Source organism: Carassius auratus, chromosome 48, assembly GCF_003368295.1.
Source record: "Carassius auratus strain Wakin chromosome 48, ASM336829v1, whole genome shotgun sequence".
NCBI lineage: Eukaryota > Metazoa > Chordata > Actinopteri > Cypriniformes > Cyprinidae > Carassius > Carassius auratus.
Window position 1 is genome coordinate 8,151,261 of NC_039290.1, and position 144,179 is coordinate 8,295,439.

General features: G+C 36.2%; 5 protein-coding genes across 10 annotated transcripts; 4 read left to right on the forward strand and 1 right to left on the reverse strand.

The window, feature by feature from the left end:
• The first annotated feature begins 4,107 nt into the window (after window positions 1-4,107).
• Window positions 4,108-17,579, forward strand: LOC113065734 (cap-specific mRNA (nucleoside-2'-O-)-methyltransferase 1-like). Of its 3 annotated transcripts, none has more exons than XM_026237225.1 (24): window positions 4,108-4,192; window positions 5,770-5,902; window positions 6,014-6,162; window positions 6,260-6,418; window positions 6,506-6,598; window positions 7,129-7,200; window positions 7,314-7,408; window positions 7,491-7,563; window positions 7,651-7,849; window positions 8,248-8,366; window positions 8,456-8,552; window positions 9,859-9,991; window positions 12,436-12,615; window positions 12,726-12,782; window positions 12,907-12,964; window positions 13,136-13,204; window positions 14,045-14,176; window positions 14,301-14,426; window positions 14,714-14,805; window positions 15,918-15,986; window positions 16,209-16,256; window positions 16,346-16,458; window positions 16,558-16,666; window positions 16,880-17,579. In XM_026237225.1, exons 2-24 carry the CDS (start codon window positions 5,794-5,796, stop codon window positions 17,013-17,015), a joined length of 2,487 nt encoding a protein of 828 aa, XP_026093010.1. In that variant the 5' UTR covers window positions 4,108-4,192; window positions 5,770-5,793; the 3' UTR covers window positions 17,016-17,579. The 3 variants fall into 3 exon arrangements, with proteins under 3 accessions (XP_026093010.1, XP_026093011.1, XP_026093009.1); XM_026237224.1 differs by having other exon boundaries at window positions 4,151-4,326; XM_026237226.1 differs by lacking the exons at window positions 15,918-15,986; window positions 16,209-16,256; window positions 16,346-16,458; window positions 16,558-16,666; window positions 16,880-17,579 and adding an exon at window positions 16,010-16,170 and having other exon boundaries at window positions 4,150-4,326.
• An 854-nt stretch (window positions 17,580-18,433) lies between these two features.
• LOC113065735 (copine-9-like) lies at window positions 18,434-57,321 on the forward strand. The gene is made up of 21 exons (XM_026237227.1): window positions 18,434-21,216; window positions 26,399-26,439; window positions 30,847-30,893; window positions 34,323-34,426; window positions 34,549-34,588; window positions 34,714-34,716; window positions 35,187-35,263; window positions 44,605-44,668; window positions 46,067-46,170; window positions 47,465-47,569; window positions 48,937-48,978; window positions 49,170-49,245; window positions 49,769-49,822; window positions 49,925-49,986; window positions 51,714-51,760; window positions 51,933-52,114; window positions 53,238-53,365; window positions 55,081-55,183; window positions 55,284-55,341; window positions 55,426-55,499; window positions 56,562-57,321. The coding sequence occupies exons 1-21, from the start codon at window positions 21,140-21,142 to the stop codon at window positions 56,748-56,750; spliced, it is 1,677 nt and encodes a 558-aa protein (XP_026093012.1). The 5' UTR covers window positions 18,434-21,139; the 3' UTR covers window positions 56,751-57,321.
• Window positions 57,322-71,611: 14,290 nt separating this feature from the next.
• LOC113065736 (Krueppel-like factor 15) lies at window positions 71,612-79,634 on the forward strand. The gene is made up of 3 exons (XM_026237228.1): window positions 71,612-71,805; window positions 73,863-75,102; window positions 78,746-79,634. The coding sequence occupies exons 2-3, from the start codon at window positions 73,937-73,939 to the stop codon at window positions 78,912-78,914; spliced, it is 1,335 nt and encodes a 444-aa protein (XP_026093013.1). The 5' UTR covers window positions 71,612-71,805; window positions 73,863-73,936; the 3' UTR covers window positions 78,915-79,634.
• A 37,765-nt stretch (window positions 79,635-117,399) lies between these two features.
• On the forward strand, window positions 117,400-133,336 carry LOC113065737 (solute carrier family 41 member 3-like). Of its 3 annotated transcripts, none has more exons than XM_026237229.1 (11): window positions 117,400-117,463; window positions 119,932-120,256; window positions 126,610-126,717; window positions 126,884-126,955; window positions 127,191-127,335; window positions 127,909-128,055; window positions 128,731-128,875; window positions 129,225-129,304; window positions 130,498-130,632; window positions 131,023-131,171; window positions 132,193-133,336. In XM_026237229.1, the coding sequence occupies exons 1-11, from the start codon at window positions 117,429-117,431 to the stop codon at window positions 132,352-132,354; spliced, it is 1,503 nt and encodes a 500-aa protein (XP_026093014.1). In that variant the 5' UTR covers window positions 117,400-117,428; the 3' UTR covers window positions 132,355-133,336. The 3 variants fall into 3 exon arrangements, with proteins under 3 accessions (XP_026093014.1, XP_026093016.1, XP_026093015.1); XM_026237231.1 differs by lacking the exons at window positions 117,400-117,463; window positions 119,932-120,256 and adding exons at window positions 121,839-122,791; window positions 122,949-123,274; XM_026237230.1 differs by lacking the exons at window positions 117,400-117,463; window positions 119,932-120,256 and adding an exon at window positions 121,839-123,274.
• Window positions 133,337-134,902: 1,566 nt separating this feature from the next.
• Window positions 134,903-139,123, reverse strand: LOC113065738 (carbohydrate sulfotransferase 11-like). 2 transcript variants are annotated; one of them, XR_003279072.1, is made up of 3 exons: window positions 138,888-139,123; window positions 135,884-137,716; window positions 134,903-135,839 (listed from the first exon to the last, which is right to left on the reverse strand). XR_003279072.1 is itself a non-coding variant. In XM_026237232.1 (2 exons), the coding sequence occupies exons 1-2, from the start codon at window positions 139,053-139,055 to the stop codon at window positions 136,871-136,873; spliced, it is 1,014 nt and encodes a 337-aa protein (XP_026093017.1). In that variant the 5' UTR covers window positions 139,056-139,123; the 3' UTR covers window positions 134,903-136,870. The 2 variants fall into 2 exon arrangements, 1 of the variants encoding a protein (XP_026093017.1); XM_026237232.1 differs by having other exon boundaries at window positions 134,903-137,716.
• Between the last annotated feature and the right edge of the window lie 5,056 nt (window positions 139,124-144,179).

The window sequence follows — 144,179 nt, forward strand, 5'->3', positions numbered from 1 at the left end:
GGCCGGTTTGATTTCGGTTGAGCGCCACCTCTGGCTTAATCTCACCGATATTAAGGAGAAGGATAAATCTTTCCTTATGGATGCCCCTGTCTCCAGGGATGGATTGTTCGGTGAGGCTGTCACGTCAGTAGTGGAGAAGTTCAGGGCAGCGAAACAGCAATCAGCCGCTTTCCGCCAGCTGATTCCCCGCAGACCCAGGGAGGTCGAACGCCGGCAAGAGCCCGCGCGTTCTCGCTCAACCTCCTCTCACCGCCAGCGAGCAGCCTCTCGAGAGGAACCTACACCCATGGCGCCTCCTCGTAAGGACTGGGGCCCTAGGGTTTTTCCTCCGGCGCACCAGCGTCAACGTAAGCGTTTGAACCTGACCTCGACGGCTAAAGCCTCTCGTTCTCGGGTGCCGAATAGCAGCTCCTGATCTTTTTGCTGCTTGCCAGGGACTGTGCCCTCCGCTAGAGAGCGCTGTCGGACCGCTTTCGCGCATCCCACACTCTCATTGCAGTCCCCATGCTCAAACATTGATTGTCTCGCCGCTAACAGCGCCTCGAGCAACATTGGATCGAGCTGTAATGACAGACGCTCCCTCAGACACTCTGCGCAATCCTGCTTTCGGAGTTCGAGGGACGACTCAAGGACCCTACACAAACGGCCCGTTTATGACGGCTCACACAGCCGCCGCTTTTTCGCTATCGGCAGAGCCCGATGTTCCATCTGTTGGCCTAATTCCTGCCGTGGACACGTTTCAGGATTATACTCAACGGAACGCAACGACTCCGGCGCATACGCTTCCCCGGTGCACGAACACCACGGGTTTTTCGTGTCCGGTCGTTTTAACGCGTATGACGGCGTTGCTGGGAGCGGAAGCTTTGAAACCGTTAATATTGTTTCGGGCCGCGTGGGAACGCTTGCCCGGCATTCCTCAATGGGTGTTACGCACGGTTTGTCACGGATACACCATTCAGTTTCGGAAAGGCCCGCCTCCTTTCCGCGGAATTCTTCCCACTACGGTGAAGTCTACGGAAATGGCGGTGCTGCGACAAGAAATGTCAGCTCTGCTGAGCAAAGGGGCTATAGAAGAAGTACACCCCTCTCAGATGGAGACAGGTTTTTACAGCCGTTATTTCGTGGTACCGAAAAAAGACGGCGGGTTACGACCCATTCTGGATTTACGCCGTCTGAATCTTGCACTCAGACCGAGCAAATTCAAGATGTTGACGGTGAAAAATATTCTGTCTCAGATCCGACCAAGCGATTGGTTTATTACGATCGATCTGAAGGATGCGTATTTCCATATTCAGATCGTCAAGAGACACAGGAAGTTCCTCAGATTCGCTTTAGAGGGCAAAGCGTATCAGTACCGCGTTCTTCCCTTTGGCTTGGCTTTAGCGCCCCGTACGTTCTCAAAGTGCATGGACGCAGCTCTGGCCCCGTTGCGGCTCCAGGGCGTTCGTGTGTTGAACTATTTGGACGATTGGCTGGTGCTAGCGCAATCGCGGACTCAAGCACACTCTCACCGAGATCTTGTGCTGAATCATTTAAACAGCCTGGGCTTACGAACAAATTTCAAGAAGAGTGTTTTAACTCCCTCTCAACGGATAACTTTTCTTGGAATAGATCTGGACTCTCGCGCGCGTTCAGTCGATTGCGTCATGCGTGCGGCACTTCAAAGCGGGTCGCACGGTGACGGTGAGATTGTGCCTCAGGCTCTTGGGTCTAATGGCAGCAGCATCCCCCGTGATTCGTCTGGGATTGCTTCAAATGCGCCCTTTTCAGTGGTGGACGAAAAGGCGGAATATTTCACCCCGTTGTCTCCCGCATCGCACGATTTCGGTGACACGGCGGTGTGTGATGTCGCTGAAAATTTGGATGTCAACCGAATTTCTCCTGTCAGGAGTTCGATTGGGAATTTATGCTTTCCGAGAGACTGTCACGACGGACGCGTCTTTGACTGGTTGGGGAGCTGTGTGTCGAGGGCGACCAGCCCACGGAGTGTGGACAGCGGCTCAGCGCGGCTGGCATATAAACAGACTGGAATTACTGGCAGTTTTTCTGGCTCTCCAGTATTTCTCGGATCTGCTGATCGGCCGTCATGTGCTACTCAGATCAGACAACACAGCGGTTGTGTCTTATCTGAACCATCAAGGAGGATTGCGCTCTCGCCCCCTGTGCAGGCTGGCGAGGCGTGTTCTTCTGTGGTCTCGGGACAAGTTTCTCTCGATCCGGGCCATTCATGTCCCCGGACGATTGAATTTCGGAGCGGATCTGCTATCCAGACAGGCTCTGGAACAGGGAGAATGGCGATTACACCCCCAGACGGTGGATCTTTTATGGCGGATATTCGGCAAAGCGAAAGTGGATTTATTCGCATCGAGCATGACTACGCATTGCCCGCTATGGTTCTCCCTACGCTCCCCATCGCCCCTGGGCGTGGATGCGTTAGCTCACAGCTGGCCCAAGACCAGTCTGTATGCTTTTCCTCCGATTCGTTTGATCCCAGCGGTATTATGCAGATTACGCCGGGACAGAGTGGAACAGCTGCTGCTGGTGGCTCCGCGATGGCACACGCAGCCGTGGTTTGCGGATCTGATCAGTCTGCTAGCGGGCTCTCCGTGGGAGATTCCCATCAGACAGGATTTATTATCACAAGCACAGGGGCTGATTTGGCACCCGAGGCCAGATCTGTGGAAACTGTGGGCGTGGCCACTGAGCGGAGTGCGTTAGTATGTCCCGGTCTTTCTGCTGAAACTACTGAGACTATATTGAGTTCTAGAGCAGCTTCTACGAGACGCTTATATGCTTTCAAGGGGAGACTGTTTACAGCCTGGTGTGGTAATCATAATGTGGATCCAGTTTACTGCCCAGTGGCTTCAGTGCTGGAGTTCCTCCAGGAGCGTTTTTCGGATGGCGTTACACCAGCCACTTTAAAGGTTTACGTGGCAGCCATTTCAGCTTACCACGAATGCATAGGCGGTGCCTCTGTGGGGCGTCATCCATTAGTTTCTCGTTTCATACAGGGTGCGCGACGGCTGAGGCCTTTCCGCCCTGTGCGAGTTCCTTCATGGGATTTATCCATTGTGTTGTTAGGTTTATCAGGGCATCCGTTTGAGCCCTTGGAGACCGTATCGGATAAAATCCTGACATTGAAGACACTTCTTCTCATGGCTTTATCCTCCCTCAAGAGAGTTGGGGATTTACAGGCTCTTTCTGTTTCACCCTCATGCATGGAATTTGCACCAGGCTCTGTGAAGGTGCTGCTGCGGCCCAGGCCTAACTATGTTCCTAAGGTCGCATCTAACCCTTTTCGCTTTCAGCAAGTGGTTCTGGAAGCTTTTTCGCCTGCCGAGGCCGGGTCAGGAGATCTAAGTCTTTGCCCTGTGAGAGCTTTAAAGACTTATGTGGATCGCACAGCTCCTTGGCGTGGTTCTGACCAGCTGTTTGTCTGCTTTGGACATAAAAGTAAGGGCCATGCAGTTACAAAACAGCGCATGTCCCATTGGCTGGTGGAGGCGATTTCTTTGGCCTATGAGGCGCGCGGACTCGCTTCACCCTTAGGGGTTAAGGCTCATTCCACTCGAGCTGTAGCTTCTTCTCAAGCTTTTCTCAGTGGCTCTTCTATGGATGATATCTGTGCTGCGGCAGGATGGTCCTCACCGAGCACTTTTATCAAATCCTACAGTCTGGATGTGAGGATGGCCCCTGGCTCCCGGGTTCTCTCCGCTTGAGCAGTTGCTTCCTCGGATCTCAGTTATCAGGTACGTCAGGCGTTTTGGTATATCGTTCCCATACGTGGTGACGTCACCGCAGCATCGAAGTGACCTATGATAGGGAACATCTCGGTTACGTATGTAACCTTGGTTCCCTGAATAGGGAACGAGATGCTGCGGTTCTGGCCGTTCCGTACCTTGATAACTCTTCATCTTCAGTCATGAAATCTGAGCGAAATGGCGCGCTGCACCCAGGTATATCATGCGCGCGCATGCGCAGGGTGGTGCTATGCGCCATTTGGCCAATAGGATTGGCGGGATGGTATAGGGCTTCAGACATTCGTCACACCAGAGGTGTTCCCATACGTGGTGACGTCACCGCAGCATCTCGTTCCCTATTCAGGGAACCAAGGTTACATACGTAACCGAGATGTTCTAGCGTTTGTTGTCCAACCCCGGGGGTGACGTAATTATCATGCGCCAGCAACACGGTAAGCTGGAACGCGGGCCTGATTTGATGTTTGAAATATAACATAAAGCAGAAATTGTACAAATTGGATACAAATCAAAAATGAGTTTACATCGCGGAGGTGACTCAGGATTATAGCTGCATATTTCCTTTTGGGTATGTTTGCGAGTGTCGCAGAATTGTTTCTTGTGAAATCGAAACCTATGAAGCTAAATGTTGATTTTACTTTGTGTTTGGGTCACACAGTCATGTTTCTAAGACCTTTAGATCTGTAAGATCTCCCAAAACATTTGGACATTTCCTGAAATTCGATAGCAAGGATAATAAACTTAGCGTAATCATTTTCACTATTGCACATTTTAAACCGAAATAGACCATAGTTATATTGCCAAAGCAGATAAATAATTACTGCTAGCTTAGTTTTTATACATTTGAATAAATAAATGATAAATGTCCTGCTTGGTCCCTGTTCTGTTTCATCACTATTAACTCTAACCTGTAGTTTTGACCTGAATATGAAAATCCAAATGTCGAGAGTTTTTCTAAGGAAATGAATAGATGATGATAAATGCAGCACAATTATTTAATAGCATTATGTTTTAAGGTTTACAGTCCCCGTAAATCTGTTTTTAAACAGTTCTCAGTTTTACAATCTTAAGAATTACATAATGAACAGAATTATAGAATTTTAGTTCAACATTTATTCACTTACATTGTTATTTGACATATGTGACAAATTGTACTCGATGTAAAACTATTTTTAGATCGCAATTAGCCTCACAGCTTTTATTAACCGAGATGCTGCATGGAATATTGGATTTTAAGGCAAAACCATTGTTTTTAGGCCAGTTTTGGACTATTTTGCATTCATAAAATTCCTTCTTTCAAAGTAACGGCTAGAAAATATGCAAAATACAAATTTAATTGCATATTTTATTACACTTTATCTGTTGTTGTTAATTGCAATGCATATTTTTATGCTTGTCTCAAAATAAGTTTTATTCTGATGCACTATGTCTGAAATCTACACTTACACCATACTTTCTATTTCATTCCTCTCTCACTCTCTCACTCTCTCTCTCACTCTCTCTCTCTCTCTCTCTCTCTATATATATATTACACAGAGGGTTTTGTTCATATAACTTTGCCTGTTTCATACCACTTTCTATGCCTGAAAACATAGTGAAGACGTATAATTTTTCTGCCTGTTTGACAGTATTTTTCGGATTTATGGAGTATTGAAAAGAGATCCAAATCCCCCTCTGTAAATGCCTTTTAAATCAAATATGTCAACAAAATTAATGTCTTAATGTCTTAATGTTCTGTGACTAATCAGCTGGGGAAGTATGATGATATGAAATAATATTTTAATATACCTCTGTTCTCTTGTTTTTGTAAATGGTTCTCATAAATGGCAAAATAACATTCTGGTGAACTTGGGTTACCACTTATAGCGCTCAAAATATACACTCTTTTATACGTTAATTGAAATGTTAACCTAAAATCTTGATGATTGTTGAATTTAACCCATTAAGTCCATGTTATTCATCATTGTTTTGGGTTTTAATCCACTGATATCATGTTTTTGAATGAATGCAGGCTCTTGGACCTCTTGGATTTAAGATGAAGAGACGGGCACAAGCATCAGACGAGCCTCTGAAGAAGAGGAAGGCTATCCGTGAGGATTCCTCTGATGAAGATGAGGAGTCTTCTCAAAGAACCACCAGTCAGGGTTAGAGAGGAGTTTCCTTGTGGCACTTCACACTGGGATGTTCGCTTGTCCAGATACTCTGGTTATATACTCTAAGTTTCTGTAAGCTTGTCCCGTTTTTTCATCTCCCAGATTCAAGTCAGAGTGAGTCTCTCAGTGATGTTGAGGATCACAAACCCAGTTTCTCCAGGCCTTCTGATTCCCAGAATGCTGAGGACAACGATGCCTCTTCTGAAGCCCCCAAATTTTCTATGTATAACCGAGTCTCTCAGAAACTCATGGTAAAATAAGCGCCTTCTGTCATTCCTTTCACTCTCTTGTCAGCCTGTTAAATGCATACTGACACATTAAAATGGTGTCCTACTCTCTTTCCTTCAGGCCAAAATGGGTTTCAGAGAAGGCGAAGGTTTGGGAAAGTTCGGTCAAGGGCGGAAAGAGATCGTAGAAGCATCGACCCAACGTGGGAGGCGTGGTTTGGGTCTGACCCTGAAGGGCTTCCAGGGCGACCTCAATGTAGACTGGCAAGATGAGCCGGAGGTACGGCAACATTTCCAATAGTGTTTCTATTAAAACAGAAACCTTAGTAGTCCAGGGCCATTATTTTTCCTTCATTTCTACTCTCAGCCAAGTGCTTTAGAGTCAGTGACGTGGTTTCCAGAAAGCTCTCCAGAGATCCCAGACGCAGATGAGCTGAAGGATTGGATGACTGTGGGCCAGGTATTGCAGCACATGTTACCTGATGAACTAAAATGATTAGTTTAAGATCGAATGCTTATCCTTTTACTTTTTATAGTAAAAAATTATTAGCCACCATCTGACTAAATACATTTTTGCTCAGTTATTTGTTGTCTCTTGTTCACATGGGTGTGCGGTGCAAATAGTGTTTTAAAAATATTAGCTTTACTAATAAACCTGGCTACGATAAAGACCTTACCACAAACTGTAAATGGGTAGTTGGCATGAAAATGCATGCATTGCTGTTTTTCATTTTGAGGTTTTATGCTGGGTTTCCTTCCAATGAAAGGTTTAAAAGAAAAGTATTTATTTGAAAATAAATATCAATTATATCTTTCTATAAATATCTTTACTGTCACTTTTGATCACATTAATGTGTTTTTGCTCAATTAAAGTATTCATTTCTTTTCTTTTTTTGAATCGAAAGAATGGTAGTGTACATTCATATAAAAATGTTATTTATCATGTTCCCATGTTTATATGTATACTTATACCTATGCTTATATTTGTAGAAAAAATTAAGAATTGATGATGAAACTGAATTTTGCTCGGAGAATCTGCTGCATCTCCTCCTTCGCTGCAAAGTGAGTGTGTCAAACATTTCTTATGTTTCTCCTGTGTTGCATAAGACCAAAACACATAGTTCTCTGTGTCTTGTTATAATGTAACACGTCATTTTATTTGTATTTCTTTTCAGACTGTGTTTGATGACTTGGAGGGGGAGGAGATGAGGAGAGCGCGTACTCGATCAAACCCTTACGAAACAATCCGAGGGGCTTTCTTTCTTAACAGGTAGGTAGTGTTTCCACATGCATACTTTGTAATAATAGAAGCATGTCTTTTCTAAATTTCTTTCTCTCTGTTTTCTCCTCAGAGCTGCTATGAAGATGGCGAACATGGATCATGTTTTTGACTATATGTTCACTAACCCCAAGGATTTTCAAGGGGTGAGACCACAATTACACAAGCTGTGGCATTATGGGGTGTAATATGTGCTGTAATAACATTTCTGAATCGGATGTCTGTGTGTGTAGAAGCCGCAGACGCGTGATAAAGATGGTGAGTTGCTGTATTTTGGAGATGTATGTGCAGGACCGGGAGGATTCTCTGAGTATGTGTTGTGGCGGCGGCGCTGGCACGCGAAAGGTTTTGGGATGACTCTTAAAGGATCCAACGATTTCAAACTGGAAGATTTCTATGCTGCTCCCAGCGAGCTCTTTGAGGCCTATTATGGTATGAGTTTCAACCATTTAAACAAGCTAACGTTTTTACTGTATCGATTAATGTAGAAAGTTTAATGTAACACCTATTCTACTGTTCAGAAATTTTGAATATTCATAAAGTCTCTTATGCTTAATCAAATATGCAGTAAAAGAAGTGTGTAATATTATTACAATAAAAAAATAACTGTTTTCTTTTATAATATATTTTAAAACGAAATGTATTCCTGTGATGCAATGATGAATTTTTAGCATCATTACTACAGTCTTAATTTTTAATTACATTAACGCAGCCTTAAAATTAGTTTTTATTCCAATTTCACTTACACTGGTAGTATAAATGTTTAATCTAGTTGTTAATGGAATTAAAATATTGGAAATCTTTTGAATGTCTCATTACCGTCGTTTCAGGTGAGGGTGGGATTGATGGCGATGGTGACATCACGCGGCCGGAAAACATCACTGCGTTTCGCAACTTTGTCTTAGACAGCACTGAAGGGCGGGGCCTGCACTTCATAATGGCAGATGGGGTAAGACATGCTCTTTTGCGATTGGTTTAAATGTGAATATTGTTGTTGTGTGATTGGTCGATAGATTCTGATGGTGTGTTGCTCATCAGGGGTTTTCTGTGGAGGGCCAAGAGAACATTCAGGAGATTTTGAGTAAACAGCTCCTTCTGTGTCAGTTCCTCACTGCCATGTCCGTCGTCAGACCAGGTAATGTGTGTGTGTGTTTTGTTTGTGTGCATATAACGTGCCAATAAACATTATTCACTCACTTGGACTTTTTTTTTTCAGATTTGTGTTGGGGACGATAATTAGCAAAGAGAAAATCAACATTTAATAAAATAATAATAATTGAGTTAGTTTGGGTTTGTCAGACTGATTCAAATCAGTTACTTTTTAAGTGTTTTTTTTAAACCATTTAAAAGCCATTTGCTCGTGATTCAGACTAAATTCCTTTAATGTTGTATGCTTGCTGTGATTCAACAGAAAGTCTGTTTGAGCCATTATTTTGTGTCTGTCTGTCTCATTACATTCAGGTCAAGCTTGCAAACTCACTGCAAACTCACTTTTTGTAAATCGAATCTAATTGCTGATTCACTATTTTCTTCTCTGTAGATATTTGTGAAAATTGTATGTTAATAGGTAGTTCAGATTGGATTGTGTCCAATTGAGATTAGTCTGGATTTTTGGGCTTTTTGTGTATGCTTTGACCATCTTCTTATTGGAAGTTGGGTTTTTGTCTTTTTGGTTAAATCACTAAAAATCCTTGTTTTCCTCAAGGATGTTTTTGGTTTCACTCAGTCTATTTTCCCCCTTCCTCTTCACGAGTTTTCGTTCCCCTGATGTTGAAGAAGTATCATTAAAGCTTTATTGTGCTCAGCTCTAGGGACGGATGATTCACATCAGTAGTGCATCTTCTGTCTTTGTCATGGAACACTGTATCTGTCTTCTGGTTTTTTCTTCTGTCCCAGACACCCAGTTTTGGAGGACAGCCAGTTCTTTCACAGCGGTTCCAAACGATCTCATCTCTTTGATGATGTCTTTCTCAAGGCTTTGAAGATGATTTAATGCCTTTTCTTTCCTTGATATTATTGTAGAGCCTCCTGTCTCAGATCTGTTTGGATTTTATCTTGGGATGCGCCCAGACACAAATCTATTTATTCTAAAAATCCTGTGATTAGGAAGATAATTATGTGATTGAGAGAAGCCTTGGTTACCTGAGAGCAAATTTTAGGTGTATCAAATCAACGATAATGCTTTTTACGGTTCTAGTATTGAAGAGCCATGTTTTAAAACCTTAAGTTTTGTTTTAGTCAAAAAAGTTTTAGTTTTACATGAATTTTTTTCCATTGTTTCTCTAAATGTTCTCTTAACTCTGTGCCTTTTAGGATTATATAAAAGAGCTATGTTAAGATTTGGTTGTTTTCCATTTATATGGTCCATTTAAATAGATGTATGATAATTATTTAAACACTTTTGCTTCAACTTCTCAACTCAAAATCTTTGTGTTTTGCAGGAGGCCATTTTGTGTGTAAGACGTTTGACCTGTTCACACCGTTCAGCGTGGGCTTGATTTATTTGCTGTACCTCTGTTTCGAGAGGGTCTCGCTGTTCAAACCCGTCACCAGCCGGCCTGCCAATTCAGAGAGGTTTGTTTTCATCGTCCATGACTCACTTGAGAGCGTGAGAGAGCTCCTGGCAGTGGACACTGAAACTTATATACCTAGGTTTCTCTGTTCAGCATATTAATATACATTTTTTTTTTTCTTGACTTGAAAATGCAGAAATTGGCTGAAACTTCAATGCTATATTTTATTTTTTATTTACACTACCAGGCGAAAGTTTGGAATAAATACGATTTTTTTAATGAAGGAAATCTCTTATGATTAATTTACACTATCATTCAAAAGTTTTGGATCAGTAAGACTTGTAATGTTTTTGAAATAATTCTATTATGCTTATCAAGGCTGCATTTATTTGATCAAAAACACAGATTTTTTTTTTTTATTACAATGTAAAATAATGGTTTCTATTTATATATATATATTTGTAATAATATAATTTATTTCTGTGATGCAAAGCTGAATTTCCATCAGCTATTACTCCAGTATAAAGTGTCACATGATCATTCTAATATGCTGATTTATTATTAGAATTATCAATGTTGGCAACAGTTGTTCTGCCAAATATTTTTTTTTTGGAAACTGCATTACTTTTTTCAGGATTATTTGATGAAAAAAAAGGTAAAAAAGAACAGCATTTGTGTTTTTTAAATATTAATTCTTTCTAACAATATAAATCTTTGCCATCACTTCTTATGTTCTATTACATCATATTAATATTTCACAATATTGCATTTTTCCCTGTATTTTTGATTAAATAAATGCAGCTTTGATGAGTAAAAGAAACGCATAAAAACAAAACAAAAAACAAAACAAAACACTTAAAATCACTCTGATTCCAAACTTGTCTGTATGTGTGTGTGTATATATTAGGGCTGCACGATTACCGTATTTTCCGGTCTATAAGTCGCATCAGTCCAAAAATACGTCATGATGAGGAAAAAAACATATATAAGTCGCACTGGACTATGTCGCATTTATTTAGAACCAAGAACCAAGAGAAAACATTACCGTCTACAGCCGCAAGAGGGCCCTCTAGCGGCTGGAGACGGTAATGTTTTCTCTTGGTTCATTTCTCTTGGTAAATGTCCATCACCTGCTTTCAAATGGAGCAGCACTTAATATACAGAAGAAGAAGAAGAAGTGAAGTGACATTCAGCCAAGTATGGTGACCCACACTCAGAATTTGTGCTCTGCATTTAACCCATCCGAAGTGCACACACACAGAGCAGTGAACACACACACACACACTGTGAGCACACACCCGGAGCAGTGGGCAGCCATTTATGCTGCGGCGCCCGGGGAGCAGTTGGGGGTTCGATGCCTTGCTCAAGGGCACCTAAGTCGTGGTATTGAAGGTGGAGAGAGAACTGTACATTCCCCGCACCCACAATTCCGTCCGGCCCGAGACTAGAACCCACAACCCTTCGATTGGGAGTCCAACCCTCTAACCATTAGGCCACGACTTCCCCAGAGTCATTGTTTTGCTGGCAAGCTACGCAATATCGCGTTCATAACCGCATACGATTCATCTGAGATTATGACACGGTATTGCGTAGCTTGTCAGCGAACTACGGCTCTGTGTAGTAAGTGCCGCTCCATTTGAAAGCAGGTGATGGATATTTAGTACTTATCACAGAACCAGCTTTACTGACGTGATACACACATCATGACAATCACGTGTGTTGGTATATATATATGTATATGTGACCCTGGAGCATAAAACAATCTTAAGTTGCCAGGCTGTTTGTAGAAACATTATATGGGTCAATCATTATCATAAGAATTAATAAGAATTAATTTGGACAACTTCAAAGGTGATTTTTCTCAGTATTTAGAATTTAAAATAGTTGTATCTCGGCCAAATATTGTCCTATCCTAATAAACCATACATCAATGGAAATCTTATTCATTCAGCTTTCAGATGATATATCAATCTCATTTTAGAAAATTTACACTTAAGACTGGTTTTGTGGTCCAGGGTCACATATATATGCAGGGCTCGACATGCTTGTTTGAGATGAGTGGATTTTCTGAAGGGGCAAATGACAGAGAATTTTCCTTGCCCGACAGGACAAGTAACTGCTAACCTGCTTAAAACAACAATGAAGTGAATCAGTCAAGTCCTGAGACTTTTTTATTTATATATATGTGTGTGTGTGTGTGTGTGTGTGTGTGAATCATTATTATGATTCATTATTTGTTTCTATAGATTTTTTTAATTTTTTTTACTGATCAATTCTGATATATTAGCACATAGGACTTTTTTAATAATAAAACTTTAAAACTAAAAATGTTGCCCTGTTTACTTTAATGCACATTCCTGGTTTTATTGAACACACTATTATTATTATTATTATTATTATGCATGGACAGAAAAAGTAGCTTTGTTGACTGACGTCACATAATGTAACAGTTGATTATTGTGCATGAGCATTAGGGACTGATTTTTTACTGCTGTCTGCATGCAGATATGTGGTGTGTAAGAGTTTGAAGCCAGGCACCGATGCTGTCAGAGAATACATGTTCACCATCAACCTGAAACTGAATCAATTCAGACACTCGGACAGAGACGTTACTGAAGTCGTCCCTCTGGAAATTATTAAAGGAGACACTGACTTCTTCCAATTCATGATCAACTCCAATGAAAGGTGCCGTCATCACTTTATGACCCTTTTTTTTTTTTGTCTCTTTCTCTCTGGATCGATGCATTCATTCATGCTTGGGTTTATTTATTGAACTCTGATCCCTTGTCTTGCAGCCATTGTGCAGTACAGATCAAAGCGCTGGGTAAGATCCACGCGTACGTCAGAGATACGTGAGTCACACATTCTTCCTCTGGTGTGTTTCAGGGCATTCATCTCAAACTCTCTTTTATTTGTTTGTTTGCACATGTCTGAGTCTGTATAAGCGTCCCTGACAAGGCTGTATGTCTTTTGTAGGACACTGTTTGAGCCCAGGCAAGCTGACATCCGCAAAGAATGTCTCAAACTATGGGGGGTGAGTCCAAAAACAATTGCCACAAGCTTCATAGTGGACTGAGGTCTACTTTAGTGCTCTGTGGTGGTGTCTGAAAGATTTCAAAGAACAATGTTTTGCGTAGGTATGTGTAGGGACAAACTGATTCCGATTTGAATGATTGAGACCTTGAACGTCTTCATCTTTGTGCAGATTCCTGATAAAGCCAGAGTCACTCATCCATCATCCGATCCGAAAGCAAAGTTCTGTGAGCTCGTGAAGGTAAGAGTGTGTGTGTGTGTGTGTGTGTGGGCTTTGAGAAGTTAGCTGGGAATGTGGTAATGCTCTTGTGGATGTGATGTTCTAGAATAGAAGAGCTAAGTGGGTGAATCAACTGAAGTCTATAAAGTCAGGGTCATGATTCACCAAAAAAAAAAGAAATTATATATTTTTTCTTTAAAAAAAAAAAAAAGAAAGAAAAATGTTTTTTTGGATGATTTCCAATGACATAATTGGGAAAATGATTTTTTAAATTAGAAGGTTTGTTTACTGTGAAGAAAATGTACTATACTAAATTTGTTTCATTTTTAAATATTTTAGAATCTAAAATTGCTGTAAAATCTAAAATAAGCGAGTTATGTTCCAAATTTGAGGTTGATATCACAAAAAATTAAGTTCTTGTGATTTTTTTTTTTTTTTTTTTTTTTTTTCTGACGCAAATTTATAGGTTTGTCACAACATTACTTCCGTCATTTAAATATGGAATTTTGAGACCTTTCCAAGGATATATGTTCTGTCAAGATTAGAAAAAGTTTTGATTATAACCTACTGTAGTAAATTTTGTAATATGACAAGTACCATTAAGTACCATTTCCATGGTAATACAATGTCCTATTTAAAAACAGCTTTCACGGGTTTAATTTTGATTGTTTAAGCTTTTTAAAGTGATATCTAATTTAGGATTATTACTTAAATATGTGATAAGGAAAAAAAAGGTAATAAAAAAAGAGTGCCATTAGTGGCAGTCCGACAATTAACAAATTCAAATACAAATTAAATAAATTAAATTGTTTATAAATCAAATATAAATGTATTTCTCTGCTTACTGATTTTCCATTTCAGGGCTCCGATATGGACAGTTTTAGTTCCAGACCAACTGCACTGATCTCAGGAAATCTGGATAAACTACAGCACGTACTGGACTACAGGTGCATTGTGGGAGGAGGAGAACAGCTCTTTCTACTGGGACTTGGGGTAGGGAATATATCTATGTGATATTTATGTAATTTAGGCTAAATTTATAATATGTTTTGGTCATATATATATATCCTTATATATTGCTTAAAGTGTGAAAAAATGAAACTGTTTGTGTATGCAGAGATCTCAAATCTACACGTGGGATGGCAAAGCCCCGTTACGATGGAAGAAGCTGGAGAACTTCAAACTGGAGCTGCCCAGAGACACACTATTGAGTGTAGAGATCATCCAGGAGCTGAAGGGAGAGGTGAACAGAGAGAATCAGTACAGTAATTGAGAGTAGACAGAACTGTGTTAAATGACAGCTTTACATTAATATGTAAGAGCTTTTGTGTTATTTCAATGAAAAAATAATGACATGCATGCTTGTAAGAAGTTTTTTATCGACAACAATAATAATAATAATGACCTTTATTTTTCTATAGTGCCTTTAAATGTTACCTCTCAAAGCACTTTACATAACAAATAAAACATCAATATACACTATATAAAAATCTTTGCATCAATTTTGAGTCTTTGCATCTGTGTTTGTAGGGAAAAGCCCAGAGAAGGATCAACGCTGTGCACATTCTCGATGCTCTTGTTCTCAACGGCACTGATGTCAGAGATCAGCACTTCAACCAGAGGTCTTTACCAGAACCTATTCCCAAATGAATACATGTAGAATTCTTTTATTATTTTACTAAGCAGGTTTATAAAGTGCAATCCTTCCACTAAGATACAGTTTGTGCAAACACATAGCTAGAATACATTATTATTTATAAGACTTCTTCAAATTGAAAAGGAAAGTCTTAAATTCATAACGTCAAGGAATTAAAATTTGCATGCACTGCTAATTTATGTTTTGTTATCCAATAAAGATATCTAAACATCATTAAATCAGCATTTACTTGAGATGCAGTTTGAAGATATGATGGCCTGTTTTCTGAGAAACATAACAAAATTAAACGAGCTTATGTTTAAAACGACATTAAGAATCTGTCAGTGGGGTATGAAAATTGTTTTCCCTTTAAATTGAGTTTCTTGAAATTCTTGTTTTAATCAACAAGTCACTTCATTTGGATAATTTTCTCAGAAAACAAGACTTTCTATCTAATGCCATTTTTCTTCTCAAGTTAATGTATTTTGATGTAATAATATTTAGACATATGCACTGGAAAGCAAAGCAAAATTACTGATGAAAAACATTTTTTTCCATTGTAGTCAGAAGGTACAGTAAAAGTTATTTCCATATTCTAATGGTTGAGAGCAGAGGAACTAGGGAAACGTTGAAGTCTTGCTAATGCAAGACATTTACATTAGAAACTATATTGAGGTATTGTGTTCCATTCAATAGATTCTTAAAATATTTTACTTAGTCTTACAAAGATCTAAAAAAGTCTTAAGTTTACCCTGCAGAAATGCTATTTTTTTAAAAAAAACCTTTCAATTAACGTCAGAATTTTTGTATATAGTTATTTTATTCGTATGTTTAATATATTATTAGCGTCCAGTATTTCCCATTGGATATCTTATGCTCCAGAAATCACAAATCAGCTTTAGTTGCTTCTGATTTGGGTTTATTATCTTAAAATTAAAAAATTAAATTAAATTTATGCATTTAGCAGACGCTTTTATCCAAAGCGACTTACAGTGCATTCAGGCTATCAATTTTTACCTATCCTATTTTTACTTATCTTGAATCTAAATGCAATCCAGAAATGTAAAGAAAAAAAATATATATATATATTTTGTGCAGAATCCAGATGGCGGAGAAGTTTGTGAAAGCTGTGTCCAAACCCAGCAGGCCAGACATGAACCCCATCCGGTAATATTCCTTTCTCTTTGCAGTTGTGCTAATTGCCATGTCAGTGACAGCCCTGGGGGCCAGGAAGTCCTGTGAACACCGGAGGGTGCAGTATGTAAAATTAATGAAGATACTGTGTTTTACTAGAGTCTAGACAGGATCCTTCATGTTTATGATAATACTGCAAGTCAGTCTGCTTGCTGTTTCGGCCTCATTCATTCATTCCCTATTTTATTTTTTTAGAGTGAAGGAAGTCTATAGGTTAGAGGAGATGGAGAAGATCTTTGTGAGGTGCGACCATTAGATGATTCTTCTAATTTGTATTTCATTTAATATTACTATTTTACGGTATGTTATTATTATTAATTTTTTTTCCTCAGGTTGGAAATGAAGGTAACCAAGAGCTCGGGAGGGATGCCAAGACTGTCATACACAGGCAGAGATGACCGTCACTTCCTCCCCAGTGGACTTTACATCATCAAAACTGTTAACGGTGAGAGAGAGGGAGGAAATAATAAGCATAATATAAGTGGAGTGCCTTGTCAAAGAGGATTTGGTCAAATATTTTTTTCCGTTTTCGTCATTTTGACAGACCCATGGACAATGGCGTTCAGCAAAAGTTCTAAAAGAAAGTTTTTCTACAATAAGCAGACCAAAGAATCGACTTATGCACTGCCGCCTGGTTCTGTGGCACCTTTCCAGTAAGTATTAAAGTGCCAATATTAAGTAATCCTGCATGACTGGCACTGCACTGGCAACTGATTTTGGATTGAAGCCCTGAGCAGGAAAATGCCATTACACAACTTGAATTTTCAAGAAGATGTAGCATCTGACCTTCAAAGAAATGAGAATCTCTCTAAACCCCCAGCATCCTTTTTAATTTGTTTGTTACTATCTCTTCTTCTGTTTCTCAGTGCATGTCATCAAGACCGGCTGTTTTGGGCTTGGGAAGAAGGAGTCCGGGTTCACGACTCCCAGACGCGGGTCAACCCGGACAAACTGTCTAAAGACGACGTGCTTTCCTTCATCCATCAACACTGTCAACAATAAAAACACACGTACACATTACAATCATGCTGTCATGCCACATTAAGAAACATAGCACAGACTCTACATTGTCCTCGCCTCCAGGGGGCACTGTAGCTTACACGAGAGTCCACTGAGAAACATTCAAATTCTTCACACTTCAAGGCTCTCTAAAATAGCCCCTTTGAGTTAGACGACAGGGCGTCTTGGTGCTCGGTGGTGTGTATCTGCGTGTCCGTTATCTTCAGAGGAGAAAGAAACTTAGCTGGCATTGCTTTTCCCTTGTCCACATGTTTTTCTCCAGAACTTCATAACCTGCTTCCTCACATGAATTATTCCTCCACTAATCGATCAGGTGTGCAGCTTCTGATTCTGATTAGCTGAAGTTTACCATTTAAAACGGCATGACGGTGTGCATTCGCTCTACTGTGTGCATGTGTTGCCTTGTTTTTCTCGTTTTTATTTAGTTTCTTTCAGTGTTTAAAAATCTTAGACTGGCCATTTGTGGTGATTTTGGAAAAGGATTTGAATTTTAAACCTGTTCGTGATGTTGATTAGATTAAACCACTGAGGAAGTTTGTTCCTTGAGTGATTGTGGTCTGCTTCATTATTCGTCTCTATTGAGTTTAGAATCACAATGAAATAGAAGCAGTGACAGATGTTTTCTTATGTGTAATGGCTTACCGAAAAAGAAAAAATGAAGGACGTTGGGACTAGGTTCTATTCATCAGTTGTTGATTGGACTTTGAGATGTGGTTGTGACACTTAAAAGCTTTCTTTTTTTGCAACAAAAGCTAGATTTTATGCACTATTGTAGGAAAAGAAAACTGTGACTGAAGATTTGGAGCTGGGACCTCTGCTGATAACACACTCCATTTGTTTCTGCTTGCATTGAGAATCCACACAATCTGGAAAAACAGACTGCCTGAATGAAGTGTTTGAACAATGGAAGCTTACAAACACCAGAAGAGAACTAGATTCTTGGGGGGATTTTATGAACGGAAAGTTTTTTTTTTTTTTTTTTTTAATTGTATGCGCTCTTCACATTACACATTATTTCAAATCTGTTTTACAGAAAATCTTGAGGTTAAAGGAATAGTTGACACAAAAATAAAAATGTGCATAATATTTCCTCACCTGCAGGCCATCAAAGGTATAGATAACTTTGTTTCTTCATAAGAACAGATTTGGAGAAATTAAGCATTACATATCACCAATGGATCCTCTGCAGCGAATGGGTACCGTCAGAATGAAAGTCCAAACAGCTGATAAAAACATCACAATAATCCATATGGCTCCAATCCATCAATTAATATCTTGTAAAGCTATGTGTTTCTAAGAAACAAATGAATCAAGATGAGAAAAAGTAATCTTGTTTGAATCAGGAGAGAAATATGCACAGATCATGTATCACAACCAAAAACTTAATAAAATACATTTCTCCAAATCTGTTCAGATAAAGATACAAACTCATCCACATCTTGGATGACCTAAAGGTGAGTAAATTTTCAGCAAATTTTCATTTTTGGATGTACTGTTTGTTTGTTTATATTATTGTAATATTTTCATGCTTTTATAGTCTTATATGGCAGATAATAAGATAATATAGTTTACATTTTGTGACAATACATACAAATAGACAGTTGGGATTTGTGTTATAGTGTATATTGCGTTACGTGAGTGTATGTATGCAGGTTAAATTGAGCATACTTCCAACTTTAAATAAAGAGCTGTGCGATAATGTAGTTGCATTTTGTGACTAAATAACCAGGCAGTTGAGAAAGTGGGTATTTGCTGCTGGTGCAAAAATCACAGCATTGCTTTGTGGTTGGTATGGTGTTTGGGCGGTCCCTACACATGTCCCTTTTTGCTACAGGTTTATCGGCCACTGGTCTGATTGTGCTTTTCATGTCAAACTTTAATACTTTAGGCTTAGGAGTTTCTTCACAACCTGAACCCCAGGTTTCAGGATTGAGGATAGCAATGCTGCCTTTGCAGGAGGAGGGAAAGCTTGAACATCCTTATTGCAGGTCCAATTTATTTTGTCATGTCATATCCAGTATGATTTTATATCTGTATTTTGCTCCTCTAGAACAACAATACATGAACTGTCACCATGACTGACACATCACTAATGAGCATATTGCACCTTGCTGTGTATTTTCATTTCTTCTCTGAAGCTGTAGGTTTCTGGCATCTCAAGGACGGCGGGACACAGGCGGTCTTTTGTATGCAGGTGTAATGAGTCTCCCACACCCTGTTTCCCTATCCATCTCTTGCTTTGAGTTTGTGACTGGAAAGCTAAGCAGAGATTCACCTCAAAGGACAATTAAATTTCCCCTGTTAGAGAGCTTCCTCTCATTCGAGAGCTCGCTTGCTTGCTGGCTGGGTAACCAAAAGGGAAGGTATAAAAACTCTGTTTTTCTCCCCCCACCCCAGCCCCATTCACACACTCGCACTTTCTTTTCTGGCCAAGAGGTTCAATGTGTCATCTCCCAAAAGCAATTGAGGAGTGCTGCTGCAATACTGCCCACCACTAGCCGTTAGGGAAAGCGTCCAGAAGATATAACCGTATTCTATCTTACCGCAGGGCACCAGAGTTTTATTAAAATTAAGGTTAAAAGTCTGGTCACTTCGAAGATGGCAGAAAACTCCAATGAAATTGACCAAAGGGGATTCAGGTACAAAAAAAGGACCAAAAATTTTTTATAAATACTGTGGAACTACAAAGTTTTTTATTCAAAAAGTGGCACCATGATGCAATATATAAGTTTGTATTTGATTTGATTTTAAGAGATGTTGCTGCAACATGGTATCGTAGTTATACAATTTATCTTTATTTTATTTTTTTAAATGCATGGTCTACAGTTGGTTATTGTTAGTGTGCCATTTTGGGGTAACAGGTGCAGTTATACTTTTGAATCAAACATTTTGAAAGTTCAAATGTTGGGTAAAAGTACTGTAAAAGGTATCATGGTAATGATAATATATCAATAATATATCAAGCCACTATGATTTACTGAAAGATTAATCATGCCATTCCATTGTTTATTTAATTTTGCTTACTTATTTTGAGCAACATAAGCACACATTCAGGGATGCCCAAAATTGCGGTCTAGACAGATCACTAGATTTTGAGACAAAACCAAAGTAGTTTCTGATTTATTGTAAGAACAATAAATTCATTGCTATAAAAAAAATACCCATTATAAAATGGTCCTTTGATTTAGCGAATGATTACCATTTTGGTGTTCAATGGTATTATGGTATTTATATTTATAGTGGCCTACTTTTTTTTATAGTGTCCAGAATTTTTGAGGATCAGGTCCGTTCAGACGTTTAAATGGAACATTTGATGGCCAAAATTTATTTTGACAGCTCACTAGATTTGGAAACCAAATTCTGATTAAAGACTAAATTGTTTTACAATACTATAGCCTTGTGCTTTTGTATTAGGCTACCATTGTCGTGTACTATAGGTACGTTAAAGAATATTTGGTGTTTACTGTTTACACAGCATTTTTGAACATCATAGATGCGCTTAAATCGAACAATTGATGGCCAGAAATGCTGTTTATGCAGACAGCTCACTATTAAAGACACGGACATAGTGCTTTACGATTTATCAACCGATTCAGAACTCGTGTATTGACGTGGTGCTGAGGAATACTTGAGTATTTTTGTTATTTATACTGCGCAACATCGATGTTTACCACAGCTCAACCGGATTTTAAAAGCCGTGGGCGTTTGAAAAAACGGGATATTTGAAAAATCGTTTCCCCACATCAATAGATTAAACGTCCCCAAAGGTTTCAGATCCATATCTGACACCACACCTCATAAATATTGGATGGCTTCTGTAATATTAAAAATTGATGTTTTCAATTTAAGTTTTCAAAGCGGAGTGTCCGCGGTGAGGGAGGGCGAGTGGAGGTCCAGTCAGACTCTACCTGCTGATCAAACGCGCGCTTTCTCCTCAGGTGCGCGAGGGGCTCAGACTCACACGGACCGATGATGTTCCCTCAGTCCAAATTGTAAGGAAAGCCGCTTCTCTGCGTCAGTTTGGTGGGCTATACTGTACGTGTGACGACTGAGACCCAGATTTTGGAGTCATTTGAAGACTTAACTCAAACTCCCGAGGAGCTGCAATGGCATCGATCGGGGAGTTTGATCCGTTAAACAGCAGCGTACCTGCGACCAAAATAGAGATCACCGTCTCGTGCAGGTAAGAGCGAATACTGCTTATTGTAATATTACGTTTGTTCAAAATTCGGTACGTTAGGTCAAATATTATTAACTATGAAATATATATTTGAATTTGGTTATTTTGAAGATGTTATTAAACTAAGCGTCTTCAAAATATATACAAACGGGTGACTGAGGAGGTCAGCAAAATAAAGTAACGTTACTGGAAAAATGTTGGGTAGCCTGTGTATTTGTGAGACACGCTTCACTCTTACTTGAAGGGAATTTGAGTTCCGTATAAACACCATGGTACATGAATATGGTAATTTTTCAGTATATAGGGCAGCAACAAGAATACCCTTACAAAACAATAGGCTTCTGTGGCAGTACTATGGTACAGTCAGTGATGGTAATGCCTTGGTAAGTTACTTAAAAAAAAAAAAAAAAAAAAAAAACGGAAATTCCCTGGCCAGTATGTTACTTCTTGGTACTTTTTACATAACCAATGAAAGGGACAACTCTCCCTAATATTCAGAATAGTGTTCAGACTTTTTTTTTCTATTTTCCAGGTCATTAACTTTTACATTAGGTCAATCTATGTTTGGTTAGCTTTATATATATATATATATATATATACAGCATTACATTACCATGCTTTTATCACATGCTTTTTTTTTTTTTTTTGTAAGGGGTTTAGGCAAATATGTTTGTCCAAGTTTGTCTATTTGCATTCATGACTTGCAGACTGTCTCTAAAAATCTAATGAGTTCCATACCTAGGTGGCATTTTTGGTTGTTGTAGGTGCATTCGACCCCCTTATGGTCGTACGTGATTTCTGGAGATGATGGTGTTGATCTCTTAAGTCATATTTTATTTTTGTTCTCTATTTGTGCCAATTTTTCATACTGAAAATAGCACGTAATTGTCTTATGCTGCAAATCAAGCCTTTGCTGCCTGAAGAAATGATTTTTTAGCTACATGTTTTGAGTATTTTTCATTTTATGATTTGATGCTTTTCATAGAAACGTGAATTAAACAAACACTTATATAATCGAAATTAGTTAAATCTGTAAAATAAAGGGCAACCTTTTTTAATGCCTGGCTGACCTCTTCCCTCGCTGTGTCCCTCTGGACCGTTCTCTCCTTGTTGGACTGACACCACTGGCAACAAACAACAGCACAGACTCTTTCCTGAATAATGAATGTGTTGACTGCTGATGCTGTCTGTGTGTTTGCATAAAGCCTTCACTTCAGACACTGCTTGCCCAGATATCCAAGGGAGGTCTCTTTATACATGCGCCACATCTGCGGCCGGCTGGCTCTGCCCACCGAGCCTTCAGCAGTAATTTGGCTGAGGTGGAAGATGGGGGCAAGAAAATGGAGCAAGTGGTTCCTCAGTCGTACATATTTTATAGTAGCCTGCTGGGATATGAATGCAACACATCAGGATTTATGAAAAATGAAATGCAGCAGCGAAATACGCTCTGCTTCTCGATGCCCAATGAGTTTCTGCTTCACTTTGAGGCAGTGTCTTGTGGCATGACATCTCGTGATAAGAAAATGTGTATCAGGACAGGGTACAAAATGGCTTGAGTTTTGGACTGAAAAGTACATGGCTGAAAGTATGTGGACATCCTGTTCAAATTCTATCGAAGGGAAATATTAACCTATTAATATCAACCCTAACCATAATTCAGCCAAATAAAAAAAAAATTGCTGAAAATGTAGTTGCCCTCAGGCCTTTTAAGATGAAAATGAGTTTTATTAATTGGAACAGGTTTGGCGAAATTTAGCATTATATCACTTGCTCACCAATGAATCTTCTGCAGTGAATGGGTGCCATCAAGATGAGAGTCCAAACAGCTGATAAAAACATCACAATAATCCACAAATCCACTCCAGTCCATCAGTTAACATCTTGTGACGCAATAAGCTGTGTGATTGTAAGCAACAAATTGATCAAGAAGTTTTGAAACTTCAAAATGTTGCTTTCTGCTTAAATATGCGTTGTCTATATTGCTTTCTTCAGTGAAAAAGTTGTCTTATCTGAATTAGAAGAGAAATATGCACGTATGATAACAGGAGATGGACAAGATGTGAGAAGATAACAGATGGATTTTTTTCACCAAAGAAAGCGGATTATAGACTCATATTTTTGCCAGAAGTGATGGTTTAAGCAACTTACAAAAAAAAAAAGAAAAAAAAAAAATCTATTGTATTTTGCAGAAAAAAGAACACCATACAGGTTTGTAATTACATGTGGTTGAGTAATTGATGACACAATTTTCATTTTGGGGTGAATTAATATGTTTTACAATTTAGGTAAATATATTATTTTGCAGGACTCCAAAAACATAAACAATTATGCATAAAAAAAAATGCCTACTAGTGGCAGTAAAACATCAATAACATTTATTTGTTGTCAGACACATTGTTTACAATGCAGATTATCAATCAATAAAGACTTTAACACATTTCCTTGCACAATGCTATGCTATTATCTCAAAATACTTTTACAATGGTGCATGATTTGTAAACTAATACATTTTGACGTATGCACTACCAGCTCCATATATATGGCTTTTCTGGTGTAGTAAACTTGCTGGTTAGCACACCTGGTACAGCATTGCAGTTGCGACGTTGAGCGTCTCACAAAACATGAGTCACAATAAAAGAGCTCAAAGACTAATGAAGATGGTACATTATTTTCAAACCCAGTGAACATTTCAGCACCACTCCCTGGATATTTCCAGACTGCTGCAATACATACAAGAAACAGCATAATAAAAAAACTGCCAGATTCAGGTTCATCAGTCTTGAACACACTTTTAGTCCCATTCAATGATCACTCCACTTTGAATGTGTTGCAAAACATACAGGAAGCAGCATAATATTGTTTTGATAAAATGCTGTTCCAATGAACCCAGGTTATAATTTTACTCCATGCAATTCTGGAGAATTCTGTGCTTTTAATGCTGTTACAACAGTTTGTTGCCCACCAAGGTCCTCAATGGTGTAGCCTACTCACAGGACCTTAGTGAGAGGCAACCCACTCATGATGTCCCGGGCCCTGTGAATTTTAGCATCATTTTTGTGTCCACATACGTTTGGCAATATTTAACTTTTTGCACACTAACTGTGCTTTTCTATTGAAATTAACACCTGCAATTACAGTTTTGATGACTTTGAGTAGTTACCCGTATTCAAAACTCCACAGCAAACTTCTAATCTAGTATGATGTCGCATATGAGTGTTCAAAACTTATTCCACTTCGCAAGGCAACAAGTTAGTGAAAGAGTGTATTTCCGTCACTGCATTATGCCGGCAAATTGTGGAAGCTGTTCACGGGGGAAGCCAATTCATCAAGGTTGTTTGTCACTGTCAACACAGATTGCAGCAGATGCCGTTGTGTCACTCGATAAGGGAGAGTCTGGAGGGAAACCAGAACGAGAGAATGTGTTGAAGACTCTCAGACCCGGAGATCTTAAAGGATCTGTTGCGTTTGCCAAGGAAAGCTTGTAATTTCCTATCTTTCCTATCATGTTTCGAGAAGCAAAGGAAAACATTATCTCTGTATATTTTTTTTATGTATGATTCATCAGAAAGTACAATTCTGTACAGTACTGTCAGTTGATTTTGCTTTGAGTGAAGATTTCATGGTTTCTTGTTTAAAGTGAAGAGAGCAGGCTACAGATATGCAGGTCTACTGGGCTCTTTTTGATTGCGTCAAAGTTTGAATTATATATCAACTAATCTTCATAACCTGATTTGTAAGTTACTGGGTGGCTAGATGGTTTTATTACATCCAGTAATAAAATTCATATGACTAATGTGATCTTTGTCGATGAATATTCCCAACCACAATGGAGGTATGAGTAAGAAGTTTGCATTGCGTTCTTCCCCTGTTATTCTGATCAAGGTCATCACCTAAAATCCAAAAACCAAAACCACACAGTATGTCAAGGGATCCCCATCAGTACAGTGCACGTGAAAGCACTCCCTGTTGAGATGCCAGAGCTCCAGGACCCGTTTATTCAGGTTTAAAACGTCACAGCTGGCGTCACACCAGATGTCAGGCAATACCTCCTGTTGCTCAGAGCCGCATCCTGCAGACTAGAGATGGAATCGATTCTCTGCTCAGTCGGATGGATTAATGTGCTCTCTGCTGTACTTCCCTAGCCTTTCTTCTATTTATTCCACAAACACAATTCTCCTGTGAGAGAATATCTATGGGTTCCTGTTACTGGCCATCCATCATGTCCATTTTAATGCAGTCTGGTCTTTAAATTTAAATGCACATTCGGAGACATGTAAGAGACTGATTGATGGAAACTCAAACATTAAATAGATGCTGTTGCCTTCGGAGGAGTTATGAAACATTACTTTTTATCAGCAGTCTTTGTTAAATATATTTTTGTTGACAGAGTTAAGGTCAATTTGAAATGCTGTTCACAACCCGTTTCACTTCTGTAGCATGATGTATTTTGAATTGAAACAAGATATGGAATGAGAAAAATGAAGGGTGAGACTTGATTTTATCAAGTGAGAATTGATAGGATTATGAAAGCTGGTTGAAAAGTAAGAATTTATTTGTAAAGAAAAGTCATTTTTGAAAAACACCAAATACAAGATTACGAAGACAAGTTCATTTTTGTTTATAAAGGTATGCTTAATGCATAATGCACAGTAAGACCAGAAACATGCATTAAAAAGTAAATTGAGTAAGATATATTGCTGACAAGACATTTCAGTATAGTTCATTATACATGTTGATAATTATCTGGAGATTATTTTTTATTTATTTATCAGAAATAAATTGTATTTAGGCCTATTTTATTTTCAGGGGAAACTACTGATATCTTGTCAGTTAGTTGTGGTTAAATGCATGTTCTTCACTAAAAGAACCCAAGGCAACTGAATTCTTAATACGAATAATTAAGTAAATGGGGTCAGTTTTGATTTCATGTGTACTCGAAGTGTTCGTGACCTTGGTCATTGATGTTAGGCAGGAGAAAATTCAAGCCTGCACTGATCTCAGCATCAGTGAGTCTCTTTGTTCACACTGGACAAACATAGAAGCTGCTTTTGTTTCTGTGCAACCATCTGTTGTAAGCACAATAAAACAATCTCCTCTAGATAGGTTTTGTTGGTTTATTATTGCCAGCAGTTATTTTGTTCAGTCTGTGTTGTGCTTGAGCATATCTGTTTTACTGTTTCTTCAGGAATTTGCTGGATGCTGATACCTTCTCAAGGTCAGCACCAGGTAAGTCTTAATCTTAGTGACTGCTTCTCATTTTGAGTCTTACCACAAAAAGTCTATGGATAGTTTTGAATAATACATTATCAAAATGCTTCTGATATTTATGCATTAGATATGCACAGGATGCAGATTTTCTGTATGCATGGAATACCTGGATAACCTATTATTTTTGCATATACAACATGCACACACACACACACACATACAGTACTGTGCAAAAAGCCATTAGTATTTTGACCAAACAAAAATGGTTTTAAGCCAGTTATTTATATATTTTGCTTTAGTGTGCCAGTAGGAAATATCAGTTTACATTTCCAAACTTTGCATTTGGCATTTATTGTAATCCAGTCAGATTTTTTTATGCACACGGAGTCTGACAGCAGCCAAATCTCCACACAGAGATCTGATCTCACCATCATCCAGTCCATCTAGAATTACGTGAAGAAACCGAAATATAAACTAAGACGGACTAAATCCAAAAGAAATGTGGCAACATCTCCGAGACGCTAGAAGAAACCTTCCTACAAAACTACCTTAAAAACTATGTGCAAGTGTATCTAGGACAAAACAAAAAGGGTGGTCACACCAAATATTGATTTGATTCAGTTAATAGGAGTTAATTTATAAATAACATATATTTATGACACTATTTTTTGAAAGCGTCCTCACTTTACAGCATTGTACCTAAAACTTTTTACGGTTCTGTATCTTCACATGTAGGATTCTTCAGGTGACTTGGAGGTATTGTCGCTTTTCTTCTGGATTTAGTCTGTCTGAGTGTTTTTTGTTTGTTTCTTCATGTAATCCCAGACAGACTGGATGATTTGCGATGGCTGGCTGTCGTCAGACTCCTTGTGCATACAAAAATCTTACTGGATTATTACAATTAATGGCAAAAGGAATGTTTGGAAATATAAACTGGTATTTCCTACTGACACATTAGAGCAAAAGTATATTATGTCTTCTAGGGGTAAGATGCAATAAACAAATAAGACTCTCATCAAGCCATCACACCAAAGAATGAAAACAAAAGAAAACACCACAGTGTGTGTTCAGTGCTGTTTGTGTGCACTTTGGATGGGTTAAATGCAGAGCATGAATTCAGATTGTGGGTCACCATTTTTGGCTGTATATCACGTCACTTTCACTTTGCATGCATTTAAAATGTAACATTTACATATTCATTTAGAGCTTTTTGATTTTCTTGATTAACTAATGAGCATGTAATAATCCTCACTGAGTTTTATTTACTATTCTTAAGAGTAATAAAATGGATGTCTTGCATGATAAAATGGTCATGTTTTAATACTGCATTAGTAAAAGTATTTTTTATTTCTCTCTCTGAGGGTCAATCTCTGAGAAGAAACATAAAGCATTTTCTCTTCCCAAATGATGTCAATAGCCATGAATGCTCTTCACATGAGTTATTTTGCTGTTGCCTTGAAAACAAGTGAAGGTTTCAGATGAGTTATTCATGGCTATTCATTATGTGATGTGAAGCTATTGCAGAAAGTGTTTTACCCTTAGGACATCTTTTTTTTCTACAGCTTTTTCTAGTAGTATCAAAGTGACTACTTTCCTTGCAAAGTAATCTCTGAGTTAAAAAAAAAAAATCTTTTAAACCTGCTTTAGTCAGAGAAGCCAAAATTATAACATTTATTAATCCTTCTCCCTAATGCTCACAGCAATCAAACGCTTGACTGACGTCTGAGTTACCATAATTTGCACTGAGAATTATTCTAAATCAGTTCCTCGGTTGATCTGGCAAAGGTCATACCTGAATAGGTGTCTACTCTTCCTGAAATGCTTTTTTTGCTCTGATGATTATTCCATGTAATTTATGTGAAATCGTTAAACATTAGCCGGCCCAGTGTAGTTACTGCAGATTTTTCAAGGAGTTTAAAATAATGGATGTGGTCAGTCTCATTATGTTCAGTGCAACAGAGATATTATGCATTCGTAATGCCTAGCTTCGAGTAACATTTGCATCTTGAAAAACAAGAAATGCTAATTTTTGATTTTGTTTGGCTAGTTATGGCTAAATTCCTGGGCCATTCTCAGGGGAAAAAGCCATTCTAGTGAGTGTTAACTGACATAATTAACAGGATATCCATTTGCAGTGGGTATAGAAAAGAATCAGCCCCCTTTAAAAATAATCATATTTTGTTGCTTTGCAGCCTGAAATGAAGACAGACACAATTTTTGTTTTATCCAGTGCAACTTAAGTTTAACTCAGTGCAACTTATTAAATCCAAGTGAAAGATAAAACACCAACATTACGAATTAAAAAGCAATCACTAAGTTGGAGAAAGAATCACTCATTCTGTCTGGATTTAGTTTAACTACCTTTTGCTTTAATTACAGCCTTTAGTTTGTTGGAAATGTCTCTGGGCCCTATCTTGCACCCAGCGCAATTGACTTTGTACACCGACGCATGTGTCATTCCTATTTTGCACCTGCGCAAAGCGCGCTTTTCCCTCCACAGGAGCACGTCGCTAAACTAGTGAATGAACTTGCGCTCCCTGGGCGGTTCAGCGCAAAAAAGGAGGCGTGTTCCGGCGCAAACAATCCCTGGTGCTATTTTGCTGTTCAATTAAACAATTGCGCCACTGACCAGAAAAAACCTAGTCTAAAGTCAGTGGCGCGTTGCGCGTTGTTCATTATGCTATTTTAAGGGCGCATGCTTGACCATAATGTAGGCCTATAGCGTGCACAACGCGTATACACTTTGCTCATGTAATCTACACAGATGCAACAGTTATTTTTGCAAATCATAAATTGTTACACTAAAAAAATATTAACACATGAGATGACGGAAATCATTGTGGTGTGCCACGAAGATGTGAAAAAAATAGGCATAAATCTAGCTTACAAATTATTCAGGCTAATTGTAGTAATTAAGGATCAGACCTGTTTGAGGTCATATATGTATATAAGGACATCTGACAAATTGGTTTGTCCGTCAAGAACCAGGAAAAAAAATCGATTAAACAATTGTGGCTATTTCCTCCCACGCCTGTTTAACCGACGCTATTTTGGGTGGGTTTCTCCCATCCCCATACAACACAACTTCTCTGTCTTTCACTGCTCTTACAAGAACATCAGTCTCCTCGGCTGTGAACCGCTCCTGGCGTGCGCCTGGTAAATACGCCATAATAATAGCAATCCATAATGGAACTTGCGCACCTGCTTTTAAAGGGAATGTTGGATGACGCTCTGATTGGTTTATTTCACGTTACGCCCAAACCACACCTATGAATAATGAAGCTACTTCAGACCAACCCATTTTAGATTTGCGCCGGGCGCAAGAGCCATTTATCCCGCCGGGAAAATAGCAACAGCGCCGAGACCCGCCCACAAACTTACTTGCGCTTTGCGCTTTGACACTTGCGTTTCAGATCGTTAAAATAGGGCCCTCTGTCTCTACTTATTTTGCAGATCTGTTTTGCAGACTTTGCAATATTTGCCCACTCTTTTTTGAAGAACTGTTGAGGTTCAGTTCAGTTCGGGTGTTTGTGGACTGCAGTCTTTAAGTCATTCCACAGATTTGATTCTGGATTCTGACAGGCCATGCAAGGACATTCACCTTTTTCTGGGGTTTATGATTCTTTTCTATAACCACTTATTTTGAACGTGTATATAGTATATAGAGTATATTTATATGTGTAATTTAAATAGATAATATAATTTAAATTCTATAATGTATATTTATCATAAATATATAATAATCTATAATATAGTTTATATATAATTAAACAATTAGAACTTAAATTTAAATCTAAATTGGCAATTTATTTTTTCTTGCTGTCTTTATCAGTGTTTAATTTATTTGTTTCTTCAGTTCTTGCAATTGTATTGGCTTGTGATAGTTCTATGATTTTTTTTTTTTATGTTTAGAAGTGACATTTGTATTTATTTATTTTTTATCCATTTTCACAACTTGATTCACAACTGATTGCTCTCCATAAATCTTTTGGTTATAGCATGAGGTTTGTAAATTTTCATATTCCTCAATAGCTTGCTGGCTGGAAAGTTTTCTCATTAAGACATTTCTGACATCATCTTAAACTACCACCTATAGAGCTGCAGTCCATTTGTTGGTCAGTGCTCTTCCTGTTTGGACTCCTCTTGAATGATTCAGTGAAGTAATTGATGAGTTAGATTCTCACACCTGCTGCTCCACACTTAGACTTAACAGGCCTGGAGTTTGGACTAATACTTCCTAGTGGTCACATCCCATGAAGTAGGCACATCTCCAAGCCATTTTCTAATTTAGATGATAAGATGAATTTCTAAGTGAAGCATCTCCATTTGCTTTATTTAAGGAAACTCACTGTGCACGTAGTAGGTGTTAATATTGATTGTTTCCTTCTGTGTTTGACCATTACTTTTTCCATTTTCTCTTCACAGTGGTTGTGTTGTATGTTCAAGGAATTGGTACTAAGGAGTGGAGAGAGGTTAGTATTCTTTTCATGGTATATATGAGCAGAACATATACTGCTCAGCATGTTTGTTTTTTAGCCTTTTGAAAAACTATATTATCAATTATCATGGTCCAATGGCCACAATAAGTGCATTCTTATGTGCATTCTTTTATTTTCCTTCCAGATAAATCTCATTAGATTTTTTCTTTTAGAAACAGTAGGCCTATCCATAAACTTGCAGAAGCTTTGAATAAAACATTTAATGTTCTATTCAACATTATTTAAACATGAATAAAACATTTAATATTAATATATCATTATCTTCTAAACATATTATGTTATACATCTAAAATAACGTTCAAAACTTTGTTCAGCATTTTTTTTTCCAGAAATTAATGTGACTGTAAAGACATTTATAATCTTACAAAAAAATTACATTTCAAAATAAATGCTGTTCTTATTAACATTCTATTATTCAAAGAATCCTGAAAAACAGAAAATCCATGAAAATCAATGAAAATATTAACCTGCATAACTGCTTTCAACATTGCTAAAATAAGAAATGTTTAAATTTTTAAATATATTCAAATAGAAATTAATTTAAAATGTTATTAATGTTTCATAATATTATAGCCTATAATAATAGCTTTTACTGTATTTTAGATCAAGTAAAGACATAAGAGCATAAGTGACTACTTTCAAAAACATTTTTACAAATTCCACAACTGTAACCTAATTCACAATAACAGATATTTTAGAACCCAAATTATTTAAACATACAAGTGCATAATTCTGATTTAATAAAATGTATTATTCACATATTATCGTATTATTCTACTGAAATGCTGAATTTATTAGTTAAAAGTACTGGTAAAAAATGTATAGCCTTAATCCACTGCACTGTCGCTTTGGATAAAAGTGTCTGCTAAATTCATAAATGTAATGTAAGTAAAAGTTATGCAGTAAAAAAAAAAAAAAAACCTGTAAATGTACATTCAACTGCTGCCTTAATTTTTTTGAATTGTGTCATAGTTAACATTTTTTGACCACTTTGAATTTACTGAACAAAAAAAAAAATAATAATAATAAACTTGAAAGAAATCAAACTGAAAAGTTGAGAGTTCACTGTCAAAGAGGGATAGAAGGAGAAAGTGCATTGTGGATCTGATTGCAGCAATGTTATTAAACAAAAGGAACATGGACAAAAACATTAGGGAAAACATGCAAACCGAAACAGCTATCATACAGTATGCACAGACAAGCGCTGACACAACTGAAATGAAATCACAGGCTTAAATACACAGGGAAAGTGAGGAGCTAAACAGTATACAGGTGAACATAATCTACCATTTGAAACAGTATGACAACAAATTTGAAAATGAAATGCAGAAACAGAAATCAAAAAAAGAATGTGACACTCATAAAAAACTTCTAATGTAGTATTAGAAATTACAGAAATTATTATGCAGAGTGTAGTAGAATATAGTAAAAGTTACAGAAATTATTATTTCGTGCTAAATACTGTAGATAGAAGCAAAGAATTTGTATTTTTCAGCATATTCCCAGTAAGTGCTGAACGGTTCATTTATCTGCGCTTTTGTGCTGTTTTAAAATCATCCTAAAGATGACCCTTTTGGCAGAATTGTAAATGCAGCTACTAAATGTATTCTATCACCTTGCCAAGATTTGTGGAATCAGTAGTCTCTAGGGAAAGTCTCATATTGAGTGTTGGGGGGGGGGGAACAGTAGTTTGCTTTGGGAAATTTGAGGAATGTGGGGAGCACTCTGGACTTCTCTAGAGGTATCTCGCTCTCCAGATGGCATCATGAAATATTCACTTTACTTTTATATAGCTGCTGTGTATCTAGACCAGTGGCTTTCTCCGCATGCATATCGACACTCAATTGCCCACTCATATTACAAGTACCTCCAAAAGCATGCATAGCAACTGCATTATAAACAGTCAGCTCCCCTAAACAGATAATGCAGCAACCAACAGTCACTGAATCTTTAGTCAAGGACCGATCGTCTCCAGGAACTTTCAGGAGCAGATAATGGAAAGCGTGGATACCAAGTTGATAGGTGGGATTATGTGTCTGGGGAGTTGAGAACATGATCTTGGGTCTGAATCTCAGTTAGGAATCAATAGTTCATTACTCTGTGCCATCGGTGAGTTCCACCAAGGACTCCTGCCCGATGGGAATTACTGTCTGATTGCTTCAGGCATGTGTATGTTGGCAGGAAGCTGTACGAGCTCACACTGAGCTGCTATTCCTGCCCCACATTCATGCAGAGCTCAGGCTGCTGTTGAGTCTGCTGAGAGAAGGGAAGTCTGAGGGCTGATTTTGCTTCTGATCATAAAAATATAATCATAGCAACTGTTATTATGCTTTGGCACATCAGTAATTCCTTCTGTGCAGATTTTACATACAGCTGAGAGGATAATATTAGCTTCTGTTATGTTTTCTGTTCTATTCATCTGAAGTATCATGTTTCATTAAAGGATAGTTGTGTTTATAAATGGGAATATATATTATTCTTTACTGTGTACAAATTTTGGCAAGAAAATAGTCAAAATTATGTGTGTTTTAACTATAACTACATTATAATGTTACGTGTATCAACTCAGTGGGAGCCTGATTCTACCATTTAATACAAAAAGAAAAGAGGGAATTTTGATTGTTTCACAATTCTGAGTTTATATCACACAATTCTGATCACACAATTTTGATTCTTGCATTTTTAAGAAACAGAAAAGAGAAAACAATTCTGTGCAGGAAACAAAAAAACAATTGCGAGATGTAAACTCTAAAATCATTTGAAAAAAAAAGGTAAAATTGTGACTTGTCTCACAATTTTGACTACTTCTCAGAATTGGAAATCTATATCTTACAATTTTGAGTTTCTATGTCTCAATTCTGAAAAAATCTAAATTGTGAGATATAAACTCAAAATTGTAATAATAAAAGTCACAGTTACTTTTTTATTTTTCACGATGGAAATATGCTTCCATACAGCTCTGTTAGCCGTGTAGGTGTTGTTCAATATTAATAAAAAGTTTTTTTTTTTTTTTTTTTTTTTTTATGTGTCTGTTTATATTTAGATATTCTCTCTCTCTCTCTCTCTCTTTTTTTTAAATAACATAACAATCACACAATTCAGAGTTTTAAACTGTATTTATTTATCCCAAATTTTAGCAACAGGTTTAGAAATATTGCAAATATATGTAAAAGTGTTGCTGTAAAATGTTTTAAAATAACATTATGATTTAATGTATTATTTCTAGGTATTTGGTTTGACCTTCTGACAAAGTTAAGCATGTTCTTTCACTAATTATTTCTTTTTGTGCCCGGTTTGTGGAGAATGACCTTTATGTATCTATAATTTATGTATGTAACTATAATTTTATTATCTTGCCATAAAAACATTAAATGTAAGGATGCATCTTTCTTTCTTGTTTAGTTTGGTCGAACAGAAGTGATTGACAACACTCTGAACCCGGACTTTGTGAGGAAGTTTGTCTTGGATTACTTCTTTGAAGAAAAGCAGAACCTTCGGTTTGATGTGTAAGTGGGTAACAACACTCTCCCCTTTTGTTTCAAGGGAAAAAAAACCCATAGACAGTGACAAAATGAATTTTACACATGATCTTCCTATTAACTTTCAATCTTTTGCTTATTTGATGCAGATACAATGTGGACTCCAGAAGCTCAAACATCTCAAAACATGTAAGCAAACTTTAAATGTCTCCCATGCTGTGCTAATGGATAGACAAGTCTCGAGGCAATGTCTCCAAGTTTGACTTTAATTGTTGATTTAATGTCTTTTCTGCTACAATGGATGTGGATGACAGAAGGTACAAGCTGTAAACGAGTGTAATTTATCCATTGCTTGTTTTCTGTGTCATGCCAAAAATAGCTACAAAGAGAATGCAATTTGTTTTTTGAGTTCTCATTCTTGAAAAAAAAAGAAAAAGTGTCATATTCAAAGCCCAGACCCTCCCTGTCCTTTAAAAACTGCATGAAAGAGTCTGTCGTAGTTTTCAAAGTCTCGTCTTCTATTTCTGTTGTTTTTCTCTTTTTTTTTTTTTTATTTCGCTTGCTTTATTGTATGCATTTCCATGTCATTGATTCACCCCTTCCATTGCTTAGAGTTTCATCAGCCAGGCCTCACCTGTCTTTATACTCAGTGACATACAGTATCCGAGGTGAGTCCTCATACCATCTTTCTGAGATTTTCCAGACGGGACTGTCTCTGCTGATTTGTGTCTGTGGAGCAGGAAACCCACAGAACTGTGATTTACCTTCATTGTTTTGTCTCCCACAGTCCTTCCTCGGCCAGACTTTCTGCACTCTAGGAGAGATTATTGGGTCCTCTGGGTCAAGACTCGAGCGGGTGCTTTCGTAAGTCTTTGATTATTTTCCACCATTGATACGATGTTGAATAAGACACAGTACCATGGAAACAATTCTTTAAAAATTCTTCAAATCCTCTGGGGTCTCTATTCAGGCCACATGGAAGACATAAGTTCATCTAGCCTGCATGGCCCAGCTGAGCTCATTTATATAGCAAGTGCTCTCATGATGATTATAAGACAAATGGGTTGATAAATTGAATCTCACGATTCAAAATCCTTTTACGGTCACCAGCTCTTTGACAGCACTTCTAAAATTGATGCTTTTAACTGTAGTCAAGGTGCTTGTTTGGGCTCTCTCAGTATCGCAGACCTTCTGTGTCCGTATCAATCCAGAGCAATTCTGTTCATAAATCGATCCCAAAAGCTTTGAGACAACTAATTAAGCAACTAATTAAGCTTGGGCTTGAGTAAGGATGGTACTCTGGTGACTGTGGCATTTTAACATTAAGATACAGACTGCCACAGTCCAGCATATCTGGGTCACTCTAACGATCTATTTCAGTAGCACAAAATAAGGTGTCTGGATGATGCCTTCAAAGGGATTTGCTTGCATTTGGTCTTACAGGAGAACCACATCTTTCTTGTCATTTTACAGAATCATATGTGATTTTGCCAAATTACATGCGGTACATGTATTCTTTTTTGTAATTATTTTAGTTTAGTAATTTTGTTATGTGATTTTTTTTTATTATTAGTTTTTTTCTAATTATCTTTATTTAGTTTTTTATTTATTTATTTAATTATTTTATTTATTATTTAACATTTAGTTAAATGTTTAGGTTTTTATGTTTTCATCTAATGTTTATTTTATTTTATTTTATTTTCAGTTTATTTTTAATTACTGAAAACAGTTTGTTATAGTTTTAGCCAACAGTAACAACACTGGATATGAAGCAAATACACATGATGAATGCTTTCAAATGTCAATTCTGAATATACTATATGTGGTTTTAAGTCACTTTAATTTATTTCAATTGTAATTTTAATTTAGGTACAAGTTTTTTATGTAATAATTAAATGTTACTGTACAGCTTTACTTTAATTACTGAAAACAATCTGAATATGTAAATGTATGCAGTTTAAAGTCACTTTAATCCAGTTATTTTCAATTATGAATTTTAATTTAATTTTAAAAGAAATTTAACCTAACATTAAAATTTTTCTTTACAGCTTTAGATTAATTACTGAAATTTTATTTTTTAAAGTTTTAGTTAACAATAGCAACAGTGGATGACATATGAAGCAAAAACACACGACTGATGTGTTCAAATGTGAAATTTGCATGCTTTTCCATAATGGGGCTCAGTGATCGGAATATAAGTTGTTTTAAGTCACTTGCAAAGCTAAATGAAAGACATTGAAGATATGGCTAGACAGTGTGACTAAACCCCCGAAGAACATGGGAAAATAGTTTGTAAGTCCCTTCCAGCAGCTGGTTTTCTTCCCCGAAGAACATGACGGGTGCTGTGTACACGCTCTGTATCACTGTATGGTAGATGGGCAGCTTTTTGTAAATGCGTCTGATGGTGACACAGCATGGGGCAAAAAACTAAATGGGCCATCTCCTTTTGGCCTTCGTGTCACGCTTTCTGCTGTGCTGTGCAAGCGTCGAGCAGCGGATTAGGAAAAAGGTTGGCGGCAATAGGCATATTTTAGTAGGTCAGCCCGTCTCTCTAAAGAGCTAGTGGGCAGATACTGTAACACACCGGGGTGGAAGTGTGGAGGAAGAGGTACTACTCTATTACCTGCTGGTTTCTATGGCAACCCACCAAGACTAGTGGCTTATCAATTACATAGCACTGCATTTGGGCAAATACATCCAATGCCCTCTGTTTTAGCAAGATAAGGCCAGGGAGTCCTAAGGATAAGGATGCCAAAGGATGTTTGGAGATGGGGATTTAAGAGTTCCGTGCCATATTCAGGGGCCCTTCGGGCTTGATTTTTCTCCTGCCTCATTTCCACATGTGAGTGGTGTGGATTTGTGGAGGAAATGTGCGTGGATAGAAGAGAGCCATATACTGTCAGGCTGAGCAAAATATTTTTAGACAACCTGGTTTCGGTCCAGGAATGTTTGAGATGAGAGAATGTAAAATGCTGTACAATAACAAGACCGGGTGTCAGTGTTTCAGCTCGGGGTTTGAAATTGTACAGATTGCAATCTATTTGGCATGTATGAGTATTGAAAATCTTTCAAATCAGCTCCTAAAAAACGTTTTGCCACGCAGGTAGGAAGAATTACTCCATCAGAAGGTGGGTAATTTGTCATTGGTCACTGCTGAAAATAAATTACCTAATGTTACGCCCATGTGCTTTTCTACACACTCGATCAATCTATTTCATACATAATTCGCATTCTAACTCTCTACCCCCTGCACACACACACACACACACACACACACACACAAACTCATCTTCTAATTAGCTCAAAAGAAAGCATGACATTTTCTGTGAAAATACCCTCAGTGTTGGAGACATTTATCATAGTAGCAGCGCTGTCACAGGTTTATACTGAGATGTATGAGGGTGAAGTGTATCCAGATAAACTGCCAAAAACACTACAGTCAGTGTTCTGATTAGACACTTATCACTAGCTGAAATGGATTTTCACACTCCGTTGCATGGAAAACATTTACATGTTCAGTACACTCCAGATGTATCATACATTTTTGACACATTAGACATCTGTTCTGCATTGAAAATATAATTGTTACATATATATATATATGTGTGTGTGTGTGTGTGTGTGTGTGTGTGTGTGTAATGAATGTATTATCTACTGTAGTCATTGACCAGTTCATTGGATATTGGATAGGCCAAATGCGATGTTGAGTTAATTATTAGTAGTATATGCTCTATGAACATACCAATAACTAAGTATGTGATGTACTATTTGCACCATAAATGAGACATTAGATAGTAACGCTTGTTGAAGAGAGGTGTGCTATTACTTTTCTAAATTACTTATTTTTGCCTCTTGGACAAAATAGAGAAAAAATCCATTAGAGCTGCATTGAAGAATGGATCTGAGCCATTTTTAGAGTCTTGCTCTTTTGACTTCGATGATATAGTAAAACCCTATCATCCATTTAGCAAAACTATTCAGAGCACTGCAGACTGACTTTTATATAGGTAAACCCCATCAAATTATTGTTAAATGTGTTAATATTAATCAGTAAAATAAAAATAATTCATCAGCAATTATTAGTGATATTAATAATGTCAATTATACAATTTTTCTTTATAATTGTAATTCATAACTTTAATACTTTTTATTCTTTTAAAAAGTATTAGAAAGTAGTTCATCACAAGTAATACAGTTCATTAACCTGTTAATCTGTAGACACATTTATTTGACTAATGTATACATATTTTATTTCATATTTTGTTAGAAATACTTGTTGTTGATTTTTCAGTAAAAATGTAAAATAGCTGTTAGTTTTAAATACGAAGTTCACATTAAATGGGCAATTATTCACCCTCATGTTCCTCTCTGGAACACAAAATTAGATCTTCTGAAGAATTGATGCCAAATACCATAAGAGAAGTCCATACAACTTGTGTTATTCAAACCCACAAGTCTCCACTCTCAGAAAATATTGCCTTGTGCCATAGCTCTTAAATATATGTGTGTATATATAGAAGATATATTTTTAAACCTCAGTGAATGTCAGTGGTGTGCAATATAATCTTTTGGCACAGAAGAAACAAATGCATACAATTTTGAAACAACATGAGGCTGAGTAAATGATGACAGGTTGATGCATTCCTGGCTGAAATACCCATTTCGGTTCAAAAGTCCAAAATCACAGGAATATCTCAATGTCTACTTTGTATTCTGGTGATGCTATTTTAGGGGATGAGGTTAAGCGTATCTCAAGCTCTTTTATCCGTGGACACAGCTGTTGCATTTGACCTGCAGAAGAGTCTCTGGCTTATTAAGAGCGAACCACAAGCTTAGAACTTAAGCATGGTTGCTGATTTCCGCGCCAGGTGTGTGTGTGTGTGCCAAATCTGCAAGCCAGCAGACCTGTAAACACTCATTATGCATAATCAAGTTACCTGTCACATGATCACTGTGCTTATCTGGATCAGGCACTTCAGATAGGGTATGTATTTGCATTTCTCTACAACACTTCCTCTCCGACAGACAGTTACTGGCTGCTTAATTGCTCTGATTTGCACCTCTACAATCTGTGTTTTGAATGCTGTTGGTAGCAGGGCATTTTTGACAGCTATTAACCTGCTTTGACCAAACACTATCTCCTACAGTGAGATCAGTGCATGCTCACTAAAACCCCCTCCATCATCGCCTCATTGGCCAGTTTACTCATTCTCTACAGTCTGTTCCAATGGCTGAACCTGCAGCGTACTTCAGCAACACAACGTGCTGGTCTCTCCAACTGTATTTTTAGCAGCTTGAGTGTTTTAAAATTCATGCAATTCACCTTTATGAGGCCCCATTATATTGATAATGTCATTTTATCTACAGGAACAACAATGCTTCGCTGCATGATCTTGCCACATTTACATGCCAGTTGAAGAGCTGTATGACAAATTAAAGCCCCAAGAGGCCATGCACTGAACTGGTTTTTATTGCCGTTAAGGGCTGTTGTTTTGCATGATACAAAGCAACAACAGCAATATGATAAAAAAAAATAAAAAATAACTGAAAATACTCAGTAAATAATTAGTGGAATATGCTCTATGAACAAACCAATAACTTGAAGTATTAGAAGTCATTCTCTACTGCTTGTGTTATAAATGAGACCTTAGATTATAGAAAAGAGGTGTGCTATTACTTTTCTGAATGACTTCTTTTTGCCTGTTGAATGATTAATTAAATTAATAGTTTACCCAGAAATGAAAATACTGTCACCATTTACTCAGTCTCAGATTGTTTGTTTCTTCTGCTGAACACAAACTGTGTAACCATACAGATACATTGTTTGTTTTCCCATTTATTGACTGACAGCTCTCCTGTCCCCATGTTGAGAGAAATCAGGAGTAAGTGCAGAGTACTGTATAAACATAAAGGTTACTGTTCTAGACTCAAAATGAATAAAATATCCTTTTTGTATTTCATCCAATTTTATTAACCAATATCTTTGCTGCTAACCTTTGTTGATTAAATTCAACCATTCTAATAAGCAAAATGGCTTTAGATAAACATGACATTTGTTTTTTATTGAACTTTCTTCTCCTTCATCTTATTCCTCATGCGATCCAGAATGGCTGAGGCTTTTTCATTTAAATTATGCTGTGAAAGGGCTTTTACATTTGCTAAATAAAGAACTTTTTAAATGAAAAACAAACAAACAAGCAAGCTCAGCTCAGATGAGGAAAAGGAATGCAAGAGTAATGTTATGCATTACATTATAAAAAGCAACTAAGGAATGCAATTAGTTACTTTTATGGGGAGTAATGTACTATTGCAATGTATAGCTTTTAAAAGTAACTTTCCGCAACACTTTTTAAAACACTGTGGCATTGAGTTCAAAGCATTGTGGTTGTGAGTTCTATATGGGTAAGCACCATCAAATTTTCTCAAGAAAATGTAATTTTTAAATTAATAATAGAAATGTTAAATAATATGAAAATCAACAATTAATAATTCACACTATTATGAATAATTATTCATTTTAATACTATTACTGATAATTTATTTTTTAATTTATAATTTATTGCTATTATTTTATTTATTTTGCCAAAAGTAATCTTGTCTGTAGACTTTTTATAGTTTCCAAACAATGTCATTTTGTACATGTAAAATGTGAATACAATTGATATGTGGGCACACTACTAATTTGAATAACAAATTTGTACTGGAATGTCATTTTTGTGCTTTTGAAGGATCTCTTGATGCATTCGTGACACACATACAGCAGTGCTGCATGTCTTTGTCCTGTAAGAGGGACTCGGCGTCTCCGCTCTAATGCCGCCCAGATTTATCCAGGCTGCTGAGGACTCTGATTAAACATGCAGGGAGGATGTTTTTGGCGCAGACACAGTAAAGCGGGGGGGTTTGAAGCTCTCCGATAAAATCTTGAGATGCTTTTGTTCTGTCTGTCAGATATGCTGTGTTAGAGAGGTGACAGCCCAGCTGGAAAAGAGTGTATTCTTCTCCTGTGACCATGAATAGTTTCATACCACAATGTGGTTTAACTGAAAGCGAGGCATTTGAGTGCAATAACTCTAAATCCAAAGACATGTCTTCTGGAAATGTTAAATGTCATTCATTAAATGTTATTAATTTATTCTCTCATTCATTTCCTACCTGTCAGTCAGTGATTTTTTTTTAAATTTTATTATTAATATTTTTTTGTTATCTCTCATTTCACTCTTTTTCTTTCTGTAGAGTCGAGTATTACTTACACTATTGGCACTTCCTGTTCTTTTGTGTATGGTGGCAGTGATGGAGACTCGTTGGCTGCAGAAAACCTCTTTGGCTCACCTTTATAAGTTGTTTCCATAGCAGCGGGAAAGTGAATGCCGAAGAGTTAGTGACACTGACAGCTGTCTTGAGTTATACATTCACTAGTACTGAGTAATGAGAGAGTACGGTTATGATGAGCCACGTGTGACCTTGAAAACGATTCGATGCTTGGGGCAAGATGTGAACTCTTCGGACAAGCTGAACTCTCTCCTTACTTGGTCTTTGCATTTGTACACCAAAAAATCAGTAGCTTGCTTTTTTTGTCTAGTATTGTTCATTTTCTGTTTTAGCTGATATGCTGCATTTGTGATCTTTCTGTGAGGACTTTCCATTTTGAAACTACTTTAGAAATGACTTTCATATTTGTTGTGCAAAAGTGAAATGGATATAGAACTTATTTGCACTTATTTGATCAAAAAAATACAGTAAAAACTTTAATATAGTTAAACATAATTACAACTTAAACTGATTTCTATTTGAATATATTTTAAGCTGAATTTTCAGCATCACTACTCCAGCTTTCAATCTCACATGATGCTTCAGAAACCATTCTAATATAGTTCAAATGAACAGCACAGAAATAGATAAAAAAAAATCTTTACAGTCACTTGATCAATTAAATGCACCCATGCTTGAATTTTTTATTTACTTTTTTTTTTTTTTAAACTAAAATAGATTAGATGGAAATTTTTTGAAACTTTTAATACAGGTGTAAACATACGACAGAAAATATAAGAAAATTACTAGATTTTCATTTGTAATATTTTTATCATTATTTATACATCGGTTAGGAAGACAAAAGGAACCTATTTTGGAGAGTGATCCTCATGATCAAATTTTATTTTATTTTATTTTATTTATTTTTTATTTATTTATTTTTTCCCTCCAGAATGCACTGTGAAATTTGCAAGAATATAATAATATGTAGCATTGTATTTTTTTAAAAACTATTATATAATCACATTCATTACAGCTCAGCCAGCTGGAGATAACTTGACAAAACACTTCCCACAGCAAAGAGTCATTTTCAGACTCCACGCCACCTCTAGTTTCTCCATGGCAGATCCGCCTCACTGAATCTTACCTGCATGTCTGGATCTGACATGTGTCTCAGGAGGGGGGAGATGAGAAGCGTGGTGGGACGCTTGCCTGTCTTAGATGTCCTTCAGTCTAAATTCCTATTTGGCATCATTGAGCTTTAACTGGATTTCTAGCCTGCAGGTGGTCAGTAGGTGAGTGTGTGCATACCATTGTGAGTTTATGCACGTGTGTGTGTGAATAGATTGAGGATCAAAGGCTGTACTAAAGTATCAGGCTAACCTGGCTCTCAGCAGTTGCGGTGATATTTGTTCCCATGGGAATCTGATTTTAGCCAATCAAATGTATAGATGGCATGAGACCACTTAGAATGGGGTTTAAAAATGATGAAAGAAAGTCTGTGGCCATGGAGACAGGTCTTTGGAGCTGGAATCAATCACCTCATTTTATAATTTGATAACAAATGTACTAGACTACCCAGACTCCAGTATATGCTATTTGATATGTTTTGTGCATAAGCCCATGCCCACTTTGAGTCCGCATGAAATCAGAAATGACTCTATTTTACTTCTTAAAGGGTGCTCCTAGTGTTATTTTGAACGATTCATCGATGCATGTTATAAAACTGATTTCACCAAGCTTTATTTTTCATCACATGATTTTCACAAACCAGTCAATTCCTTTGAAATACTTTGAAATAATTAATGTATTTTTTTTTATGTTTTTGAAAGGTCTCTGGTGTTTACCAAGGCTAAATTTATTTGACCATAAATACAGTAAAAACAATTATACTCTGAAAAACTATTACAATATAGAAGCTGTTTTCTATCTTAATATAAAATGAAATATGAATTTTTCAGCATTATTACTCCAGTCTTCAGTGTCATGTGATCCTTCAGAAATCGTTCTAATCTACTGTGCAGTTATTATTAATTATTATTTGTGCTTCGTTATTAGTGATGGTTTTTATTATCAATGTTGAAAACATTGTTTGCTGCGTCATTTTTTTGTGATATTTTTTTGTCCAGATTCTTTGATTCTTTGAATAGGAAATTCAAAAGAGCAGCATTTATTTAAAAAATAAATATTTTGTAACCTTATAAATGTCTTGTTTCATTTAATGTATCCTTGCTGAATAAATTATATTGAATAAAATATATTTAAATAGTAAATGGTTATTTTTAAATTGTAATAATATTTCACAATATAACTGTTTTTACTATATCTTTGATCAGATAAATGCAGCCTCGATGAGCATAAGAGACTTGTTTAAAAATTATTATTATTGTTTTTTAATTATTTTAAAACTTTTTTTCATTAAATACCCTCTTTCACTCAGAAATATGTCATTTCATTTTTATTAACTTCCAAAAATCAATGTGTGTTCAGTGTCTTTCTTTGCAATATAATGTTCCATCACTTAATTTTTGCTGCTTCCTCTCTTTCACTCAGAATCTTTCTCTTTTCCCTCACACATTCTTTCATCCTCGCCATCAGCCTTTAATCTTTTTTCTAGATAACCTTCATCACCTTTTCCCCCATTCCCTACACTTTCCCTCTTTTCAGGTGAATCATGTACTTTTCAGAGGTTCGATGTGGGTTATTCAGTGACTGAAGTGGCCCACCATTACCGTTAGTGCAGTCGAATTGTACTGGAGAATGCTCTTAGCAGCAAAAAGTGCTTGGGCACCTCTGGAAAAGCACACAAAAATGGAGTCGTCTTATTTGTCCTGATTTTGAGTGGCCTCGCAGTGTGCTTAAAACTGAGCCAGTCTTCACCAGGGGTTGACTTGAACTCTTGTCTTTACCCCACATTTTATTGAAAGTTTAAAAGCATTTATCTATCTTTTCTCAAGGGGGATTCCTGGGAAGAAATGTGGGAGCATTATCTTCACAGCTGAGGAACTCAGCAATTGTCGGGTCAGTACAAAACTATCCTCATGCACACACACTTAGTCTGACTACAGTCTTTCATCATTGTATTTAAATATCAGAGGTGAAGGTTTTTTTTGCTAAGATTAGGCACAGAGAGACAGAAAAAGGAGTGAATAAAAAGATTTACCCAGTTAATCCACCATCAATTTCTTTGTAGTCGCTGAAGAGTGAACGAGTGAATCTCATGAAAACTGTCTAGCGTGTGTGATATTTTATCGTGGGGAAAATATTCATATCAAAATCTAAAAACTAACAAACAAAAAAACATTTAGTTTAAAGGAAAGGAAGCTTCTAGAACCATTAAGATTCGCTTTGCATTACAACATGTTTTTTATTTTATATTTATTTTTGTAATAATTAACACATTTCCTGGCCCAATTCACATTACTGCTATGCAAAAGCATTCTTTTTTTCCTTTTACCGACCTCAAACTTTTGAACATTAGAGTATGTTTATTAATGCATGGGGTGGATGTGATAAATGTGCTTAATGGTCCTAAAAATGTCATGATGCTCAAGAAAACCTGTTTGATTTTGGGGTGAAATGTGACCTGGACATAATTTTGTGAGATTCCCCACACTCATATAATCCTAAACCCTTGTACACTTTTAGAGATCAATGCAAGACTGCAAGATCATGTTATCTTTAGCATTTGGCTCACTATTTTGACCCATCCATGTTAATAACTGTTTTAAACTGTCCATCTCTTTTCATTTCATTGCCTTGGGCCAGTCCGTAAAACCACATAAATATCATTTCAGATGACAGAAATTCTGTATATATATTCAAATTCGTCCCTCTGTGTCCTTTTAATAACATGTAGCTACAGGGAGTTTTTGCCAGAAAGCCATTACAGTTCACCATAAATACAGCTTCAGTCTCCCCAAGAGAGATGGCCGTTTTACAAGGCAGATCTGTCTAGTGTGACACCCAGAACGTATTCCTTGAGTGCTCTCTTTATCAAGATCCAATTAATTCTGTTGCATGTGTGACTTCCCTCCTGGTCTTGTGGGTCTCTCCAGAGATCTGGTATTCTGAAGAGAACAGCACCAATAAATAGCTAAACACTGGAGACCTCCGCTCAACATTAATATGTATGAACCAATTGCTGTTCTCCTCTAACACAAATGTGTCCTCTCTGTGGAAATGATTTCTTGTCCTAGTATTTTGCCTTTGTTGTGTACTGAACTCATGCTCCGGAGAGATGTTAACTAAGGCTAGCAATTAAAATGCATTGTTTGATATAATATTTCCCATATTGAAGACTCTGTGTCAGGGGTGCATGTGTTTTGTTTGTTTGTTTGTGCAACTTGTTAGTTTTTTGGTAGCTTTAGGAATATTGTATTTCCAACTATCCCAAAGTAATCAAGAGTTTTATAACAGGACATTGCAACCATGCAACTCTGTGCTAACAAGTTGGATAAAAAGGATTTCTTTGGGAAGTCTGATCCCTTCCTGGTGTTTTACCGCAGCAATGAAGATGGCACGTGAGTATGAGCAGCTAAAGTAGTATTTATTGTTAACTTCCTGTTTTTAATAAACAATGTCTTAATGTAGTAGTTCACCCAAAAATGAACAATAATTCACCCCCAGGCCGTTCGAGATGCAGAGTACTTTGTTTCTTCATTGGAACAGATTTGGAGTAGTTTAGCATTTCATCACTTGATCACCATTGGATCCTTTGCAGTGAATGGGTGCCGTCAGAGTGAGAGTAGTACTAAGTAGCTGATAAATCCTCAAGTAATTCACACGACGCCAGTCCATCAGTTAACGTAATTTGAAGTGAAAATCTGCACGTTCATAAGAAATAAATCCATCATTAAACTACCACTTCTGACTACATAATCCATAATAACGCTTCCTAAAGTGAAAAAGTTGCATCAAAATCCACCATCATATTTGTTTAGAACTGCTTTTGGCTGCTTTTGCTCATAATCTCTCCTGATTCAGACAAGATGACTTTTTCATTGGAAAAAAAAAACAATATTATAGATAGAGGACTCGTATTTTAGGCAGAAGCAACCGTTTACAGTTAAAAACATCTTGATATATTTGTTTCTTACAAGCACGTTTTTTTTTCTCTGCACAATCTGTTAATTGATGGACTGGAGTGGATTACTTGTGGATTATTGTGATGTTTTTATCAGCGGTTTGGACTCTGACGGTACCCATTCACTGCACAGGATCCATTGGTGTGCAAATGATTTAATGGTAAATTTCCTCACAACTTGGACGGCCCTCATTGGCTTTCATTGTAAATTCAATTCTTTGTAAACAAGTACAGAATTTTGAAACAAACTGCATTTTTATGGTGTATTTACCTTTTTCCAGATTTTTCTGTCCTCACTGATTGTTAAATAATTTTCAAAGCAAAAAAATTCACAATCAGTCAGAACCTATTTTGGGTTTAATATACAGCTATGCTTACTGTTATACATAAATCAAACAACTGACATAATGTCCTGCTTTGTGTTGACATGGTGGAACATGTTTTTTTTATTACTTTGTGCTTGGTTAGGACATGGTATTAGCTGAATATTTCTAGATTTAAAACACCCCATAAAAATGACCCATAAGTGTTAGCTCACTTGACTGATAAGAGGGTTATGGTAGAGGCTCGTCGTGCCCACCATGAGCTGCTCTTGATGATGACCACTTTTATCGATGTCATGCTGTGTTTCGTTGGTATTCATTTTCAAACACATTCCTTCAAAGAAAAGTGTTCGGGTGTCATAACATGCCTTTATGTAAGATTTCCTTTTTGATTTGACTCTTTTGTAGGTTCACTATCTGTCACAAAACAGAAGTGATAAAGAATACTTTGAACCCTGTGTGGCAGCCCTTCACCATCCCAGTGCGAGCTCTCTGTAACGGAGACTATGACAGGTGAGGCTCCTAAAAAAACAAGAGTACAACCCTGCTGCATGGCTACATAATATTGAGCCATTATTGACTCTGTCTGATTTCTTAATGCATGTTTCTGCTCTTGCTGTGAAAAAAAAAATCACTTTTGAAATATTTATAAAAAATGGGATTCAGTAAAAATGGGTTTAAATACCTTTTTTCTTTTAATTGAAATATTAGGAATGCCAATCTGTTAAATGTTTCATTGTAATAAATCTTAGAATGTGTTCCTTGTTAATACATTCAGTTATTTGACAAAATACTGTGTAATTGTAATGTTCTCTTTACTCAAGTACACCTACCCTTGCATTAAAACAGAGGAATTGCAAATCTGGCAGAATTAAATTGAAAAATTGCATTTATGGTCTTAATCTTAAATTTAAACCGATGTTGTTGCTGATATCCTGAGCAATTCGATTTCACCACAATAAGAAATCAAAATGACTTATGTTGAACTTCCCCTCTGGTTTTACTGTTTGAATAAGTTATCCATAACAGGGTTATTTTATTATCATCAACACTAAACTATTATAGTTTTTATTAATATTTGAATCTTTTTTTACATTTCTGTTTTCATTTTAATTTGAAAGTTTTAGTCATTGTGTTGTGTGCTTTTGTTAATTTTATTTTTATTTTAGTTTATATTTATTTATATTTTTAAATATGTGTATATATTTATATGCATTTTTATTGCATTGGCAGCTATCGGAAATAAAACATTTAAATGTTATTTTGTTTTACATAATATTTCATTTCAAGTAACAATTTTTTTATGGTTTTAATTTAGTTTACTATGATGTCATTGATTATTTAAAAAAAATCACAAAGAAGATATTGATACAGAATATAAAAGCATTAACAATGTTAATAACTAAAAATAGCTTAAATGTGTAATTTTGACACCCCTAATACAGTAAATGTAAGATACGAGTAAAGATACATTATTGATTTTATGCATTAGATTCTGGGGTGCATTCCCGAGAACCAGCGCATGTGTATTTATGTCCCCAACATTTAAATCATCTATGCATTTTTGATGGGAGTCTGTGATTTTTGAGAGAAATAGATTTTTAAAGCATCCCTCAGACTTGTGAGCTCTGAGGTGTTTAAATGAGACGCCGCTGGGGCCGTGAGCTGTGGAAACGGGCAGCTGTGTCCCTGTGGCAGTCGGAATAATCCCAGCAGTCAGCTGGAGTGAGGCAGCGGCCGGTGCTGGTGTTATTTTGGACCGGATCCGTGGACTCACCAGGCTGCTGTCTTACTCTGACCTTTTGAGAAAATTCAGGCTGTCTGCACTTCATTTTAGATATTGACTTGCTGTGTGTTTGATTTGTTTGTAATCTCTCCAGAACAGTGAAGGTTGATGTTTATGACTGGGACAGAGATGGAAGGTACACTGTTTTCCGTGGCTTGTCTTCCCCTTGTAGGTAGTAAATATTGTGTTCATGAATACATAAATTATCCTGCATAACAAGAATAACTCAAGTCAAATTTTCATTAGCCAAAATAATTTTTCTCAGCATGCTCGTGCAGTGTTCATTAACTATTCCTCGCTCAAGTAAGAGCTTTCATTTTTCTTCAGTCATGACTTCATCGGAGAGTTTACGACCAGCTACAGAGAGCTGTCTCGCGGACAGAGCCAATTCAATGTTTATGAGGTAAAAAACATTTTCAACATTTGAGCATTTTTAGAGTTATTTTGATGCGTTTAAAAACACTTGCCATGCACAGGCTAAAAATCTGATTTGCGAAGTAAAAAAGGGTTTCAAAATTATATAACAATTTTTAGTATGTAATAGTATACATAAAATATACAAAAATGTGGGACACAACTAAATACTGTGCTTTAGTACTTTTAAAATGTGTTAATTAAAAATAGTTTAACTACTGTGATTTGGATATAAAGTCAACAGATCAGCATTGTTAGATATGACAGAGAACGTGATAGATATTTAATGTGTTGAAAACTAGTTACTTTCCATGCAATAATAATTTTGAACTGATTTAAATAACTAAAACGTGTGCTTCTAATGCCATTTTAACAACAGGAGCGTATTCATGAAGTGCCAAAAATGTTTCATGAATCATAAGAGAGAAAAAAGAAAACATGTGAGGACACTTCAGTAATATGGCATATTCCTTTCAGCCATGCTTGATGGGTGTCTTTTTTGTTTCTTTCAGGTTCTGAATCCCAAGAAGAAAGGCAGGAAAAAGAAATACGTCAACTCTGGCACGGTACGTGTGAATGGATCACCTGTCAAGCGCTCTCCTCTTCTGATTTATTTTCATAATGACTTCCATTATCTCTCCTCTCTCTCTCTCTTTCACTCTCTCTAGGTAACACTTTTGTCCTTCAAAGTGGAATCGGAGTACACATTTGTGGACTTCATTCGAGGAGGGTGAGTGCCCCTTAAAAGGCATTGGATATATTAGGCTGGAGAAAGATGCAGATTTACTGGTTAGAGGGCAACTGGAATAGGCATGCATGGAAACCATTTGTGGAATTATGATTAGTCAATCTGAATATGCTGAGTTAAAGACAATACCAATAAAACCAGAGTGGATCTTAATGTCATTGAGCTTTCAGGACAGTTCACTTACCATTTTCCAGCAGGTGTTGAATACTGACACATACTGTAGAATAGAATAGAAAGGAAGCATAGGAGATGTTTTTTTGATGACAGCCTAGTTATGGTTATGTGCTTCAACGATAAACCCAGTAATGGTGAAATAGTTTGATTGAGCATATACAAATTAAGGCTGTCAAAATGATGTATTAATATAATGTGATAGTTAAAAAAAATTACCATAACTGGAGCCATGCAAGCATTCAAGCCTTCATGTTTTTGAAAGTCAGCAAGAAACCTGGCTCCCCAAACCATGCTTTCTGAGAGCAGGCAATAAAAATGAGTAAGAAGCATGTTTAATCAGTTTACAGCCCTAATAAAAAATGAATTAAAGTCTACAGCAAACATCACAAACTCATTTCCAGACAATTCAAGAGTCAAGGCAATGATTCAATAAACAAGTACAGAATATCATACCATATGCTTGCCATTTAATTACAGCTAGACTTTTAATTATGCACTGACTTGATAAAAAACATATGCTTGTATATTTTAAACGCACAAAAAAAGATTATTCATTGATTAATTGATTTAGCATGTGCAGGTTAGAAACATTTTGACAATTTGCTCTGAAGTTTGATTTCAAGTTTCTGCATAATTTATAAGTGCACTTTGATAGCTATATATATATATATATATATATATATATATATATATATATATATATATATATATATATATATATATATATATATTATATATATTTTTTATTTGTCTATTATAAATTTGCATATACAGTGGCATTCAAAAGCTCAATGTTGAAAATCAATTGAATTTAAACCTGGAAATAAACCAAGTATAAATATTTTGAACATTTAACAAATACATTTTGATGCAGATGAATTCAAATGAATTGGAGATATCTGGACTATAATATTTAGACTCTGATTTTTTTCTAGGCTACTAATCAAATGTGTGACAATGAGTATGCATACTCCTTTGTACTAAAGGTCAGGTGTCTTGCTATCTTTGTTTTGTTCTTGATAGCTCAAGCACTGCTGTCACTAAAACAAAAGAGAGACTAAATTAATACTGAGATCTTCTGAAGTTGATCGGTTAGGTTCTTTCTAAAATGCTGATAATAATAATTGTAATGTGCAATCAATCAATCAAAAGCATCTGGAATAAGAAGCAATCAGAAGTCTGTACATTTTTTTTTTATATGTTCTTGAAAAAGTTCCTTGTAATTTGATTAAGTGTAACATTTTCTGTATTAAAACAGAATTTATTCCTGTGCGGGCAAAGCTGAATTTTCAGCAGCCATTACTCCAGTCTTCAGTTTATGTTAAAAACAGTTGTGCTGCTTAATATTTTTATTCTTTAAGATTCTTTGATGAATACAATGTTCAAATATATATAATTTTTTGCATTTTTTTTTTCTTTTGTAATTTCTTATGTAACATAATAAATGTCTTAACTTTCACTTTTGATCAATTTAGTGAGCCTTGTTGAATAGAAGTCTTAATTTCTTAAAAAACTCTTTTGGATGTTGAAAACAGAACCCAGCTGAACTTCACTGTAGCCATAGACTTCACCGCCTCTAATGGTAAGACCATCTTCATTCACTGAAATACAACAACATAAGCAATTGTGTTTATGTTTGTGTGGCATGTGATTGTCTCCTGTCTGTTTTAGATTTAGAGCTGGGCGCTGATGTAAGTGACCATGATGTCTTTGCACTTCTGTCTAAACTTGATTTGATTGATATCTGAACGCAGGAAACCCATCACAGCCGACATCGCTCCACTACATGAACCCGTATCAGCTGAATGCGTATGCCATGGCCCTTAAAGCCGTGGGGGAAATCGTCCAGGATTATGACAGTGACAAACTCTTCCCTGCCTATGGCTTTGGAGCTAAACTTCCTCCTGATGGCAAGATCTCTCATGCTTTTCCCCTGGTGAGGAACAGCTTGAAAAGAGCCATCATTAACCCCTGTAAAGCCTGACATATGAAATAATAGTTAGAAAAATATCTTAAAAATAACCTTTAAACTAAATATAAAAAAAACGTAAAAACAGAAAGTTTGCATGTGTCCTTTTTTGAGTATAATGTTATTGATAATGATATGTCAGGCTTTTATTGCTCATATAGTATGATACAGGAGAATATAGAGCTCATACTTGAGAAGAAAAGAAACATACATTTTATGTAGAGGCCCAAACTGTGCAAAAATATGCAATTTGGTGTAATTGCTGATATTTATTTAGCCAGAAAGTAAGATCAAATTCTGATAGCTTGAACTGCAAGTTAATGAGAACATTATAACAGCAATTTCCCAGTTATATGTCTTATAAGATTATATTTAAATGCTTTGTTTTATGATCCAACTCTGTGGTTTTTATTGTGGAGGTAAAATAAATGCAAATATTATGACTGATAGATGCACAAATAAATGTTCCTTAAAAAGCTTGATTCATCATATTTGATTTTCAGCTGCTTTAGTCCAGTAAGTGTTAATCTCGAAATATTACTAACAATTTAAAAAGGTTTGGTCATGTTGATAATTTAAAGGAGATTTGTGTATAAAATATCATACAGTAGGGTTTATAGGGTTTAAAAAACACAATAACATTACAGTATAATTGGGTGGTTAAATGAATTTGCTAAAATGCGAAGTCTGTCATCATTTACTCACTATGTCATTCCAAACCTGTGTGAAATTTTTATGAATCTTTTTTTCTAAAATGGACAACATGTTGACTTTCATTTTCAAGACAGTTAAAATAAAAAATTTTTTGTTCCACAGGATAAAGTAAGGTTTATAACAAGTTTGGAATGACAAACAATAACAGCATTTTCATTTTTGGGTGAACTATCCCTTTAAAACACAATCCACTCAGACATTATATTCATTATTAAAGATAAGCTATGCTGTCATGCATTTTTAGCTTTGAACATCGCATATAACAATATAAAATATGCCTCAGCCAGTAAGTCAGAAATGACTGATGTTATTCCTCATGTGTTAGATATGAACTTGTGGTAATCTTCTGGAATGCATGTGTATCTTGACCTCGTAGAACTCCGACTGTGAGAATGCAAACTGCGTCGGCATCGAAGGCGTGCTGGAGGCTTACTATGACTGTCTCCGGAAAGTGCAGCTCTACGGCCCCACCAACTTTGCTCCTGTCATCAACCAGGTGGCACAGTAAGCTAAACAGTTCTCCTGCAATTGACACAAGGTTGAGCTCTCTCTCTGTCCCGCTCTTTTTTCTGCCTCTGCTGCAAGCTGGACTCATTCCTGTCACTATCCACTCGTTATTCACTCTAAAGCCTGTCCACTCTCCACACAAATGCACTTTCACGCACACGCGCTCCAAAGACTCCTCCAGAATTCTGCGTTTGACTAACACTTCACTCAGTGTACCTGCTGCTCAGATGCAGTGAAGGTCTGATGTTTACCACGCAGAAAAAAAAACAAAAAAACGTTTTAAAAGGACATATCATGGAAAACAAGTTTCTTGTTAGTTTGTGTAGTTTGTGGACTACTATGTATCCAGTCTGATAATTTACTGAAACTGAACTGCAGAAATGGATCATTAGAAATCAGCCTGGTTGTAATATTAAGCCAGAAAGTGTCAAAATTATAGTAGCAAAAACAACCAATTAATGTAAAGGGTTCAAGAGTTTAGTGCAAGAAAGTTAGGGGAAATGTTTTAGATAGAATATAAAATGTATGTATGCATTTATTTATAATAAAGCTACAAAATTAGGGATGCACAGATATACAATGAAAAAAAAATAGTTACTTCAAAATAATTTTTACTCAAATTGCTAGTAAATTTCTAAATTAATTACAACAAAAAGGCAAGTAACACACTGAATAAATGCTTAATAATAAATAATTACTTTAAAAAATGTTAAGTATAAAGACTGAAATAATATTTTCTGAAAACATAAAATAGTATTTTCTTTTTCTTGCTGTTTCATTTACAATTGATAAAAAATTGTTTTAGTTTTGATTAAAGATTATTTAATAATAATAATAATAATAATAATAATAATATATGATTACATTTAAAATACATAATGTTATTAATTAATTGATATTCATGATAACATTAAAATTTCATGATCGAATTGATAAAAACATGGATAGCTAGCACTCTTTAAATGTGGATCAGAAGAAGAATGTAGGGGTTTGAATTGAAAAATGAATATCTTATCTGCTTCAAAATCACGTATGTCGTGCAGCGCTCGTCACACAACCTGACAAAAGATCCAAACCTTCTACACACTCGTGAAGGGGCTTTTAATTGCCCTTTTCAGTTTCAAGGCTTCTTCAAATCCAGCTAAATCTCTCAATCTGAAGAAAATCAAACTCCCAGAACTGCAAAGCTGCTTTAAGAGGCAGATATTGATCGGCCGCTGCTGAAGTGGTCAACTTTTCAGAGTTGGTACGAGTCTCCTCTCTCAGACGTGCCATGACTGAGACAATATCTGGAGGTGGTTATGAGGGTCGGTGGACTGGAAGGAATAGACAGATTTAATAATGAAAGTTCAGAAAAAGGCTTAGATAGAATAACATGTATTTTACCAGGTATTTCTAGTGATATGCTGGGACATAAAATCATTATCTCCAAATTTTTTGCAGGGCTTGTTAAGTCATATAGCGACCAAACCCTTAACTCTTAAGTATGCTCTTCTTTTTTTTTTGTAACCCAAAGCCATTTCTAGGAATTAGAATATTTGTTTGCACTTGGGCCAGTTAGAAATCACCCATAATAATATAGCAACTGTTTAGAAATGTACTAGTTCTAGTGCAACTACACATACTGAAGCATTTTCCGTTTCTGAGAAGTAATGTTCTTGTTTTGCTTAAATATAGAGGCTTTTAACTCTTAGTGTACTGTAAATCCTCAGGTGTGCGTCAGAGGTGACAGATGGCTCTCAATACTTCGTGCTGTTGATCATCACAGACGGTGTCATTTCCGACATGGTACAGACTAGAGAAGCTGTGGTCACCGTGAGTCATTTTTGCTTGTTAGACCGTCACAATGTTCTGTAGATACAATGAATGTTAGCAGGACACTGATCACATACTGCCGCCCCTTCCCTGTTTACAGGCGGCGTCTCTGCCCATGTCAGTCATAATTGTAGGAGTTGGCCCGGCTGAATTTGATGGTGAGCTTATGCCACTTCGAAAAGAGATGCTTTCAAAACAGGAATATGATATGTGATGTAACTGTTCTCGTGGTAATGTAACAGCAATGGAAGAGTTGGATGGAGATGAGGTCAGGGTGTCCTCCAGGGGACGTGCTGCTGAGAGAGACATTGTCCAGGTACATAATGTTATTCATCTTTATGTGGTAATTTTGGTCTTTTTTCAGTTCTAATAAAAACAAAATAATGTTTTCCTTTGTATGTAATATTATTTAATAAGTTATTAATGTTATATTAAATAATAATTTGTTACTTTTTATTTTTCTATCATTTTTATTTTTTACTGCTTTTTGTCTGTTTGATTCATTGTTTAGTTAAATCAAAAGCCTTTTTTTATCTTCAATACTGATTTTTTTTTTAAAGCTTCAGAAATGTTGCAAAGTACAACAATCAGGACAAGCAAACAGTAAACATGCAGCAATGTAGCATGGCAGATAAAAGACAATTATTAGAACGAGAATTGAGAAAAAAAGTGGTTTTAATATGTTGCACATTCCACAAACATTTTTTTCTAAAGTTTCTAAAGTTTTTTTTTGTAAGTTTCAGTGCAGTAAAAATATAAATTTATGCCCAGAATAAATTTAACATGATACATTTAGCTCATTTTTTATTTGCTTTTTTTTTTTTAAATTAGGTTTCAGTTTTTAAATAAGTAATTACAGTAAGTGATTTTGATAAATTATATAAACTTAATATTATTTGTAGTATTTTTTTTTACCACTTACCTTACATTTTTTTTGTGAAATTAAAAAGCCTTTTTTAAGTTTGAATAGTGAAAAAACACTTGACTGAAACCTTAATAAATTTAACATGATCAGTTTAGCTCTTTTTATTTAAAATTGTTTTAATTATGTTCAACTAAATAATAACAATAAGTGGTTTTGCCAAGTTAAATAAGTTAGTCTTTGGTATCCATTGACTTTTTAAAGGTTTAGAGACAAATATATTTGTTCTTAATGTGAATACTACTAATAGATGTCACTTTACTATTGTCCCTCATATTAATATTAAATTAAATAATATTTTTTGTTTGTAGATAGATTTTATATATTTATTTTTTATTTATATAATTATTCTAATATTATAATATAATTTTCTTTAAGCACTTACCTTATTTATTATTTTTATGTGCAATTAAAAAGCTTTTTTTTTTTTTATCTAATTCATCTCTGTATTACTAGTTTGTGCCATTCCGGGACTACATCGACCGATCCGGGAACCAGGTGCTCAGCATGGCCCGACTGGCCAAGGACGTACTGGCTGAGATACCCGACCAGCTGCTGTCGTTCATGAAGAGCAGAGGCATTGAACCCAGACCAGCCCTCTCCCCCTCCCCCTCTCCCACACCACAGATAAACGTCCACCTCTGATCCCAGAGCAGTATTTTACTCTAAAACACAGCTATATGTTCACATCTGAAACCCCCGGCTCCATCACTGGGGATGCACCTTTTTACTTTCCGCATCGGTTAGCAGTAGCACATAATGTAGTTACAATAATAATCAACTGAAATCAGGAACACGTTAATGTAAGTGTGTGGTGTTAATCTTTATAACCAGCCAGTGATCAATCAAAAACACAACAGTTTGTGTTGACTTTGGGAGTATAAAGGGGCTGAATTTACTGGAAAGAAATGTCTAGGTCATATTTCCCCCCAAAATCTAAAGGTGAGAAAAGCAATAAAATAAAATTGTACATAAAATACAATTTACATGAATTCAAATGAACCCCATATACAGTTCATCAACCTAAAATTATTTAACTTATTTACTGAAGTTATATTATAAATTTATAATTACAACTATATCTAGGACAATTGTATTAAATTGTCATGAAAAAAGTCAAAATGAAGAAAGAAATTAATCCTTAAAAGAGAATTTCCAGAAATATGGTACACTTTGGTATTTGATAACTATTAGACAAATATTATAATAAATAATAACACAATTATTTTCTGACATATAATTTTTTTATTTTTTAATTATTGAATATTTAGAATTATTAATATTACATGAAATAATAATTTATATTACATACATTTTATTTTTTACCACTTACCTTACATTTCTAGTGAAATCAATATGCCCTGATTAAATTAAATATGTTTCATATTTTTTTCTCCTTTTTTATTGCTTTAATTGTTTTTAAGTAAATAATTACACTGGTTTTGATTTGGATATGTTAAACATTCCACAAATATAGCACAGTTTAGTATCACATGACTTTTAAAAAAACTTTAGAGAAATTTAGACTTTGTTGAAATATCATCTGGACATTTCTTACTAAAATTTCCCCAGGAACACGAGACTGTGTTTTCTCACACCTGGCAGAGACAGACGGAGCGTGTGGTTGCACAGACTGTGCTGTACGCTGAAATGCCCAACAACGCATGCACAGGTCACCTTTAACATCATCATCTTTAGATATTTCATGTCGTTTCTTAGGCTAAGATCATTTTCTCATTTTTTTCACTGGCTGAATTAGTTGCGCCTGCACACTCTTGAGTGTGTAAATATTTTCTAATTTGTGCCCGAATTTGAAAGGAGCTAATAAGTAGCTACATGTGGCAGAAAAACAGATGCCTGTGCGGGAACATTGACGCACTCGGAGTCTTCCGCACAACTCGAGTGGATGCAGCTAATTACCTGCAGAAACAGAGGTGCCAATCAGTGCAATTCAACCAGAGAGAGGAAGATTGAGGGAAGAAATATCCAGAGTGCAATCAGCAGAGGTTAATGGGCACAGGAGATAAGCAGGCGTATGGTGTGACAAAGATAAATCAGGTGATCAGCAGAACTACATGAAAAGGGGGGGATTTTTTTAAATGCAGGAACAAAGGTGGATTTTACAGGTGAATCTCATGGAGAAACGTCTGGGTCATACTTTACCCCAAATCGAAAAAGGACCAATAAGATTTCATGCATTGTGACATTTTTATGACATTTCTTCTTCTCTTCCTTATTCTCATGACTATAACTTCTAAATACTGTTAAATGACCAGACCCAATTATTATTATTATTTTTTAAAATTCAGTACATTGAATGCTATCTTTATATACACTTGCAATTGCACTTTAAAAATAAACTTTTTAATTTAAATTAGGTATGCACTATACTGTATATTGGTACCTTAATGATTACTGGTTAATGTTGAATATTTAATTGTACATCCTTTTTTTTGCCCATTTCAATTACTTTTGGTTTTTCTTATGCTCACCTCAAGTTTATATTTAAAAAAAAAAAACAATAATTAAAACACTAATGTCTGTCTTCAACTAATATATAATTAAATATCTGTTTTTCAGATTGTACATTATAAGTGTTTACAATGTTGTGATGCCTAAATTCACTTGTAGCATTTACAATATTTTATTTTTATTACGTGTTTTATTTTGAATGCCTTTAGACAAAATATTTTTGCATTTTAGTATCAATATCGGTTTCATATATAAGTTATCGGCTATAACATGTAAATGATTGTTTAAATAGTAAAAAAAATCATAGTTAACATTGGCGCATAGCTAATTAAAAAAAATTTCGAATTGATATTAATATGCTCCTAACAGGTAGAAAATAATGTCACAATGCAAAAAACACAATTGTCCTAAATATAGGCTTGTTTTTTTCCTAACTTTTGAATTGGGGATGACGCATGACCTGGACATTTCTTGATCTTTTTGTGGGGTTCACCCTTGCGTACACTGCCATGTTGAAAATTTCATTCCAATAATGATTGTAGACTCACTGAATGTTTGCAGAGATAGGAACATTCCGGTAAAATCTTTTATTTTTCCATTGTTTCATTTTGCTGTACATAATGAATAGTGCAATAACCTTTGACATGCATTATTGCATCTCACCACAATTTATGGCTGTATTTCCATCACATCCCTTGTTGCTGTGAACAAAATATTGCTTCAGATACTTTCCAGTTGAATACCGTTTTCTCCATATTTATAAATACTATAATCTGTCGGAAATGTTCTAAATGTTGCTCAACTGTAGATTTGAATGATATTTGTTCCATAGTTAAGGCCGATATGGTAAACAGCTGCTTGTGCCAAAGTGCTACCATGTAAAACATTCCTGCCAAGGTTGTGTATCGATTTGTGTGAGGAAAAGATCTTCCTTTTATATCTCTCTGTCGTGTTTTTAATAAAGCATGAGCGTCTTGTGTTGACTTCTGAGGAATTTACCATGGCTATTCACAGGATGGTGTGCGTATGTGAACCTTGTCAATCTCTGTTCATTTTAATTGCATGGAAAAGAGGAACTAGGACATTCTCCGGAATATCTTCTTTTTGTCTTTCCCTCAAGACGTAACGTCATGCAAGTTTTGGTATGATATGAGGGTGAGTAAATCATGAAATGTAATTTTATTTATTTTAGTGATCCAACACTTTAACGTGTTTCCACCCCACGTGTTTTGTTTATGTGCTGATTGTTCAGTTGAATAGCAGTACAATTTGTGACCAACCGTAATTACCAATCCTGATGACAACTATTCGAGAAGTCTGTATGTTAGATTCTGTTTACCATCTGTTCATCTTTTGGAATTCTAATGTAGCTCTTTGGCTGTTAACTGGCACCTGGTGGTGAATATATAACTTTTTATTCCCTCTATTTGCATGTGTGTGTAGGAAGGGATGGATGTGTCAGTCAGCATAGGTAAAAGTTGAGAAGATACAAGTTATACTCTGAGAATATGACAAAGCATTACTAAAGCAAGTAAAGTATAATGCATGGCTAGATTTTAATACACGACCTGGAGGCCAAGTATACCATAGTCATATGCCAGCATTGCCAAGTTAAAGCTGTTAATGATGTTTGCAGAGCAATATTTGAACGGAAAGGTAAAAATGGTTAGCTCTTGCATCCTGCTCTCTTCAAATTAGATACAGACATGAAGTAGTGCAGTAAGATCACATTTCTTTGAATTAATTGTCGATAAATCGACCAATCGAGCGAGAGGAAGAGAGAGAGATGATGATGATGACATTTGTCTGAGTGAGCATCTGCCCGTCTCTCTCTACAAGTAATGAAGCTGCAGGTTTAGTTAGGCTACTTAAACAGTATTTTTACCTCCTCGTTGCTGAGGAATAGAATGCAGCGATCCAGTATCTAAGCTATTTTATTAATAAATGTTGCGAGGCAACATGTTTCTGTGCTCATGCATGCCTCTCTCTCTCTCTGTGTGTGTGTCAATGAAATCAGCACATTAATACAGAACGGTGAATAAACTGACTTAGAACTACCTATGCATTAAATGGCTTTAATGCATACCTGCCTGCCAATCAGAATCAAGTAAACAGACAGACCATGGTATAAAAAAACAGCCTCAACAAACACAAACGCCCATAATAATTTACATTTATTCATTTAGCACTGCATTGCATCCTCTAACTGCAATGTATGATGTTTGAGAGTGAATTGGATCGCAAACCATGTTCCTAGACCTCATTAGTCAGCTCATCTTGCTATAGGGACAAGTCTCTAGTGGTGATCAGTGTGAAGTATTGATTGTGTGTGATGCTCAAGGGTCTCTTGACATCTTCTGGAGATCTCTAGAACTTACCGTCTGTCCTCAATGTCGGCTTGTGGGTATGCACATTTCATTCTACCGCCTATGACAGGAAGGGATTTAAATTTGTCACAATTTACTCACCTTCATGTATCTACAATCCCATAGAACACAAAAAGGGACATTTAGAAGAAACTATGAGATGTCAAGCTCCAAAACAGCACCAAAAAGTAGTCCATATGACTAGAGTGCTACATTTCATGCCATAGGATAGTTTTGTCTGAGAAACAGACCAAAAGTTGTATTGTTATTCTTTTTTTCTCTCATAACCAATTTTGAAAATGTGGTAGCATGATGTGTACACGCTTAAAAATAAGGTTCTTCAAAAAAAAGGTTCTTTATTGGCTTCATTGCATAAAAGATTCTTTATAGTAGAAAAGTATTCTTTAGATGATTAAAATTATTCACACTAAGAAATATTGGTTCTTTTAAAAACTTTTTATGAGTGTATCATATGATTCATGGCTTGCCTGTTTTAAAACCAACTATCGAACGTATCTTGGGGACGATATGCCTGGCAACACGTTTGCTGTTCTCAGTTGATTTCATCAAATCAAACATTTCCCCTGCAGACAGATACCGCGCGCGTGTGTTTTATGTACAGTAGGTACTATTCTGGCTCTCCTCTCTTTCTCATGGGTCTTCTCCGAGGATTCAAGTCCTCCAGCGTTTCTCCCACATGGATCTCGATGAGTAAACATCTCCGGAAGGCTAAGTTTACCCACACACTTCTCCAGCACCTACTGTATACAATATTCTCACCAATCCTCCTCAGAGAGACAGAGGAGGGTATATACATTACTGGAGAGGAACATGTTGTTCGATCACTGTCCTCTAGTGGTAACAGAAAACATTTACAAAGTGCAAGTTCTTAGCAGTGCATGCTAAGGCACGTTTGTATTGGAGGTTAAGGGTTCTTCAGCCCCATATTTAGCTATACTTTGGGGACAGATTTCCTCAGAAGTGACCTTCATTTGACACAACCTACTTTTGGGAATGTTTGGGGATATTCCCATTTGAAAAAACAAAAACACCCGGGGTTTTTACTTCTAAAAAATGCAGTTTTTTTTTGGACTGCATGTTTAGGGTTTGTTTGTGGTAGCTACAACTAAATGAGCATTTACTTAAAGTTTAGCTCTTTTTCTCTTTCTCAATGGAGAGAAGGCAAAAGAAAAACACATACAAAGAGGCCACTGTATCTTTACAACTGACTGTTGCATTATCTCAATGCAACTACTTCCATTTCCTTCGGATTAGATAATGTTTGGAGCTATAAGATAATGATCATAACTGAAAAACTTACCACAGATTGATCAACCACAGCAGAGGACGTTTGGGAGATGGTGAAGAGGCAGATCCACTGTGATGAAATTGCTTGAAGGGAAAGACTCTTTACTGCTTCTCATTAGAGCTGAGACCTTTGTGGTGCTGTCGAGGAACATCTTGCACAACCCAGCTCCGAAACCACAAAGGAATCCATAGGGGTCTGGATCAGCATCCAGTGCTGCAATAAAAAGGCAATTAAAAGCCATGTGTGAGGAAAGTTATGTCGGCAAATCAATTGCGCTGAATAACTCAGTCTGAATCTTCCTGTTGTTTTCTTCTTAGGAACAGAGAAAGTTTTCCAGATTTAACTGAAACCGTTTACGTTTTCTGATTTGCTGTCACAGATTTTAACAGTAGGTATTCTCCACCCAAACATGCAAATTCTGTTAACATTTACTCACCCTCATGCACACCCTGTATGAACATATTTTGTATTCTGCAGAACATGAAAGAAGTTATTTTTGAAGTTACATTGGAAACCAAACAACATTGAAGCCCACTGACTTCTAATAGACAAAAAACCCGCAGAGACATTTCTTCTTTTATGTTGCACAGAAGAAAGTCATTCTTACAGGTTTGGAATGAAATGAAGGTGAGTAAATGATGAAAGATTTGCAATTTTTTTTTTCTTTTTTTACTTTAACCGCACCCTATGTCAGCAAACTTTATGACAGCAATATTGAACACACAAAATGATTGATAGGCAAAGAGTGTTTTCTCAGGATCTGTTTTTTTTAAGGGATATTCTATTAAAAATTGAATAGCATCTGTAGTATTGTAAGGCTACATATGCAGTCTTAAATATAAACTTTAAAGCCAAAAATAAAATTTGAATGGATCCATGAATTGTCTGGATTGTGAAAAGTGGTTTCTATTTGGCAGGTGATTAGGGACTGGATTATGCTACATGAAAAGGTCATTTGAGAATTAGAGTGATTTTAATCATATTTTTAAATTATATATATAAAATAAATCAGTAATTTTAGTTTGTGATATTATATATAGTACATTAACATTGCAACACATTATTTTAGTATCATTGAGATACTATTATAGTTATTAATATTTTGAATAACTTGTAATTTTTCGATTTTCATTTAAATTAAAGCAATTTTGTTGGGTTTTTGTCTTTTTTGTTGTTGTCTTTTTTATTTTTTTACATCAAGATAAACTAGGATAAATGCCCCAGCAATAAGTTTAAATGAAGTGTCATTAAATAAAGTGTTAATTTCTATTATTTAATTAAAGTTTATTTTACTGCATATAGCAACCAATGTTTAGTTTTTGTTAACTATAGCAACCCTGATTATAGGAAAGGAAACAAAGTGAGGTCACATTTGATTTCATGCAAGTCTAAATGTGAAATATGAATCTAAATTCTCAATTAGTAAAGACTGTGACAATTTGCAACCATGACATAAATCTCCCAAACTTCAAAATATTATTATTTTTTCAACTACAATTTCACATTGCCTTAGTGGTGCATTACAATGCTGAATTACAAAAATGCATTAGATCCTTTTAAAACCTAAACAGCTTTCCATCTGAACTTACATATGCCTAAAATGTCATGACAATGTAAAATGTCTTTTTTCACTGGATGAGATAATGGTTGGAAAAACTGATGAAAGCACACAATTCTAGAGCTCTCACCAGGGGAGCAGCACTCGAGCACAACATAAGTGACGTCCCAGGACACGAGGGTACCAGAGTTTACTCATAAATGCAAGTTCTTGTTACACAAGCTCTCGTTACACAGGAGGTGCCTGAGCTTCTGAGAAATATTGTCTCCTGGGCCTTGAGGAGGTGGCGGGGTGGCTCTAGAAGAAATATGGTGTCGTTTACCAATCCTGATCAAACTAGCTGTTTTCCATCTTGACCTGTTTCCCATTACCAGCAACAACTGGCTGGCTTGGCGAAAAACAGCTTGTTTCATCATCTGTGCAGAGAATGTAAGCAGTGAAGAATGGATATTCATGCATTTTATTATTAGCTCACACTAAATACAAACACTTAATGTCTTGTGCATTCATAGAAAAAAAAAATATAATTTAGTATAGGCAACATCTCCAGTCAGATTGATTACGCACACTGCTAAGTTGCCTGTGGACTGATGGTGTTCATGTGTTTATATATTTTTCAATTTATTTATTTGCGCTGGAAAAGTAACAGCGGGACAGCATCATTCAGGCCCGTGAAGCTTCGTCTGCTTTAACGAGGGAGCGGAAAGAAATAAGGCAAACATGTGTAGAAAATGGAAGGTTTTAAAGAGGCTGAAACAAAAACTGTTTGTCAGAATATAGCAGTAGGTCAGACGTGAGCTTAGCTCAGGGAAACTGGGCAAATATCAGCATAGCCTCGGAGGGAGACGGACGTGTGTACTCAGCTTCTGGTGAAGTGCGCTCTCTGTCAGTGGGAAACAATGATAGAAGATTTGGCTGCATGTTTCCACTTACCTAACCACTAACTGCTTTTATGTAACAATGCGTTTGAAGTCATTTTTTCATGACGATGCAGAAAAAGACGCCTCAGAATTGTTTGCTAAATAAATAGCGTTAGTGTCGCTGCTATAAATTGCTATATGTTTTCTGGAACAATGTTATCAATCCTCACCACATACTTCTCTACCTCAAACTCTGTTAATATTCTTGGCGCCTTTAAACTAAACAAGTGTTAGTTTGTGACTTGTGCATTACTGCATTGGTTTGGAGCTGTTCTTAAAGCGATAATTAGCTCAAAATTGAAACCCAATTAACCAGTTATTAACAGATTTTTAGATGCATTATTAAATAGGATTGCAATGAGCTTCTTTCTTCTTTCAGACAAACACACTCTGAGTTGAAGGGAAAAAAATAATATTCTCCCAAGACTTATAATTGTAGTGATTGCTGGTCGAGATTTTGAAGCCCCAAAAAGTGCGTAGATCTGTCATAAAATACTACTCCACATGACTCTGAGGGGTTATAATAAAGGATATTTTTATTTTTCATTTTTCTTTGCTTCAGAGGGCCTTTATTAGCATCAAAATGTTTATATTTACACATACAAATTCAGTTTATGCATTGGTATTTGATTGGTTGTCAGAGCATGAGTCAACAAATCGACATGCTCTAAGGTGAACAAACACGAACAGATATATTATAAATACAGTTTACAAGGAGGGAAGGCAATTTAGTGCTACAGTACAGCCTACAGACCAGGAGAATTGCACTGAAATTGAGAGTTGCACTAGTTACATATAATTTACATAATTGCATTTGATGTGCTTTGTAAGTGTTCAGCCGAGGCTGCTGAGGAGGCAGATGGCCTCTTTTGCTTCTCCTCTCTCAGCCTTCTGATGCTGTGCTTTTAAAGGGAATAGTGTGAATATGGTGCATATGGTTCTGGAAATCTTTTGAGCCAGTCACCTGGTCCAATATCTTTTTCCCCGCTCTGAATACACAGCTATGTTTGCATGCAGAAACAGCCTTTTTGTCCACCTGCTCACTGTTAAAGCCTTGCAATCGACCTACAAATTGTTTACTTTATTGCTATCTGCTGGAATATGAAAAAAGTATTTTAATATTGAAAAATTAACCCCCATCACCTTTAATCAACGTTTGAGCTTTGCCCCCCGGTGTGAGCAACAACAAGGTGATATTAAAAGTATAACAACAGGATGTCTGGCAATGAATATTAAAACAATTCGAGCTCCCCCCGTGACATTAGCATGCTGCTTTAACAGCAGGTTGATTTTCTGTTCAGCCTCGCTGTGTGTGAGAAGAGTGTGTTCCCATCGGCCTGCTGTCTTCACAAGCCCTGCCGAAGTTCAGCGTCTTAGCATACAGGCCCTTATCAGGCATACTAAAGACTTGAATCTCCTAAAAAAGATGAAGTGTGCCATTTTTGAGTGGGTTGGCAGCACTTTTTTGACCTTGAATTTGGATTTTTGCTGAGTATTGACTTTTTCACTTGCATTGGTTCAAAAGATTTATAGAAGAATTCTTAATTTCAGAACAGCTTTTTGTGTGTTTTGGAGCTTGCAGTTGGTCACCATCTACTTTTTGTTTTTCTGGAAAAGAGCAGCCTGGACAATAGCTCAATCAGAAAAATCATACAATTGTTTGAGCGACATGAGCACCGTTTTTGTGTCTTAAAATGCCTTATTAAAAAGTTATATATTAAAGTATTATATAAAAAACTCTAACCCAAAGGTTTAATGCAATAAATGTTACATGACCTACAAAATAATTAATATTTTCTCCGTATTCTTGTGACCTGCGAAAGGCCTCCCATCCCACCTCTCACTGGGGGAGGAAATTAACATGTCCAGGTCGCTGGTATTTATAGGTATGTGAAAGACTTAAATACTTTATTTTGACCCAGAATTCAACCACACAAAAGTTTTCTCCTTTCTTAATGATACCCTGCTAGTGACATTTACATAATAAGTACCTACTGGACTCAAATTATGCTTCCACCCAGCAAATTGAGCTTTTTTAAATTACACTCTATTATTTATGGACTATTAACAACAGTAATAAAAATATGAACAATTCTGATAAAATTAGAGATGTGTTTGTCAGCTGATAATGTTTGGAAGATAGGATCCTTCAGCTGCTGACTTGATTTTGTTGCTGATATGCCTCTGATGTAATAAAGGTTGAACAAGATGACAGATGTTTGACAGTTCAAAGGTCACTAAGGCTTGACTGACAGAAGGATTCAATGGTTCGACAGGATATTTTATTTTATTACAAAGAAAAAGAAATTAAGATATCTTATATTGGATACAAATTATTATACTAGTAATTTAAATAATTGTAACGACAATCATCACAGTAATTAAAAATGCAAAAAGAATATTTTTGTTGACAGAGTTACCAACCCTGATCTCAAAGCAATTCATACATTTTTCGCGAGGTGGCTTATTCGTACAAATTCGTACGATCACACTCGTACAAATTCACACGATTTTTGCCAAATCGTACGTATTTTACGAGTTGCACAATTCGTGTGAATTTGTACGAATGACCTACATCTAACCCCGCCCCTAAACCTAACCGTCACTGGGGTTTAGACAAATCGTATAAAATCGTACGAGTGAGGTCGTCCAAATTCGTACGAATAAGGCACCTCGTAAAATACGTACGAATTGGTCGTGAGATAGCGTTGGTGTTACTGAACAAATAATCCAAATTTATCCTTTTTTTCTCATATATATTAACTCATAATCATAATAATAATTATAATAACGATGAAAATATTCTATATTATGACAACAACAATAATGAATAATAATAACGTTGTTGTTGTTTTCATGTATTAACACCAACAACAATACTCATTGTTGTTTTCTTATTTCTTCCTTATATATTTGTTGTTAATAATGTATCTAAAATGTATTATTATGATAAATACTACTATTAATATTAATGATTAATTACACCAAATAACAATTATTCTAATAATAATATTGATCATTATTATTGTTGTATATAAAGATTTGTTATCATAATTAATAACAACAATAATAACAATGTAACCACAATAATGAAACAGTAGTAATAATAATAATTATTCTTACATATGTTATTTACTATATCTATAGTTATTGTTTTGCTTCTTTGGGACAAAAACAGCAGTGACCCCCTGTGAATATGTTCTTTGAACCCTGGCCACAGAGAGAAAACAGCAGTTTTCATGCTATGTAAGTATACTTGTTGACCAGACTATGGCTAAAAGCGACCTTGAGGACAATCAGAGTGTGCGTGCCCCTTGAACTCAGGGTGTGTTGTTTTTCTGGTATAAACAAACTAAGAAAAGTAATGGACGAGGATTTATGTATCCTGGGGGACAGTTGTGTGTCCTGCGGTGAACTGTGTTGAAAGCGCTAGCCTCTGTCCCCCTTTATGTGTCATGATACAAACTCACATTCATCAACACAACAGTGGTCATTTCCTCTTGTTTTGTCTTTATTTAAAATCTGTGAGGCCTGAAAAAAAAAAATCATATTTTGTAGACACTTTTAATGTTAAAAAGATCCTACGGTCACTTTGTGGAGAGAAATGGCAGGTTATTCTGTTTCATAATGGAAATAAAATGGGTGATCTTGACTTCAAAACTATTGTTGTTTTGAGTTTTAAATAACTCTTTTTTTATTTTAGTTTTTTTGATGTTTAAAGTGTTTGTTTTCATAGAAAAAAATGACAAACAACAGTATATTTGTGTAATCTCATATCACTTGGACACACACAGTCTGGCCTGCTATCACAGGAAGTGGGTGAAAGGCTGTACAGTAATCCTTTAAAGCAGATACAGAAACACTCTTAGATGCTTAACACGTGTAGTAAACGAGAGGAAGTTCAGCAGGGGACGAGCCATGTGGTGAAAACATCTTACATAACATGTGGGTCTCGTCTTGTTTGAGAACTTGCTTCTCTCCAGTCTCTGTAAACATTCTAAAATGGTTCTTTGCAGCACCTTTACGACCCTTTTTTGTCATATATATATATACTGTAGTTGTTCTTAAGTTGACTGTACTTGTTCTTCTTGTTACATTATAGGTTTCTTCAAGTCAGTTTATAGGTTCCAGGCATCATCTGTTACCAGAAGAAGCCCATCTGGATTCTTTCTCCGTCTCTTTTGTAACTACTGAATTTCATAAGGTTCTCCAGCATCCAATGAATATATATATATATATATATATATATATATATATATATATATATACATATATATATGTGTGTGTGTGTGTGTGTGTGTGTGTGTGTGTGTGTGTGTGTGTGTGTGTGTGTGTGTATTATGGGATTATTATCAGGCTATAATTCCTGTTTTAGGAGTATGTTAGTAGATGTCTGCTATAAATCTAGTCTGAGTTTCACTGACAGATTTGACTTTGAGTGGTTGCATCAGAATTAAGTTAATAATAAATAAATCAGCTAATCCAATAGCATTTTTGGATGTTTATTGTCCTGTTCTCGGTAACAATCTGTTATCAGACTCAGAACAATAAGAGTCACTTGGACTCATGACTCAAATTTCCCTGTCTTTCTTGATGTCAGCTGTGTCCTGATGTCTCTTCAGCTGATGGATTCAGTCTGCTTTCTCCTTCTTGGTTCTTCAAGCAGTCGGTGCATGTGTGCAGTTATGGAGAAGTCATAGAGAAGTTTGATTAAGAGATCTGGGTGCCTGGATCTTTGAGTTCCTTGTTCTCTCTAAAACAGCAGATTTCAGACTTCTTAAGACCAAAATCCCCCAAATATAGAGATAATGATGAAGCAACAATGTATATTAAGATTTATTTATACTGTATGGGAATAGTAAAAGATAATATAAAAGAAAGGTGTTTGCTTGATTCACGGTTAATTTGTTAATCATTTATTTATTTACTTTGAAATTTGACATATTTGAGGTGTTTCTGTCTGTTTTTTCTTTTGTTTTGCAGTGTACATCTATGGCAGAGATGCCAACATGTTTTAATACAAAAGGCCAAAATAAAACTTGACTAAGGGTCCATGGGCCAAAAGTTAATTTTGCATAATATATATTTATAAATAAAGAAATAAAGAATATATATATATATTCTCTCTCTATATATATTCTCTATTTTCTTATTATAGTATGGTGGGCCGTATCAAAGGTAATTAAGAGTCAGTTGTGGCCCACGGGCTCTGGCTTGGGCATTTGTGCTCAATATAGTGTCAAATTCTGTATTGCTGCACTATTAATATTGTTAGTTCCTTTATAATAATCATAATAATAAAAAAATCTTAATTTGTGGGTGGCTTTCGATATGCTTAATTAGCAATTGTCCAGTGCAACCATTTTTTAATACTGTTACTAATACTTACAAATTAACACTTTACATGCATGGGCAATTAGACGGGCAGATCAGAAACATACCATACCAAAACTACACCATGTTTAAGAAAGTTCTACACCTCAGACTATGTCTGACCAAAGATATGCTTTCAAGTTCACAGTCACAGAGTCAGTCATGCAGACAAAGGGTTAACTCTCTTCAGCTGACAGGTCTGTGTTTGCCCTCTGTCATTACTTAATCACACGCTGCACAGTACAAGTATCAAAAGCGCTCACTGTTGAGTTTCAAGACCTTTGGGTCTTGTTTGGCTTCTAGCAAACCATATAAAGACAAAATGCATTTTCTGTTAGTAAGCACTGAAGAGGTGAGTGAGTTGAGATTGATTTGATCCCTCTACTAAAAATACACTGTGTGACTTCATATAGCCACAAGTGGAAAACAACACCTCGTGTGTAAACTGCTTCCAAGAGGATCCCTAACAAAACTTTTTTGTCTATTGACTATTAATATAATGTGATTGTTTGATTAATCTGTTTCATTAAAGGAATAGTTTATTTAAAAATAAAAATTTGCTGAGAATTTCCTCACCCTTAGGCCAACCAAAATGTAGATGAGTTTGTTCCTTTGTCAGAACAGATTTGGATAAATTAAGCAATGCATCACTTGCTCATCAGTTGATCATCTGCAGAGAATGGGTACCGTCAGAATTACACACCAAACAGCTGATAAAAACATCACAATAATCCACAGTGATGTTTTTATCAGCTGTTTGGACTCTCATTCTGACAGCACCCATTCACTGCAGAGGATCCACTGGTGAGCAGCTAATGTAATGCTTATTTTCTCCATGCTTAATGCTTAATTTTTCTTATTGAGTGCCTATTATCATTACTTTTTTGTACTGAATGGACTTGTTTTCTTCTGTCATGATCTTTGGACACACCCTGGAAAGGCTGCAAAATAAATAAATAAAAATGGTTTAAAGTCTTCCTTCCCTCCCATACATTTAAGATAGGTTGAAAGTTAAGCCAAGGCACAGGAATATTTTTGGAACCTTGTCTTATTTATCAATGAAAATGTATGAATAGGAAAGTCATTAACATGTTATCACATTCAAATGTGTGGAATGCAGTTTGTCTTTATGAGGTCAGTATTTACTTTAATCCCATATTAAATTGCCAGTAGTAATCTTTTAAATTTAATCTCACAACACCATTAGATTATTGTATTATAGTGCTGTTATTAAAATAAAAGATCCACTTCATTAATGATCTTCCCATTTATGACAACTTTTGCACCTCATTTTCTGCAGTCTAAATCAACTTTCTTTGCCAGATGCGCTGATATTATAGCACCGCTGCAACAAGAGTTGAAGTTCGCTCCGTCGGTCAGTTGACAGAAGCAACAGTGTACTTCAGTAAAAGCTGTTCATTGACGACAAAAGGAAAGAGTCCTGCCTCTATCCACGGCTCCACCAATACCAGCGTGTGGAGCAGACGAGCCTTCAGCAGCCTTCCCCAAATCTACTCTTAAAGCCCACAAGACGAGATCGTGTGACAGCAGCGTAATACTACAGAGACGAGAGCATGATCTGCCACGAGACGCTACATGTCTCAAGGGCACATTTGACGGCTAATGAAGCATTCTTCAGCAAAAAGAAACGGATCGTCCTCGAACTTTAAACAGCAAGGATTAATGCGCGTGATTTAAAGAGGTAAGTTTGCTTGTTTTTATTCTTTTATTATTATTATTAGCGCGTCGAGTAGTCGCGTGGCACGCGCGGAAACTGCACGCAACTAGCTGCTGCGTCTGAACGTGAGGTAATAATAATAATAATAATATACATAAATTAGAATAGCCAGGATTCATGTATGCAGTTAAATATTTAAAGAAAGAGAGATCAAGATCAATTTTTTTCATGTTGCATAAAGCATGCACATGTTGCATATTTTAATCTTTGTTTTAATTACACATATGTTTTATAATTTATTTCAATGATGATAATGTAGCAAATTTTAAGTAGTTCTCTTACTTTTGTATCAGTCTTCACATAAAAAATTAAAACTTTAATGTTTAGTTAGAAAGTTAGTTAGTTCACTGCATATTTACACCACTTTGAGTATTAATAAATGATGACGACAGTGTAATATGATGTAATTAAAGGGATATTTAAAGTGATTTCAAGGTGTCTAAGAGTATTTGAAAAAACAATGTCTCCTCCCGAGTTTGCTGTGGACACATGTGGGTGTTGACACTGCCTGTAGATGTCAGGGTTATTATCGGTCATTCTGCGACCGACAGGGGGCGCTAGAATCACCGCCGCGATTAAACATCGGCTTCCAGTACTGACTAATGAACTACTTAAACAAACCGTGAGCAAGCTTATTGACAGCTCTATAGACTTAGAACTCTAGTGGGTGTTTTAAAGATGTGATAGACTTTTATTTTATTCTTAAACAAAGATTGGGTGTAGTTGTCACTCAGTAACAATGACCACATGCCACACTATTGGCTCAACAGCTCAATATGTTTATTTAGCTGTATCTTTTTATTACACCTTTGTGTGTGTGTGGCCAAATTTGTGTCTATACAAAAGTATTCACTAGAGTCAAAAGTGTGACAACTAGCCCCAGTCCACTTATTCCACTTCTTATTCTGACAGTATGTGTAAAGTCTCTGTTGGACTGGTTATTACATTGCTCTAGCTACAGATTCTTCTTTTCTTTTCAGTGCATGAGCCAAGGAATGCTATAATGAAATTACTAGCTGCAGAATTGAAGGCTCTGGTGGTCAAATTCCCAGAAATGAATACTGTTGCCTTCTTGAATGTCTTATGGTTGATATGCAGATAGCAGCTCTACAGTTAGTCTTTTATGCTAACAAGAAAAACACCAAGAGAAAGAGAGAGAGAAAACCAAATATATGTATTTTTTATGTATCAAGTACAACACAGACCAAAAAAGGAGAAAACGTTAAGGTATTGAACACAGTTTATTGATTAAATGGTGAGTTGTCTCACACATAACAGCTTCATTTTATGTGCTCCTTTGGCAAGAGTCTTGGTTTCCAATAATCATCTGTTTCCAATCAAACACAATAATCTAAGACTCGTTGTGTGCACACAATGCTATCTTGTCTAAATGGTTAGCTTTATTGCAAATCTTGGTGTGAGGGAGTAACATGTTCACATCCTTATTTTAACGTTGACGTATACAGCTATTACAGTAAATTGTTTCCAGTGTCTCACACATCCACAAGGCAGGAATTGAAGATAGCTTAGCCTTAATCTTGGGTCTAAAATGTCCCTGTGAAGTGGAAAAGAGTCAATTAATTATCATTCAGCCTAGCATCGAGTTTGTTTACATGCATAGTAATAATATGACTACAGCTGTTTTTTGCAAAGTCATTAAATATTTAAAGGATTAAATGCACATTGCACATTGCACATTAAATGCAAATTGCACATTGCATGTCTTTTGGGATGTGTGTAAACTGCCAGTGCTAAATGGAGTCTATACAGTACGTACTGAATGAAGTAAAGGTATCTGGGTTTGTTAATCCCTTTGCAAAAGATGGACTAGTATGGATTCAGTTGGACCAAAGCTTTTTACAAATTATTGTAATGACTGAGATCTTTATTAAAAGTCTGTTCTCAAAGTTGCTTCAGTTGGACAGCCATTAAAACTATTATACTGTAAATTACTTTGAATGTTATGCATCAATGAAATGTCAAATGATTGCTAATCCTGATTTTGTTTCTTGCTTTTATAGACCGAAAACCTGAATCAATCATAGCAGGGAGCTGTACAAGTGGTTGCCTCACATTGGACAGGCAGTAGCCAGGAATGGTGGATCACTTGCTGCTTGATGAAGAGACTTTCTTTCCTTACACGTATTTGCTGCCGGCTCACAACCCACCGGATATGGTGACAGACGAGGGGGTGTACTATATGCTTCCATCACCATTCTCAGAGGATAACCTCAGTGACTCATCTAGCCAACGTTCCTGTTCCAGCCCTGAGTCTCAGGCGTTGAGCTCTAGTTGTGGTAGCAACTCAAGTGGAGAAAGTCAAGATGGCCTCCTTGACTTCCTTCACTCTCAGTCCCTAACTGTGAGCCAAAACTCGCCCTCCTCAAACATGGTGTCTCCCATGGTTCCCCCTGTTCTTCCCATGGGTCTGGCTTGGGAGTCGAGACGGGACCGCACCACCAAAGAGGAGTGCTTTGAGTTCCCTGTTTTCCCTGGAGACTTAGAGGACCATGCAGGGCTACTGTTTCAGCCCACTCTGGAGGAGATCGAGGAATTCCTGGAGGAGAACATGGAAGTGGTGGCCTTGAAAGAGGAAGCTGGAGAGGGTCTTGTGACCTGTGAAAGCATCCAAGGACCTACATTAGATCCTTGGCCTCAAAACTTAGACCAAACAGTGCCTGTCTCAAGTGACAAAGTCGATGCCAACTCTGAGCCTAAAAATGTAGGGGGCTCTGCAAATCCTCAAAACACATTCAAAAACGAGGACTCTTCTGGGAAGGTAGTGATGATGGAAAGTCCTAGCATGCCTGTGATCCTACAGCTCCAACCCATTCAAGTCAAACAGGAAATGAGCCCTAAAACTGCCCCCTCGACACCAACACCTCAACCTCCCTCAGACATCAAAATAACCCAGCTCCTTGTCAACATCCAGGGTCAAACCTTCGCTCTGGTTCCTCAGGTGACCCCACCGGCCAGCCTTAACAGCTCTTCCTCCAAATTTGTCCGTATTGCCCCTGTTCCCATTGCCGCTAAGCCCTTAGGTCTTGGAGAGAACGGAACATTTGATGGCCAGGCAACAGGGCTTGTAGCTGGGGGTCACAAATTCCAGAAGAGTTCGGTAGCTGATCTTATTAAAATGCACAAGTGTTCTTTCCCTGGCTGTGCCAAGATGTATACCAAGAGCAGTCACCTAAAGGCGCACCTGAGGAGACACACGGGCGAGAAACCATTTGCCTGCACTTGGCCTGGCTGTGGCTGGAGGTGAGTGTTTTAGTTCTGTACAGGTTTTTTTTTTTCACTGAAGCAGAGGTTAGCTGTCAAGGTCTGCTTGTGTACAAAGAGCTTTCACTCCAGTAAGTTGTAGTTATTGCGAAATCACTGTGGTACATCACTATCTTTGTTGACCATTCATGAATGGACTTCAAACAGGGACTAGATAGAGCTCTAGTATGTGGACTAGCCAAATCTAAAGATATGGTAATCTGTCACTAATATCCCTTGCATTTGAGACATTTTGTAAGTTATTTATGTTAATGTATTATGTGATGTTAGTTGTCAAGAACCAACTACATTAAGGGTTTCTAAGCCAGCTCCTAGAGGGTCAGTGTCCTGCAGAGTTTGGCTCTAACCCTTCCAGCCCCAGGACACTTGAATGGCTTCTAGTTTTCCTGAAGACCTTAATTAGCTGGTTCAGTGTGTTCAATTAGGGTTTGCGCTATACTTTGCATAATAGTGGGCCTCCAGGAGCAGGATTGTACACCCCTGTATTACATGAACCGATTCACAAGGAATTGATCAGAATTTCCAGTGTTACATATAAAAAAATACAATGTGATTTAGCATGCAGGTGGGTCATTCTGCACTGCTACTCATTGGAAACTTTAGCTTGTTACTGCAAAAAAATATGCTGTTTTGAAAACAGCTGAACTATGTTCACATTACTGATAAATGTAGTTTAATTAATAGCCTCGCTACTTTTAGTTAGTGACTCCACAACATTGCTTGATAATCACTTTAAATTGCAGCTGTAAAATTTCATTCACAATTTGTCCTTAGATTTTGGGTCTTGTTTGTGTTATCTCTGCTGTGGGGAGATTAGATAAAGTCTTTGAAGAGGCAGACTTTGCCCTGTTCACTGCTTCAATTGTTTACTCTTAGTCTATGTCCAGCTTCAATCTTTCTGAACAAGGCCTGGATACTGTTTAAAGTGCACCACTGGTTGTAGTGAGGTCAGGATTGACAGTATAGATAAAGATTTAAGTGGTAGTCTTAGAAAGAAAAGAGTTTGGTTCTTGTATTTTGCATGCTTGGGGGTGTTCAAGTGTAATCTTCAATTGATTGCATTAGTTATAAACTTTGAGTAATTATAATCTTCAAGCACTTGGTCGTAGTGGTATACCTGGTTTAACTATTTAGTTTCATGTACGACCTTTCCAAGAGTACCTAATTATTATAAAAAATAAATAAATACAATATCAGAACGGTAGGTTAGTGCTGCCAAGAAATAGGCCTCTAGTCAAGTATTATAAGACTTACTGTTTTGAGAGGTCTGTTGTTATCAGCGACCTTGGTAAACTTGCTTTTGGATAGCAGTTGGCAGTGACTGACCTTCCGCAGTCTGTGAGTCTGTCTGAGGTCTCCGTAACACTGTCAGGAAATTTATGTAGGGAAGAAAGCAATAGAAGAATGCTCCATTGGCTGCCTCAAGCCTGGCTGCGGCAATGCTTTGCCAGCATTTTTAGCATTCCTTTGGTACTCCGCAAATAAAATTGTCCTAGTGACACAAACACACAAAACCATACTCACACTTACACTGGAAATTTCTTAGATCTTAAAGCTTACACAATAACTGGTACTTGACTAGAAAACACACTAGTTGGCTTGGCGTCTAGATGGTAACGTCTTTGCACACACGTCCTGTGCTTTGCTTTAGAAACACATGCACCAGGAAACAAACCAGGAAGTGCATACTTTGCTTTATGCAACTTGCACACAAAGGTTAATAGAGGACAAAACTTGCATGAAAAGCTTTATTTAAACTGATATAGTTTGCAGTATCAACATGTGAGTGTAGTAGAGCGAACCAAATTGTTTTAGCATAACTCCTTTTGTTTTGAAATGGAAAATGCAGATTTGCAAGGCGGAATCAAGCACTCAGCACACTTACAGTTGGCTGCATGGGAAAAACTCTTCAACCAAAATGCAAAAATGTGGCCATTTGAATAGAAGTTAATAGCATGTGCTCTAGAGCGTGCCAGAACAGCTCTGTTTGTGAGCTCTGAAGTCCAACAAGGAGGGGTACCCCGTCCCATCCTGTCCCACAGGGCAACAATTAGTCCACCACCGTCCCATCCCAACATACTTCAAAGACTTGCTCGCATACCATACACCATGTGAGATACTTTGTCAGTCAAAAAAACATGATGGTTTAGTTAGCGTCAGAGTAAGCATATGCTATGTGACTTAACATGTTGATATGTTTTCTTTTAATTATAAAATGAGAATTAAAAAAATTCAGCACAAAGTTATCACATTACTGTTAGCATAGCTAGAACTGTACTGTTCCTGTCTAGGCTGTTTGTAAAAGTGGAAGAAAAGCCAAACACAAGAGAGAGAGAGACTGTTTTTTTTATAACCTTGCAAATACTCTACACATGTTCCCGGGACATTAGAAACAGATACTAACTCGCCTATGGCTTCATATGAAACCATGGTATGGGGTTGAGCAAGAGTTTATTGTTTTCTCATTTCAAACAAAAGTGCACACCATATTCAGATGTGTATTATTGAGTGAGATGTCTATTGGTAGTATAAAGGATTAAAGTTGATAGTTATTTGTACACCAGAGAAATTATATACCTAATTTCCCAGGAGTCTCTATTACTTTATGGGCAGGGTATATGGCATAACTTGATTTAGAGAGAACTGCAAATTAAGTTAAGGAAAATGCTTCCATATTTTCTAAAACAAGCTGTGAGTTTTCCCTTCTCCTGGGTCTTTGTTCTGGTTGCTTTCAGAAAACATTAACAGCCATGAATGTGGTGCAAATCTTCGTTTGGAACTTGAGCACTGGGATAAGCGCCGGGTTAAATATAGTTGCTCATTAAATCTGCTCTGAGCTCAAACCATTTGCTGCTCGGTAGTGAAGACACTGAGCAATTGTTTGACAGTTTTATTTGACGTTGCATGCGTTCTGTGTCAGAGTATTCGCCTCAAAGTCTGTGAAAGAGATTTAACTGTCACTGATTCAGTGCTTTTCATTTTTGTTACTCAGTAACTCCAGCACCGTTTTCACCTTTTGTCCGATTTCACAGTGCTGGCTGCTCGTCTTACAATATCACAAACATAAGGGAACAAAAAGACGTGCAGTAGGGTTTATTCATGTTAATAATGAGCTGTCTTGTCCAAATAGGCTTTGATTTATTATCTGTTTTGCTCTCTATTATGTATTTCCATTTTGCTTATCCAATGATTGACTAATTTAGGCCCTGCGTGTCAATGATAAATGTTGTCTGTGGCCTTATCACACTTTTTTCCTTCCTTTTTTTTGTATTTCTTTATGAAATAAGATATTTAACTAGGAAAATCATGAGGTTCAGAGGTGGTATAAGTTGGTATACTTAGATGAATGATTACAAAGAGCAATGAGGTGCAAGCAAGATGACACAGTCCTACCAGCAAGATGTACAGAGTAAATAAGAACCATGTTGACTTCAAAATAACTGGAATTGAGGCATTTAGGCTCTTTGCTTTTTTTAGACACAGTCATAAAACTAAACACCAATGAAACCAAAAAGCCAAAGTGCGTTTTCCACAGTGCATATTGTTCCCAAAAAAAACAAAAATGAACTGGATCAGTGCACAACCATTGATGTCTGGCTTTATCTCTGGATTCTTCTTGCAGATTCTCCCGATCGGACGAGCTGTCACGGCATCGCCGGTCTCACTCTGGAGTTAAGCCGTACCAGTGCCCCGTCTGCGAGAAGAAATTTGCCCGCAGCGATCACCTGTCCAAACACATCAAAGTCCATCGCTTTCCACGAAGCAGCAGGACAGCGCGCAATGCACACTGACCCCACACAACCTCCCGCCATGGAGAGAGAAAGAGAGAGAAAGAATGAACAAACAGAAGAAAGAGGGAAAGACAGATTCATTTGTGGTACTGTGATAATTTATTACGCGAGGCTCGGATGAACTGAAGAAGAGTTGGTTCTGAAACGGTTACTTGACTCGTCGGCCTCACAGATGTCGCAAGCTTCGTAGATTGTATTTTTGTAGTGTTCATAATTGTTTCTTTGTTTCGAGAACAATTTCTTTCTTTTTTTTCGCAACAAAATGTTCAAAACGTTTTTTTTGTTGTACTTTGAGGTATGAATTGTTGATGTATCTGCCAGTCATCAACATTCCTTGTTCAAAATCACGGTGAAGTCGCTTCTTTTTGCCAACGTAATGTGTTTAGCTCCTCTAAACCAAAAAACTATACAAAAACAACTGGGGTTCATTTGAACTACTGATCATTGGTAGGACTGTGCCATTATAAGCTATTGGCAAACACAGAGGCTTTTCCTCTTGACTTTCAGTTGAATGCTAGCAAACTGTGAAACGCCTCTTGGACAGACCATAGAGCGAATCAACGGAAGTCAAAACACGCACATTTGACAGATGTGAATGGACCTTCTGATCAGTATTGAATTTTTCTCTGATGTTTTAGTTGATAATACAAAACCTGTTCATTTTTTTTTTTGTCATTGGTTGCTTTCATCATAAAAAAATTAAAACAAGATACCTTCTGGGCCTTTCTCTAATCTAAATGTTTGTAGCTGGGGCCAAGGCACCTGTGGTTAAGTGTTTGCGGTTAGAAGATATTTTTGACAGCAATGCAACACACTTCATACCTGAGAAATCAGACGATACAAGTCAGTAAGTTGATAGCTAAACTAGGTCAATACAGACGATCAAACCTGTTCTAACCTGCCTCAAACAGTCCTTTTAACCTGGGACTATCTGCCAAAATGTCTCTGCGAGACGAGCTTGAATGACAGAAACTGGAATTGCAAGGTGCTAACTGCTCTGAACAGCGAGCTCCTGTACAGGGGACGCTTGCAGGACAAATCCTCCTGCTTGGGAAATGTAGTCTGGGACACATCTGGAGTTGAAAGAGGACATTCTTCATGGGAACTGTAGTCATGAAAACAGCTTGACTACTGATAGGTCATGCTGACTATGTGTTCGCTAAAGAATGTGTGTAATATCCAGTGGGTGCTGATAGTTAATGCTAATATTTAACAAGATTATACCTGGTTGTATAATTGGATTGGATTTTGAGTAGGGCTTTGGAACAAGCTTGACAATGCAGTCTGTTCGATGCAGTCTGTTTTTGCCAAAACAAAAGCCCAAATGGAAACATCTACAACTTTACCCAGAGTGCCTCAGGTGATGAATCAACTCATTGCTCTTTCTACTGCTCCAACAGGCACAACAGCCGCCGGCACCTATAGATGCACTCATATATATACATATGTTTAGTGTGATGATAGGAACTAATCTCTTCTGGTTCTCTACTTGCTCTATGGTTTGACTGTGGTTTGGAGGAAAGCGTAGAAATGATTACGGTATCGTTTTGCTGCTCTGCTTATAATATTTAGCAACTGTTGTGTTCAGGAAATCCAATCTCAGATCAGATATTGCAGAACGGGAAGAAACCAGAACCACTCAGACCTCTCGCAGACCAGAAGAGTCCTGTAGGAATGAAGGAAACACATTTGTCTGCGTATATGATATGGATGTTTTGCAGCTGTTTGTGCCCATTTAACATACAAACCAGTGCCACGGAGGATCAGTATCTCTCAAGACATGTTTTTGTTGCTCTCTGAAACAGATGGCCATACGTGATTGGTTCTTTTAAAGTGCCACTCATCTAAAAGTCACAAAAAATACATCTCAAGTAACACAGACACTCAGGCGGAGGTTGCGTACTGTTAGCGTTGCCTTCCTTGCCGTCTACATGAAATTCTTGGTGAAACTGGTGCTTATGGCCAACGTTGAATGTATGTATACTGTATGTACAGACTTTGTACAAAATGTCGTTGGATCAGAGAGTACCGGATATTCTTCTACTGACGTGTCTCACGTCTTAGATTGTATAAATGTCCCCTGTAAAATGTAAACCAATGTACATATACATATATATATATATATATATATATATATATATATATATATATATATATATATATATATATAATATATTTTTCTTGATATACATAAGATGCATTTACAAATAAATAGAAAATAAGAACTTGTTTTTGTATTTGTGTTGTATTTTTTTTTACAGGCGATAAAATTTTTATGCAATAGGATGTGAATGCAAAAGCTGCTAGCTGCATTGATTTTAATGCGAATGCAAAAACTTAGTTATGCACTGTATTAATGCAAGGTTTTCTATTTCCAGTTTGAACTCCATCAGTGAGTCTTTAATTTAATTAAATAGTTGTGCTTGCGGTGTGTCACTCCTGTGTTTGCTTTATACACCGTTGCATTGGAATGCACTGCATGGTCTCACCAGTGATGTCTAATTATAGTCATACCAATTTAAAATAGTATGTAAGGGGTTAAGATAGAAATTGTGCCTTATAATTCCATATATATATATATATATATATATATATATATATATATATATATATATATATATATAATAGGTAAATGATGATAGATAAAGATTATATAATAAAAAAAAAAAATATATATATATAGATTATATAATATATAAATATATATATATATATATATATATATATTTTTTTATATATTTCATGAATTAATTAATTTATATAAAGTGTTGATGACTCTATGTAGGCCAGGCTTGAACCTGTGTCTGCAACATAATCAGATCAGGACATGCACTAACCTCTAAACCATGGCTCCAGCAGGAACAACAACCAATAGTACAGGAGTCCAGTCCAGAACTCAGGTGCGTATGCTTGTTTATGCTGAGTCACCTTGGATAAGGACATACTGAGCATGATGCTTGTGAAGGGCCCTGACGTTTATGGCTGACGACTCCAATTTATGTTGCTCCCTTCACGAGCCCCCGGCCACATGTGGCCCTCCTGAAGATGAGAGGAGGGAGTCAGGAAGAGAAGAATGCAGTGAAGTGATGGACTTTTTATGGCCATATGTTATACAAGCTCACTGATGTGAAGGAGATCCTCAGACTACTGCCAGGATCTCCAGACGTTAGCTAACATGATCTAAGACCTGCTTGACCATAAACGGCAGTCCTGTCTGGATGACTCCAGATTTGCTTCTTGAACCCCCCCCCCCCCCCCCCCCCCAAAAAAATGTTTCCTTCATTCTACATTTTTTCTTCAAGTAGAAACTTGCTGCATATCATACAGCTCAGATGGGCTATGAGGAATCATTTGGGGTCTTTGAGGAGGGTTGTTTACTGTGTACTGCCATATTCAGATTCATATAAAGGATTACCTTTCAGTGTATCATTTGCAGTATTAACACAGTTCTGTTTCATTCATGAAAGCCTCTTCTCTTTTTAAGGTCAGCAGTTTTCATCATACTATCCTGGCAACTTATTAAATGAACGTTTTTTATGATCTCATTTCAGTTAGCTATCAATCAGTCTTCATATGGTGGCGTCAACACTTGCTGTTGTTTAGGGAACTATATTTTTCATCTCGCTCGGATCTCGGAGATCAAGGGTCTTCCAACCATTTGACAGATTTATTTTTGGAACATTTGCTGTTGTTGGAAAGAGTAGATTCATCTGTCATGCCACCAAGGTAACTTTAGGTCAAGCGAATGACCGGCCACAGGAAATGATGCGGTGACTTATTCTATTAACAATTAAAAGGCAGCTGTTTACAAATGAGGCATGCGGTGAAACCTGGATAAGGCTGCATTTTCCATTTGGTCAATTGCTGTTCGATAGTAAACGTCTTTTAAGTGTTAATGAATTGCACTGAGCAAACTGGTGGAGCGTTTCAAATCAAATCTCCAGTTCTTCCAGTTATCAGGCGTTATGACATTCTGTCATCGTCATTAGATGAATATGAAAAGCTAACAAACTTTGAACATTTAAATATCGAACTGTCAGCTCAAATGATATCACTTCCTTTTTATTGCCATTTTTTCAAAGTAAAAAAAAAATTGTTTGATGTGAAAAACAAAACTCACAAAGATCAATTAAACTTACATTTAAAATGTATGTAAAATTTATATGCTCCTTTAAAATATTTATTTAAAAGGTACTTCATCCCGTTTTTAAGTATAAGTTCATTATAACTTTTAATTAATATATCAAATATTATTATTTCTAATATATATATATATATATATATATATATATATATATATATATATATATATATATATATATATATATATAAAAAAATCTGTATTATAATATTTCTATGACATAATTTCTATAATACAATATTCAGCAACAACATTTGACTGACTGGTTGTACATATAAAAATGTTTTAAAATAAAATATTGATTATTTATATTATTATATTATTATTATTATATTAATTAACTGTATTAATATAAAATAATTCAATGAAAAGTTATAATAATATTTAAATTAGTAATAATAATAATAATAATTTTCTATGATAAAAGAAAATCTGTAATAAAGTTTCTAGAATATATTTTTGTTGAGTGTCTATACACATTAAACTGTATATATTCTGTTAAATATTTATTTAAAACACTTTTTTGTAAAAAACAAAACAAAAAAACAAATATGTTAATACCATTAGCCTAAATATAATGTTTTTTTTTTTTTTGTTTTGTTTTTTTTAACCATTCTCCTTAAACTGAATGACTCAACTAACAATGAGAAAGCAGTGCATGTTTAATTCTCATTAGAAACAGACAGCTTTAGTTTGAAAAACATCTTATTGGCGTACATGTGTTGCGTCATGAGATGATTTATGAATATTCCTGCACAACATTGCCTTGCTTTTGTTCCCTCTACACAGGATTTCATTATAGTTCACAGCTTTGTGGGGAACATTTGTAGGATTCTCACTCGAACCTCTGACCGCAACATTACCATCAGATTCATCCCAGATAATAAAACCCAGATTTGAACACTGTTGCTGCAGTCAGTCTTCTGAAGGCTTTCTTGTAGTTATATCTAAACTTCATGTGATTGGGATTCATTTTGTCTTGCAGGAGGGTTTAGGATTTTATAAATGTGTGTAAACTTGATCTCTTCATCAAGGTCTAAGTCGAGAAACATCTTGAAGAAATGGAGGAGATGTTGGCAGCTCGTCTCTCCTCTGTTTCCAACCTGAGACACATTCTTTTCTTCCGGAAATAAAACTGTCCATGTTAATTTACTGTTAGTCTGAAGGGATGATGGGAGGCAGCTAAAGCCCAGTTTGGTGGTTGCAGTCATATTTTGTTGTGTAAAAAAAATGTTTACTGTGTTCACATACAATACTGAGTTTGCAGAAATGAACTTGAATGTATTGGTGGACATATAATAAACAACAACAACACATATATATCTTACACAGTATAAAATGCTCTAAGTTTAAGGAACAAAACTGTTAAGCTTCAACAATTTAGTCATGCCTCAAAACTTGGCAGCCATTCCTTTCCCTGGCGAGTACAAGTCTGATAACAAAAGTGCATTTGTTAACTGTGTAGCCTTTTTTTTTCACAGTTCAAAAGAAAGGCAATTGATCGCTGAAGGGAAAGGACAGCAACACAATAGAAGATGTCAAACCGCATGAGAAAACCCTGTCTAATATCTTACATCAGTGCTATACACACTACTCTTCAAAAGTCTGAGGTCAGTATGAAGAGATACTTTTAATCAAAAAGGGTGTATTAGGATTATAAAAAGTGAAAGAAGGCCGAAAGTCTTTTACATGCACAAAATAATTCAACTTTAAATAAACAAAGTTCTTTTGAACTTGCTACTTATCAAAGTATCTTAAAAAATGTATTACGTTTCCAAAAAAATAAAAAGCAGCGCAACTCATGTGACACTGAAATCGGGAGAAAACTGGACATTGAAAACTGCTGAAAATGCATCTTTGTCATCACAGGAATAAATTATATTAATTTTTTTAATCAAATAAAGCAAATAAATGCAGCCTTGGTTAGCATTAGAGACTATAAAAACCTAAAACTTAATATTTGGATGAACTGGATATAAAGCTGTATTATATTTAATTTCACTGCACAGAATAAATATTTACTTTTCACACTGGGAATGAATAAGTAACTCATAAACCCCAGGGCACCTCTGTTCCACTTCGATACAGATTAAGAAATATATTACCAGCTGACTGAGGCTGGCATGGACAGGGTTATCATTGAACAATATGGTGTTACAAGAGGAGATTAAAGACACACACACACACACACACACACACAACGCCACTCTGCTGAAGGTTATTGGCTAGAGAGAGAGATACTGCTGGGATTCTGAAGATTGTTTAATATTGCATAACATGATGGCCTCATTTCACACAGCTGTGCAACATTTGCATCGCTGAGACATGCACTTTAGTCTGTCTCAGCTGATCCATAGATGTATGTTGTGTTTATATTAGTGTTGAGAATGCATTACTGTGTTACCTGTTTCTTTGAGTAATAATGATAGGTGAAGGTTTTAGATTTAAAGGCGAAGTACATAAATGAGCAAAAAAAAAAAAAAACTGAATTGCAAGTGTAATGACTAATTTCAAACAGGTTTCCCAAACAAGATTGCCTTTCATTGCATAAATAAATAACATAGATACCTTCTTTGTTTCACAGAAGAGAGTTAGTCACACATTATTGAAATGACATGAGGGTGAGTAATGACAGAATTTTCATTTTGGATCAACTATCCCTTTAAGATTTTTTTTTTTTATTATCTAAGAAAGCTATTTTCCATGTGACACCAGAGCAGAAGATTTCCAAACCCATGACCTCCCTTGGAACTTCAGAAATATTCTGATGAAAAATGTTGCGTGTATCAAAGTGTATTTGGGCTGCCCTTGGGAACAGTGTGGTTTCAACACTTGAACTGTGCAATCAATATCAAATAAAGCAATAACTCCAGATGATCCATTTGGCCACATCTGGTGTTCAAGTATTCATATCCGAAGCAGATGCAATTTGTCTTCTAGTATATTCTCAGCACTATGATGCATGCCAAGTATTCTCCTGATATGTGGAAGAAATGTAAATTAACTTAATCATCAAATGTTCTCTTGAACTTTTCTTGACCTGCTCAGTGAAACTCTGCAATTGTGGCTGTGATTTTTCTAACATAAAATGCTACTGGTCATATTGTATTGCAGACAGACGGGTCTCTGAGAGAATTTCCCCATATAGGGCTAAAGCAATTTGCAACAGCTTACATGGTGGCCATAATTTGATGGTTGAGGAATCAAAGTCTATACTAGAATAACAGACACATAGCTCTAGAAAACACTATTATCTGTGGTTCATTTTACACACAGGAGACCTACATAACTTAATATGGATTTAGCATATGCTGACCTTGCAATTTTTTTTAATGCCATCAGTGTGACTGGATCCAGTACAGAAGAACTATATATATATATATATATATATATATATATATATATATATATATATATATATATATATATATATAATTTTATATTTTTTCAGTATATACATATTATAGTGTAGAAATAGTATGCAATTTTATCATATTTTCTAATATTATTTGAATATTTTCTTACATAGCATATATATATATCATGTCAGCCATGATTAATGAATTCAGAAATATATAATATATAAATTATAAATATATAATTTTAAACAAACAGAAACCTCTGTCGCTTGACCAGACACAACTTTCTCTCAGTCCTCTATGTTATCGATCATGTGTTTACAGTGACGGTAAGAGCTCAGATTCAATCAATATTTGTCTTCGTGAACCTTTGGTGTTCAGGTAGTGGTGACGTAAATGATTTCCAAACAGTCTGCTCTCTGGCAGATAAATGGTTCATAGGGACGTATTCACCTCGCTGGATGGTGATGACACAATTCAGGTTGCTAAAGATTTTTGTCACAAAATGATGCATGAGAACAAGCCCTGTACACTCTCAGAAATCAAGAAAGGCACCACACCAGCGACAGCTTTCGTTCCTTCTTTGGTGAGAGTATGGTGTGGAATCACTCTTTGATCACAAGCTGCTGTCTTGATATATATATATATATATATATATATATATATATATTTACATTTATTTATTCATTGTTATAAGAATGGTGAATGCTGATGTGTGTCAATTCTGTGCTAGAAGTGCCACTGAAGAGAACTGCAAAAACAGTGACTGTTGTCAAGCAGGTTTCCTGAACACTTCCCATGTCTCCCATTGGCCAGCTAAACAAATAGTCCCACCCCCAAACTCACACCACTGACTAAGCCAATGTAACACTTTTCGGGTAGATTTTGTAACTACAACATCTGACTAGAAAAAGCATCTTCCTCCATTGCCAGTCATTCAATATCCGTACCTGTATAATCTGTATATGGTAGTTCCATGAACATATCCAAGTTTTAAATTAATTGGACATTTGTGTAACTTAATTTTTTTTTATGTTAGGCTACTACTTGCTTCAAAATGTTTAGTCAACATTCAAAGCAACGTTCCCATAATGTTTGCAAAATGATGAAATTGAACATTTACATAACCAAGAAAACAATTTTAAAACATTAGAAAAAAAAGAAGTTTGAAATACAGAAATAATGTTTTTATAACTTAATATGTCAACCAAAAATATTTATGTTGGGAAAATAGATCCATTACAACTTCAAACATTTCTGGAACATTTTCTCCATATAATGTACAAGTCTATATACTACTACCTGTTTTTGTATGTGCACATGTACCTCAAACAGTACAGTAATGAAGTTATTTTCACCCAGGTTATGATCTGCCAACACTCACTTGGCATAAACACAAAAAAAGCATAAATCTTATCTCATTAATCTTCACGCAAAGATGGAATACTCCAATCTAAGCATGTATACAATAGCTCTGCTTGCCCAAGAGTAGAAACAAGCCAAAATCAACACAGTATTTAGTGGCAAAGTATATTCCCTTAAGACAAACTACTGATCGTATAATAAGGTTTTGAACCACCAACACAGAAACACAGTTTAGAAAGAAACAGAGCAATTGTGCCAACGAGCATGTGGAGAATTACTCAGTGTTGTGTAACATTATACAATGGGCTCTCTTCAACTTTAAATAAAGCTCTTTCTAAGTTACTAAATGCAGTGGAACAACACTTTTACGTCCAATAACAGCCTTTCTCGTTTGCTTCACTTGAGAGTCTGTGATTGCCATTTTTTTTATTTTTTTTGCTGATCTTACAAAAGCTGCCCGCAGCTGTATGTCACAATCATGGATCTCTCTTCTGAAGAAGTGTGTGATGCATTCATCCTCTTTGAATAGCAGAAATGCTATCTGAAGGCCTAACTGAGGTGATAGCTGAATACATTTCACACTGAGAGCTAGTGGTCCAAAGAACAGATGGACTACATCTTGAAAAGTTTTACTGGCTCACTGAACAGAGCAGAGACGGCTCTAGGGTCAGTGGATATTCAGAGCTAAGCCAGACCGCTGTTATGCATATGGACCCGTCTTTTGATTATGATGTTATGAAACTAATTATACTTTGTTGCAATGAAATAAATGAGCAAGCGCTCATTTTTAATAATACAAAATTATTTACGTACAACCTCAGGCATTTCCAATGATCAAAAGACTTGTTCTTTTATTGCTATGTTTTTTAAACACTAAAACAAAATGCTGCTTGATGTTGCAAACTTGTAATGCTAATGCAGTTTTTTTTTTTTTTTACATTTAAACAAACTAGTTGGTATCGTAAATAGTCTTACCATTTTGTGCACTTGGCTATTATTTATGCACATTCATAACTTCCATGATGCAACATAAGGTGGATACTGATGCCGGTTTCATTCCAGTGAGTTGAGATTTGTTCAGAAGTGAGCAGGCTTTTAATGAGTGCTTTTGAGGGAAATATATTAGCTGGATTATACATTTGCAAAGTTAATGGCAACATGCTTTCATAAGTGAGTGGAAAAAAAGAAAATATCCTGGCTAGTGCTTTCAAGTTTATTGAGCACTACTGTAAAATCTGCTTTGTTTTCAGACTTGAGAGTATAGAAACTTGGGCACCTGTCGGTTGAGGATTGAGGGAAGCTTTAGCTTCAGTTCCAGTTCCAACAGGAGTTCAGTGTTGTCTGAAACCGCATTAGCCTCTCTGCTGCCTTCATCAGGTCTGGAGAATCCACGCGTTTATGTGATTTTACTGCAGGGCGGCCTGTGCACAACCAGACAAGTTCACAGTCTGAAAATATTGGAATTTAAGGTAAGTTGGCTTGAAGCTTATGTTTTGTAAGACATGGCTGCTCATTTTAATTTAAAATGGCTGCACTCATTTTACTTAATTCAGCTTTAATGATTTTGCTCGCTCTATCTCTATTATTTTTTATGTCCCAGTGGTTTTGAACTTATTCAGTAACTGCTGCCAGTTCAGATTGAAGCTACAGGCCTATATATTTTGATCTGTTGATGTTTCACACTACACGTATTATTCAAATTGACATTACTTGGATTCAACCCAACAATCTTATGTTTATGCTTTGTAATGTGGCTTGTGGACTGGCTGAAAGTCCTGTATGAAGAAAACATATTGTTGCTTGGTCAGCTGCAGGTTATGGCAGGTTATGATGTGACCTTAACATGACACTGTCTGTGAAAGGGCCATCTGCTGTGTTTGCACTGAAAAAAGGTCATCTTTATGTGACTAATAGGACTCTGTTCTTCATCTTAGGTGATTAAATGTAATTCTAATCACATTTCTCAGAAGTGCAGTTTGTTTATTTGCAAAAAACTTTTTTTTAAATTGCATTTCTCAGTGCACTTTCAAGGGAAAATAAGAATTTAGGCACCCCATGTTTTAACAATAAATGCCATTAATCTGTTATAGTACACATTTTCCCTTTATTTTTATCATTTCTTTATAATAACTTCCCATGTATTATTATATTACATTTTCATTGTGCAATTTGCAAAGAAGATTAGACTCCTGGTACACCTTATATCTGGGGACACACTTCATATCTCTTATATAATTTTGTAAATTACACTTTTATGCTTATTACTGCATTTTGTTAATGAGTCCCGTCTACAACTATTATGTCTTATCCTGAAGTACTGCCAGCATAACATGCTTTTGTGCTGCTTCAAAAGGAACGAATTCCGGATTTCAGTCTTTGTGCCCAAAATAGAATGTGAGCCAGAGAAAACACTGAACAGATAATGGAAGACTTTGATTGCATCCTGTTTAATTCACTCTGTCAGAGCTCATCAAAAATAGCTGACCTCATCAGCTTCTAACAAGCTGGTTGTAAAGAATGATGAAGTAGGCCACAGGCTTCTGTTTGTGTGTGTGTTTGTATGCGTGTGTGTGTGTGTGTGTTTGCATGTTGCTGGAACACTGGGACAGAACTGGGACAATAAGTGTTTTTCTCTTGTTTGGGGCATCTGGGATCCAACAGTCTAATATGGTATCATATGATAAAGATTTGTTTTTACTTGTCTAAGAAAATTACTAACAGTTTCTGTTATTGGCTTCATCAGTAAGTAAAAAGTAAATTTTGTTTGTTTACTTAGTTTTGTTTATTTATTTTTTCATTAAAAAACTGGAATAATTACTTTTGTTTTATGTTTTTGAAAAGGTTGCTTATGTTTGCCAAGGCTGCATTTTTTTCCCCGTTTTATTAAAAACAGTAATATTCAGTTTTTTTTTATGCTTCTACTGAGCAAAGAAACAGTGTCACAGTTTCCAAAAAAATATTAAGCAGGAGAAACAGTTTTCAACATTGATAATTATAAGAACCGTTCTTAATGTTTGAGAACCAATAATAATCAAATGTGTATATTAAAATTATTTCTGAAGGATCATGTGACACAGCTTTGGCATGACAGGAATAAATTACATTTAATAAAATGTAATTAAATAAAATAAATTAAATTATGTAATTTATTTACAATGTAATTTAATAAAATATATTACATTATAAAAAAAGTTATTTTAAATTGTAATAATATTTCAAAATAAATCCAGCCTTGTTGAGCATAAGATAATTTTTTTCAAAAACATTACAAAAAATCAATTATTCCAAACTTTTGACCTGTAGGGGAAAAACAACCAAACAAATTAATATATACATAGAGAGAGAAATATTATTGCATTAAAAGCACATATGGCTCATAACACAGTTTTGCTAATGATCATAATCTTTATAATCATATTTGTGGAGTTTGATTGATGTTGATGTGAATGCAGTCCTAAAATCATTCCTTGGACAAGTTAATGATTAAAATTGCTGTATACGTATGTGTGTCGGTCTTCACGTGTTTTTGAGAGTGAGAGAGAACACTGGTACATTTTGTGCCCTCCACAGCCCCTTCACTGCCAAACACATCAAATTAGATCGGTGTTGTTGTGTCTTTGGCTACAAACGGGCACCAGAAGGCCCTTTGTGGTTCCTTCCTACTCCTGTTTTTCGTATTTGCCCGCTCCATTGCTTTTAAAAATAAAACAAGGCATTATGCAGATCAAGTATAGGAATTAGTGGCCTCTGAGATGTATCTAAATTTTCAGTTTTAAATGCGGCACAAGGTATCTGCACAGTAAATACTCTGTGATACAAAGTGTATGCTGTACGGGACATTTTGTGCACTTCTCGGGGACAGAAAGGTACAAAAGAAAGGCTGTTTGTGTCCCTTCTCCAATATATTTTTGCCCCCTTTAACATGCTGTTATGAATGTGATGTCATCGCTCTGGGCCAATCAAGAGCCAAGGAACTGTCTCTCATGATCTGATGATATTATTCTTATCACAGAAGGGGTTGTAGAAAGAGAACGCTAACACAGGGGTTAGTCACATTTCCTTAGCACAATACAGCACGGCTCACATCTAAAGCTCTATTTGGGCCGTAGATTGTCTCTCCTCAGGAATGGGAGGGGGATGTTGCTGGGGCCCTTCATAGCTTGGAGGGGTTTTGTGGGGCCCTGTATCCCCATGCCCAAACACGCTCCACAAGTCTTTCACTCAGCACATTTCAAAACAAGCACGTCCTGGCTCCGTTAGAGACTTGAAAGTCTGTGCCTTGAAAACTACCTTCAAAACTCAGTCTGGCTCCAGTGAATGAGTGAAATGAAGAGAAGAAAATTACAGCCTCTTTTTTTTCTTTCAAATTGCTGTGCAATGGAAACAAGAGAAAATATCAAATGCATTCGTGCTTCTCAGGGTTGAGGATGTTTTTGGGGATTTTTTAAATGGAAAACATGAGAAATTTACTAACCATGAATTCACTTAATTATTTCCTTCCTTGCTGTTTGGTCTTTAAAAACAATGAATGCCACTTTTGTCTTTTCTACTTTTTGATTTGATTTAATATTACTTTATTTATCAGTTAGCATCTTTTGAGTGATCTGAACTGTTTGTAACGTGAGTTTTGTGCCGGCTTCAAGGTTTACAAAAATTCACAATATACACATATACAATTTTGTATTTGGAAAAATCACAATACAAACTTTGCTGACTCATTCTGCACTATACACTTAATCAACTTCATTCTAGAATAAGAATGTCTTAGATTTTTTAATTAAATAGAATTTCATAATTTAATTTTAATTGATCAGTTATCATCTTTAGAGTGATTTGAACTATTTGCATGCTTATACAGTCATAATTGGTAACACATGTTTTGTTTCAGCTTTGAGGCTTCAGCTGATATACTGTATACACAGTGTTTTGGAAAACTCTATAACTTTTGCTGACTCATCCTGCTACACAGGTTCATGTAGAGAGTGAGAATGTTCCTCCTCTTTATACCACATATAAGTTCATAACTGTGGCATAACTAAAAGTCCTTTGATATGTCCTGTTTCAACTTCCTAATAGCAAAGTCCATAAAGTCATTTTATGGTAGTATTCTATAAATCCCTCAGTGTCGACTCGTCACCGCAGTATGCCTCAATCTGTGGCCACTGGTACTTTGGCACTTTGCCAAAACTCCTGACAACAGGATCCTGTTCCACCATTTCACTGAGACCCGCATGCAGCTTTTTCTGTATGTCCTCAATTCTTTCTCTCTATGTCTGTCTAAATTTTCCCTGTCTGTATCTCTCTCTCTCTCTCTCTCTCTCTCTCGCTCTCTCAGTAAACACAATGCTTGTACTGTGAGGCCCGTTGTCTGAGCAAAAAAATGTGTTAGGATCTGTAAACATGCTGTATGGTCCGGCCTCATCATGTCCTCAGAAGACTTTGAGGCAAAGGTGTCTTGCATAAATTAAAAAAACTGTTAAGTGTTTGAATCTTCCCTAATTACATTATTATCATTGGATCGTTATAGACTCTCCTGCTACATCTGATAGCAGCAGCTCTGTGAAGCATTAGTTGTCCAGGAGTGGTGGAAATCACACAAGAGGCACAGCACGGATTCAAATCAAATTCAAACTGCAAATAAGCTTGCTTCGTAAATAAACTCACGTGTGTCACCACAAACCCATGCAGTTACCAGGCTAAAAAAAAGTCACTCACCCAAAAAAGTAAACACAGCCATGTATTAGACAGTGTATTTCTATCTAGAATGATCCCTGTTAATGATGACCTACATTTTTAGAGGTGTTTGCCGAGGCAAGCGATACTGTGACTGTTGCTTATGTGTGGTTTACTGATCTGAACAAACCCCTAACCAGAAGAATTAAATTTAGGTCTTGCACCCACAATGTTTGTGCAACATACATGAATGATACCTCAAAACGTACAACTTTTTGTGAAGAGGCGTGCTAGTCTTTCTCTAAGTGATCAGATATAGTTTTAACTGCAGCAAAAAAAAAAAAAAAAGATTTAAAATTGGGGACTCAAGCTATGTAAAGTAACCAGAACAACATAAATGTCAATTTTAATTGAATCTTTATTTTCTGTCAATGCTGCAGAATGTGTCTCCACGCTGTTTTTTTATTTATTTTTTATTTATTTCAGTCACTCATGAAATTTTGATTAGGAAAAAGGCTGTTAAGTGTGAAATGGAAATATGAAGTACAAGAAACAGGAAAGAGTTTGGGCAAAGAGAGGAAGTCTGCCAGCTACAGTGGTGAACGGAGAGAAAAACAACAACAAAACCGAAACCAAATATCCCTAGAGAACCAGTATGAAAAAAAGAAAATGAAATACTGCTCGAGGAATTAAAAGCACTAAAGACCCAGATAGAGGGATTCTGCTATCACTGTGACAACAGTAACTATATACAAGAATGAATCCGAGGGCTGGAGAAGCTCCGCCCCCTCCCTTGCTTCACTTCAAAGATAGGTGATAATGATCCCGCTTACATAACAGTTGGAAGCAGAACAAGAGAGAGAGAGAGAGAGAGAGAGAGAGAGGCCCATCTGTGTGAGTGAGGGTGGATGGGGGCCTGTTTTGTAAAGGCCAAAAGAATGCCCATAAAGTGCTGCTTTTCACAGTAATTTATGAGCTCAGGGACATGAGGCCTGTTTTATGTTATTTACATTCACTTTTCATTTATTTTTTCAAAACAACTCTCATCTTGAGCCAAAGGTAAAGCTGTATAAAAATGCATGCTGTATGTTGGGGCGGTAAAGTCGTGCTCTCTGCCCTCTCAAGGAACTTTTATGAATGTATGGACCCCACTGTGTGCAGTTTGTACAGGGAAACATTTTGCGCGATGGCTGCTTTTCGATCACACACATATTCATATATGCTCAGCGGGGAAGCGGTTAAATTAATGCAAAGCCAGCTTTATAGCTGCATGTTTTTTGAGGCATATTTGTTGCAAATGTAAAGCAGACTGTGAGTGTTTGTGTATTGTAATGTATTGCCAAAGAAGAAAGAAATTAATTATCAGTTTTGTTCAATAATGCATATCAAGCAGGAATTCAATAGTCTTGCTTATGATTGTCTGCAATGGTATGAAATGAGTTTTTTTTGCTTGTTTTCGCCTCATGAATGTGCCTCATGCTGTGCTTTTCTGAAGGTGAGGCTCATGTTTGCCCTTAACAGGTTTGTTTATTCAGTGGAAAATAAAAGTGGAAACAGTGAGCTCTTTCACCGTGTGCATGTGTGTTTCTGCACATCTGTGTATGTGTGTGTTTGAGTGGTCGGACAGAGAGAGACCCATCTAGTTCCGAACTCCCACTGAGTTCTAATAAACAGTACTGTGCATTTCTTTTTTATTATCTGTTGTCTGAGCCAGAATACTTTGGTTAGCTCGCCTCATGCTTCGTTCATGCAATATTTAAATTATTGAATAAAACCCGCTCAAAACCAACTCACCTTCTTCAGCCCGAAAACTAAATTTGCTCAAACCAAATGCAAACTTATGCCATGCAAGTGTCCATTTTCTGATGTTTGTTTTCAGAAAGGTTTCCAATATGGCATTGGTTGGCTGCTGTTGATATGCCAGTCTCGCCTGGATGCTAAGGTCCTGCAAAGTATGCAAGAATGTTTCCAAAGGATTTTACAGCAAGTTGTCTCTACAAATGACACTACAATAGATGGTTTCAACGGCATCAAGATACGTTAATGCGCGTGAGCGCTTTTGTGGACCTAACTTCCGGTAGACTCCAAATAGAATCAATAACAACAGCCAAGTCCCTCTAGAGTAGATAATTTTTGATAACAAACAAAATGTGTTTTCTGTGTGGATCAGGCGGACTTCATGAAAATGCTAATTCATTATTTGCCAGCAGGAGATGTTTTAAAGCATAGACATAAAGCGCGAGAAATAGAGGTTTCCCCAGTAACAGCCGTAAACAAAGCAGAGCTGGTACGCTCATACGCTGCTATCAGGCATATAACATGAAAGTCTTCCTTCAGAAATACAGCGATATATAAACACCCGTGCCTCGTTTTGATATTTAAACATAAATGTAAGGAATTATTATTATTAAACGTGCAGTACGTTACATAACGTTACGTTACTCATGTTTATTTAACGAAACCTTTTTGAAACTCAATCAGTTTTAAAATTGTGGCTCCAAAAATAATACACAATATATACACAACACAGACCGGAAGTTAACTTAGGTCCAGGCGCGTGCGCCCGATGAAACAGTCTATACTATTTTAACAAAATGACCAAAAATGTTTTCATTTCTAGAATGTGTTATGTTTCAATTCATAGCTATCTATGTGGTTAAATACAGTGTGGTCTTTCCCCCTCAATATTGTCGGTTATTGTGACTGTTGGTTTTAACTGAAGGTGCTTGCTCAGCGTTTGCATTTGGAACAGACCTTGAGGTTATCTGAGATTAGGTAAACACCTCAGTTTATGTAACTTCAGGCAAGTACTATACTAACTTAGATATGGCAAAAGTCCGTAAGCGACCTTAAGAGTTTACACTTCCTCCACTGCAGGACGCAGTGTGCTCAAGGGGTGTACAGGTGTGCTCACAGCTTTTAGTGGAGGTATGTGGCATACTTACACGCTGCTCTGGGTTGTTTACACACAAGCACGAGAGGGTCAGATGGACTGGAAATATCAGAATAAGTAGCCCACTTCTGTGACTTGGCCGTTTGTGTCTCAGGGTTGATGAGGTCTAATTTTAAACATTCTGAATAGAAGGAGCGTTGAATCATGCGTTTTTTTAAGATTGTAGGTGATACATTACTCGAGTGTTAATGCTAAAAGCTACATTTTTCAGGCCGGTGAGTGCGTTGAGTGAATGCAGTTTTTGAACACCTCAAACAGGTCTCTGTAAAGCACCGGCTGCACCCATCATCATCAGCTTCGAGGAAATGCGGGTCTGGAGGTGTGGGACAGGGCAGACAGTGCAAAATTTCCATCAGGGACTTGTAGGATTGACGTCAACACCAGGTATATTACATTAAGCGTAATTTTAAAATACTTGAAGTTGTCGTAAATGCTAAACTAAAGGCCACTCACTTTGACTCATTTAAAACAACCGGAACCTCAGACTTATTAACCTCTGATGACCACTGTTTGTTTTGATTTTAATGAAAATCCTGCCTGTTTTTTACAAAATAAATGGTTTGGAACTTGTAATATTGCATAAAAATAACTGCCAGACATGTTACACTTCATTTAAATGTTGCTGCAAATCATTTATAGTCCCTTGGGAAGAGCTTCACCCAGCTGTTTAGTATTTTATTTATTTAAAAAAATATATATATTTCCTCAGTCATACTTTGTTCCAAATTGTTAACATTTGCACATTTATTTTGTTATTTTATGAATTATTTTGATTTTTATAAAAAATAAATTAAATGAAATAAATTAAATGCATATATATATATATATATATTTTTTTTTTTTAATTCCAAGTTTACTTGAGTTAAGCTCATTGGTAGTATCCAAATTTATTCACTTATTTTAATCAGATTAAGTTCATGTTCAGGCAATTCCAGAAAATGATAAATTCTTGGACATAATTTTGTTTGAAAAGCTCTTTTTAAACTGTACCAAACATCAAGCTTTTTTCTCGAGACAAAGAGCTCATGATGTAAAATGTATCCTCATATATCTTGCGGTAAACTGAGTAACTTCATGTTGGGCTTCCTCAATAGTGGCTTCCTTCTTGTTACTCACACATAAAGGCCAAATCTGTGACATGCTGAGAGATTGTCCAGAAATCCAGTTTCTTCCATTCCATCCAAAGAGTTCTGGCTGCTGGGTCACTTCTCTGACAATTGCCCTTCTTGTTCAGTTGTGTGGTTTCAGTACGGATTGTGTGATGTTTTTTCCATTTTGTTATAATTGAATCACGGCCACTAGGAAGACGTCTATAATTATTTTATCATTTTTTTCAAGATTTTTTAACTCATACAAATTCATCTAAAGGTACCATAGCAGCTCTTTGGTTGTGAAGATAGCAGAACTAATCTAATCTGATGCCTTAGTTGTGGTAAAAAGCAGATGCAGAGTAAGGAGGAGGCACTTGTCTGGTTTTGTGGCATAGTACTTTGTTCCACTTCTGGTATGTTGTAAACACAGACTATAAACAAACTACACTATGGTTGCACTATGGACTTCAACTTCACCACCTCCTTCAGTTTTCAGTTGTTATGAAAAAAAAAAAAAAAAAGGTGAATGGGGGGGGGGGGTTATAAACACAAAGAAACTGTGAAAGTGGACTAGTAAGAAGATGAGTTTACTTGTCTCTGACAAACTCTGTAGAACAATTTAGTCACTTGTTAGCAAGCATCTTTTTTCAAGACAAGTAAATGCTTTTTTGTCGTAGTGTAGTTTTGTCATGTTAGCCAGCTTATTTTAGGCATTTAACCAAAGGTTTTATAGAACAATTAATAATTAATTAAAATAATAATAATAAAATGATCAAATGGTACCAGGACTGCTAAACTGTTTTCTGGTTTTTGGCCTACGTCCCTGCAGCACTCTAGTTAAAAAGTTAGGTCTGTACCACTAGACTCTATTGGAATTGCAAAACAATGATTATTTTCAAACAGGTTTCCCAATCACTCCTGCCATCTGCCAGTGGTCAGTCAAAACCAAAAGTTTAGCCCAAAATGCCAATGTAATTTATATTTGTATAGATGCCATTTATATATCTTTAGCATTACAATTCGCTCTTCCTCAGAGTTGGCCGGAAACTTCAGTTAATTCCATAATTTTTAGGTACTTACTTTCACACTTTAAATTCTAGATTTAAATTTAACTCTAGATTAATATAAATCAGTAAAAAAAAAACACTTGATTTATAGCAACACAGTGTGGTTCAAATAATCACTCTGAAACTAAGCCTCCACTTCCTACAGTGCACAGCATCTCAGTTTCTCTGAACATTTGTGTAGCTTAAATTGAAGCTGAGGGATTTTTTTTTGTGCTGCACCATTCCCCACTGGGTCCCTGCGGCCTTAACTGTCCCAGCAGTAATTGCTCTTGGCTGACAGCAGTGTGTTTAGGTAAAACAGCTTGTAAGCCCCACCAGTGGGTATGGGGCCAATTAAGCAGGAATGAGGCTTACTGTATGGATCATTGTAATCATCATTACTATTTCACTGGTTAAAGACCAACTAGAAAATGCATTGTGTTTTTGCGAGAGTGCATGTGCACATTTGAGAATAAGAACAGATTTAGTGCGCCTCACAGTTCACTGACATCAGAGTTGAGTTAGCTTAATTGGTTTAAAAGCTGTTTTTCAAAATGAGGTGTACTGTACACCCAGAAATTTCACCCGAGGCCACTTGACAGTAGGGGTCTGAAATCAAGAACTGGTTCCATTTAAAACAACAACAATAGCACTGCAACCAAAGGATTTTGAAGATTTTCTGTTTGTTCATCTTTCTTTGTAATGATGTCTGAACTATTTCGTATATACAGACATAACAAACAACAGACGCATGGTAGAATCAGTCAATTTTGATTCACAAATTACCCTTAAGAGCTGATTGACTCTTTTTAGTGAATTGGACAGAAAGACTCATCAGTCAGTCTCAAAATCATGAGCTATCAGTTTGATATATTTATGTATTTATGTATGTGTCTTGTGAAACTTAAAGGGTTAGTTCGCCCAAAAATGAAAATTATGTAATTAATAACTCACCCTTATGCTGTTCCAAACATGTAAGACCTCCTTTTATCTTCGGAACACAGTTTAAGATATTTTAGATTTAGTCCGAGAGCTCTCAGTCCCTCCATTGAAGCTGTGTGTACGGTATAAATGTAAATGATTTCTAAAGGATGGTGAAACTGAAACTGGCTTTGCATCACCTCAATAAATTACATTTGAAAATATGTTAACAGCATATAGTTATTTAAAATTGAAATAATATTTAATGTATTGCTAATAAAATATATGTATTCTTGTTGAGCATAAGAGACATCACAGACTTGTTTGTGATATATTTAACATTTTAAAATACATTTTTTGAGCCCAATTTGTGAGCCCAGCCAATTTGTGGAGGTGAGCTATCAAGAAAATGAACTAATTTCTCCTCTGTTCTTTTGCTAGTAAAATCAATGAACCAGAAACATGAGAAAAACAAACAAATGGCGCTTTTCGCTAGGTTTTGATGCCTGTTTTGTGTTAAAAATAAACTGAGAAAAGAGACTTGCAGAGACAGAGTGAGTAATGCAATCAAACTTGGGTTTAGGAAAAAGCAATCGAAGTGTGCAGCCAGTCTTGAGTGTTTGTTTTTCCATGTAAGAGTGATGAAACTGTACCTATGAATGTGACAGAGTACAGTCACATGTGTCTAGTACCTGACCAATGAACAATATGTAAGGACACGCACAGCTAAGTCCCAGTGGTGTGACAGTCAGCTGATAAGTGTGGCTGGATACCAGAGCGGCTTTCTGGGCAGTGGACATTCCCCCTCTCCACTGTTTCCAAAAGCTTTCTGACCCAATGCCAGGATCACAGGGACTCGATCCTATATACTTTGCAAGCCTTGGAACGGTGCTTTAAAACCTGACTGAAAGAGTTAGCATCCATTTTACGATTGAGACACAAGCTAATTCTGCTGATTTTGCAGTGTTGCAGTCCCATGCGTAGCCTCTTTATATTCATGATCAGGGCTTTAGATAAGAGAGTGGCCAATGTCCCATGTTGAAGATGTAAGAGGAGTTTGTTTAATACAAAAAGCATGTGATTATGGGCTGGTATTCATTAGACATGCAACGTCTGAAGGCACGTCGTCCCTCATGACCTTTGGCAATAGGTACTCAATCAAAGTACTAACATATCGCATTTCACTGCTCTGAAAATTAATAGTTTCCTGCCTTTCCAAATAGTTTATTATTATTATTATTATTATTAATAATACCTTAATTTGTTTAGCGCTTTATACAATACTGGTACTAAACTACTCATATTTTAAAGTCATACAGTTAGTCGTGTTTTCTTTTCTTCATGCTACTGACAAAAATGAGCTAATTACATTGAAGATACTTAAGATATTTCAGTATCTTTATACAGTGTGTGTGTGTATAAATATATGTATTGTGTTCCTGTAGCTCAAGTGGTAGAGCATTGCGTTAGCAAGTGCAAGGTTGGGGGTTCGTATCCCAGGGAACATATCATGTTAGGAAATTTTTTTAGCCTGAATGCAATGTAAGTTGCTTTGGATAAAAGCGTCTGCTAAATGCATAAAAAGGACTTTGTGTACCCCAGGATTATCTTACCTTATAAACATGGTCATTTATCTTGATGGGGTTTTAAATTCTGATTTGTGGTGCATGAGTTCTCTCTTTTTACTGTATCCATCTGGATTGGAGCTGCCAGGCGCAGTAACAGAGCTGTGGTTTGAAAGCTTGCAGTCCTAAAATACATTAAGGCTGCATAACTTCATTACATGTTTGCTTAGCGCAGCATGGCCCAAGGCAGAGGTGCTGTTTCCTGAGCGCCCACAATCATGCCAGACCCCCTGCCCACTTATATTCACTGTATGGGGTTGAATATACAGCACCGGGAAATGGCAGGCGAGCGTTTCAATTTGACTTATTGGAGTTGGTGTAAATGAAACTAAACTGAACTCCTACCACACACTATTATAAGCTCTCAGCATGGATCTGATACATGCTCTTCCAAGACTGAAGTGGGGATCAAAATGAGCCACACAAACACACATTCTTGTGGTGCCATTGGCAAAAACAAACCTGCATCTGTGCCTATGAGCAAAGACTGCAGTATTCAGGTCCCATATTTGCAGGGGAATCATGCAGCAGCTGAATAATGAATGGAATGGAAATCTAACGGATAGTTTTTTATAGATATTATGGACCTTCTTGGGGAAACCAGTTACTGAATAGCATTGATATGTAGGCTAGCAGGTGGTTAGGTTGTCATTTGTTAAAGTAATCATGGTTTTGACATCAGTACCTTAAACTTTTTTCAAACTTTGTTTTCTATTTTAATATATAATACGTTATTCTTGTGAGGGGCAGCCATTACTCCATAAATCACAATATGCTGATTTGTTGCTCAAGTAACATTTCTTCTTCTTAATAATAAAGTTAAACCTAATATCTTTTGTAGAAGCTGTGATACATTTTTTCAGGATTCTTTGATGAATATAAAGTTAACAAAGAACATTTATCTGAGGTCAAAAACAATTTTATAAATATCTTTACTGTAACATTTGATCAAGGTAAGGTGTCCTTGAAAAAAATCAAGTCAAAAATCAAAAGTATCAATCTCTAAAAAAGATAAAAAAATAAAAAAATAAAATTTTTGAAGAACCCCAAACTTTTTAGTGTACATTTTTGTATGCTTAGACATCAATGTGTAGTGTAGATTTTACAATTTTACTGATTTGTATGTTTTATGCTGTCACAGTCAACCTATTATAATACCATGAACTCAATGAACCTCAAATGATACATAAACATTAGTTCGTCTGAAAAGTTCACAAATCAATGTCTGTGTGTTTAGATGCTGTAAATATGTAAATATTGTACATTTCAGTGTCTACATGAAAAAATGCACCTTTGTGAGAACCACACAAATTGGTGTGGATGACACTTAACATATAGTAAAGAAGCAAGAAAACAGTCCCGTTTCATAAGCATTCATAATGCACCAGTAGTTTGTCATTATTGGTCTACGTGTATTCATTATATAAGAGGAGAAATCTGAACATATGCTGTGATTATATTCCACGGTTCGAAATGTTATCTGGTCATGAAAGATTAATTCCAGCAGCGAAACGTTTGTGGTTTTTGTTAGACCATACATTTTAGCTTCTATTGTGTTTGTGCTTGTAATTGTGAATAGTTTAACCTCTGTAGTGTGTACTGGGCTGAATGACAGAATATAACGGGACACACTCTATTCATCATCCTGCAAATGAGAGATGAACGTGTATTTTCATGCATCATTAAGACAAAAGGACAGATTATTCTGTCTGCATCAATGCTCCAACAACATTTATAAAGTTTTTTCTTTTTTTTTTTTTTTTTTTTTTTTTTTTTTGGTAAAGCAGAATAAGATGGTGTCCAATCATGTTTGATCAATCGGCGGACAGACACGCACGCACATGAATTCACTTCTGAGAGATGTGTTTTATTACAAAATAAATGGGCAGCTGTTAGAGCTGTTCACGAATAATTGATCAAAAACATTAATACTGAACATCATATGTTAGGCTATAGTCAACAAAGAGCGATCCAAGCCAACACACCATGTGTCTCTATTGGTCAATAAAAGCACGCGTTTGCTTTTCTCTGCAGTCACGCAACAGCTCACTTAAACTGAATTCCATCCGTTGCTTTTGAATCCTTTAAACTGTATTTTTGAATACTGATCCTAATGACCATTGCAGGGACAGAGAGACAGACTGAACAGAGAGAATAGTCTGCTGCAAAAAAAGCTAAAAAAAAAAAGGAGCTGCCAGAGCAGGGCTGATACTTTGCCAGAGACTTCCATAAGAATGTCTGTGGGAGAAACAACACACACACACTTGGATTTCAGGAGAAGCTTTTTTTGTACCACAACATATAATTTGCGATGGAATCTTGACAATGGGTCTCCTAACAATTGTGGCTTTGGCAGTTTTGTAAACAGACTTACAGTGGAAATAAAAGAAAAGTACAATAGAGTGGGCAGCTAAAGACACCTGAGATGGTGGAGAACAGAAGCGGCTCCAAAACTTTTTTAAAGTAACTTTTCACATACCACTGCTCTAAGGTATGTCAGGAATAAGGTAATTTTAACATGTCCAAAAAAAATAAAATAAAAGGACTATAGTGGAGCCACAATTCAGTGATGGTGTCAGAAATAATATTTTGGTAATAATACTCTGGAATACACCATGATCCTGAACTGACCTTAAAATAAAAAACATGGTATTACTATAATCAGGGATGGGCAGTATTTATGATACATGTATTTCAAAATTGAAAATAGTATTTTGTAATTTCTATTTGATAGGGTTAATGAAAATGGTTTTGTATTTTGTATCAAAATACTTCAGTGTTTCGTATTTTTGTATTTGTATTTTGTATTTTTGTTTCGTATTTTTCGTAGTTTTAAAATACTGTAAAATACTTTGTAAGAAGTCTACATGAAAAATGCGACCTCTGATTGGTGCCTCCTTAATAGGCTAGTTTTGACCAAACTTTGTTGAAATCAGAACAGAAAATGTAAGGTGGTCAAATTAAGAAATGTGCAGGCTGCCAGCTTTCCATCAAATTTATTATTGTTTTTCTTTTTGCATAAATTGCTATATAACAGTTTGTGTTAAATGTTGGTGTTCGTTTTAGTTGCCTAGGCTAAATAGTTTACTAATTTACATAATGTTGTTGAGAACTATTGTACTGAGCTAGAAGCCAAGGCAGAGCTGGAGTGTTTGCTCTGCTTTGAGGATCAAAGGAGGGATTTGGCATCTTTGGAGCAGTATTCCCTAATCAAGCACCTTTTTGTGAGGTTTAACACAGTCATCCCATCCTCAGCTCCAGTAGAGAGTTATAAAATGTTTTGGAATACCTGCTCTGTTGTATTCTCTTTTGGATTATATGTAAATGTTCTTACTATACTATTAATGTGTAGTAATAAATGTTCATTTATTTCAGTAATTCAACTCAAATTGTGAAAAACATGTATTAAATAAATTCAATGCACACAGACTGAAGTAGTTAAATCTTTGGTTCTTTTAATTGTGATGATTCTGGCTCAAAGTTAACAAAAACCCACCAATTTGCTTTCTCAACAAATTAGAATATGGTGATACGCCATTCAACTAATCAACTCAAAACACCTGCACAGGTTTCCTGAGCCTTCAGAATGGTCTCTCAGTTTGGTTTTATAGGCTACACAATCATGGGGAGGATGATCTGACAGTTGTCCAGAGGACAATCATTGACACCCTTCACATGGAGGATAAGCCACAAACATTCATTGCCAAATAAGCTGACTGTTCACAGAGTGCTGTATCCAAGCATATGAACAGAAAGTTGAGTGGAAGGAAAAAGTGTGGAAGAAAAAGATGCACAACCAACAGAGAGAACCGCAGCCTTATGAGGATTGTCAAGCAAAATCAATTCAAGAATTTGAGTGAATTTCTATAGTGAAATGGACTGAGGCTGGGGTCAAGGCATCAAGAGCCACCACACACAGACGTGTCAAGGAATTTGCTGAACCACAGACAACGGCAGAGGTGTCATAAGAAATCATACGAAAGGCGTGTTATTTTTACTTAGTACTTACCTGAATAAGATATTTAACAGAAAAGATGTTTACACATAGTATTAGTCCACAAGAGAAAATTATAGTTGAATTTATAAAAATGACCCCATTCAAAAGTTTACATGTGCATGATTCTTAATAATATGTTGTTACCTGGATGTTCCACAGCTGAGTCCTAAACAGTTAAACAGTTAAGCTCTTCTTCAGAAACATCCTTCAGGTCCTTTGTTTCTCCAGAATCTTTGGCATATTTGAACCCTTTCCAACAATGACTGTATGATTTTGAGATCCATATTTTTACACAGAGAATTTTTTGCCTATTTGAACCTTTTGTAATAGTTGAGTCCCTCATTGTCCTCTGTTTGAAAAGATGGATCTCAAAATCAGTCATCATTGGAAAGGTTTCAAATATGCAAAAGATGCTGGAAATCAAAAGAATTTATGGGACCTGAAGAATTTTTTTTATTTGGAATACAAATAACAATTTCTTCACTGTCACATTTGATCAATTTAATTTGTTCTTGCTAAATAAAAGTATGTTTAAGAAAAAAAAAAGTTTTTTACCTAAACTTTTGAACAGAATTTGATTTGAATTGTTTATTACAGATATAATCAATGCAAAGCTGTAATATATATAGTTCTTTTTTATTTCATTATTATTATTACGATTTTTTTAAATATATTTTTTACTGGAAAATCAAAAAGACAATTGTTTTTGCACTGTACATGTAAGTGCCACAACTATAGTAGCTGCAAATTTAGCAAATTTTTCCTGTTTAATTGTTTTGAACAACCAGTTCATTATGCAGTGTTTTTGTGATGGTCATCCGTTGCATGTATTTTCATTTTGAATGCATTTAAACAAATCCTTTTTTTTAAATGACATATGTATCACAGCATTGCAAGAGTCTTGTTTCTGAAACGCCTCTTTAAACACAGCTTACTGCTTCAAGCTCAGAAATACTATGGACTCTAACACTTTCGCTTCAAAACTCTTGGCATCAGATCACCCTGTTTATCATCTAACTCCTCTGTCACACTACTTACTAGTTTTTTTGCGAGTCAAACCAAATGTGAGTGCTATTTCAATTAAAGTTAATTCATATGCTGCGTCACCACCCCGCTAATTGAGAACAGTTGTTGTTCACAGTTTTCTGAAAGGTGACATTATTAAGCTTCCAGCATTCAACTTTTGGCTTTAGGAGGTCTGGCAACTCGCCCTCCTGAGATTTGATTTTTATCTGTCTCCTGCATCTTTTCTTTCTTCCCTTTTTCATTGAGCGTCAGCGTTTTTTGGCTTGTGTACCTCATTATTTCATAGGTTTGTTTAGGTTGGAGTGGGACGTGGGTGTGCTTTCTGCACTGACATCACTCCAGTGAGCTTGACTTTTTCACAGAAGAGATCAGTCCTCCGGTTAAAAGGCTCTTTTTTCCTCCTCACTCTGCAGGTTTGTCTCTCGGGAAATGCTATCAGAGACTCAAGTCACAGAACCCAAAGCTCCAACTGTGTAGTCTGATTCATGCGAAACCTCAATGATGTTTCATTTTCAAGCACAGCGATCACATTCAGCTAATGGAGGGCCACACCGTTCCCAGCACCCACTGAGACAACCGTCAGATGATGAGGGCAAAACAACGGATCAGTGATTGTGTATTTGACCTTTGAACTTCAACTGAGCAACAAGGTTTTGAGAAGTTACTGCTTAAAGGTGTGTGAAGTTTCACAGGATGTCTTTAAATAGACGCTTTGTGAATTAACTGAAGATACCGTATTTGACAGCAAATATTATGCACTAACTGCTGATATTGAGTTATAAATATACATAGGTCAAAATGTAACTTTGTATCTTGGGATGTTACATCAATGTGATTTTATAACTCACAATGTAACTATATGTCTCATAACGTGAATTGGTATATTACAATGTGCATTGATTTTATTTATTTTTTTCATTCATCCAATTAAATAAATTAGGGTAATGATTCACATCTATATTTTGTTACTTGAGCCAATTAAAAATAAAAAACTTGCTCTAGTGCACCAACATAATTACATAATTGCATAAAGCATAAATTAGTTACAAATTGGCAAGAGATTGTGTTCGATTTGCACAATTCCCAATTCAGTTCTGTGATTCAGGCACTATGCATTTTATGTATTATATCACTATCAGCACACTCAAATCATCATCTTCATATCTTCTCCAGTGCTAGGATATTGTCTATAGTCTGTGGCTGCACTGCTCAAAGTGAGATCATTTTACCCCATGGTTGGAACCAGTTGATCTAGTGAGACCTTCATACTACTTTTGCTTTCAGAGAGAGAGAGAGAAATTAAACACCCCCAGATGGCTAGAAGAGAACCGTGATGGAGCCCAGATGTGTATGTATAGGGAGAGCCAGCTTTAGCTGCTTTTGGACTGAAACTACACCAGATTGTACATAATTTTGTTGTCCAACACTGATGGTTTGGAGCGATAGTGGGGCTGATTCAAATGAGTCTGATTGCTGGCTGTTGGTCCTATGGATTCTGAACAAATGCTTCCATTATGAATGAAGGTCGAGGACTAAGAGTCATTTTGATTTGAAACATTCATACAACCAGCACTAGCCGAGGGGTGCAGGGGTACTCAGAGTAACTTATGTAACAGCTGTTGGATGGAGCCATATGCACTGTTCTTTAGACCAACATCATCTTGCATATCACGGTTAATGTTACCCTTCCGTGTGCTGAATACCCCTCTCTGTGTTTCCCCTCCATTTTAAGAGTGTGAGGATGCTGATGTTCCTGTTCCGAGAAAGGCTGTGGCCAACCCTCCAGCCTGCTTTAATGTCATAATGACTGCAGCAAATCACAACCAGAAGACAGAGGCGCTCTGCCATTTGCCTGCTTCTTCTATGAATGACTGTGCATGCAACTGGCTGTACATTATTAACAATAAAGGGTTATCAATGGCCTTTGCAGGTTATTGAGTTCAGCAAATAACCTTTTTCTTATCAAGAATGTTTGCTGGCTCTGTAGAAATAATCTCAAATCTCTCTGTCTAATCTAAAAGCTCTGTGTACGCTTTGATTTTTCACCATTTATTGGATGATGTGGTCGGATGCTTTTATTATTTATAATAATAACAACTTTATTTTGTATAGCACTTTTAAAAGTCAAGTCTGGGCCTGTTTGTTTTTATCAAATGAAGAACAGGTTTTCCTGCTACCAAGGTGACTTTAAAGACAGTCAAAATAAGGGACAGTAACTGTTACAACTGCTACAAATGCAGCAGATTAAAGATCATAAAAACAACAATTAAATTTGATTAAATCAATGCTGTTCTACAACAGAAACAGGTAGACACTTCAGATAGATGACAGATCTGTTAAAACCTGTGCTGATGCCAACATTAAAATTATGAAAACTATGAATTTCTTGTAAGCTGGGATCTGTACATCTTTCTCTAGTGACCCTCATTAATACTACATTCCATTTTTGGCAAATGATGAAAAAAATGTCAAGTTTCTGCACCAAAGGAGAAGCACCAATTAAAATGTGTTTATTTGGGTGGCCCAACTGAGGTGGACAAAATGGCATGACCTGTATCGAAAATGGAAGATGAGTTAGTGTTTGAAAACTTTCTGTTTGGTGTTGCTGAGCAAAACATTACACACTTTAAGGATATTAGAGAGAACCATTTGCAGGTGGAAGAGGATCTTATGATTTTATCTGCTTTGGCTCAACAAAAATACAGATGATATTACAATCATTGCTCTTGACAGATCAACGGAAACTATATATTGAACAGCCAGGCTTTTATAGATATTTAAAATGAAGTGGCTTCAAAGATTCAGCTGTAAATAAAGTGCAGGATGAGTCTCATGTCCAGAGTCCTCAGAGCTGGTTTGCAACTCAAAGATGTTCCAGATGAGTTTCCCCTTTTTTCCCCAGGTCTTGCGGTGTTGTTCCATAACTCGAGCAGGAAGCTTTTCCTCATGTGCCATCATCACTATATCTGAAAAAATAGTGAGAAATGTGGAGGTCTAGTTGAACAGTTTTTTTTTTAAAACCCATAAAGATTCCCCAGCACAAGGACTAAATTTGACTAAGTATAACTTGATTTTTCAGAAGAAAACATCAGTGGTTCTTGCCTATAAATGTTGTAATGGGAGGTGTTTAGCACATTGAAAAAATAATCACCTAAATCTCAGTGATATAGAATCACATTTATGCCTCAGAGTATAAATAAATAAATAACTTTAGATTAACGTTATCAATATTAGCTTTGTATTAAATGTAACTATATTACACATTGTGATTTTATATCTCACAATAGTCACAAGACGTTTTATTTTCAGTGATGGGTTTATTACTTAAATTTTTTTTTTTTTTCATTGTTGAATACAAATTTTATAACAAAAATTATTGTTACGTGATCAATTTGAAGTACATTACATTTTAAGTAATATATTCTGACTATTTTTTATTCTTTTTTGCATACTCGTTTATCACAAATTTCATGTAAATAAAAATGATATTGTATCATATTTATTAAACAACTAGAAATGCTAGAAAAGATCTATATGAAAACAGAAAATATAATGCATAAAATTATAATGAAAGAAAAGATATTTCATTTTTATCCACAACATGATGTACACCAAATTGGGGTTCATGAAGGAAGTTGGTTTGTGAGTTGATAAAAAGCTAATAATCAATGTATCATAAAAATGTTAAATTAAAGAAAGAAATTATTTTATTATAGACAATCAAAATAAACTAAAAAATGTGTTATGTCATGTGACCATGAGCCGACATTAGAGAATTTATAAATTATTAATTTACTGCCAACGGAAGTAATATGTAATGGTAGTCCCTTTATGTTAAAATGTCAGGAATTTTATTACATGTACTTTAATTTTGTAATCTGATTATGCAATCCAGATTCATTTTAATTAGTTAATACCAAGCACCATTTATTTATCTATTTTTTTTTTACAATTACTTTTTACAATGAACTATCTCTGACATAATGAAATTTTTTGGCCGTTTTTTTTTATGACCTGCTAGGTGAAAGTTATGTCTGATCTCCTGAACATGTATGTAATACTACACCACAAGCCAGATAGTTGAGCTACTGCTCATGTGCGTATAGCACAAAGAGTGCAGGATGAGTTATGTGCTCAAATGTAATGTATTTAAGAGTTAAGATTCAAATCCTTACCTCTATGAGCTAAAGCAATAGTAATGCTACTGAATATGAATTAGCAGCTGTCACCTCTCAGGGTAAATTATTACAGTCTGCTGAAAGTTTGATTAAGAGTGAGCGTGTCTCTCTACACTTCTGAGTGCCGTAACAGTCCCTAAAAAGCACTAAAGCTTGTTCGGTGAGTGTCCTGTTCAAAGACGTGACGTCAAAGAAAGAACGGCTCACTGTCCCCATGAAACCCATTACAGATGTTTTCCATGTCTCTCTTCTCTTGCAAAGTTCGCTTCTGTTCATTTCTTTCCTGCTGCACCGTAATGTTCAAATATTTGATATGATAAGGACATATCATGATAACGATATGATAAGAGTGTAAAAAAGCTGATAACTGATGTTTAATGATCTGGCCACATATCAGAATTGAGAAACACTTCGGGTTAGTGCAGAAAACCCAGTAATGAGTGAGCAGTAATGCAAGAAGTGTAACATTTGCTAGAAAAAGTCTCCTCAGGAGATCTGTGTGCAACAAGTGCAATATATGTCCTTTTAATCAGCTTGGTGCATGTTGTGACATGAATTAGATTAAGCTCATAAAACTGGATGACTAAGATTTTGCACTTGTGTCATTTCTCCCCGTTGTCCAATTCTGAAGAAGAAAAGACTGAGGTGAGAAAGCGACAGGAGATGGGAAAGTTTATGCAGAAGACTGGACCGAGGACAGAGAGAATGGACACTTGGCAGTGCGCAGAAATCTGAGAGCTCATCAATCACTCTGTAATGTTATGTAATGGAGCTCTGCTGGAGAGGGTGGAGACCAACACGAACAGCTGCGGCCGATCTGAGCACGCTAAGCAAGAGTAAGCTGCGCTGTGGGAAAGAGAAGAAATGTGGGAGTAGGGGTGGAAAGTAGTTACACTGCATTTATCCTGAGGCTAAGATCATGATGGGCATAGTCAGGATGATTTTTGTATTATAATGAACTCAGAGATCTGGAGTGCACAAAGTCAACAATTCGTTGGCATGTGCGCTTATATTGATGTGTGAATCCATGCATAATGTCTGCGCTCCGTACACATTCAGTTTAACAGATAGCCAGTAATGTGGTGGTGTTTCGGTGTAGCAGTTATAATGCAGGGCCTGTAAACGGAACATTCCAGGGTTGGGTTCTGGAAATAAAAATCCCATTAATTTTCTTCATAGAGAAATCGATTTTTAATGATTATGTTTAAACCTTTAAACAGACAAACCATGAGCTTGGAGGTTATTAATCAATGTTATATGCTTCAGATGAAGCAATCAGTCAGTGTAATTTTAACATTATTAGGATAATAATAATATTTAATAGCCTGTTCAAAAGTTCGGGGCTGGTAAGGTTTGTTTATTTTTTTGGAAATGTTTTTAAAATAGTTGCTTTTGCTCAACAAGGCTGCATTTTCTTTTATAAAAATACAGAAAAAACTGTAATATTGTGACATATTATTACAATTTAAAATAACTATTTTCTATTTGAATATATTTTAAAATGTAATTTATTCCTGTGATGCAAAGCTGACTTTTCAGCATTCAATGTCACATGAAATTATTCTAATACGCTGATTTGCTGCTCAAGAAACATTTCTTATTATTGTTAACGCTGAAAATAGTTGTGCTTAATATTTTTGTGGAATATAATATATAATAAAATACAGAATATTAATATACCATTATATTAGTATGCTTTTTTGATTATAAAAGTTTATAATGCTGTGATTCAGCAGAGAACTCTTAATCAAAGAAAAGTTTTAATGAGAAAATGAATGGGGAAAATACTTCTGGAACCAAGGCCTCTGAAAAAGTCATAACTGCATCATTATGCTGTCAAAAAGCATGTTTCTTTTTTGAAACTGCTTTTTCCCAAGACATATATGTCTTTATATTATAGAAAATGTTTTCTCATGGAGCGGTTATATTTGCAGGGCTCTTGAAATCACGAAATTAACTTTTTTTGCTTTTGACTAGTAATTAGTCACATGTTTCTGAAACTGAGTGGCCATGAAACAAAGATGGCATCCTCTAGGTTGCATACTTCAAGGGGGTCATGTGCTACAGTAGCTGAGCGACTGCAATTGAGTTGAATGCTATCAGATGACTTTCCCTGTGTATCACAGACCTCTGTGGTTCCTTCCCTGTAAGGGGTGAGCCAAGATTCATCACCACTGTGCCCTTGAGGAGGCACTTAACCTCAGCTTTCTCAATGGGAGTTGTCACTATAATAAAATCATGGCATCATTCTATTGCAACATCTCACAGGCTGGTCATTTGGTAATAACCAATAACCATATTCTATCCTTAGACAAAATCTGTTAATCACAAATGCACTGATTTCTTCTTGGCAGGCTTTTTGACGGCTTCAAGACTTGTGTGCCAAACATATCCTGCATTCAGCATGTGCCATGGCAGGCATCTTCTTACTTGTATCAAATCACGTTTTCGTGCACGTTATGACTCAGAAACATGAGACATCAGGTATGTTAGGCTTACAGTGCTGCCGTCGCTCAATTAGGAACCAGTGTTGATGCCACTCAAAATGAATTAATGGTGTTACAAACAAAGTGTGTGTTGAAAGTTTGCCCGTCGTCCTCAGCAGCTCATAGTAGAAAGCTGTCAGTCACACTCCTGAACTTCACATCCAGAATATGACCTCAGAGGCCTGGAATCGGAGCCATGTGATCACCGAGAGGTCATTTGAGAAACTGTTATTAGCCCTGAGCTCAGGGAGAAGCAAACATGTAGTGTTCACAATCACTGTGCGTCTTCTGCTTCAGTAATTTCTTTACTTCTTATAGAATGTGCATCGAGACGGTTTCTTTCATTAAGAAAGGTTTCGAGGGTTTTACACGAAGGTGCTGCTAAGCTCCTTGGAATGTGTTGACACTAATCCTATTTCGGTTTACGCTATTAAACCATCGAATACACTTTGATTTATCTGTTCCCCGCTAAGACCTTGTTAACATGTGCAAAGCTACTGCATTTCAGGAAAGGTTAGGGGTTATGTGTTTCTTGGAACTCTAGTTTATTCCCTCTGTTGGAGTCTCTTCATGGTATTAGTGAAGTATGCTAGAGATTAAACATATGTAGTTATGGGTTTACTAAAAGCTTCACTGCCTTGTAATTTTTGTGGAAACTGGTCCTGTTTACTTGTTACACTGATTTTTTTGATGTGACAGTTTTATGGGGTATGTTTGAGGTGATCTGCTCTGAGGAAGCAATTAGCCACCTTTTCCTGCTTTAGAATTGGGAAGACGCCACTTGTCATCATTTTAATTAATGACTTTAATGGACATTTATGGGTTTGAAATGGCATAGCATGTACAGCAATGCCTTTGTCGTAAAGCAGTGTTGCAGACTGATAAATACAGGATCGGTGCGCTTTTCCCGACATAATATTCCTTAATTTTTCCTCCTCCTTTTTTGCTTTGAAGTTAGAGATGAAGGGGAGAACAGCTGGGACGTCTGAAGCCAAAGGAAGAGTGTAGGAGGTGGTGCAAAGTGAAAGTTAAGCATTGTGGGTAAGTGTTTGTGTGTGTGTGTGTGTGTGTGTGTGACAGGTGTCCACTGTGTCTTGTTGGAAAGGGACAGCAGCTATATTTAGCACCTCTGACAAGTTTCCACCACTCCTGTCAGGCAACAGCAAACCCATAATTACAGTACGTGATTGTGTGTTTCTGTTTTACTGCATTTTATCTGGTATTTAACGTCAGAGGTCCTTGAGAGGCATTGTGGGAGTTCTTGTTATTTGTAATTCATCCACCGATGCGTTATTTTGCACTATTTCTTGATTAACATGCAAACCCTGTAATTCAACTGTCCTGACCTGATTCATTTCAATTTCCATGTACTCTTTGCACATAATTACGAAAACACAATTTCTCCTAAATAACCTTCATGGCTTATTTCCATTCAGCTACAGAAGCACATGTTCTGCTGTACTTTACTTCCACCTAGTGGACGACTGCAACATCACACAGGAAGCAGAAATATTTAGAGCAGAGCTGAACCAGCTAACTATTAAGCTCTTACTAGGCATACTAGAAACTTCCAGGCAGGTGTGACTCTGGACGACACCGGCCCTCCAGGATCGAGTTTGGAGACCCCTGATTTACAGAATATTTGTAATAGCATGTACTTCCTATTTCTGCAGTATATACTGTGTGCAGTATGGCCATTTTCAGCATGCACACAATATTTAGATTTTCTACTACATCTGGCAAATTGTGCAGTATAAAGTGCGCTTATATTAGTTTGCTGTGACAATTGAAATAAGGCTAAAATAAAGTATAGATATTAAGCCCTATTAAAGGTGCTGTAGGGAACTTTTGTAAAAAAAATATTTTTTACATATTTATTAAACCTGTCATTATGTCCTGACAGTAGAATATGAGACAGATAATATGTGAAAAAAATCAAGCTCCTCTGGCTCCTCCCAGTGCTCCTATTGCCATTTGCAGAAAGTCATGCGCTCCCGGTAATTAACAACCAATCAGAGCTGCGGTCCGTAACTTTGTTTGTGTTCAAAATGTAGAAAAATTAACATAATAAGCGAGTACACCATGAATCCATTTTCCAAACCGTGTTTTTGGCTTGTCCTGAATCACTAGGGTGCACCTATAATAAGTGTTTATATTCGGACTATTTTAGATTGCTTCTGGGGTACCGCGGCAGAGTAACCCAGTACCTTTGTGATTCTTCATAGACATAAACAGAGAGAAGTAGATCCGGCTACAATGTTCTTCCGCAAGACGCAAGCAGTTCTGTTTATTAACCGCTACAGCGTCAAAAGTTCCCTTCTGCAGCTTTAAGAGGGTTATTGTTTCTCATGGGGACGTCTGTAAAAATAAATCTCTAAAGCTTCTCAGTGATTAAACACATGCTTTTGGATGAATATAAATTTGCAGTGGATGTCTGAGCTGAGATTGTCTTAATGTAGGGAGATACGATGGTCTGTATAACTTAATTTTGAAGAAAGTGTAACGGTCAACTTGGATCATGTGTGCCTTAACAACCAATCACAGTCGGTTGGAGTTGTGTGACACTCAGTCGCTGTTTACAGATACCATAGCAATGAATGAGAAATGCCGTAAGCCTTTGTAAAAAGAAGAGTTAGCTCATTTGTTTCTAATGTAACAACCTTTACAGCTGTGCTGAATTAATGTTCAGCGTTTGCCATGTGACAGCACTTAAGCATACTACTCTGAAACATTTATTGCTTATTGCATACTGTTTCGCACACTATTCTTAAAAAAAAATTGTAGGCAGTATGCCCTGTGTACTGGGCAGTAAGCAAGTATGCCATTTTGAACACAGCCTAAGTGTGACCCAGAAAGCATAGTATGTTGAAAAGAGTATGCCAAAAGTCCCCATATGGTGTACTATTCCAGGTCGAAGTGTGGATTCATGCACACTTTAATGGCTAATATTACCCACAATACATTGCGCTTTGACGATATTTCAGTTGAGAACTACAAAAGTAGAGAGGTTTAAATAAAGGGGTTTGAGTTACTAATAATCAACAAAATTAGGATTTATTTAATCTTATCTGTGTTATATTTCATCTGCGACAACAATGGATACTTTTACAAGCACTTTTAAATAGATCAGACTTTTTTTGTTTTCATTTTTTAATAGATTATGCAGAAAATATGAGCAGTTCTCTGCATAGAGATCCACGGCTCGCAGATGAACGTGCTACACTCTTTTCTCTCCGATATGTTATAGGAAGTTAAATGAAATAAAATGTGGATTTTAACTGTGACAAGATTATTGACAGGCCAGTCTACAGTGTAACTTTGCGACAGAGCAGTCCGTTAAAGATGCAGCTGTATGGACACGATAGCTTGCCTCCTAATCTACTACTCCCTCAAAAGTGTGTCCTTTTTCTTCACTAAAAAGTACATACTTCTAGGCTGTAGTATAAGTAGGCACATTGGGACACAGCATGAGTTTGTAATCCTATGAACCCGGAATTGCATTTCTTACATAGTCAGTCACATGATCATTGACATGCGCTTGAACGCTTATTAGGCTACTGTATGTAATTAAAGGCTCATTATTAAATGGTTTATAAATATTATTAATAATAATAATAACAATAACGACCTTGGTTTTTATCCAAAAAGATAATGGTAGGTTTATTCAGCTGGGGATTTTACGCGGGTGGTGAGAGAAAAACACTGACATCCTGGATTCCGACTGCACTAAAATCACCAACTAACCCCTGTAAATGGTGAAAATCCCTTATGTTCCCCTGAGAAACAATTACCATCCGAATAGGGCTTTATATTAAAATTAAAGCTAAAAAATAAAGAAAAATCTAAAAAGGTGCGTTGGCAAATAACTGTAGTGAATGGAATAGTGTATCCCACAATGCAATGTGTTTGACTTGACATTCCATTTCCAGTGTGATGAAATAATATTTTTTTAGCATCTTTTTTAGACACAATATTTGATCTGATATATTTATTGAAAAGGCAAAGTACCCATTTTATTTCCAAAATCGTAGCGTAACACTCCTATAATGTGAGTCATGTGACAAATATGTTGCATACTATATTTTGGAATGTTTACTCTATTGTTTTATATGCTGTTTTTGAAGGATTGTGTAGTATTTAATGAGCTAATATTGCCATCTGAACACAGTCTAGAATCTTCGATCTAAGATTTAGATTCTGTTACAGTCTGGCTTCTTTCTCTTGTTCCTGCAAAAAATAAATAACAAAATATGATGACAACAATTCAAATGAGAATGACATGAAATAATACTGTTATTATAATATATATATATATATATATATATATATACACACACACATATATATATATATAAAACACGAATTTGAAAATGTTTATGTTATAGCCAATTGAGACAATGCTTTAAAGCAACAGAAGTGCCGCAGTGTAAATTCAGGGGAAAGGGACTTATTGAAATGTGGGTAAAAAGCTTTTTCAAAACCTATGAATGCAAACACTGTCATTTTAAATTTGGTGGCAGTGAAGTGACTGTGTATGGAAAGCAGTTAACTTCCTCTTTGGAGGGAGAGGAGATGTGGGTTTCCCTGTCAACACCATCTTCTCAGTTTTAGATGAGGTCAGACAGGAGGGGACCATTCTAAACTGCCATCAGGATGAAATTTAAGACACTCTCCAAAGCCCCCCATCGGTGAGTCCTCCAATCCGACTTCACACGTTGTTATTCTCGGTGCCCTTTAAGATTTATGCTGGTCACTTATGACTTTCCTTCGCTTTGCCACATTGTGATAGGTAAGACATTTATTTGTTCGATTTGCATGGACAAATCAGTGCTGTACTTACACATTAGCTGTATTTGAGATTGATTTGTGTTATCAGCTTCCCATGAAATGGACCGTTCACACATTCAATTATAAAGTTGTCTGCCTGGTTTGCAACTTTTCATGACCTTTGGAAGCTAGATGCATGTGTGGACACCTGCAATGTGGACAAATGCAAGGTAGAGCAGTCACTTTATTATACTTAACTTTAGAAGTAGACAGCATGTTTGTTCTCGCATCCCTTAAAATCGTGTTTCAGTACAAATATAATTATCACTACAAGGTTGTGTTATGCACTAAATAAAACAACTGTATGTATAAAAACATTAAATATTAAAATTTATAACTTACAAGATCACCTAATTTAAAGGAGATTTGAGCTTGAATCGGGTGCTAGCAAGAAGCGTTCTTTCGTTTTTGAATCATATAAGTGAATGAATCAATCTGGTTAGAATGAATCATGTTACTAGTTCACTGAGTGGCTTTCTTTTGAAGCACGCGATTTCCTTCACTCCCAGTCTCAGTGATTTAAGAATGAAGCGTCTAGTTTAAAGCTGGATTAGGAATCGCATACTACTCTTAATATTTAAATATATTTAATATTGTCTTAAATAAATATTTAAAGGTTGCCCAAAATCACGAATCCGCTCATGAATATCAATTTAAGTATGCAGACGTTGCTTTGTAACCTTCCAACGGCTCTCCAGCGCGTCCCCTCACGTGACTGATAAATTATTCATGAGCTAAGCTTTCTCCGTAGTACTCTTGGTGAATTCGTTTCCTATCTAGGAAGTTAAACATTTCGAGTAGTGATTCAACGCGCTTAAGCATTTATAGTGATTAATATCGTTATCGACAGCGAAGTTTCTTATAATGTGATGAATATAAACACAGGAGAAGGGCTAATTTGAGACGGTAGGCGGTTCTTTACGTGATTTTCTATTGCTGATGTGGAGCACGAGCCATCCGTGTGTAACCCATCATTGTTTACCGCATGTGTCCCTCTCATCGATAACATTCAGTTTCGATGCACAAACGCGTGCGTGACACATTTATTTGCTAGAGGAACGGTTTTGTGAGATTTGTCATTAAAAATAATATCTGTGGGAATGTGCGACTTGATATTGCTATGGCAACGTGTCATCAGCGCTTATGGACCAAACCATGATCATCATCGATCAAAGATGGAAGTGAAAGCTCAGATCAGACTGTTGATACATTTTAGATGATAATAAGTTCTGTTTTGAGTAGTTTGAAAGAGCTCACTTCCAAAGTACTGATGCAAAATCTCTGTACTGATTAATATTGTACTGAATGGATTAACAGATGCAGTAACATTTCTGCATCTCCACTCTTTACAAATGCTTCATGTTCAAAGTCACTTACAGATAAATCACTTAAAATTAATGTTGTGTGGAAAATTACAAGTTTATACATTTAGCAGGCACATTGAGAGTCTGGGATTCAGAATGTAAAATAATTATGGAAACAGTTTTAATGAAGGTGATTATTTTCCCAGCCGGTTTTTGTTTCTGATTTTCATATTCATGTTAATTGTAGTTAAAGTTGTATACAATATGTATACAGTCAAACCAAAATGTATTCAGACACCTTAAACATTTCACGGAATATGGTAATAAAACAAATAAAAAATAAAAAACTTAGAGTTAAACTGTGTCGGAGCAAATTAATTTTGATAATGTTAGATAACACTTGTTAGATAACAAGCATGGTCCTGTCAAAGTGTCTGAATTTTGTGAATTTAGTGCCCCAAATTGTTTGTCAGTTTTACTGGTGGTCCACTATGAGATTTTATGGGTATAATATGTCACAGTTGAATTTATTTTGCTATCCTCACTTATATGTGTGTGTGTGTGTTATTAGTTTTAGTGAAATATAATAAACTTATTAATAAAAAAGTCAATTTTTTTCTTTAGAAAAAAATAAAAACAAAGCACACCTGGTTGTATAAGTATTGATTTTTAACATTTAAGATATAAACATTTATTACATACTATTATATATTAATATATTTAAAATTATATTGTAGCCACACATTTAGTCATTTTTTCAGTGTTTTTCTTTACAAAAATAATACTAACACTAATAATTATTAGCATTGACATCCTAGATTCAGAATTCAGTTTAATGTTCATTAAATCAGCACATATTTAAGTTTGTTGTTCAGCTTTTCACTTTAATTATTTTGCTGACATTATCATGTAGAACAAACATTAATGTATTAAACTAGAAGAAAAAAAGAAGTATCTTGTCTTAGTTTTTTGTTTTTTTGGATGTATCAGTGTTGAAGAGCTGTATTTGACTTTCTTTTTCTCAGAGTCAGAAGGAGCGGAGCGGAGACTCCACAAATGGCAGGAGACGAAGTTCGGCAGAGGAAAGGAGGGGGCCGCAAGAAGTCCAAAAAGGGGAAAGGGAAGGGGCAGGGTGGTTTGGATCGGACTGGCAGTGTAGATGGGCAGAATGACCTGCTGTTACAACCTCCCACCATACCACCCAAAAAGCCTATGGAGGAGAGGACCAAAACAGCCCTGGCTAAGATAGAGGATGAGTCGGCCATTTCTATCTGCCTCCAGGTGCTTTTCCCCTACCTGCTGGCTGGGATGGGGATGGTGATGGCAGGCATGGTGCTGGACAGTGTACAGGTAAGAGACTTCTGAAGAACTTTCTGCAACTTTCGGTAACACTTTATAGCCTGACATGACTTTCTAACAGTTTGATGCTTTAGCAGCTAATGTGCCCACTTTAATTATCCAGCGTGTCAAGTGCTGATATTTATGGTCCTCACTTAGAGGGAGCAGAGTGTGAGGGAAATTAATGTGATGATTAAAATTCACTCGTAAGGCGAGGAACTGGAAAAACACTCCAATCGTGAAGTATTAAAGCAGTAGTTCAACCAAAAATGATGTCATTTTAAAATCATTGCAAGCCTGTATGTTTTGTGGAACACAAATTGAGATGACCAGGCTATAAATGAATAGTTTTTGAATGGGTTTTTAGGACCTATTTTTCTTCTTCCCAACCTGATTCTTGCTTGTTCATCTTGAACTTCTTATTTAGTTACGAGATATTATAAAGGGTGGTGAACCGTGTCCCTTCTTGAAGCTGGAGAACTCTAGTCCCTACAAAATTAAATGTGCCAAAATATTTATTGAACGAAAAACACATTTTGTGATAATTACTGATCCTTTAGTTCACCAAGAGATAAAAACTCACATTTCAGAGGAAATCAGTCAGAATTGCGAGATTTCCAAACAAAAAGTCAGAAAAAGTCAAGACATAAACCCAGAATTACTAGAAATAAGTCTGACTTGATATAAACCCGGAATTTTCAGAAGACAAGTCAGAATTGTGATACGTTGACTCAAAATTACGAGATATAAACTCTGATTTGAGATGTAAACTCTAAATTGGGAGAAATTAAGTCAGAATTGCGAGATTTTAACTTAAAATAACAAGACAGAAATTAGAGACAGAATTTTGAGATTTTAACTTAAAAAAAAGACATGAACTAGAGAAAGAATTGTGAGATCAAAAGTGATGTTTTAAAAATAATAATCAGAATTGTGAGATGTTGACTCAAAATTACGCGATATAAACTCAGAATTGTGAGATGTAAACTCAAATTGTGTGTAATAAAGTCAGAATTGTGAGATTTTAGTTTTTAACAAGTTGTGAGATTAAAAGTTGCGATTACTTCTTAAAAAATAATCAGAATTGTGAGATGTTGACTCAACATTACGAGATATAAATTCAGAATTGCGAGAAATAAGAAACAGAATTGTGAGATGTAAACTCAAAATTGTTAGCAATAAAGTCAGAATTTTGAGATTTTCACTTGAAATAAAAACGACCCATTAGAGACATAATTGTGAGATTAAAAATTGCGATTACTTTTTAAAAAAATAATCAGAATTGTGAGATGTTGACATAAAATTGCGAGATATAAACTCAGAATTGCGAGAAATAAAAACAGAACTGTGAGATGTAAACTCTAAATTGCTAGAAAAAAGTAAGAGTTGTGAAATGTGAATAATTGCAAGATATAATATATAAAGATTTTAACTTAAAATAACAAGACATAAGAAACAGAATTGTGAGATTAAAAGTCGCGATTACTTTTTTTTTAAATGTATTCCATGGCGGAAACAATATTCCATATAAGGGTAAGTAAATATTTCCAAAAAAGCTATTACTTTAAATATTATGTCCGATCTTAAAATGTGTTGTCATAGAACTGGTTATCATCGCTGTGTCCTGATGCTGTTTTAATGAATGAGATTTGCTGCGTCACTCTGCCGTGCTCACATCCAAGCAATTTTTTTTTTTTTTTTTTAGCTGAATCATGCCCCTCTTTCCAATGTGTCCTCAACGTAGAGTGGTGACTAATCGAACAATGCTGCTTTTACAACCACATGGGTTCTCAATCTGTCTCTTTGTCTCTCGTAAGCACACTTGTTCTGTCTCGATCTGTCTTTTCCTCTCCTCTTTTCCTGTCCCCCCTCTCGCCCGTCTGCTAAGCACTCAGCCCATTCACAGCTGATAAGACAGGTTCAGTAATACGTCAGAGGAGACATTAGCAGAGAGAAGGACAAGGAGAACAGACGCAAGACTCTAAACAGATGAAACGGTTGATGGGAAGTAATAAAGGTTAGACGAGAGACTGTTCGAAGGTCTGATGCACCGGTGAGGAGGGGGCAAAGAGGACTGCCCACAGGAACGAGTGGAAGTAAAGCCTCAACATGTGTTTCTGTCACGTTCTGCACCTGTTAGACCAGGCCCGATGACGGAGAGGTGTTCAAATCGACGTTAATACGGAAAGGACTGTTATCATGTGAGTCACGACTCCTGTGGCGGAGAGAAGACGCACTCCGGAGAACGTAGTGCTCGTGTACATGGATGTTTCAGCGACCTGCGGGTGAAAAAATAGCCAGCTTGAGAACTATTGTTGGAGGACAGCTGTGTATAACAACTCGATGCTTCATCTTATCAGGCATAAGACGAGTCTCAAGAAGTTTTTAAAAGTGGATTTTGACATTCAGAGAACCAACTGTGGAGACGGATGCTCCGCTGAGACTTTTTTGAATGTGAAGGTTCCTATTGGATTTTGTTCGAAAACCCCTTTGGCATTGATAGATGAACAAATAACATCTTTGAGAAGAACTGAAATATATGAAATAGTGAGTGCATTAGCCATCTTTTTGGGTCTTTGCTATCATGGGATAATCTGAAGATACTAAACTGCCTCATGGTTTAATCTTAAAAACATCCTGTTTTTTCGGAGTCAGCTTATTATTTTTCTTCTTCCCAACCTGATTCTTGTTCGTTTGTCTTTAGTTTCTTATTTAGCTTCGAGACATTAAGAAAGTAGCATTCAAACATCTAAGAAGGTGTTAAAAGCTTCAAGGAACCCTTGTCAATCTCAGCCGTGGCTCTCATCGTTGGGGAATGGGGTAACGCACAGAGAGATGGTGGTCACACAGTTAGAGCTGGAGCTCTGTTATCAGGGGAAGAAGCTCAGAGGTTTCACCTGCAAGCTCACCCGGTCAGCTCATGGCTTCCTACCGGAGAGCTCTTACATCATTGCTGCACAGGTCTTTCTGCCGTTTCTTCTGGGAGGGCTGGGTATGGTGGCGGCCGGCATCGTCATGGATGTTGTCCAAGTATGAGCTATTTAATCTAGATTTGGTGTATTTCTTGGTTGTATGTGTTATTGCAGCTGTAAATAATGCTGTTTTCCAGTATTGATAAGTACTGGCAGAACCATGGGATCAAAACAGTACTTTGGTAAATCTGACTCTTACTATGGAGCCCTACACATGGCATGCAGGAAAAAATTGTAGGCTAAATCATGTGTACAATTTACTATTTCATTCCCTCGATTTATAAATGGTGTGCACTATTTACTAATTTGTTTCCTCAATTTTTTAAATCGTGCATAAGGTTTATAAATTGAGAGAAAGAATTAAAAAATTGTGCGCATGATTTAGCAAATCGAGAGAATTAAATAATAATCATGTGCACATTTTAGTACATCGAAGGAACAAATTAGAAAATTGTGCGAACAATTTTTTTTTTTTATTTTTTCATGTCATGCGCGGGGCTCCATACCTTACAAAAAAAAGTATCTTTTTACATGTGCGTGTAGTTTTATGTAAATACCATGGGAGTACCACAGGGTTTGGTACTACCATATTCAAATTACATAGTTTGTTTATGTTACTTCAAGAATACTCTGGTATACATATCTACAAACAAGACTTTTTAATTTAATTTTTATTTTTTTTACTTTATTAAAATGCAAATATTGAAGGTAAGATAATAAAGAAATAAGACAGGTTAACAAGAGAATCTTAAAATATCGTAATCTATGTAAAATTACTGTGATGCATGGCTTTGAATGGCTTAATGCTTTAATAACATGATAGCAACAGCATCATGATAACTAAATAATTTTTTAAAAATAAATATTGTATTGTAAATATTGTTTAGTTTCATAAAATGTATGAATTTATTTTCAAAATGGGAATAATATGTAAAAAAAAAAGATACAAAAATAAAAATGTTTAATAAAATAAATAATGTAATGTAGTTTAAATAAAGCAGTAATAAAATAAAATATGCATGTTAAATGGAAAAACTTGCATTTAAAACATTTAATTGGGAACTAAAATAAATTAAGTTGAAACTGAATGAATGAATGAAAGCTGATTAGAATTTGTTTACATACTGTACATGTACTGTATATAATAAAAATAACAAAAGCTCAACAGAATTACTAAAGTGTAAACTAGAATTAAAAAAAACTGTAAATGTAAAAAAAATCCAAATATGAATAACTTTTGTAATAGTACTACACTGTAAACCCTAATAAAAGATAAAATCCTAAAAAAATATTTTGTAACAGATTAAAAAAAAAAACATTTAAGTGATGTTTTTAAATGTTTTAAGCTTACATAAAATAAAAATTAAATTTCCAGTTGCCTTAAATTATCGCAATGTTATAAATGTTGATATTACTCAACTTGATCCTACCCCACTCATCACAATGATAATTATATACAACTCACTTCCATTAACAGCATATTCATTTAGATCTTTATAGTTCAGTGCCAGTTTAGCAAAAGCACACTGGTATGTACTAACATATTTATCAAAAAGACTCACAATACTTGCTTATAAATATTTAAACATCATGCAGTATATATAACCTTTAAGTTTTGCTTTCCATCCTCAACCTAATCACAGGTTCCACTTCACCACAATGGTAGCACTACACAACCAACATAACAGAAAACTATGTAAATCCTAACATAACACAACATTTAAGTGCTAACTTATGTCTCTGTATGCTAATCTTGTGTAAAAACACAAAAAAACACTTAATTTCTACATTTATTTTCCTTGTTGGCTAATGCAAAGCATGCTGGGAACTAGAAAACGCAATAATTTTAAGGTCACCTTACTACAACAGCATTTTGAGTTTACAGAACTCATTTCAGTTAAGAACTTCATTATTATTTGAGTGAAATTAACTTTCATTTTTTAATTAATTTTCACTGTTTGGTTTTACAGTGTACAGAAATAACACTTAAAGTGACCATAATTGCACCATATATATATATATATATATATATATATATACACACACACACACACACACACACACACATACATAATCACATGCTATCTTCCAGTAACGGTTGCTTGTGTTCCTGTCCTCTAGATATAGACGCAGTTGGCATGGAATGTGTTTTGTGTCTATTAACTGAATTCTCATGGGGGTGCGTGAGATAGGCCGAGCGAGAGAACGAAAGCTTGTTTCTAAAAGAGTGAAGTGGGCTAGATCCCAGGACGGGCCTGTGACGTGACACCAGCCCCTTGAAACAGCCTGGACTGTGTGTGTGGTAAAAATACCGGCCCCTGGCTGGCTGGCACCGGTCTCTTATCTGTTCATTTAAACATTATGGCTATTTTTAACTGCATAAGTGGGTTTGTGAAGAGAGGAGTGCTCAACTCGTATACTGACACATACTAAATATAAACGCACTCTCGCACAGCACACGAAGCCATTCATATTCAGTGAGTCACTGTGACACTTTTGTCAGTTTGCCCATTATGTGATGATATTTATGACTGTGCTCAAGACTAGTCTGCGTGTTGTTAACTGGAAGGATCAGAGAAAAAAAAATGAAACTGACACCTAGTTTAAATTAATATGTAGTACTGTTGTGAAGTATTTTTCATTTGATTGAGAGCATCCCAGTTTATGGCATGAACATCGAGACGTCACTCTGTTCAAAAATATTGACCATGATGGTCACATTAGCAGTGATCTATGGGAAAGCCAATGATCTTTTCTGTGTAGAGTATCTGTTTATCTTTGAATTCTTTAAAAGTTCAGTACTTATTTATGGACCTGGGGGCGGGGTTCCCAGCATGCAATTCAAGTGTGAATTTTCTAGTGTCACCCTCATTGTGGTTTGCACTCCAAATTAATAGTGATGTAATTCCGTTTCATTTCAGAGAGCTAGTTTATCGACGGACTTCTTAAATGAATGGGTTAAAAAAATGGTTTTTAGTTTAGATTGAAATTCTTAGGCTATGTTCATAAGAAAATACTAGCATACTGTAATTAATGGGTGCCATAAAAAATGAAAAATGTATTTAAATTTGTAAGTTTATCAGAAGAAATGTATTTTCTATATATATATATATATATATATATTATTTATTTATTTATTTATTTATTATTTACAATATGTTTTCCTTCCTCCCAGTGTCATTATTCAATTACTACTATAATAAAAATAATCCTGAATGACTTTTTTAAATAATGTTTTTTAAATGTATTTTAAATCTGCATAAATTACATTGTCTTAATAAATACCACCTTGATAAATGTCATATAAAATATTTTACAACATATTTGAAATCTAGTAATTTTTTTACAAATCTTTCTGAATTTGTTCCAATATCTCCTCTTTGTGTGTTTTAGCATTGGGATGTGTTTAAAGTGATCACAGAGGTGTTCATCCTGGTACCTGCTCTAGTCGGGCTCAAGGGAAACCTGGAGATGACTCTCGCATCTCGTCTCTCTACTGCTGTATGTAAAAATACTTATAAACTGGATAATATATGTATTACTGCATGTATATATTACTTATGATCTATCTCATGCTATAACCTTTAATGGTCCTAAGATGGCCCTAAGTCTCATAATCAAAAAGAAGTAATCTGCTTGACTGCAGTTTGTTTCCTGTTTTCCCCAGGCTAACACCGGACAGATGGACGACCCCAAACAGCAGTGGCTGATGGTGACCTGTAATCTTGCTCTCATTCAGGTAGGTGAATCAGAAACACACAGAGGTTTTATATTATTGATATTTTACATAATACACTGGAATAGGACTTTAGTTCCTGATAATTTAGACAATATGAACATGAATTAACAATTCATTTAACTTTAAATAAATACTGTATAAAAGAATATGAACAATTCCTCTATGAGACTTCATTCTGCAGGAGAGGCTCTGATAAGCAGTTGTGATTGTAGAGCTCCTCTGCTGTCTTCCTCAGGTTCAGGCCACTGTGGTGGGCTTCCTGGCAGCTCTTGCGGCCGTAGGTCTTGGTGCTTTGTCCAGAGGGGGTGTAGAGCTGGACCAGGCGGCTGTCCTGTGTGCTAGCAGTGTCACCACCGCATTTGTGGCAGCTCTCTCCTTAGGTACATCTCTTTAAAACAGGAAATCAAAATGTACTATCTTCATAAAAATATTTTTATTCAGCAAGATGCATTAAATCCAAAATTGACAGTAAAGACTTTTACATTGTTACACAAATGTGTGTTCTTTCTACCCGACAAAGAACCCTGAAGAAATCTGTCACGGTTTCCACAAAAATATTAAGCAGTATGAAATCAGCCAATTAGAATGATTTGTGAAGGATCATGTGACACAGAAGACTGGAGTAATAGCTGCTGTTGGACAATTTGAATGGAAATGTGATGGGAATTCATGTTGTTTATATGTTCTGGAATGGCTTTCATAGCTGGAACATGATGTGCAAAGCAACAATGTGTGTAATACATTTCTGAATAATGCATAACATTTTTTTAAACTAACAAATGTCACCCAGACTGTGGTTTCAGTGTCCCTAATTTTTTATAAAAGCATTTGCATGCCAAAAAGCAAGACACAGACATTTAGTCTTTTTTTCTTTCAATCTTACACTTCTTTGAATATCACACTCTAACATTACCCTGTCAGTTACTGACTCTTCTGCTTTCTTCCGTGTCCAGGTCTGGTGATGATTGGTGTGATCATCGGCTCCAGGAAGGTGGGCATCAACCCTGATAACGTGGCCACACCAATAGCAGCCAGTCTGGGAGATCTCATCACTCTTTCTCTATTGGCTGGAGTCAGCAGCACACTGTTCCAGTACAGAGGTATGGGGCCTTTTAGTTATTCATGTATTCATTAAAAAATAACTGCTACATTAAAAACAAAAAACTGTACTTTTTAATTACATATTGTTAAAAAACAGACTGATATTTATGAACAGCCTTAATTATTGTAAAAAAAAATACTGCAATTTAAAAATTCATAACTTAATCACTTTATATATATTCATTGATTATTAAATAATTATATATAATAGTATAATTATATTTGTATTAAATGATAAAATGAAAATATAATTCTTATATTAAATTACATTTGTATTATATATATATATATATATATATAAATTTAATTAAAAATACATCACTTTTTCTTTTTGAGCCTTTAAATGTTGCTTATTAAATGAGTGTGAACTGTTTAAAATGTACCAGAAGAGGGCAGTAGAAATTCACTAAAATAGGACTTTTTTTTTTTTTTACAAAGATGTGCATTTTTAGCTCACATGGTTTCCATGATTAAAGATTACATTAAATAGTGGGAATCTTTCCCCTTAGGAAAATCATTCTGCTTTGTTTAGAAACATCACAGTTGTATGTACTATGCAGATTTAAAAGTCCTTAAAATCTGGATTTACACAAATCACAGCACATTTTCTGAAATAACTAATTATTATGTCTAGCATACATCATCAGGGTAATCTACAATGTTTGTGTATTCAGATGTGTGGTACTTGTCCCCGTTGGTGTGTGTCTTCTTCCTGCTGCTCATTCCTCTCTGGGTGCTCATCGCTAGAAAGAGTCCACAGATTAAAGAGGTTCTGAAGTCGGGCTGGCAGCCTGTTTTAGTGGCCATGTCCATCAGCAGGTACAAACATGCAAACAGAGACACAGTCCTCTATTAATGTGTCAGAATAACATGAAAATGGTTACATATAATTTTACAGTAAATAAAACTAATTTGTGTTGAAAATGACTATTGATTTAGACATTACTGAAACATAGCATAGCATATAACTGCATGCTAATATGTGCTTATAAATGAATAAAAATACCATCAAGGTGACTTTATAGGGCATTACTCATTCAATATGTACTGTAAACATTCCACTAAAATAACTCATTTTAGGTTTCATAGAAGAACCGGTTTGGAAACAAAGTAACAACAGAAATATCATTTGTGGGTCAACTTATCATGAAACTCTTCCCAATTTCAGTTTTGGAGGCCTTATTCTTGATAAGACTGTGAGCGATCCGAACTTTGAGGGCATGGCGGTCTTCACACCAGTCATAAACGGTGAGTAAATGTCAATCCCAGACAGCACACGCACGTCTGCATGATGTCTGTTAAAGATCGCTTCATCTGGAAAGCCTCTGCTGTGTAAAAACATCTGACAGACTGTCAGTTTTACATACACTCTAATTCATAAACATCTTAAAGACATCTTCTAAACGTCTATTTGACATCTGATAGTAAATGTCCTATAGACGCATTGTGGATAACAATCAGAACATACTCAGAAATCATGCTGAATGTACATTAGGCAATACAGAGTAACAGCAAACCTGAAAAAAAAGTTCAGAAACTTAATTTAAGGCCCTTTTCCCTCTTCAGCTCCTCATTACAGTAAAATTGATCACATCTCTGTCTGCATTTGGAGCTCAGTTGGTGGATTCAGGGAGACGATTGGACTGCGCTGCCAAAATAAAACCATCTCATTCCAAATCATCACATTAAATCAGAGCACTGGCTCTTTACTGGCGGCATTTTATTGCACATGAAAGAAGTCAAGTATTTTGATGGGAGTTACTAATAGACTTAAAACCCCGTTTTTTTTTACGTAAAATATCACTTGTGGTGATTTTTCAACTTAAGCAATCTGGTTTAGATTTCCCCTCACTCGTTCTGTTCCTTCCCAGCTGCACATGTGCTCTACCAACATCCCATTCCTCTCGAACGATGACTTAACAGTATTTTGGAAGAAACTACACACAACCCAATGGGAATAGAGCATGTCAGTGTAGTAAAAGCGGCCTAATCCAGTAGTAGCTGTGATTGCTCAGCCAAAAACTTCTCTGACGTCTTCTCTAGTTGTTTATCTGGATCTGGCGCCCTATTTTTTCCCAGCCCAATCCTGAGACAAACTGCCCTTAAAGAGGAACACAAGGTGGCTGTGATTCATGAAGACTAATTTGATACCTCAGTACCTAGTTTGATATCCATATCAAAGATTGCCCTCCTGCTGTATTATTCCCCATAGAGCGTCATTTGCCAGGTTTGCATCGAGCGAAAATGTGGAAAAGCTATGAATTGTGAACAAAATACTCAAATTTACAATGTATATTTGACAAATGTCAGTGTACATACTTCTCTAGCTGCATGCTGCGTTCCAACACTTTTCATGTGTGACTGAAATGAGGAGAATATGAGATTCGTTATGGTGTAATGATTGGAAAGCTCTCACATTCTTTCCTTCTTGAACTTTTCAGGTGTGGGGGGGAATCTGGTGGCCATCCAGGCCAGTCGGATCTCCACTTACCTTCATTTGTGGAGCGTACCTGGAGTCCTTCCCTATAAGATGAGACAGCACTGGCCCAACCCCTGTGCCACATTCTTCTCCTCGGGTGAGGTCACTGCCAAACTATTTGTGCTCCTCAGATTAATTCACTTCTTCAGATCTTTGAGATAAAGTGGGTCATTAGTAGCGTTTGCTAAGTCAAGCTTCACTCTTGCTGCACAAAGCATGAACTCTGATATTTGCACTTCAGCACATTAATCATCTGCACCAGTTGTGTTTCAAACATGAGTGATATCTGAAACTTTGCTGTATTTTGAGGAGTGGTGTGCTATTTATTTTCTTAAGTGGTTAGACGATGCTTTTACAAAATTGTACATTGAAGGAGAGGCCTGAAACTAGTAAAGAACCACCTTTGAAAAAACAAAAATTGTAATTGTGGTCTTTTTAAAATAATTGAAAAATGATGATATCTTTAGCTAGTGCCATTTCTCCTCAGGTGTGAACTCGAAGTCGGCGCGGGTGCTGTTCCTCCTGGTGGTTCCAGGTCATCTGTTGTTTCTTTTCGTCATTAATATGCTCCAAGGAGGCCACACTGCCATCACACCAGCATTTATCTGCTGCTACCTGAGTGCTGCTCTGCTTCAGGTGAGCCTTAGTGCTTCAAGCATTATTGTTTAATGTTCACACCAATAGTGCTGGCAAACGGAATTCTAAAACAAATTATAAACCCCTCCCCCCAAAAAATAAAATAAATATTGGCATGAGCTACTTGAATAATGTGGCTAAAGTGACCTGACGTGACATTCAGCCAAGTATGGTGACCCATATTCAGAATTCATGCTCCGTATTTAACCCATCCAAAGTGTGTACACACACACACTCATGCACGGAGCAGTGGGCAGCCATTTATGCTTCGGCGCCCAGGGAGCAGTTGGGGTTCAGTGCCTTGCTCAAGGGCACCTCAGTCGTGGTATTGAAGGTGGAGAGAGAACTGTACATGCACTCCCCCCACCCACAATTCCTGCCGGCCCGAGACTCGAACTCACAACCTTTCGATTGCGGGTCAGACTCTCTAACCATTAGGCCATTTCCCCTAAAATAGGTTGTGGTTTTTAAATATTTTACTTGAAGTCTTAAAAAAAAAAAAAAAAAAAAAAAAAGACATCTTTTATAATTTCCCATTTCCAAGGCTGAATTTATTTGATCAAAAATACAGTAATAATGTGAAATTTTATTCAGTTTAAAGTAATTGTTTTGTATTTTAATATATTGTAAAGTGTTATGTATTCCTGTGATGCAAAGCTTAATTTTCCGCATCACTACTCCAGTTTCCAGTGTCACATGATGCTTCAGAAATCATTCTTATATGCCAATTTGGTGCTAAAAGAACATTTCTTATGGTTATCAGTGCTGAAAAAAAAGTGCTTTGTGGTTTTTTGATAAATAGAAAGTTCATAATAACATTATATAAAAAATATATTGTATATAAAAAATATTTATTTATAATTTAAATTAATGTCCTTACTGTCCCTTTTAATAATTTATATGCCTCCTTGCTGAACTGAAGTATTATTCAAATAATAAATTATTAAACAATTAATATTGTTTAATATCTGAAGTAAGTTGTCACAATATATGTAATGTTTAATCTTGTTTTTCCTCGCAGGTCGGGATCCTCATTTATACAGCAGACCTGATTGTGCGTCTGATGTGGAGAAAAGGTCTGGACCCAGATAACTTCTCCATCCCATACCTGACTGCACTGGGAGACCTGTTGGGCACGGGTTTCCTGGCCTTGTGTTTCCGTCTGGTCATGTTAGTGGAGTAGCTCGGTTTGTAAAATGCTAGACCTCCTCTCCCCCCCCTCCCACCTCGCAGTTCACAGGACCTTTGCCACCCAGCCTGGCTGCAATGCTTTGGAGATGCGAACTTGTCTGTGGGAAGCTAAAGACAGAAAATGAGCCACATTGTTTCTGTGCTTACAGGACATGTTGAGTGGAAATATGAAATACATCGGCAGGTATGGACTTAATATCTGACAGTCTGTAATATGATTATACTCTTGGTGTGTTGTCCTGTTGCCTCAGTGATGCTGCTTTCATAAACACTAGCCACCTGATAACTGTATAACTTTAGGTGCGCCACAATTTTTTTATGTGCCATGTATAGACTGAATTTGAAGTTTACAAGATTTAAAACCTTGAAGGATTCTGGGATGTTTGTTTTAGTCAAATATTGTTTTTGAGTGTCTGATTTAGGATCGAAAGTCTCAAAATTTTAAAGGTCATTCCTTTGCTGTTATAGTAACTACATACAAAATCATAATTGCTGCTAGATATTTTTACAGGATAATATGTCTCATATACAGAGGGGGTGTAACGTACCTCTCCTTTTGTAATTTTTTGCACCTGAAATATTTTTTCTCAAAATACTACACTTTGAAAAAAGACAAAATCTTATATTTATATAGTGTTCCTGTAGCTCAATTGGTAGAGCAGTGCCCGATCAAGCGTAAGGTTGGGGGTTCGATTCCCCGGGAACACATGAAAGGTAAAAATTGATAGCCTGAATGCAATGTAAGTCGCTTTGTATAAAAGCATCTGCTAAATGCATTCATTTAAATTTAATTTATATAATGAATGTAATTGGTTGTTCACTTGAATGAATTGATGACAATGATATTGTTAATGTGGCAATTTTATTCAAAACATTTGTAATATCTTTACTCTGAATTAGAATTAACCTTCTTTCGTGATTTTTCTACAGTTTAAGTGTTGTGGTCCCTAAAACATTAAAAATAATAATAATTACATATTTGAGTTAACTGTCGTACCAGAGGCAGTTTGTTTTATAAAATGTTATGGAACAAAAAATGAAAGCACACGAAATCACTGTTGGTTGATGTATTCCCTGGAAAAAACAAACAAAACAAAAACATGGAAAACAAGATAATTTACCCTTCAAAGCAAGATTCCATATTGTCTAGTGCACATTGGCATTCACAGTTTTGCAGCACATGTATGCACACAAGCTTTCAAAACAGGTGCAAACTGTTAGTTACATCACAAATGGCACTCGCTGTTGCCACACTCTCAAAAGCTCAGCTCATACAGTCAGGCATTCCCACACTCACATCTCTCATATGAATCAACCCATTCAAACAACATTCATAACTTTACATCAGAATAATGACATTATAATAGGACAAAAGCACTGGCACTCCTGTAACTTTCAAATCAAGACATGATGTTCCTCTTCAAATGATTATATATATCGCTCATTTAAATGCATTTTAAACCAAAACATATAGATGATTCTCTTTGTCCTTACAAAAACCTGAAAGATTCCAGCTCAACACTGAAATACAGCCTAACTATCAAGACAGAAAATATTTTCCAACAAAACATTTCCAGGAGCAATTTTGGAAGGTTCGTTATGCAGTGTGGCACACGAGGTACCCATTGTGCACCAGGACATGTCTGCCTGTCCGCCAGATATTAGTCAGATGACTCATTCTATCCCTTTCTCTAAAGATTTCATCATGATTTCAACCATTAGTTAAGCATTAGGAAACAGTTAATTCATCATTTATAAAGCATTAATAGACATTTATAAGCAGTTTATAAATACAGATATAAATCCCGATTTAAAAGCATATCTATAATGTATTTAATAATTGTTTTTTCATACTTTATTAATGATCAATTTATCATTGCTAAATTAAGTATATCATTATTTACACACCAGTTAGTAAGGAGTTGTCAGTGGTTCATAAGATCACTTAGAAATTGTAATTAAATTATTAATAAACTATTTAAATGTGCATTCATAAATTTTTTTTATTCAGACATTTAGTAATAGCTACTTATAGTGTTAATAAATGGTTTATTAACATGTATTTCTACTGTAATTCAGGGTTAATTCAGGTAGTTATAAAACGTGTAGTTGTTAGTTAACTATTTTTGTGAGCTCATCTAAAGTGAGGACTATTTATGCCTTGTAAAGCTTTTACAACTGAGATTTAAAGGCTGTTAATATTTCTATGTTCTGTATCACTGTGTTGTGTTTGTTTCTGTTTTTTGTTTAGAAGATAACTGAGCCTTTAAATATCCTTTATAAATGCTTTACAAGGCATAACTAGTCCTCACTTTAGATGAGCTCACGTAAATAGTTAACTGACCACTACTAAATGCTTTATAACTACCTGAATTTACTAAATTTCTTGTGATTTTATGAATCACTGGCAACTCCTAAATAACTGGTTTGTAAATAATGCTATACTTCATTGAGAAATGATAAATTGATCATGAATAAAGTATGAAATTACACATTATAGATATGCTTTTAAATCAAGAATAAAGCATTTATATCTGTATTTATAAACTGATTATTACTGTCTATTAATGTTTATAAATTATGAATTATCTGTTTACTAATGCTTAATTAATGATTAATAGTGTGCAGTTATTATAAAGTGTTACCGGCTTTTTTTGCAGAAAAGAAGACATACCTAAATTATCAAGGGTCATTTCAACCAAATGCTAATGAACTAAAAGAACATTTCACATAGTCGCGAAAACTAATAAGATGTAAAACTCTACTGCCAGAGATTGATTTTCTCTCACTTTAAGAGTTCTAAGGGAAAGATAATCCTCTACTGACTCAAACACATACTGGTACCTCTCTAAAAATTGTATTGCACTTCAACCCTTATTACAAATTAATAAAACGAGTGTTTCCTCCCAGAATCATGCTGATGTTTGACCTGCAATGGCAAGCGAGTAGTTTTCACCTCACCCTGCATCCATAGCTCAACAAGACCCGCACTGATGAGGGTCTACCTTTCTCCAACCACAGCTATGCACTGTTTACACAGCCCGTTGCATGCTAAATAAAGTGGAGACTTTATGAGAACTCCATTTATTTCCAGAACATCTAAACTGCCCAAGGTAGACAGCCTTGTCCAGTTTGCGACTGAAAGAGAAGTCTAAATTCATCCCTCACCTTTGACTCCCTCCAACATATTACCAGCAATCTGCTTGAACCAGTTGACCTTTAGACTTGGAAACTACCTTCATATTGAGTTGAGCGTAAGGTTGAGGTCTGGAACTATAGGGACTTTCGCACCGCCGGAACCTTTTCATAGTACCAGAACTACTTGTGGAACTACCCACTTTGGTGCATTTTCGCACTGCCGGAATCAGGTGTGATTTTAGTACTCCGGTTCCACTGCCTTTTTTGAGAATCAAATTAGCTTCTACTTTTTGAAAATCAAATTAGCTCCTACTCCAGAGCAGGGTCTAACCAGTACAACTGGTACTACCCGTGATGTAAGTATACATTGGTTGGCCAGACACGTTCAAAAACGCCCTCACCCACCATGATTTAAAATGCTGTGTAAACATTGTGTCAATTTATTTCGCAAGTATGATGAACAGCGATAGATGGATGGATGCTGAAGTGCAGGCACTTGTAGCAAATGTAGCGCTGCCAGTTGTCATTGGAGATTCTTAGTCCTCCTTTCCGTTCTTTCAATTGCTTTATGTATATGTCGACATTCCATTCTCATTACTGCAAAACCTGCAAGACACAACAAAAACACAGGTCCAATCTCAGCATATTCCATCCTCCTGTTGTTAACGTTGTTCTTTTTTGTTTTCATTGTTGAATGGCATGCATAAATGGCATCGCTGTTGACCAGCTTATGTCACGTCCTAGTACACACCGTCAGTGTGAATGCAACCCTTTAAATGGTACTTGGAAATAGTTTACGCAAAATCGTCCCAGTACTTCAGAACTGTACATTTAGTTCTGGAACTAAAGTGGTGCGAAAGGCCCATATATCCAGGGAATGTTAGAAAGGAGGCTTTGAGATCAGCTTCATGGAATCGCTTCGAGATTAATGTCAAGGCTTTGCTGGTTCCAGTTCAACACCAAAATCCACAATAAATATGCTATGTAAACAATACCATAAATATAATTTTGGATGGTTGAAGAAACATTCATAGCATTTGTCTGTTGATGAAGAATCCTGCTTCACTTATCAACATTCAGAAGGACAAAGGCACATACTTGGAGCTCAGTCGACATTTGCCAAAGGAATTACAGACAGTATTTTGTGAACTTTTGGGATGGTATGCAACACCCCACCCAGCACTAATCTGTTCACAGTGCTGAATTTCACTTCAAAAGACCAATGGAGACGCCATATCCAAGGTGCATCCTCTACAGGTTCCCTCAGGCGATTCACTCAAATCCAGACACAAGCTAAATTTTAGTCATTGCCCGCAAGATTCACATCCATGTGTACAAGTTTTATGATCAGTTGAAACTCGCTGAACTGTTTATCTCAACTTCAAGTAAGCCGGCACAGAGTAGTTAAAAAGCAAGAAGTCCATTCTGTAAAGGTTGAAGAGTTTCTTCTGGTAAAATGGACTGATGTTGTCGAAGAACTTAGCAGTCATGTCACCCGTGGTCCTGGTGCTCTTGGACATGGCGGGAAATTTGACCTCTTCTTCAGCACCTGCTAACTTCAGGATGTAACGTGAATCTTGCACAAGAGTCTCATACTTGCCCACCACATCGTAATGGATCAGGCAAGGGTGGCAAAGTGAATGAACCCTTTCCCAGTGCTCATTAAACGGTTCCTCTTTCTGAGTCTGGGGGTCCACTAAATAATACACAAACTCCTCAAAGGAGACGTCGTTGCCTTTTTCCAGTGCTTCAGCCTGGGGGTCCGCACGATGCCTCTGGATGATTTTGGTCCCGTAGCGTTTATGGAATGCCGTGTTGTAGCTACGGGTAAACTTGTTGCGATATGCAGAGACAAGTCTTTCGAAGGGTTCACGCACAAAGACAAACTTCAGATATGTGCGTAGCCGCTGGTTGATCTCAGCTGTGGAGTACTCCGAGAGTGAACGCAGGTTCCCCACTATGTGAGCCTCGTTTGCTGGAATAGCAAGTGGTTCGCGATAGTGCCCATCTCCTGTTAGCACCATCAACACACGTTTCCAGTTTGTACATGCCACTTTGGGGACATAGCAATACAGTAACTTGTGTTTATCATCCACTATGAGGTGGCGGAGGTCCTCCGGGCTGAGTACTCGTCTTTTGTGGGTGTGGGTGCGACAGGTTTCCTCCAGGAGTTCCCTTCGACCCTGCAGAGTGGCCTGCACTGCAGACTGTTCCAGCTGGATGACAGAAGGGAATGGTATAAGAGGAAATGGAATTGGAAAAAAGTCACCATTTGTGTTCCACGAAAGAAAAAAAAAAGTCACGAGTTCAGAACGGAATAAAATTTTTGGGTGAACTATTGCTTTAAAAATATTTTCTTCTGAAACTGAATTTCCAGATTTCTTATCAGCGCACCACGACAGGTTCCACTACAAGTTTTTGAATGATTTTATATGATATGACAGTTGTTGTTTGAGGGAAGTTCTTGTGAAACAATGAGGCACATAGCGGTAAAAGGAGGGTATCATTTTTGCCTGGGGGATGATTCACAGATGTGTTTAATAATGGCAATATAATAGGATTTGATAAGCTGGTAGTGTTCCAACAAGAAGGATCTTATCTAAACGTTCCACTGAGAACTTTAAAGGGATAGTTCACCCAAAAATGAAGTCTGCCATAATTTACGTCATGTCATTCCAAACCAGTACAACTTACTTTTGTCAGTATAACATAAGACCAGACGTTTAGCAGAACATTCTGGCAGTTTGCTTCCACTACACAGTGAACAGTGTCTGTAAATCTCAAAGGCTATGGTATGGCTTAAAAAATTAATATGGTGCACAAGTCACATGGATTAATCTTCTTATATTATGTTTGCCAATTTTGAAATTTGACAGCCCCAACTATCTTTTACTTGAATTATTTTTAAAAAGCAGCCAGGATTTTCTTCTTTTCAGTAGAAGAAAGTCGGTCTTAAAAATTTGGGAAAATGTGAGCAAACAAAAGCATTTTAATATGAATTAAATAAAGAATTTTCACCATTTAGTGCAGCGCACACCCTGGCATAGCAGTGATGCATATAATTTCATTTTGTCAGATGGTTAGCATGTGTCTTAATAAGATGGTGACTGTGTAAAAATAAGGTGTTGAGGGTGAATGAATTGAGCCCCAACAGGAATGTGAGGTTGTTATTTTAGTAATTCATCCTCCACTGCTGTTAAAATCTGTCCCTTCAACACCGGGGCCCAAAGAATTCACTCTGTCCTCTGTTAATCCATATAATTTATACTTCAAAATCGCTTGCAAATGTATCATCAAGTACACGTTGTCTTATTTAAACATTTCGTAACGTATTTTAGAACCGTTAATCAACAACATCTTTAATGATTTCATTGCTGAAATACATACCTGTTCATTTTCTTGTAGTGACTGCAAAGGGCTTCTTCCCGATTTAACTGAAGAACTGTTCCAGCCTGAAAACTGTTCAGAAGCTACAAGCACACAACAAATGCAAAAATATGAGAAATGGCAACAAAAAACTAAAATAATGGCTCCAAAAGCAAAACATTTAGACATCCGTTAAAACATTGAATTGCTTTTTAGGCAACAGAAAATATTGCTATTAAATATGGTCATTGTAGGTTTTAAAATCTTCAGTGTATATCTTGCACTGCTATTGAAAATTAGTGATACATCAAATTGGGGCTAGTAATCTATGCTAAATATCTTTTTAATAATATAACGAGTGCATTAGCTTATATTAAAGGAACTTATATTGACCAGAATATGACTCTGAGGTGGGGTCTTTTGATGTGGGCTAGAAAGAAACTAGAACCTAGAAACCACATAGCAATATGCTAAAAACCACTGTGAACTCCTTAGCCACCACATAGCAATGCCTTGACAACCACTCACAACATCCCAGCACTGTGACTGCAAGTTTTGTATGTTCAAGCATCACTCAAATTTTCCTCAGAAGAAAGAGCTTCTTTGTGGTTAAGGGACCTGTGTGATCTTGTGTGGAGAGAGCAGATATCAAAGCACTTTGTCTGAATGGTCATGTTATTAAACTGTAAAAGATTAAAGCGGTTCATTTTCAGCATTTTGGGACCAAACAGTTACTGCATTCTCTGACTCCTGCTCCTATAGCTGATAGGCCCTAAAATTCCTCCTTCACATTTGTATTCTCTATAGGAACAGTCTGTTCTCTTCAGTCCAAGTCACTTCCCCCCTTACTCCCCTTCCCACCCACTCACACACACAAACTCACGCGCACACACACACACTCCTTCAGTCTGCTTTGGGGCCCTGGCTGCTAACATAAGTGATTGGTTTTGCACATGTGCCAGCAAAGTCAAAGGGATACTTTAAATACTCAGAGAGCATAAGCTAGCAAGTCTGGACACTGAGAAAGTGGAGGAGTAAGCATTCATGGCAAAATGAGAAAAGGCACTTTCTATTAATAACTTTTTAAAAGTTAAATATAAAAAAAGGACATTTTTCAGTTAATGGTCTATGAAAGACTTAACCCTCAAAAGATGCTGATCATCATTATCCAGACAAACTTAAAACATTGAAACTTTTGGGGAACTTATCCTTTATAATTTTCTATCAATAAACATAAAATAAATATGATAATTAAATGTTCAAATTATACTTAATTTGGTAAAATACGGTCACGTGGGACTGATTAACAATGTATATTTATCAAAAATATCTAATGTTAAAAAGCTTAAAAAGAATTAGTGGTACACCAATTTGAACCTTATTTGTGGAAATTGTCAGATGACATACAGTACTAGAAAAACATGGATTATATGAGGATCAGATGGAAAATGGAAGAAAAGAAGAAACATGATATAACATGGAAGGGGCAGAAAGAAGGAAAAGTGGAGGGGGTTGAGTACATATACAGACCAAAATGGTTGTGTTATGCGAGCAGGCGCTGATGGCTTTCCCAGCCTTTATATACAGTCATCATTCAACTGAACAAATGGAAAAAATTCATTAATACAAAACTGCAAATAAGCCGACAGTGAAAATCAAGTCTAAATGTGCCTTTTATTTGGGGCTTTTTGACTTGTATACAATTACAGTAAAGAGTGACAGTGCAACATTTTCAAGTGAAATGCTGAAAATTTACCAATAGTCCTTGTTTATAATGGGAGCGATCTGATTTTGCACAAGTCTTTAGTAAGTTTCAAAATCAAACAGAGAGTGAAAAGGGTGAGTACTCCAAACAACTAGTAGAATCTTAGTTCATGAAGATGTAATTAATATCATGATTGTTTAATTAGCCAGATGATTTACGCCCCCTCAACAATGTCTGCCTTTCAGCCAATACATTAGACCTGTTCAGTGAATAAAAAAAATATTAGCATAAAGGTTTGAGTTGTGCTGCTCATATACATTTCAAATACTTTAAACGTGAAATATCTGAAGTAAAATTTTAAAATGCTCCTATCTGCTCCAAAATCTTATGACTCACTGAAGTTGGTTACCTCACAACAGATAATGGTAGTTGTGAGGTAACCAATGGTAGAATGGTAGCGTGCAAGAGTCATCAATAGAACTATTTAATGTTACACAATGCCATAATTCGATGTCTATTCCAAGCATATCAGAGCTGCCATCGCAAAATTATGTCTTTTCACTTTATACTCATATAATCAACAGATGAGAATATTTTATAAAGGAAGTCTGAAAGTACGTGCAAGAGGCTGTTAGATTCACAACCACAGAATGACTTGCAAGCTAACTTCCTCTTGTGACTTTATTTTTATTTTTCAAAGTGACACAGTAATCTATAGAGAATTGCTAGAAGAAAAATACAAAATTGAAGTTAAATGATGACTAGACATAAACATAGTATCACCCCAAAGAAATACTTTAATTTGGCTTGAAATGCTAAACAATACTTGACTTGACTAAATGAGTTTTCCAAACAATCCTAAGCTACGAAGTAGAAAAAAAAAAAAACACTAAATGGCTTCCAAAGGTAGGCAACAATGAGGTCTCTTTTTTAAAATCTTGTAAGTATGCAATATGAGTGAGGTTCCACAAATCAACCAAGGCCAGGCGGCAACAACAAACGTTGTTTGCTGGAATGCTACACAGGCTTGTGGCCAATAATGTTGTTCTGTGAAGGTTTATAGAGGGCAACACACAAATCAGCAGGCTTTTATCAAAAGTTCACAAGGTATTGGGCAGGAAGCCCTCCTGCGGCACTGCAACTGCACGCTTACTGATCGAATTCTGCTTGGCCTCGTGCGGAGAGAGTTTTTTATGTTCTGTGCGGTAACTTTTGAGTTTTTGCTTTACTCCTGAAATCAACTGATTTATCTTCTCAATAGTCTTCACAGCTGGTGTTCTCGCTCCTATAGTCTAAATATAATTAGACTGTGGTACATGGAAACACATTCAAATGACTTTGAGGGTCATGTTTCTCTGTTTAAAACAACAGTGGAAACATAAGTGCTCATGCTCATGGTGATGTCAGGAAGCATTATGTATGTGTCATGAAACCCATCAGAATTAGAAGTGAAACCAGTCTGATGTTGAAATGAGAACATTTCACAAGCTGTTCTTATTCATGTAAAATGTGCATTAAAACCATCTGCCATGTGTCTGTTTGACTCATGTTTCCAAGAAAACACTACATCAAAAATAATTTTCAGTAGTACGATTGAAAAATTATTATTACAAATGTATCGCAGAAAAGAATAAAACTGACTTACTGTAATTTCAGTTTTTGCCTTGTTTCTCTCTTACTATCTTGCTATAGAGTTGATCAGTGTACCTTGTACCTTTGTAGGGCAAAGTACTTGGTGTTTTGTGTACAATATTGGAGCTCAACACTAACCATGTTTACATGACCATTCAAAAAGATTGATGTAATAAAGATATTTTTTTTTCAATTTTTTTTTAAGAAGTAAATTAGGATCACCAAAGGTTATATTTATTTGATCAAAAAGACAGTAATTACAGTAATACTGTAAAAAATTTTTTTTGCAAATTTAAATAAAAATGTTATATTATTATAATATATATATATATAATATAATATATATATATATATTATATATATATATATATATATATATATATATATATATATTATAATATATATATATATATATTATATATATATATATATATATATATATATATTTTTTTTTTTTTTTTTTTTCCTGACAATACTGACTTTTTGGCAGCCATTGTCCCAGTCTTCAGCGTCACATGATCCATCAGAAATCCTAATATTATGATGATTTGGAGCTCAATAAACATTACTTATTATTATCAGTGTTGAAAAGAGTTGTGCTGCTTTACATTTTTGTGTAAGTATTTTAATGCTGGTGGTCAAACCTTGAATGTTCAGTTATGGTGGATATTCTGTATAAGCATCCCATAATTCTGGGAGCTGCAAAATGGAGGCAGTTATGATTGGTTAAGCTATAAAAGACACATTTTTAAAACAAGAATGAACTTGACTGAGAATTACTGATTTGATCAAAAAAGTTTTCAAAATTACTAAAACGCTTCGCTTGAAATTCTAATGAATACCTACAGAGACCCGTTTCTGTAAAAATGAGTCTTACTTATCATAAAGCGTCTTAGGGAAGAAGGGAACAGTTTTTCAATACTAAAGCAATAATTTTCCTTTCCTGCCCCAAGTACACTAGAGGAAGTAGAACTCCAATGGGTGCCTTAATATGCCATAAAGCAGAATCCATTACCGAGTGAGGAATGTGCTTAATCAGAGATTTGGATAGAGTTATGTCCACTCATAGTGGCTCAGAGCGTCTTACTGTACAGTATTCCATTCATAGCACGAGCTTTACTCTCAAAACTATAGATGAAATTGAGAAGAGAGAAAGAGATGCAAATAGTATGAAAAGTTGATGAAAGACTGTGCTTCTCTCTTTCTCCTTAGAGCCTCAATGTGAGGGTGTCACTCTATCCCTGACTAACATAGAGCTGTGACTGTTCATCCCAAATCCCCAAATTCCATTTTAGGCTGGAAATTTCCCTTATTTATTAAAAGGATGCAGTCTTTTCTCCTTCCCAGGCCTGAAGAGTGAACAAATTATGAAAACAAAAGAGAAGACACAACAACCTTGTGACCCTCAAGCTGTTCTACATCTGCCTTCTATCCAAAGGAGGGCCAGTGTTTGGCAATCAAACAGTCTGTTCATGTCACTTGCGTGATTTGTTTATTCGATCCAAATCTCTGACGGCTTAAAATCGGTCTCCAGTCTCAGCTGTCCGAAAGGAAGAGCGAAGGATCAGGAGGGTTGGCGGGACCAGACCAATGCCCCGGCAGCATGTTAAATCAAAAGCATCTTGTGCGCAGTTCCTCATACAATATAAAACAGGTCTATTGGGAAACTTGGCACTGTAGGGCAGAACGACTCCCAGAATTATGTCATTTTATGGGTAATGGAATGCTTAGACAAACCAGCAATGGCTGATGACGCTATACTAAACACATGTGCCTGAAGGATACTGTCAGAAAGTGGTTTTTAAACTGCTGTTTGTTTATCTGTTTAAGAGAGCATCAAAACCCATGCTTTGGAAAGAGGATCAAACATTAAAGGGACAGTTCAATTAAAAAAAATCTAACTTCTGTCATCATTTACTCACCCTTACATAAGTGCAAACTGTATGACTTTCTTCTTTAGAACACAAAAGTTATTT

Bases quoted from the DNA above. Each gene is read 5' to 3' on its own strand.
- LOC113065737 (XM_026237229.1), top strand. From the start codon at position 117,429: ATGAAATTTAAGACACTCTCCAAAGCCCCCCATCG. The intron at 117,464-119,931 runs GTGAGTCCTCCA...TCTTTTTCTCAG, and splicing joins CTCTCCAAAGCCCCCCATCG to AGTCAGAAGGAGCGGAGCGG. The intron at 128,056-128,730 runs GTATGGGGCCTT...TTGTGTATTCAG, and splicing joins CACACTGTTCCAGTACAGAG to ATGTGTGGTACTTGTCCCCG.
- LOC113065738 (XM_026237232.1), bottom strand. From the start codon at position 139,055: ATGTCTAAATGTTTTGCTTTTGGAGCCATTATTTTAGTTTTTTGTTGC. The intron at 137,717-138,887 runs GTATGTATTTCA...TCTGTCATCCAG, and splicing joins CACTACAAGAAAATGAACAG to CTGGAACAGTCTGCAGTGCA.
- LOC113065734 (XM_026237225.1), top strand. From the start codon at position 5,794: ATGAAGAGACGGGCACAAGCATCAGACGAGCCTCTGAAGAAGAGGAAG. The intron at 7,409-7,490 runs GTAGGTAGTGTT...TTTTCTCCTCAG, and splicing joins GGGGCTTTCTTTCTTAACAG to AGCTGCTATGAAGATGGCGA. The intron at 12,783-12,906 runs GTGAGTCACACA...TGTCTTTTGTAG, and splicing joins CACGCGTACGTCAGAGATAC to GACACTGTTTGAGCCCAGGC.
- LOC113065735 (XM_026237227.1), top strand. From the start codon at position 21,140: ATGGCATCGATCGGGGAGTTTGATCCGTTAAACAGCAGCGTACCTGCG. The intron at 35,264-44,604 runs GTAAGTCTTTGA...TCTTTTCTCAAG, and splicing joins AGACTCGAGCGGGTGCTTTC to GGGGATTCCTGGGAAGAAAT. The intron at 51,761-51,932 runs GTAAGACCATCT...ATCTGAACGCAG, and splicing joins AGACTTCACCGCCTCTAATG to GAAACCCATCACAGCCGACA.
- LOC113065736 (XM_026237228.1), top strand. From the start codon at position 73,937: ATGGTGGATCACTTGCTGCTTGATGAAGAGACTTTCTTTCCTTACACG. The intron at 75,103-78,745 runs GTGAGTGTTTTA...TTCTTCTTGCAG, and splicing joins TGGCCTGGCTGTGGCTGGAG to ATTCTCCCGATCGGACGAGC.